Below are 129214 nucleotides of genomic sequence, written 5' to 3' on the forward strand. Positions count from 1 at the left end.
TTGAAATGACCCACAGAGAGAGCTGGTTCCTCCAAACACCGAGCCTCGCTTTCTCCTTGCAGGGCAAGGACCTTGGCTGAGGTGCTGGTGTGCATCATCATGCCCACCCGCAATGAAATTCTCCAGCGTGGGTGGATGCTGGGGGTAACGAGCGCGGAGCAGGGTCTCACCAGCTTGCTTCGTCCCCTGCCGTTGTACACCTCTTGTGTTCACCCTCCGCCTCCCCCACACCATGGCTGTCAGTGGCCTCCAGACCACGCTTCCGACAGAGCCTGAGTACCTCTGGCCCTCTCACCTTTCTGAAATCCTTCACCCTTTTGCTCCGGCCCATAAAACAACAGAGGTAAGCCATTCACGCTTCGGCTATTGAGAAAAACAAGAGGGTCACTTCTGTCTGTTAAAAGTGACCTTTCCTCCCAGACTGGCCCTTCTGCAGCATGACACGGAGAATGATGGGCACTCTTTTCACGTCATGTTAAGCTAATGCCAATCCCTGTCCTGCTTCCCAACCGTGCAAGCAATAAAGCTTTGTGTAGTCCCTGTGTTTTCAAAGGCACAGTCCATTTTGGACACGGAAACTCTAAAAATAGCAAATTCTCATGTCACAGATATCCACCAGCTTACTACCTGCCCAGCACCCAGGCAGCACCTTGCAGGCAGGCCAGTATGCCCGTACCTACCTCAAACTGCTTCTCATGGCCCCTGCCTACTGGTGTTTTCCTCCTCTCGGATACGCGTGCACGTACACACCCACGCGGGGACTTCTTCGTTATACAACATCATGTTGTAAGCTATGAATTTGCAGTGGAGACCTAGTTTCTCTACCACAGATTGTGTACTGCTCCAGAGATGCTTAGTGTTAAGATTAAAGAGCTATATCATTTTAATTAAGTCTAAGATTAAGATATTTATTCTCATTCTAATGAAAATATATATTCCCTACTGCCATTCTGGAAATGGTAATACTAATACCTACTCAAAACCAGAAGCAAATCCATCTGATATTCTTAGCATATAGGTTGCATTAAGAAACCCCAGATTGACACGTGTTTACAAATTCCCATTTTGTTTTTCTCCTCCATGACATTAGCCTTGAGGAGGAGCAGCTGTTTATACCATGACCCACAGATACTGAAAGCTATTTAAATATAGTCTGGACAAAGTACCTGCCACAACTACAGCTAGGCTCTGGGCTTTCTTTTTTGCTATCTGCCTCTCACCTCTCCACTCCAGGTTTTTTCTTTCTTCCATCATTCCTTCTTCAGTACCTTTAGTTCCTATCTACCCTGTAATTACTCTTTTGCTAGCTTTTCTGGCTCCTGCCCATTTGCTCGCAAGTTTGACGGTGCATGTCCTATGCTGGAAGAAAACACCCGAGCCTTCCTTTGCCCTCACGTGCCCCCTCAGCTCACAACCTGCTTCCAGCACCCGAGCCCCCGGAGCGAGCTGGTGCATTGCTTCAGTACCTGGGGCTGCTCTCGTCCATCTTTGCTCTCCTGGCATTATGGAACACATCTCCAGAATATCATTTCCACCCCTCACCTCAGAAACCTTCAGTGACTTAAAGGCTCTTTCCCCATGTGGTATCTCAGAGGCTTTTTTCCCCAGTGGTATCTCAAAGCACAAATAAATCGCACTTACTTTTTCTACCCAACAGTTTCGGAATTAGATATATTTTACAAGTAACGTGAAGTAACGAGGAACAAAATACTTTTCTGATGTTTAGTTTAAAAAAAAAGTATGCCATTGCCTGCATTTTTCTTTTCGTAACAATTTTTGTCCTTCGCTACTGCTTCAAGTGGAAGAGGTGAAAGAGGGGGTTAAGAAGTTTAAAAAGTAGGAAAAAGGAATGTGTTTGGAAGAGCATTTTCTGCCCTCAACTCCTTCACTTCTTCTCATGCTACTATCACTTTCTTAGTGCCACAGGAATGTTCAGGGGCTTTGGTTTTGCTGTTTCATGCTGTGTTTCCACACAAGCCAAGCAGAACACCTTACTCTTGGTTTCAAAAGGCCTGGACTCTGCTAACAGTTCAAAACGCAGTTGGTTTTTAAGGTAGTGGCACCACCTGCAAGCCAATGAGGCTGCAGATGTTTGCAGGGTCTTGACAAAGTGTGCGCCTGCAGGGCAAGCAACAGAACCAGTGGGAAGACATTTGGAAGAAAATATTTCAATATGAAAAAAATGTCTCCATGTTTTTCAGCTAGGGAAAAGACTGATTTTTAAAGCTAAAATTAGAAGCTAGAAGAGGTAAAAATGTTACCACCTTTTTTTAAAATCAAAAGATGTATTCTGCTGCAAAACTGTGACCAAGCTGAAAAGTCTTTTTGATTCCAGTTCCTCCTGCTCTTTCTCTCCAAACACGCGCCCCTTCAGCCAACTCGACTCCACAGGGCTGTGGGAGGAAAAACTCCTGGGCTCTCGCTGTAGATGCCAACCCGTGCAACCTTTACTGGGGAGCAAGGGGAAGAGAGAGGCTCCTGCGAGCCCTGCTGACCATCAGGAAGCAATGTGGAGAGTCCCGTGCTGGCACCCACTCCCTGCACTTTCCTGGACACCCTCTTGAAATGCCTGTCAGGTAGTTTCTTCTAAGAAAATTTATCCACAAGAGCAAGAGAGTAATGCGTTTCCCCCAGTAGCAAACAGGGCGGCTCACACTTCATTAAAAAGGCAAACCAGAAGTCCCTGGCTAATCCCCAAGACATGGATGTGACTCTCTGAACCTCTCATTCTTTCTGCTTGCCTCCCATGGCCCAAAACAAGGCAGCTCGGAGGTCTGGATGCAAAGTCAGGAACAGTATCAGCCACGTTACGTATGTTCAGTCTGCAGTACGCATCCTTTATTTTCTCTTCCTGCTCATAAGACGCTGGGATGAGGCGAGGATGCTGCGATCTGACAACTGCACAAAGAGCACAACTGCTAGGTGAAATCCCATCTGTGTTTCTCCCCTTGTTAAAACATAAAACCAAAAAAAATCCAGACTAGGTGATGAGAAAAACTGGGCAACTCTATAGCTGTCAGACAAAGCCCTGCCAAGAAGGACAATTGCATTTTTCCATTCCTCTGGCTTCAGGTATCATGTGCTAACCGCAGCTGCAGAAATTTAAATCTGGCCTTTAAATTTAGGTGACAGGCCACCTTTATGGCTCATCTGGACACCTGCAAGGCTATCCCAAGTGGAAAGGAGGGGGTTCAGAGCAATCGCTTAGTAGATGAGCCTTCAGGTGTCACCTCAAAGAGTTTCAGGACTCTTTCATACCCTTCACAGAAATTACAAACTGTCACTGCTACCTCTACTCTCTGTCCACTCTGTTTAGACTTATTTTATTCCATATAACTATATTAAAATTATATTCAGGATTACTCACAAAATAGTAAGTACGTTCATTTGTGCATACAGTATTTGCCTTTCTGATTAACACCCCCCCCAAAAGGAGCTCAGAGAGCAGAAATTAAAATACCATTCTCCAACTTGCCCCCACAGATGCCTCAGGGCAAAACCAAATGGATGACTTACTCCTGCAGTTTTGCATTTGGCTTCATAATTGAAGGATCAGGAGAAATTTTAGCTTTTTGAACAAATAATTAGCTTCACTAAAAATAGCCTCTCTTCCTTTCTTGAACTGTGTAATTGCTCAACTAAATTAACAGAACCAACCAACCAAATTTAGTGATGTTGGAGGGCAGAGTGTCAGACTTCTAGCTGATAAAAGAAGAATCAACCTCCTGAATTCTGTTGTTTGACAGCTCTGATGTTGAAACTTTTCTCCAAAATAAAACCAGTGTTTTATATTCGCCTCCCTTGGGGACACTTCTGGAGATTTAAAGCAGAACCCTGTATTATTTCTTCTCCTCTAACTCTGTTATAAGTTTTACACATGTTTTCCTATGTAGAGACTTCTAAAGTAGCCCAAGCATTTTGAAAATCTATTCCAAGTCCCACACATATATCATAATGGAAAAAGATGCTGGGTTTTTTTTTCTGGAAAAAGAAACAAAATAAGATGAGAAGCTCAGCACACACGCAACGTGCACCTTCCTTGTCTAAACTTTCCGGTGCTACTAAAGTCTCCAGACCCTGAACCTGCCAAGTGTGAAAACCAGTGGCCATGCAGCTAAAAGCAGGTACCCTCTGCTTAACCCCCCTGCCCCATCACCACCAGCATCGCGCCTCCAGCAGCCTGTGACCTCCCTCCTGGGCTGACTGGGACTGGTTTCCCTGCTGAACCCCAGGCGTGCGCTTGCAAAAGCAGAGGTGGATGAAGCAGGACAGCCTCAAGCCTGCACTCTGCACCACCTGGAGGGGAGCTGCTTTTGGCCCGAAAACTAAATAGCTATACTAGCAGGCCCATGGAGCCCCGTGCTCTCCTGCAATGCAAAGATGCTATAGGAGCAGCAAGCCTTACAGTTCATGTCTACCATGGCATGGCTCAAAATGATGCTGTCATTAAGAAAAGAGGTTTTCCCCCAGTTTATCCCAACTTCCCTCAACATACATGTAGGCACAAAGTCCCAAGGTGGGAGTTCAGCGATGGAAGAAGTCACAGTGCCAGAAAGCAGCCCCAAACCCTCCCTTCCACCACAGAAACCCATTGCTAAATCCTATTCGTACCATATTCAGATCTCTCAGTGACAAGAGTGATCTATAGCTGTCTAGCAGTATTTATACCACAGCAACCACTGCAGTATCTGGGGAGCATGGTATAAATACAGACCAAGCGATAGCCAGGGAAGCCCAAAGAGTGGGCGAGGAGGGCGAGTGGCCAAAGCAGCTGAGAGACATGCTGATTCAGTGCATCTCCTTCAGCTGTCCTCAGCAGCGGGTTGCCACAGAGTGGAGGTCAGGAAGCTTAAAAGAACCAATTTATCTTTTCTTTCTGTCCCTTTAACGGCCTGTTTCTCACGCTTTGCTTGAGCCCTCAAGGTTCTTAACCTGAGTATCCGACCACAGCACATTGCATTATTACATAAAGTATAGTAAACACATAACTATTTCTTCTAAAGTGATGATTTGGTTCATGCCCACCAGCCTGCAGCAGTCAGCAGATGAGATTGCAGTTGTCATCCCTGTCTTACAGATGGGGAAATCCGTGCAAAGGGAAACTGTCTTGCCCCAGCAGGCCCGTGACTGTGCCTGTGACTGTAGAGGAGACGTTCATGTTCTCACCCCAAAATCCAGTCACAGGGCTTTTAAGATGGCAGCTTGAAACATATTCCAGTTTAAATGTGAGGGAAATGGAAATGGTTGTTTAAGAAAAACTCCTGAATGTGCATCTCTCAGTCACATGTTTAGTTTCTTCCCAACACACATTAAAGGCAAGTATTTTCAACTGACTGAACAGGACCTTTCAGCAGTGAAATCGGTGAGAATTTGAAATATGAGCTTTGCACGTTGACTTCTTTCTTCTTCATAAATATATTACAATTCTCTATTCCTAAATGGAACCTTTGAAATAAAATATAAGCAAGGAAGAATCCCTCATACAAACGGGATTTGCAACAGGGTTTTGCAAGCACATAGCTGGTTTAGGGGACCTTCTTCCCATCTGGTCTAGCAATACTTCTGTACCCCTCCTTGCTAGAGAAGGCAGGGTATTTTATCACTTTGTTCTATTTTTTCCACTCAGGATACTGCATTTTTTCTGAAGAAATGTGATGGATGCAGCAGCCTACCTACTTGCTGCAATTCCCACAAGAACATTTTCTTTTCTGACTCCACCGCTCTGCAGGGAGCTGGTCTTCTCAGCAGCACCCACCGCGCAGATCAAACACTTGGCAACTACTTTCTGTCACATGTTCAGAGCCCCTTGTATGGCTGGAAAGGCTGGAGTGAACTGTTCTTGAGGGTAAGATTGGATTTGGGACGCTAAGATCAGATTTGAGAGCCCCTTTTCGCCTGCAGCAGTGGCAATGGAGCAGCACATGGGACTGCACTTACAGTGCAAAACTTATCTATGGTTTATAGAATTATCACCATTTGACTAATTTGGGCTATTTCTACCCTTACAAAAGAAACATTCAACTCAGGTATTGCTAGAAAGCACTAAATTACTACTCATGTCTTTGCACAGCCACTCATTCAAAAGGGCAGATACTACTTCTGTGAACGGCATTTTTCAAGCTGTGCCTCCTGGCTTGATTCACTTAACAGCCTGGCTAAGGACCCTCTCTCCCTGCTGATTTGGCACTCCAAGCTGTTTTGTAGAAGATCACCAAGGCAGGCAAAATCAAGCCCAGCGTTATGTGAGGCCCTTGCTCCTCAGTGTACAAACAGCGGGAGAGCTTTTGGGAAGAGCTCTCTGACAGATACCTTCGTAGCCCACTTCTCTGAGTAAGGTGCCGCAGCACCAGCTTGCTTTGCCTTGGTTTGATTGCAGTGCATGCTCAGTAATATTCTGCAAGTACAGGATATCTTTTCAAAATATCTCAGTCCTAGTCATCTTCTCCCCATTTTTGCAGCAGGCTTCAAGGGCAATTTTCACAGCAACTTTGCTGTGGATGCTACTTCTTTGCAAGGAAAAAAAATGTAATAAGAAAAATCTATTTATCAGCCTGGCAATACAAGGGCTCCCTGAAGCCATGGGTTTTGATCACAAAAGATCTGATGCAGCCTTTATTTGCCTTGCAGTTTTCCTTGTGTAGACAAGGATCTGCCCTGTATCTGTCTGAAGGACCTAACGGTACCCCCTGTAACAGGAATGTGCCAGCTCCTGCTGGATTAGATTTCCTCTTTCCTCCCCTGCTGCTGTTACTCACCAGCGGCATATGTTTTTGTGCTTGGACATCCCTGAGACAGCTCTGCTTCAGTGTATTGTATTTCTATACATTTCTAATGTTAAAGAAAAATGGAATTTAAGAGCAGGACAGAGAAATAAGGTGTTTTCTGGCATCAGGCTGTTTAATTTGCAAGGAGGAGAGTTTACACTCCCTGTACTTCAGATCCTAAAAGAAGCTTTTAGTACTTAACTACGTGCTGGTAGCACAGAGCAGCCAGTCGAGCCAGCTCCCCACAGCGTGAAGCAGCACAAAAATGTGAGCAGAACCTATCGCTTATAACCCCCAAAAGCTGTTTTCACCTTGAATCCCAAAGAAGCAAAAGCTTGTTTTTCAAAGTGCTAACAGGGGCTGTTGCTGCCTAGGTTATTTCTTGTAACCATGATAGCAGACAAAGAATCAAAGTGACATTTTCCTTCTTGGCATCAACTAACCTGCCCCCACCTCCACCCCCGCATCTGACTCCACAGGTTTTTTTCTGGAGATGCTGAGTGTGATCCCTATTTGTGCGCTGGTGAGACATCTCCAAGTTATGCTGGATGTGCAGCTCTCCTTTGACAAATGTGATTATGAACATGCATCGGTTATTAAAATGGATTTTTATCACTTGCAAAATATGCCACAGATTAAATGCTGTCCAGCTTCTCAGGGCTATACTTTTTGTTACAACCAGATTGAAATTGCTATAAATTCTTTGTCTGTAGCTCTGCCAGAAACACGCTGACATGACTTGCAACCAATACAGAAGTCAAAATAATTCTTACTACCTGAAGCAGATAAACATTTTGCTCTATTCTGAGATCTCTACATCAATGCTGCGTTTTTTATTCAGAGTAGTTTTGTTTAATGGACTTTTCATTTACAGAGCTTCAATTTATTTCTGTCAGCCTGAGGACTGCTATTAAACCTGCACTAAAACAACTATGAATTTCAGCAACATTTCCTAAACAACTGAGCTTGATTTTAGCACTTTAAAAATAGTTTCAACCTCATTAATACTTTTCATTACCATACAATTTCCTTCCCAGAAGCCAGTGATTTGCAAACTTTCATTAGGAATGCAGAAAGGGATTCACTTGTAAAAGCACCTGGGTTCTGCTCCCAGCTGTGGTACAGGTTGCTTGGCCTTACTAAACCGCACAGCTCATCTGGACTTCTGACTACATATCTCCAATATTTGATGTGATTTTGTGCGCAGTTTTGAACCATGCCACAAGCATGAAACCTCACAGATCTCTGTCTGACACCGGCACACCCTGTGAAACCCTCGAATGGCACATTTCTGCGTCTATCAAGTAAAAGAGCACCATTTATGTGGTGAAGTGCTACAAGCCCCTGCAGCTCTGGAGTGAGCCTCTTCACTTCTGCATATGTTTGTTGCTTATATTAAAGTGTGACTTGTGTCTGGCTCTTGGGACTCTGAGGATGATTCCCATGGGCAGGATCCTATGGTCCCTACAGAAATATGGCAGGGAAGTCTTCTGCTTAGTATATGAAGCTCTTATGCTTTTTGTAGTAACTTATATATGTGCAATATATAATTTCTACACCAGATAGTAAAATGCTTTCTGTGGGTATAGCGCATTTACTTTCACCAGCACTGGCTGAAGTGACTATCTACATTTTTTTAAGGCTGCAAAGATCTGGGTTATTTAAACTACATTTGTTGTCTATAATATAAAATTTCCTGGAGATAAGTGGGGGTTTTTTTGCCTTTATGCATGATTACACTTCTCAATAGATTACAGACCATAGGTTTTTGTTTTAATTCCACCTCTGGCAAACAGACTCCTGGACTGCCAAATGCTTTCAAAGCAAGGAGGAAGTTCATTAAATTTTAACGTTCATAAAAATAATGACGTTGAGACCTAGCACCTCATGAACCTCTTGTCTCAAACTTAGGATTTCCTGGGAGCCCACACATAACCCATGCCCCCTCCAACCCATGTCATGCACTAAATGTAAAAAATGGAGAAATGCCAAGAAATAAAGGTGGCCAACAAGAGGTACCAAATTCTGATTCCAGGTATTACATCTTAGAGTCTGTCAGGACTGGGAAATAAAGCAGACTCATTTACATGTGCAAAATGAATTTCTGAGTTCAAAGAGGAGATTCTTAACTTCCTGAAACCAGATCAGACCGTAATAACAATACAACCCTCATGCTTCTAAGAGTCTCCTCCATTTTCTTTACAGCATCAGGTCTGCGTCTCAAATCTCAATTTCCTTAGTCCTTCCTCTTCAACCAGAAAAATCCTCACTGGTTTATTCTCCGGTCATACACAAATTCTCTCTTTGTTCAATTACAGCTTATATTTCAGCCACCTATATTGCGGGATACAACTGCCTTTTAATTAGTTTTGCCTATCTGCAATGAAATTAGATCAGTGGCTATACTTGGAGCACATCCACAGTGTTGACAAGGCCTGAGCTATACCAGCTTTGCAACAGCTAAACATGAGTGAACCCTGCTATGCTGTAAGGTAACGTAACCAAAGATGACGACCACTACTCTGCAAATACACCACGCAATATTCCTTCCCTGCAAAGCTAATTGTCTTCAGTTTAGCCAAGGAGGAAAACATTTTTTTGCTGCAAAGTGAAACCACTACATGAAAGCTGTATTTCGTTCAAAACAGAGCCGGTCCGCTATGCCAAAGTCATGCTGGCAAGGACACATCAAAACCAAACTCCCCAGCCCCTTGCTACCTTACTTGTTTATGTCAATCAGTTTGGAGATCTTTAACATTTGAGTTATGTTTATCTGAACTGGTTTTCAAGGTCTAATTATAACATGTGAAGTGGGGTGAGATAGCTGCTATGAAAGTCGCAATATAAATAAGAGGACTTGACGGGCTGAATGATATGTTGGCACAGACCAGACATGTATGTCACGTGGAAGCCCAGTGCAGCTGTTGTAGTCCATGGTACAATAAATAGCTATGGGGAAGCGGCGCGGTCATGCGGCGTTTTTTAATACCACCTACTGTGCTACTTGGCCGAATGCACTCGCCTTGCAAAAAAAAATGGGCAATATCTGCAGCTTAAATGCAGAAAAGCGACAGTCCTAGCAGAACAAGGCTGGTGCCCTTCAAAGGCTCTGCAGGAGAACATGGCATGGTTGCCTGCCTCCCCTGCCCCGTCCTCCTTTCACACAGTCCTCCAAAGATGACCCAAGCATGACTTTCCACTCAGCAAAACCAACAGAGCACGTGCTCTCGCCTCGTTGAGCTGGGATAGCGTGCTGTGCACAGTAATGTACGCAACCTCTCCTCCTGTTGCAGGAGAGATCCACTGCAACCGCCCGGCAATGGGCATGCAAGGATCACTCCTGGCAGCACTCGCAGAGGGATGTCTCAGGTAAGACTAGGCTTCTGGAGAGGATCTCTATTTATAACCTGGACCCCGATAGGTGGCTGGTCTTGGGTGTTAATGTGACAAAGTATTGGTTTTTAAAGTCGCTGAAATGCCTCAACAGGGAATGGAAGATGAAACCGCTGCTGGCTTGCAAATGGTCATTCATGCCATGTGCTGGTAAGAGAAGAAGCCATCAATACCGGGTATTCGCAGCGCATTGAACATCAATTAAACCGATAAGGGTCCATGAAATATTAATTATAAAGCACCTGCACCCTTTCTAAGGTTAGGTTCTTATCTGTTTTAGAAAAAATTTTCCTGCCACAGGGCATATGTATCTTTAAATTAGCAACTGGCAATGAACTGAGCTTTAGACAAGGCTCTGGAAAATGCCTGGCATCCATAATTCCAGCAAGATGCCTTCTGGGTTTCTATTACACAGATGTGAGCAGCGTATTAGCCCGCGTTTCCCCAGAACAGAAAAGGCACTACAATTGCAATCATTGTCGTCAGAAAGTAATTTACGTCCCCTTTTTGACCCAGATTCTCAGTATCCTGCTTATGCAGCAGCGGTGCCATAAAATGCAAAATGATGCAACATTCAAATGTTTTCGGAGCTACTGACGTAACATAATTTTATTTGGGTAAAATAATTTTTTTCCCTAGCTCCTTTCTACTCAGCTCTCAGTGTTACTCATGAAGTTTGTCCCTGTATCCATAAATAGTTGCATAAAGTACACAGGGCTATCAATTTTGATAGTGCATGGATACGTTTCATATGTTATTTGAACCTAGACTTTGAAGCTGCAAAATGTCAAAGTGGCAAATTTCAAAATGAAAAAGAAAAGAAAAAAGAAAAGGAAAAAGAAAAGAAAAGAAAACTTACATAAATGAGCTGTAATAAGGTCACGAGTTTCACAAAACAGCAAGTAAAACTATTCTCATATTTTTTTCCTAACCTCCTTTCTAGTTTAAACAGTTTTATTTTGTATTTTAAGACACTTTTACCTAAGCCTAAAAGCATATGCTTTATCTCCATCCATTTTGTTGCATATTGTTGGACACCGGTATCCGTGTTCAGTTATGCTCTGGATGCACTAGCAGTCTCTAAGCATGTCAGATAGGTACTGTAATCCCAAGTGTGATCTGAGCCCGAGCCTGTGGTCAGGCGGGAGCTGTAACTCATTACAGATGTGGAGCTGGGACCCTGGGTGCTGCTGCAGGACAGAGCTATTGTTTGGCTTCACAAGCAAGTGGGGGAAGAGAAGGAATCCCTGGTGGGACTCCAGGTGTGAGGAGGTTCAGGTCTCCAACCCTGATGCTGCTCCCTACCCCAGATCACTACAGCACAGACCCAGATTTGAGGGAGTCTGGAGAGCCTCCTCCTCTCTACATCTTTAATTACCGGGTGGTCACAGTGCACAGACTTGCCAGCCAGGCATGATGCCTCTCGGACAGAGAGTTGACCACCAGCAGGTCACTTGGCTCAAGACACCGCATGGCCCACAGGAAGAGCTGCCTGGCTCCATCCGTGCCCCTCACCCTGACCTTTGGCAACAAGACCTGCTCTCCTTCACCTCCCCATGTGTACTGCCACTAGCAGCCACTGAAACTCACGTTTTCTCATTTAAAGATAATTCCTAGATGTTTGGCTTTATTTCTTGAGATTATCTCGGGGTTTGGCTGGACAGAAAACATTTGCAACACACCCCATATATTTAGAGAGAATGACATTGCTCTAAGGTGGCAAGTTTTAAAGAGACTTTGGTTGTGTCTGAGGAGACCTGAAAAGCATGTTGAAGGCTTCAAGCACACGTGTGCATTAAACAGTGGATTGGGAAAGATCCTCTTGCAGAACTTAAAACTGGGAACGTGTAATCTTCACGTCATCATCCACATTATTAAATCTGTGAAAACCGAACCACATGCAATAACACAGCCGTTCTAACTAGAGGCATTTAATCTCCCACTGTCATCTCAAAATGTATGTGCTCCAGCTCTTGGTTATCTACAGAGCAAGCAAGGACTAGAAAAAATTACAAGCGTCAAAACTTCCTGTACTGATTTCCATGTCCCTGTTTAAGTTCACAAATTGGGAAAAAATCCTCCCTTACTTACCCCTAAAGGGGTAGCTGAATTTCCTGGAGCTGAACAAACAAGAGGAGAAAGTGTTATGTGGTTAGAAATGCTGACTACATTTGGTCTCAAAAGTCACAGCTTTAAGAGTATGGGGAATGCTAGTTTTTTTTACCAAGGGCAGAGTTAAGAGACTTAAAAAGCTAAATTATTAAATACATATCTCTGGGATCCCACACGTAATCATATTCACACGTGACATGGCTATGCCCATCCAGCTTGGCAGGAAACTCTACAAAGGCTTGGGAGGACATAGCTGTTGCATCTCTTGCCGTACATAGGTGATCTTGTGGTCCTAATCCAAGTCTGTGGAATGAGCCTTCACAGCAACACAACTACTGTGATCTTCAGAGGCAGAGGCACTGGCCAGCCCAAACTGTAGGAGAAAATGGGGGAGGAACAGCCTTTCCTTTTGGCTTTTCCCTAAGAACCTGGGTAGTTTCACATCCCTTTTCTCACCTCTGTTCTGTGTTTCCTATCTGAATAGATCGCAGACAACCTAGGGTTAGCTGGCATGTTTTCAAGATGCGTTGACCATGGAAACTGGGAACACATTAAATAAACATGCCTTGGGCACCTCAAAATCCACAAAGAAAACTTACCCCTATGCTGATATCCAGTATGTCAAGTGTTTTTCCAACAAAAAAAATTGTTTTCAATAAACACTCCAAGACAATCTGTAATACATTCAGAAGGGAAGAATCAGGTTAATTGCAGAAGATTATATTAGCATGTATACCATGTGTGAACACAGTGGAAGGATTTATATAATTGCTTTAGTGGGTTTCACAGTATCCCATGGGATCATACCCGAGTGTAATAGGGATTAGATGTCTTGGACCCTGCAAAATTTTCAGATGCAATTACCTTAAAAGGAATAAATTAATTGGCAGGTCCATGTTGTATAGGAAACCTGCGCTCTGCAGGTGACCGCTCTGCTCTAGGATAGACTGACCTCTCCTGCTGATCGCAGAGTGAAGCTGTAGGAGCTGCCGAGGGCTCTCCATCACAGCACACCTGCTCCTGCTCAGTGCAGTGACAAACCCCATCCAGGAGCTCCAAACCCGCAATGAGCTACAGCTCCGTCACAACCTGGCCCTCATCCCAATAGTGTCAACGATGGCTTTGTGATATTTCCATTCCTTTCGGTTCCATTTGGATGAAACCACACCCTTTAGAGTTTGTTTGGGTGGTTCACAGCTATCTATAATCTATTCAGATTATTAGAAGGTGAGGTGAAACGGTAAAAGGAAAAAAATTAAAGTTTCAATTCTTTCCTGCCAAGTTCTGTCAAGTAACCGGAGTTATTTAATTACACTTTTGCAGCAATCATGTCTCTTTACCAGCTTTATTAGTCACACAGCTATCTAAGCCAAATTGTCCTTTATTGCATTAATATATCTCAAAACTCAAGTACAAAATTACACCTATCTGAAAAAAATTAAAACTTTCAAATAGTTTTAAGCAATTGCTCTGTAAAAACTTGAAAACCTGGGAAAGCCATTGTGATCCTGGAACCTGACCTCTTGCAGGACACGTGATATAACCTCGCCTAGCGATCCCACAATTTCTGCCCAAACACAGGCACATCACCTCCAAATGCACTGTCCTAAAAGAAGGCACGTGCTAGTCTGAGAGACCTGGCAGCTGCAACGTAAAGCATTTATTGAAGTTTAAAGTCTGCTGGTAATTAGGGCATTCTGTAATAACATAGCATGACACAGAAGACAAGGGATAATTACATATATATCGATCATTATTGGCCTTGCCCTCCCCATTTTGATGGCCATAGTTTTCCTTCTGTTTATTCATGACCTGAAGTTAAAACAATAAGCTTTGGTGTTTGGTTGGTTTTGGGCATTTTTTTCAGGTTTTTTTCATGAGATGGGGCAGTTATTCAAGAAAGACTTCAAGACTTTTTTTTTTTTTTTTTAATTAAATCACACTTTGGTATATGATGACTGACAGATGTGAGGAGATGAGAAGAAAACCAAACTATCCACTGATTTTCAAAAAGGCACCTTATTCTGCTGTTTCTTTCGGGGGTGCTTTGTGCTCAGCAGCGCTCCAGGCAGAGCAGCAGGCACTAGAGCACTGCTGCTATCTACAGGTCTGCTCCGCGCAGTGCTCAAACTGGACACGAAACCAAGTCCTGCGATGGGGATGCTCGTGCTTGGGAAAGGGACTAAAACCCTCACACTGAAGTATGTCGGCTTTTGGGAAATGCAAGCTGGCAATCTGTAGCCTGTCTGTCCTGTGGCTCACGTATGTTAAAAACCCCAAATCAAGTGGACTTCATTAAAGGGAAGGCTGATCTGTGCTGCATGAAAGTAAAATTTCTGCTTTTTTTTTTTTCCTGCCAACAAAGAGGAAATGTTGCACTCTCAGGTGCAGTGTAAGAGGAAGCATCTGCTCCCAGATGGGAACCCTCTGCTACCGCAACACAGGGGTGCACAAAACATGGTGGGGTACACAAGGGCTGGAAACCACCTTTGAGCCCACAATGCTGAACTTTTAAGATGATTTGTCATGTAATTAGAATTCACTAAAATTTAGTTGTGGCTTTTCATTGTTTGGAATTTACTTAATTTTTCTTTCTCTGCTTTTTCGTCTGTAACCCAGAAATTTTGATAACCGCTTTTCTGCCTCTTTCATGGGTTCAGCACTGCTGAAAACAAACAAAGCAGCTTTCAGAACAGGACAACAATAATAAATAAATCTATCCAGCAAATACAAGCAAACCGTGGAGACGTCAAAAGCACCTATTTAACCAAAGGTTGTGGATTTCAGGCTCAGGTTACCAAAGACAGTATCAGATCACAAGATTTCGCTGAGCAATAGAGGAAAGGGCAAACTCAGAAAGAGTAAAAAATTTTTTTTTCCCTAATTAAAAACCCTATTTTTTTCCTCATAAGGAAAAAAACCCCAGCTTATTTGCGAAATCTGTATCTACAACTGAATGTTTGGCTGCCAAGATAAACAGCCCAAGTACAGGAGCAGAGCACCTTGCTGCCAGGGAAAGCACAATTAGAAGCTCAAACAGCAGGACAGTCTGATGTGACATATGGAAACTCTGTGAAGCTTTTCCCATTCAGGAGGCTAAAAAAGCTCTTCCAAAACTGATTCCCCAAGAGCAGCAGGAGCAGCAGGCTTTTAATGAGCCTGTTCCAACTGACTCTCAGCTCCACACTGAGCGTGCTGTTCGTATGACTGCTTGTGAGGAAATAAGTAGCTGTTCTGGCCTCTTTAAATATCAGTTTTCTGGAAACAACTTATTTTCAGTACTGGATACCTGGTGAAAACTTCAGTGTGTGTGACTGGAAGAGAGCATTCTGCCACTTATTTCTTTTTTTACACCAGAGCCCTGTCTTTTTGTCAAAGAAGTTTAGCAAAGAATTTGCCGGACCTGTAATAACTACTGCCCGTGAAGTATTGGGGAATACAAATAACCTCTAGTATGCAGCAAATCGTTGTTGAAACGTTTGGAAGGATGGGCACCGGACAACGCTCAGAAATTTCTCATCCACAGAGCTCAGTCCTCCGACACATCTTCATTCCCTGTTTGGTAGTACCTTTTCAGCAAGCTTTTACGTTGCGTTCCTCTGACTCTTTCCGAGAGACAGTACGGCCTCTTCCAAGTCAGCCCGGAGCGGGATGACGGTCGCCCCAGAAACCGCTCGGTCAGGGTGCCAGGTGCCGGGGCGAGGCAGGCCCCGGGTGGGCCGGCAGCGTCCCGCTCCCGGGGCGAGCCCTCCCCAGCGGCACTGCCGCGCCCGCAGAGCTGCGCTCCGAGGGGCAAGCTACGAACCCACGGCACTCTCCGGGCTGGGTGGGTGCGGTGTCGGACACTACAGAACAAATACAGATTTCGCCCTGATCCAGAAACCTCCAGAGGGTTTCCTCACCGAGTACTTGGGCGGACACGGAAAAGGTGAGGGGCATCCGTTGCAAGAGAAAAACGAACGTACGTGAAACGCTTCAGAATATGAACTTCTGGGATGTGCAGATTAAAGCAACTGGAAATACGAATTATCCTGGGAATAAAATAAAGTATTTCCAGCATGGGAGAGACATGGCGCACGCCGGGCACCAACGGCTACCCAGGGGGCTCCGGCCGGCCCTGCTGAGGGGCCAAGCCCCGGTGACGGGGCCAGCGGGCCCCCGAAAAGCCCCGGGGCGGTGTCGCTTCCCCGCCGTCGGGGCCGGGGCGGGACTCCCCGCGACGGGGCACTCCGCGGCGGCGAGGCGGAACGAACGGCGGCCGCCGCGGGAGGTGCCGCCCCGGGAGGTGCCGCCGCCGCCTTTCCTCAGCGGCCCGCGGAGGCGGCCGCGGGCAGCCGTCGTCCCCCGGCGGGACGATGACCCAGCGCCGGGAGCCGCGTCCCGCCGCACCGCTGGACGACGAGCTGGAGGCGCTCGGGTAAGCGGCGCTCGGGGCGGCGCCGGCTGAGGGGCGCGGGGGTCCCCGCGCGAAATGGCGGCCCTCGGGTGGTGCCGGGCCACCCGACGGGAGCTGGCAGGGTGGGAGCTGCTGGTTCTTGCTGCTGCACGTGGTAATGAAGCGAGCAATAAGGTAAAGCGGAGTTTGTTTTAACGAGCCCGCCGAAGGGCTCCGTGCGTGGCGTGCAGCCCCTCGGAGAAGTCCAGCGCCTCGTCTCTCTGGCGGGTTTGAGAGGCCGGCAGGCTCCCGTGTACAGGGGTGCTGGCGTGCCGCAGGTGAGTGGGAGAAATAAATAATAGTTAGAAAAACTAGAGCGCAGGCAAGCCTTTCAAATATAGCAGGGAGTTAGAGGCAGGCAGGTGGCAACAGCTTCCCTCAGAGAAGCTCTGCGGCGTTGAAACCTCCTCCGTCGGGAAGAGTCCCGGTTGCGCCCTGTCACTTACCGGCACCTCAGGGGAGCACCAAGCCCAGAGCTTGTCCTCAGAGCTGCCTGTCCTCCCTGGCTGCAGAGCTGCACCGTCCCTTTGGCCATCTCCTCGTAGCTTGGCCTGGGCCCTGGCCCAGAGGGCTGCAATCCCAGCCGCCATGCTGGCCGCTCCTTGCCGGGCCCTGGGAGGCAGCAGGCTTCCCCAGGGCTCCTCGGGCTTCGGGAGCGAGAGCAGTGGACAGTTTGCAGCCATTAGGAGGACGTCGCCCTCACTCAAAAGCAAAACAAACCCAAGGAGCAAAAAGGAAAGCCAAAGGTTGCAACAGACTTCGCTCCCTGTTCAGTGTGACTCACCCATTTTGTCTGTCAGTTAGTTTTGCGTTTTGCGGGAGGAAGGCTTGGGTTACTTTTTCCACAGGCAGCATTGCTGTGGGTGAGAAGAAACGCGGGCTGGAGGAGCAGCACAGGTGGGCACAGAGAGGCCAGGGTGGGAAAGGTCAGTGGCAGCAAAGCGAGGGGGGGACAAAGCAGAAGAAAGGCCAGTGAAGATACTGAAAAAGCAAAAAGGCTCTGATGTCACTTCTGCATTCAAAAATAATAGATGAAAAAAGTAGGTTTTTTGCTTCCTGGGTACTTAGGGATAAGCACCAAATCATGAGGGGTTTTTTGCGATTAATTCACTTAGTGAAGAAATTGGAGGGTAGCAAAGAGACTTGGAATTCGTATCTCCACACTGCTGATATTTTCCCATGTTAATTAAGTGCCTGTTACTGAAGCATCTAACAAATGTGAAGTGAAGTCACTTTGTAATGGTACCCACAGTGGCCATTATATACTTTTCCTTTGCATCTGTAAGATTATGCTCATCCTAAAAACGTATCTATGGGGGGGGGGGCAGGGTGAGAAGAAAGAAGAAAAAAAAAAGAAAAAGAGTTGCAGCTGCTGTGGGAAGCATGATTCCCAATTGCCAGACTTTTAATCATTTAGACTATATGGCCTGAGTTGATTTATGCCAGTAACCTGTGCTTATAAACAGCCTCGCTGATTGGCAAGGAGTTAGTCCTCACAGATGATCTTGAAGGACTGCAGCTTGATGTGGTACCAGTGAGAAGGAAAGACTACAAATGAGAAGGCTTCAAATACTCATTTTTAAAGCTGTAGCTTCTTTATTTTATTTCCACTTCAATGGAAAACCTAAACTTTTCACCCTACCACAAAATACTAAAGCATCTCCTTCAGGGCAGTGAGTTGAGTTAAATGCGGTAAAGGTGAATAAGCAATGCCAAGCAAAGATTCCCTTCAAATCATTAAACAAAGCCCTTTTTCCAGCTAGTACTAAAGCCACCTTTTTTTGCTTTTTTTTCTGAAGCAGAAAAAGAAGTCCTTACACACCAAACGTTCTGGTAGCATAGTCTAAAAGATACCTTAAAGTCAATACTTTTTCACCTGTGAGAAGAGTGTGTGTCACTCTCCAGACCATAACATTAAATTCTCAGCCACTGCAGTGGTTTTTTACGCTAAACTTAGTCCCTGGTGCTATCACAGTGCCGAGTTCCCCTTAGACCCAACATATTATCTAGCACAACTGAGACCTGATTCTGGTGAGGAGTATATGTCATTGCCATAGTAAAGACCAGCAGAGACAAGGGTCATTCAGATGAGGAGCAGCTCATTTGATACTCACATACCTTTGGAGGAGGGGAATTTGAAGCAGGTTATTTTAGAGCTTCTGCTTTACTGTGAAAAAATCAAAGTTGTTAAAAGTTTGAAGAAGTGTGTAATGGGAAAAATTTTTTCTTTACTTTTAAGAGAAAGGAGATTGGGTACCAGGATATCCTCATAGTTTACTGGCTCAACTGGTCATCAGAGTGGAAAGTTGACAGCAATGTAGATGGGTGTACAGCATAAAACCTGTCTAACTCTCTGCTAGTTTTGGAGGACCTGGTATTTGCTGGGCTGTTCTAGATTAATGCTCCTGTATTTACACTGAGAATATCAGAGCTGGTGAGAGCAAAGCAGGAGTGAGGGAGAAGAGGAAAAAAAAATAACATATACAAACCCCACCTTTATTTTACCCCTGCTCTAGAGGTATCCCCTATGTCACAAAAAAAAAAAAAGATCAAGAAATAAGATTTAAGAATCCCAATTATCATCAGGGACAGTCACAGTCTCTGAAAGATCTAGACATCTCTACAGCTGTTTATCAGATTGGATTGTTTTTCTCCAGAGGCTCAGTATTTGTAAAGATGAACTTTCTGACCTTTTACCTCACAACAAAAGAAAGCAAAAGTGATGGGTTTGGCCTTTTTTTTTTTTTTTTTTTGAACTACTTCATTCAGTCTAAGGTGGCTTATATTTATTTGGAGAGTTTGGGTGGTCAAACAAGAGTTCAAAGTGAAAATTCAGATCACCGTCAGCTTCATTCTCAATGTTTTATAGGTGGAACTAATGCCTAATGAAAAGGTAAATCAAAATTATAACATGTTGTTAAAAACAGGTTACCTCATTCATTAACTTCGTCCCTAAATCTACCAAAATATTTGAAAGGGAGCACTGAAGTTTGTCAAAAGAGGCATAACCATGTTGGCTTAAAGGGGAAGGAAATTGACATCGTGATTCTTCTTTGAAGGTCTCTTTGGCTATTTCTGGAGTCAACCCTTTTTCCAATTGGATTTATTGCTGTTATTGCTAAAAGCACAGCCTGCACACTGCAGTGTGAAACTCCTGTAGCTGATCATGTATAATGTGAGTTTGGGGAATTCCCCATTGCAGTTCACGTTATTTGCGCAAGAGATGAGAATGTGGAATATCTTGTCATCCGAGTAATTACAGGCTGGTCTGGTAACACAGCTTCTGTCCCAACATAGCATAGCTTTGGTGACATTGTCTTTTGGAGGTGAAAGGAATGGGACAAGAGGAAACAAGTTTTTGTAACCTTTTTCCTTTTGCAGTCCAAGCGCTCTTTGTCATTCCTTGCAGCACAGCTTTTATGTTCCTCCAGCTCCAGGTTTGACAATACCACGACCGATGGTATTTGGTAAGACTGAACGATACGCTGCATGCTTAGTTTTAGTAAGAGAAGAGAAATTAGATCACAGGCCTAGATCAGATGATAAAATTGGAGAATTGAGGAACTCTCATGACTGGGACAGGGCAAACGGTCATAAGAATCTTTTTACTTCATCTATATTTCTAATGTAAACAAGGGTAAAATTACAACAGCTAGAAAGCGGGCAAAAGAAATCGGTAAAAATCAGAACAAAGCCAGTTGAGAGAAGGGGGTGAGAAAATGGAAGTGAAAAGCAGAAGCTGAACTAGTGAAAGCCTGCAGTTAGAAGACATGAACTTTAAGGCTGGATACACTGATGTTACTTCGCCATATTTCTATTTTTAAATTATTTTTTCTATGAAATGACAGCCTTGTATTCCAAAAAAGTACTTTATATAGGTGTGTGATTAAGTGCTTCAGTGTGACACATTGAAAGGATGTCTAATGAATACCAATTTTGGTTGTAGGCCACCTATAACTTCTATCTTAGCATTCTCATCCTTTTGTAGGTTCTCTAGAGCTCTGTCAACTCATGTGCCAAAAAACCCCCACAACAAACCTTGACAGATCTGATCTGAAATTCAGCATGCAGAGAATAAAGAACTAGTGGGGCTATTTTGTAGAGTCATTTTTTGAGTACAGGCACGTGAAGAGCATTGCGTCCAGCCAAAGGAGATAAGTCAGTGCTTTCCCGCTCACTCCATCAAGCAGTACAGTGTACTACTCCTTTAAGAATGGGAATACATCTTTGAGGCTAGTCTATAGTTTCAAAGTGTAAGAAAATTCAATTCATTGTGGTAGAATATATTTTTTTAATATGAAAAAAAAGTGCGAAACCTGCCAACATCTACCACCACAAAAAAACCCAACCTCAGGGTAAATAACTGCTCTGAGTAATATTGAAGTCCTACTGAGAGCACATCTGGACCATCTCTCCCTAATGTGGATCTCTGTTCCCTTTCAGAGGTGGACGAGAGATGAATTAGATTTGCTGCGTTTCTGCTGGGCTGCTGCAGCTCCGGCAGCTGAGGTCCTTTCCATGGGGACAGTCATGCACCAGGGAGCACAAGCAGTATTGCACCTTCTGCAGTAGGGGAGGGAGCTTCTGGGAAGGGAGCAGAGAGATCCCCCAGCTGAATACTGAGAATCTCCTTGCTGCTTCAGAGAAGGAACTTTGAATTGCCTCTTTACAAAAGCAAGCCAGGCATGCACACAGTTTCTAACTCTGTCCAGGCTATAACTATCTAAGAACATAATCTTATAAAGACACAAAAAATAAGCGTGACCTCTGCCTACTGCATTTATCTGATAGCTGGCTGTACCTCAGAGTTATCACTCCAGACACTAAAAACAAATGGCAGAACTTCTAGCTGTGCTCTCTTCTGGCGATAGCTATCTTTCATTTTTATGAGGAAGAAAAGCGAGTGTTTCTACTGGGTGTTACACAGTTTGCATGTAGAAATGGTTGAGAAGAGAATTATCCAAGTCACTCAACGTTGATCCCTGGGTTAACCATGGATGTTTGTGTTCTTTGTGTATTCCGGTATTGTTAAAAAGTTCATCCACCTGATGCCAGCTACAGGTTTATTCACCAGCCTCTATTTACACAGGTAGAAATGTTTTGCAAAATATCCATATGGTTTCTTTGTCAACAGCATTATCAGAAATGACAGATGCCATACCTAAGGGCTGTCTGATCTTCAGGAGACATAGAAATGAAGTTTCATTAACATTTTTCTTTGAAACGTCTTGGCTTGTTAAAGAAGAGAACAAATGAACATTTTGAGGATGATGTTCTTACCTGAAGAGGGAGTTTCCCACCCCAAACATTGCTGTAACATATTCCTAATCATCACCACTGTGTAGGGAGGTCTAGTCGCTGCATTAACCACATGGAGATCTTAATGAAAGAAGATATTTTAACATGAGTGTGTCCTGTTCTGGAGTTGTGATGATTAGCATAGCTGCAGTGGTACGGCTGGCCAGCGTAGATGTGGCTTGTACTGTGGTAGTCACCAGCTTACCCCATGGGGGAACCCCACTGGTGACTGGGTGGGCAGATCCTTAGGGCAAGGCTGTGTGCTCTGATGAGTTTTGGTTCTCTGGGGCACTGTGTGTCTCATTTCTTTCTCCTCCTTCTCTTAACAGCAATGTCAGTAAAGGCGTTCCTATGCTGTCACGGATGCAATCTCATCTAAAGAGTAGGCTGATTTCTGAAAATGCTTTATTTTCCAAAAAGAAACAAAACAAAGGTAATCTCACTAGGGCTGCATGCCCATCTTACGACGTGTTTTCATGGGCCCAGCAGACTCTTCCACTCCAAAGAACAGAACGAATAGCATGGTCCTTCAGCAACACAAGCTGACAACGCAAACATGCTTACAAGTATGGGATAAAGAGATTTAATGTAGTTTAGGACAAAGTTAAAGTAACAAGAATGGATAAATGACAGCAATTATAAACTCTGAAACTGAGATCGCTGGTCAAATCAGCGATAAGGAACCCAAAAAAGGGGAGCATGCAGGATTTTTTATGGGAGAAATGAAATAATTAGAAAAGAAAAACCTCCCAGAAGTATGCATGCATGCATTGTGAGACAGGAGGGTGTGCAAGGCCAAGGGCACCCAGCCGAAGTGGCTCTGAAGCAGGAAAAGACTTTCCTCTATCTACTTGTGTTTCTTCAGAGCAATCTGAATCAGGAACCCCAGGCAATTTCTACACTACTGGTGATTTTCAGTCTGACAAGGGTCGAAGTACAGGGCATATTTCTGGATTTTTTTTGTAGTGAATACAAGGCTCCGTAAGTTGGGTCAAATAAAGATGACTTGGAAGGACCTTCAGAAACAGCCCAATATGCAAGATAAGCACCATGGTTCAAAATGAAAGAGTTAAGACAATTCAGCATTTTGAAGGACTTGCTAGGGGCTTCAAACAGATGGGTGTTTGTAGAGCCTTTTGATTTCCTTAATTTCTTATTTTAAGAAGGCAGGAAAGTAGATATACTGTATTATGTTTTCTATCAACAGTTTCCTCTCCCAGGTATCAATTGGAAGACAACCAAAACTTAAGCTAAAGGTAACTGCCCTTTAGTGTCTTGCTGAATGAGCCATGTCTCCCACCTTGATTTACCCACAGATTTCATAGAACTGCCTAAAAGATTTTTTCTAAACAAGATAAATAGAAGGATTGCCCCCTGACAAATGCTTAAATTCAAGTGAAGTGTATCCAGTAGCGTCTAACCACAGGGCTGTTTGGGTTTCTTTTTAGTCCTGTTTACCTGTATTTGTGTCATCAGGCAGGCTTGACTGGGAGAGCAGACTATTTGCACGGGAGCATATTTATTTACCTTCCTGGTGATCTGTGTGCAACTGCTAAATTTTCTACAGTATTTTTAAATTTTACCTGTGTTCATGCAATTGGAACAAATTTTGAGTGACCATTTTCACAGTGGAATATTGAAGTAACCAACCTGACAGTTGTTACTGATTGAACCATCTGTGGCAGTCAAGAGGAGAAAAGACATAACTATGTATAACACAGTCATTTTGGCTCTAAGATCTGTATTATTGTCTCACATCCACTTCTACTTTTTAAGCTGAGCAAGAGGAACACGGTAACATTTGAGGGATTTTTGTCTGAGTCAGCATATTTAGACAAGAAGAATGGTGCAGCCTTGTCAGCAAAGATTTAAAATTGCACTTTAAACCAACATTATTTTCCCAATTAAGTGGGTGGGGTTTTGTTGTTGGGTTTTTTGGGGGGTTTTTTTTGGCATAGTGGTAAAATTTCATTAGTCACTGGCCTTCTATTTGTAAAGAGAGAGTAGATTTAAAACATTTTTTAAACTTACGTGGCTTCTATTTTAAATTCTTAGTACAAGGCTTTTTGGAAATAAGGTAACAGTGCACTTATGAGCAACCACAAACTGAATATGCCTTCTTATGAAAATGGATACTTACAGATTTTCTCAGTGTATGTTTCTTTTGCACAGAAGTGAGAGAAATAGTGCTACGAAATTCCACCCAAAACACAGTGTTGTCTTCTCAGCTGTAGGTCCAGCCAAGTATGCATGCTGATACGATCCTCATCACATAAGGACAGATCTGACCTTTGACTGTTACTTACTTGGGCAGTTAATCCCAAAGCAGATTTTGGCTAACAGGTGTTTCAGAGGATGGCACTTTGATCTTTAAATATTCATTATTTTATTCTACTGTGTAGATAGTCCACAGAGCACGTTCTAGAGCCAAAGCAGCAATACCCTGCCTGTATTGAGTTTCAAATGGATCTTGTCTTCCACAGGGTTAACAGTCTGGAGTCTCTTATAAAGTAATTTATCAGCCAGCTGGCCTTTCAAATAGGCAGCCGTCTAAATTCAGAGTTAAAACTTTGTGTGAGATGCCAAGTTTAGTGGCAACTTGAAGTGAACAGATAAGGAGAACGAGTATACAGTTACACCTCGTTTCAGTTTGAAGACTGCCATGATATAAATGCTGGAACATGCTGTGATCACACTTCTGCTTTCAGTCAAACTGTGTTTCTCTGGCTGAAACAGTAATAGACTTTGACCCCAATATTACAGGCACACACAGTTTAAAGGAAGGAGAAGTAGACTTGGCACCACTCCGCATAAAGAAAACGGGAGAAACTTGCTCCCTGTAGAGCTGGGTGCAGTATCCCTACCTCCTTCTGCACCAGAGGTTCTGCTGTGTGTATATAACTATCCTTAATATCTGCACACAGCATCTCTTACAGGATTGGCACTCTAGCCTTTTTTAGCTGTGGCTCTTTTTTGTGTTCAGTCTCAGGATCATTTCTAATGAGATCCTTTTCTGTTGAAAGATCAGGTGTTTCTATTGTGAATCATTCTGGATGGAAACGAAGCCGTAAACATTTCATGATCTTCCTTGCAGGATTTGTTTATGTGGATTCCTTGTGGAATTCTTCATGTAAAAAAATTAATGAATGAAGTTAGTTTTAACTGAAGTTAAATGAAGCAGGCATTTAGATGTTTTCCTGCATTGCTCAGACCACATATGGCCGAGCAGCAACAATGGTGAGATTTCCTAAATTTTCACTTCAAATTCTGTCAGTTAATTTCGGTCCCTTCCTCTGTTCCTTCTTCCAAAAAGGTTATGCTTCAAATGAAAATTTTAAGCTTAGGCAGATGTGTTTAATTGCAGATCTTAGCAGTGCAGGTGAACTGAGTTATGGGAAATACAGAGTCTGGGAGGAGTTTGGGGCCTGTTTGCCCCAAAAGAGGAAGTGTACCAAAGCATCAGGAAGTACAGATTCTGAAAATAGACAAAGGATCCCGCATACCCCCCAAAATTGCTTTCCCCTTACCAGCATAGATCCGGGTAATTTGTTGCTCATGCAAGTAGAATTTGCAGGGTTTTTTAGATTCAGCAAACTGTCAGCTGTTTGTACACAACTTTGTAGTTAACAACAAATAGTTTTCTGAGCATGTCGAAAGGAGGCTGCTGAAAGGGGCACACTTCTGTGTAACCCGTGCGTGCCTGTGAGAAGGATGGTAACTCAAAATTGTAGCAGTGTTGGTTGCCTTCCTCTTTCTCTAACTGGGCTCCATAATGCAGCAGGTGTCAGTTAATTGCTGCGTGAATGATGCTTTAACCCCTTGTGTCTTCCCAGGTGGTATCATGATAATCTTACCCGGCATGCAGCAGAAGCACTGCTGCTTTCCAATGGGCAGGATGGAAGCTATCTCTTGAGGAAGAGTAATGAAAGGGAAGATTTGTACTCCCTGTCTGTAAGGTAGAGTATGGACAGAAGTGAATTTATCTAATGCTGCACAGCTAGCAGTTTTAAAATCTTCACTTACTCCCATGTTTGTTTACATGTCTCACGCATTGAGATGACCTGCAGATTTTTTCCTAGGGCTCAAACTGTTTTAATACATATTGCTAATGGTGTAATCCTGCTGAATGATATTTTGTTAGAAGAAAAAAAAATATTTGGATTGGATTTGAAAATTGCTGTAATTTTTCCAAACTATGAATTAATCTTATTGGTAAAAAACATCATTCCATGGTTTGGCTGTAGACTTTCAGTCTGCATGATAAAAATCTGTATGGCAGTTACAAGAGTTTAAAAAACAGCTGGTGGGAGTAGAAAAGTTTTCTGATGAGGGTAGTAGTAAATATACCAGTTAATAGGCACTAACTTCACCAGTTTCTGGATCACTGTATAGGAACCATCATCTTTGAGGGACAATCTAGTGTTTAACTGTATGGTTTTACTCCTCCATTCTGGGCTAAGACTCAGTCTTAGCCAGTAATGCGTAACTGATTTGAACAGTATTTCACAAGTGACAGATGTCAGGCCCTTGAAGTCATCAGAATGACAGCAATTTTACATCAGTTCAGGGGACAGCCCATACAGAGCACCGGTAGCCTGGCCTGGGTACTTCACTACTGAATCACTTTTAAAGGCTCTTCACTCTCCCAAGAAGCAGAGAAGCTACAATATTTCAGAGAGGCAACATGAAAGTCATATGCATTAGACAGACAAGGTAGTCCCTGCATGTCAGCTGAGTGGAGGTAACCAACCCTAAATATGTTCTTAGCCTTTAGCAACTGTATGATATATTAAGCCTCTACAGTGAAATTTTAAGCTAGTGCATTCAAGCTCATTTCTGCCTCAAACTAAGCCTCTGAACAATTAGTCACCACAGCTCAGCTGAATTCCAGTAACTTTTTAAGTTAAAGTCACTTTGATCAGTATAATGATGCTAGTTATTCACAACCCTAATAGATAGGAACACAGCATATGCCCTTGAAATTGTGACTTTCTGCATATTCAGTACCAGGAGCTGTTACAATTTGGAAGTGTAGTCACTTGGAAACTGAGGAGAGTGCAATTTGTACATACCCTATTCCCCAGAGGTATAAAAGGCAAATACAAATTGCTTCACTTATCTCTGACAGAAGACCCAGGAGCAAGTGTGCCTATACATACACTGCTGAAATCATTACCACTATAGACAGCCATTTATACAAGGAGCTTGGGTGGGTGCCCGACAGATCTGAAGGTGATGTTGCAAAATGAGTATTTGGAGTAGCAATGACTAATTGAGTGCGAGTCCTGGGAAAAAGAATAGTAGCATTTATAAGTAATAGCTTTCCTTAAAAAAAAAAAAAAAAAGTAATTTTAAATGAATCATTGTCTTGCTGATTAATATTTTTTTACTTTAAAATGTAACTAAACATTATTTGAGGTAATCTACCTCAGACAATTTTTAAAAAACATATCTTGATGCTAGTTTTAAAGGGCACTCATGAAACAACTTACTGTAATAAAATAAAATTCAATTAGCTGTTCTTTTAATAAGAAACACAAGCTAAAGTGTTAGTTAATGAAAATAAATTTGCTGCCTTAACAAATTCTAGCCTTAGAAGACCTAGAGAAGTTTACTTCAGGTCAATTCCCATCTCTTGTTCAGCTCTCCATGTAGGAACAAGAGTTACATACTGCATTTCCATATGAACTGAATATCCCAATCTGGAGTTTGATCTTTTATTCTGTTACATTAGTTTTTTGGTGGTACAGCTCCCCTGAAATACTGATTTTGATTTTAAAATGTTTTAATATTTTTCTAATGTTTGTTTAACTCTTAAGTTTTCCTTTCCTTTTTTTTTTTTTTTACTAATATTAAAACTTAATTTTAGAATAAGTAATTCAATTTTGTTCTCATACATTTTTATAGAAAGGATAATTTTAGCAATTCTAGCTATCTTTTTATTTCTCTCCTAAAATGTCTTCTATAGCTTTTACTTTACTTTCTGCTTCTGCCTCACAAGGAACTTCAGTCATTATTATAGTTTGTTTTAAAAGGAAACAAGGCGCAGACATTCCTTGACGTTTTTATTGACGGCTCTAAGAAGAGAGATCACACATTGCCTGAAATCCCTTCCCCCAGTAAATTAGCCAACTTTAAAAAGGAACTAGGAAATAGAGTAGAAGTTGCTCTAATTGCAACATTGTATTTCTTGTGAAATTAATGAAAAGATGAAAACCCTGTCATTGCAGTGGAGTCACAGCAGCTATTTGCTGTTGTAGGGCATCTGCACTTGGCTTGCACGCATTGTGTCTCAGCTGACTGTAGCGCAAAACATGCAGGATGTCAATAGAGGCACGTTGTACAGTATCACGAGTACTGTTCAAAGATAAATATTTGTTTAAATACCTGTTTGAAATTAAAATCTCCTGTGGAAGTGGCAATAAACAATGGAAAAGACACTATAAATCCCTTTCTTCACCATATTTTCAGTATATTTGCTACACACATTTTTCCTGAGACAAAGTTTTCTCTGGACTATTTTGGGTGCTAGTAACATAAACAGAAGTAACTTTTTCACAGGAGAGATACTTGCACTAAATGCTTCACTGACTTCTGAAGTCAGAATAATTGCCTGTCCAGGAAGTGAGGCCTTGCACACTTGTCTAAATATCAACAGCTTTCATAAACAAGTGCTGTAACTTCCCTGACAAAGGACCCTGGTTCATATTTGACAGTGCCCACCATAGAGGAGCCGTTCGCCCGAGTACAGAGACAAAGCAGACAAATTTTAAAGCCTTAGGTATCTAAAGTTAGGTTATTAAATCCCTGTTTAGGTGCAAAAAAGGAGGCAGCCTATTTTTGAAGGAGAAATCGAAGACATCTTCAATGTGATTGGGATGTTACCTGAAAAGTAAGACATATACTGAGTAATACAGGTACACTACCAAGACTAAAGCCTAGTAAGTGAAGGGATATCATCCTGCTTAGACAGAAGGCTGGAAACCTCGTTTATAAGCCTTATAATGATTGCCGCAAGAATTAATTTAACTTGGCCTTTCTAGGCTTTCCTCATCTCATATCTGTAAAGCAGCAATTAGATTTTTCTTAATAAATCTGAGTCTCAGAAGTGTTGAGTATCAGTGAGGGACAGTAATGGCAGTACTACTGCTAGGACAGCGATTGTCAGGCTGTGATCTGGGCCAGATTTCCCGTAGTAGAAGCTGCTATTTAAGGGTCGTACATGCCAAATGCCTTTGGCATTTATGCCTTGACAAATTTTCCCTTTTCATTTTAGGGGAAAAGATTCAGTGAAACACTTCCACGTTGAACATACAGGAACTTCATTCAAGTTTGGATTTAATGAATTTTCTAGCTTGAAGGAATTAGTCATGCATTTTGCAAATCAGCCTTTAATTGGAAGTGAAACAGGTAAGAAGAGCCATATGTTTGTATGAACACATTTGTAGTCATGCTTCACACAGATCTGAGTAAAAGGAGCTTCCGATGTGTTATCAGGTAGATCTGCTGCTGCAGTGTTCCTCTTCAGAAATTCACATTTGTATTAGCCTCAAGTATCTAAGATGTTCCTTTTCAAAAACTCTTTCAAGTACTCTGAAGACAAACTACATGTGAGCTTACTGGGTTTTCGCTAACCAGGGCCATGAGATCCTTTTGATTTCTCAGAGAGAGAAGGAAGCGTTTCGAGATATGCATGTCCTGGGAGGAGCAGAACCTTCTCAAAAAGGGCAAAACCAAAGCAGGGTGTTTAGCGAGGAAATATTTGTTCATCTATGAAGTTGAAATCCTCCAATAAGAATAAATGGAAAAGGGACTTGAAATTGTTTAGCTCCTCTATTCTTCATCCAAGGAAGAAGTCTACAGTGATACATGTACCTCTTTCCTGTAGGAAATGTGCCCTGTATTACCTCTCCCTTTCTGTCTACAGTGGATCAGCCTGCTGATGCCATCTGCCAGCACAGTGATTTGTCTTGTTTATAAGAAAAAGAAAGAGAAAAAGCACAGGCTTCTTTAGCAGCCAACATGCTACCTGAATTAACAGTCAAAAGAATAAAGTTGATTCATACGAGCGAGTTGAATACCACCAGGCCAGAATCCCTGGAGAAACAGATGCAAACTGTCATGATAGTGCCAGTTTTAGGTTTAGCTTCAAATGCAAGAGTTGAAGGTGTATCAGTACAAGTTAGTGCCAAAAACTTCAGTATCCTGTACAGAAAGTGTATGCAAATAACTCAGAGTAGTACTAATTATATATGCAAGTGACCAGTTAAACAATAGTTAACACATGCAATAACTGTAATATGTCACACACTAAATACGCACCAATGCTCTTGTAACACAAGCATTAAATTCAAGGGTTGCTTTGCCATTTCCCCCCCCCCCCCAAGAAAAATGCAGCAGTACACTCAACATGGTACTTTTATCTTTCAAAGCATTCTCTTTTTAAGTTGTGGGTTTTTAAGTGTTGTCGTGGTTTAACCCCAGCCAGCAACTAAGCACCACGCAGCTGCTTACTCACTTCCCCCGCTCCGCCAGTGGCATGGGGGAGAGAATCGGAAGGAAAAAAGGTAAAACTCATGGGTTGAGATAAGAACAGTTTAATAGAACAGAAAGGAAGAACTATAAATGGTAATAATAACAATAATAAAATGACAATAATAATAAAAGGATTGGAATATACAAAACAAGTGATGCACAATGCAGTTGCTCACCACTCGCTGACCGATGCCCAGTTAGTTCCCAAGCAGCGATTCCGCCCCCCCCAGGCCAACTCCCCCCAGTTTATATACTGGGCATGACATCACATGGTATGGAATACCCCTTTGGCCAGTTTGGGTCAGCTGCCCTGGCTGTGTCCCCTCCCAACTTCTTGTGCCCCTCCAGCCTTCTTGCTGGCTGGGCACGAGAAGCTGAAAAATCCTTGACTTAGTCTAAACACTACTTAGCAACAACTGAAAACATCAGTGTGTTATCAACACTCTTCTCATACTGAATCCAAGACATAACACTATACGAGCTACTAGAAAGAAAATTAACTTTATCCCACCTGAAACCAGGACAGTGTTTCAAACACAGAGATCTTACATGTATCTTTTGTGCAGTAAGCTATTTTTCCTGTGAAATCAGATATGCACCCACAGGCCTGACGCTGTAAAGATTTCAGTTAATGTATAAAATGTATTTCCCCATTCCTTCACTGCATGTGTTACAGACATTAGTAATCAAGGCATTGGTGTTATGTGATCTCTGTGGACAGGATCAACACTGCTGAATGATGGGCTCACTTGTCACCTTAAAGCTCCCTAATTGAATTCTGCTGGCTCTGTGAAACCTCTTTAAGTTGGATGTGCTACAGAATAAGAAAAGCCATTTGAACATCAGATCAAGAAACCTTCCACCTTACCTTATCGTGGATAGCAGTAGAGAGGAAGAGACAGTTAGCACTCAGGCAATATTCCTTCAGATACAGGTGTCAAAGGTCTTCTGGGTGGTAACTGAATTATACCAAAAAGGGGGTAGGGGCTCATCAGAACCCACTCTAAGCCAAGTGTCAGCATGGCAGAATGACTGGCCCAACACAGGGTCACACAGCAGGTTGGCAGAAGGGTCAGCAACAAAGTCTGATTTCTTAGGCCATATTTCCTTTCAGTGAAAAGCAGCAAGTGACCTTTGGCTCAGGCATTAGTAGAAAGCAGTTGGACCAGTTTTTCTTATTAGTTGTTATACTTGCAAGCAATTTTCTATAGAAACACTGTGAGATCAGGAATGAGAGAGTGAAGGAAGATAGCATGATAGCATTTTTCATCTCCTCCTTGCTTATGGACAGGATTTTATAAGATGGAGACCCATGAGAGAGAACATGTAATGGTTTCCACTATCTTCCACTTAAGTTTTGTCTCAATGGAGCTAGTTTTGTGTGTGAAGAGGCACACCAGACTCTCTTTGATCAGTACTTAAACACACAGGCCTGTACCCCTGCAGACTGGTCTATGGAGTGCAGTGGTTCTTTTGTACTGGGAGACAGCTGCAGGTTTGTGCTTCAAGCCCAGAAAACCTTGTCTTACTACAGCTTCATTTGCCACTCCAAATTGCTACATGGACTCGCATCTATTTTTCTGCAGCGTAATGTGTACACTTCCTTCAGAACTACAGATAACTAAAGCGAAATGGGGGCTACTGTGTTCTGTGAGATGGCTAATTGAACAGGCAAGCTGAATCTATTCAGTAACAAGGTTAAAGTAATATACTATCATATTTCTATATTTCTGTCTATTCAAAGTGACAAGGTCAACATGTTATTCTTACCTGTTTGCTTTTTTAATCAGTTTTTACCTAAATTATTTTGAAAACACATTAAGTCATTACCCAGACAAAAAAGCCAGTTGCTTGAAGCTAACATTGCCAATGTGACTAATTTTCATTCTTCCTTAGAAATAGATATCACGCACAAACATGCAAGAAGAATCTTGCTACAGTGCAGCTTTTACTAGATCTTTTGTACAGTTACCAGATGATTCTGTACAAGTATCGTTTGTGGAGAAAAAAAACATGGAGAACTTACTAGAAAACAAACATTGTATAAAATGTTAAACTAGTCCTCCCAGTCTGCAACAGGGCTCTTTATACATGGTGTACAGATGATGGTAGTCTGATTCTATGCAACAGCTTAAAAGTAGTTTCTGTAGACTGGTGATGGACGAGTTCTCAATTTCATTTTAAATGATAAAACATTTTTTTCTGCAAGGCCAGAGAGAATTAAACTGATTTTGACTTTTCACCTATTGCATGTTGAATATATCACATTTGCATATACCCTCTGTGCCTGCAAACAGATTTCAGTTGGTTACTTCAAATACGATTTTTCCACTTCCCTTTGTAGCCCTTCCCATTACAAAATATACTTTCAACTTTATTTCAGTTTTAAATTACTCAATCACCTGTAGGTTTCAAGTCCAAGTTCTTACCAATTCTAGAATCCCTCCTGTTTTAGAGCTGACAATATCAGCATAAAATGCAAATGGAGCAGCATTTGGTATGCTGTGACATTATTTTTAAAGAATGAGATTAGATGGTGTAGCAGTTGCTATTTTAAGGAGGTTCTTCACTGTTGTGAATGGTGTAATAGCTTCACTATTGAGAATGGACCTTTTTGCAGAGAACATGTAATAAACATGACCTTATTTGCAGAACAAAGAATGGCTATAATCAAAATGTTACTAACTGGAAAGAGCTATGATAAAACAGTTAAAGGCGATGGTAATGTGGGGTTACCGTTAGGAAGTCTGTATCTGAAGTGCTGACAGATGAAGTGATTTACGCAGCAAGCAATGGCTTGTTGGCAAAACCAGGACGACTATTAAGACCTCGTATCTAGTTTAGCATCCTGCCTACCCACCCGCCCAGCCTCCTGTGCAGGAAGGGAATTTAACGTGTCAAGTGATTCCCTGCAAGCACTAGTAAGTTTAAAGGTTTTAAAACGGTGCCATATATTTAGTTTTCACAGTTGCATGTAAACAGGCGTGATAATGTCTGTAGTCACATCTTCATGAATGCAGTGAAAGTGTAGGTCACGTGTAGGTCAGCATTTCAGCTCTAACTATGAAATCTGTGTTTCAATTTGTTCTGTATTACCTAGTTACTCCCTGACTGGAAAGAAGGTTCAAGCAGGACAGGAGACACCTGCCTTAGAGGGTTGTCTGGCAGTCCTTTCTGTTGCCGTCTTGATTTTTTGCCACTTACCATGCACTGCAGAAGGGGTTTAATTCCCTACTGCTTAGGAGAAGTGAAGAGGGTTTTAACTCTTGTTTTCAGAGATGTAAGAATAAATTGACTCCCACTGTACAGGGAGGAAGGAATGGATTTAGGCAAGGTCCAGATGCCCAAGGTATTGAGGACTCTGAGCAACATGACAGAGCCAGGAAAGTGAGACTGGGCAAGTGAATCCAGCAGCAAGTGCTCCTCTGTAGTTTGCATGGGTGGATTTTTGTAGAAAATACCCTTCACAAAGTCTAAACTATTCAGATGATGCATATTAGAAGTATTTGTCTAGTTTTATCAGTATGGCAGAGTCATTTATAGCATCTGATTGTTTTCTCATGTGAGTGTGGCCTGAGTCCTGCCCCCTTCCAAGGAAAACCCCTTACAGGAAGTGTCGCAGAGATCTTGGGGAGGTTATTAGCTCTTAAACCTTTTTAATTTTAGGAAAAGGTAAAGTTAACCATTCCAGAAACAGGCTGCTACTGCCGTTTATTTTCTAAGACTGTCTTGCCAGATGACTTACTCCTGCTCTTTTTCTCTCCAGGAACCTTAATTGTATTGAAGCATCCCTACCCACGGGAAGTGGAGGAACCTTCCATTTATGAGTCCGTCCGAGTTCACACAGCGATGCAGACAGGAAGGACAGAAAGCGACCTTGTTCCAAATGCTCCCTCAGTAAGTTGTGTTCTGGTGGGAGGGATGCTTCTCCTGGCCTGAGTATAGTATGGTTGCTGGAGTGAGCTATGGAATAATGCCAGTAATTCATCCCTTTATGGGTTCATAAATACAGGAAGTCTTTGTCGACCAAGGCAAAAAAACCACAGACTTGCTAAGTACAGTCCTATGACAAATAAAGCTTTTTACAATTGTTGTCATTGAGACCTTCAGTGCTGTCACTGGGAAAGCACTGTCTGCAGCTGACCTAGGTGAGTCTGACCATCCAAACAAGGAATATATGAAACGTTTTCATTCTCCTGTTATCTTCCTTTTAGAATGCCATCTTAACAGTAACATTATCAGGAATTAAAAAAAAAACCAAACCAACAAAAAAACATACCACACAACAAACACAACACTTCTCACATCTTTCTGACAACACTCATCAGGCAGTACGCAACAATACTTATGTCAGGTTGCACTGTGAGCCCTTGTTTTGCCGAACATCCTTTCCAGCCAGTGGGAAGTCTCTCTCGGTCTCTCCCCCCGCCTTACAGGTGAGGGGAGGAATACACTAAATGGCAAAACCAAGTAACAGCTACAGGATTTACCGCATTTTCTCTCAGTCAGTGAATATTAGGATTAGATGACAGGAAACAGATAGTAGTCCTGACAGACATAAACTCATTACCACTTATTATTTTTGTAGTTGTCTTTGTTTGTTAGAATTACTTTGCCCAATTAGCAATATACAGCCTCCTTCCTAACTGGGGGGAAGGAAAGAGCATCTCTGACTAAGTCGGTTAAAAAATGACCTTTTGAAAAAAATATTCAAAAGTGTGCAAGACAGACAGGGACACATTTGGAAAAGGAAACGCCAAACTGAAGCGCATTACAACCAAGTTAGTAAGAGTATCTATATCCCGATAGGTACATTACTCAAAAGGGGTTTTTGGCATTTTCACACTTGGATTTTATTATTTTAGAATCACCTTGTCTTAAAGCAGGAAGACAGCTTGCTGTATTCTGACACAGACTTAAACCTGAAATAGAGCGATATGACAGAAGAGCCTCCACCCTTTCAGCCCTATGGAAATTTTGAGCACAGTAAAAAGCTGTGTCATATTAAAAGCTACTCCTTACTGGTGTGAGAAACAAGAGAACATCTTCATATCCTTTTGGGGCACCTGCCATGACATCTGTGACTCACTTGGACAGTAATTAGAGACTTTAAATCCCAAGTAACTCATATCTGAGACAGGTGGTTTCTCCAGAACAGTATTGCTCAGAACAGACAGGAAAGTATTTTAATTAGATACTACACTTTTTGAGAAAAAGAGGAAGAGTTACATTAATAGGGTTAATGAAGTTGATAAAAGAACCACTTCTGATGTGTCTCACAACCAAGCCTTTATGGCTGAGTTCCACTTAAACCTCCAAAGAAACTTGACTTCCACATACAACCAATAAAAAGGCAATATTTTTTCAAGAGCAAGTAGTAATTAACTTGGCAAGAATTTGTTTTTCAGAGGTCTGCAGTCTCGCAGCTAGGTCCCTACACAGAGTTTCAGTATCTGAGAAGTCATAAGGTCCCAGTGTCACTCATGGCAGCAGAGAAACAGTTCAAAAACCAATTTTTCAATAAGCACATTGAATGTAGCAGGTTTTTCCTCTCAAGCACATGGCTGTTTGAGAGAAGAGAATGCCCAAGTAAAACAGCACTTTTCCCCCTGTTTGCATTTCAAGAGGAATTTCTGTGGGTAATTCCACTGTCAGCTAAACCCCAGGTGCTTCTGGTTCCAACACATACTGAGGCAACCATCTAACTTTACTAAATAAACTGTAACTGCAACTATTTTGCTGCGTTTGGTTGAAAAGATGCAGGCCAGGAGGTTGCTGAGGGAGGTGCGGTCAAAGAGATTGCCTTTAGAGCCAGCACAGGTCCATGTTTACCCTAGTGGTGGATCTGGCCGTGTGAGGGGAGCATAGGAGCGAGGACAGGGCAAGTGGCCACGGGAAGTTTCCCCAGGAACAGGCTGCTCTTCCATCTTCTGGATGTAGGCAAAGAGGGTGATGTGGGAAACAGAAGCAGAGCTCAGTCTCTAACACTGATCCCTTTCCTTGTTACTTCACAGCTTGGTACAAAAGAAGGATATTTGATAAAACAAGGCAAAATAGTCAAGGTAAGGAAAACTCCTACTCCTTGCTTCCACTCTGCAGTCTTCCACAGAAGCTAGAGACAATGTGGAGCTGAAATAGCTCCACCTGCATTCCCCTGCAGAGAGAAACAATTTGTGTTGTGAGCAGCAACGAAGCACAACTGCAAACCAGAGCAAGTCAACAGCTTTAAAGTTTTTTTTTTTTCCTAAGAAGCATTACACTAAATTCTCACAAGACAATTACCATCCATTCTTGATCTTTCAGAATTGGAAGACAAGGTGGTTTACACTGCATAGGAATGAACTAAAGTATTTCAAAGACCAGACAGTAAGTAGCAAACACCAGTTCTGCTTTTTAAACCTCAACTGAGGCAGCTGCGGCCTCCTCATATCTCCGGCTTCTCGCATCTGTATCACAGCTTCCCAAGCTAGAGCTTCCCACACTGTCAGAGGGGTCAGACCTTTCAAATAAAGTCAGAGTTTTGCTGATGACTTCAACAAGAGAAAGTTAGTAAGTTTTACAGCTGGAAAACATTTACTGTACTCTGTCAGTCTTACCCACTAGGCAGAGTTGTTCACAGTGCATTTTTTGGTTGCTTTGTTCAGTGGATTTTAAATCACCAGCACAACATAGCTTTTATCAGTAGCTTTGACACACAACCTAACAGAGAGTGGTGCTGTTAAAATGTTTCTGCAAATATTAGTAGTATATTTTGCATTCCTTGATTGCATCCATTTATTTCAAGTGGTCACACAGTGTACATAGAAAACCATTAATTTAAAAATGTATTCCTTCCTAGCACTCTGACATAGATTAACCTGCTGCATCTGGGAAAAACAGTGTGTCCTTACAGTTGCTGTTCCATTTCTATCTTAAACTAAGTAAATTAAGAAATACCTCTAGTTTCTCCACCCTTACAATACTTCCACTTTGGGTTCCTTCATAAACACAGCCAAACTGTTTACCTCTGCCAAGCCCTATTTCAAGCATCTACCAGATTTGAACACAACAGAAGACACACTGCCCTTTCTCGCCAAACATCACCATTTATGAACAGTTATGTTTTTACAGGGCCTTCCATCAGTTTTCATTTCAGTGCAAGCCAACTTGAATTAAATTTCCAGTATAACATTTCAAAGGGCAGCACTCCAAACATTTGAGTAGCATTTGTGACTTACCAGGCGAGAAAGTGTCTTTGTCAGGAATATGGCCTCCTCCCGGGCAGCAGCTCCCATGTCTCCTGGCACTCCCGTTGTTGCTGTGGGTTGCAGATACCTACAGGTGAGCAACTTGCTACTGGCCCCCAGGGATGGCATTTGCTAGCATACCTCAGCACAAGTGGCTGTCTGCTAGTGTAGCATATAACTAACAGCCACTGAGCCAGAGGAAAATGTAAGGAAGGGTTAGAAAGCAAGATACCTCCATACTCCTGATGAAGGACAATGGGAACAGCTAAGGGCATTTGGGCAGGGAGCAAGCCATTCTACTTCAGCAGCCTCTTCTGAGGTGCTCAACAGTGTGAGGCTGAAACAAATCAAAGAACTCCCACACCTAGAGGGAATGAAACTCTTAAGGGAGACGGGTTGCAGTTATACACAGTCTATGTCCCTGCACCTGGCCACTCCTGGGCCTGTCCCAAGAAACTTAGATGTGCACACACTGCTGGTGCAGCCAGACTCATCACTTCTGCCACAAGCACTACTTTAGCTTTGCTTCTGCATGTCTCCCTACCCAGCTTCATCCTTTTAAAGCACTTAGGAATTAATTAAATCTCCAACAGCTGGCTAGGCCTGATAAGACCTGTAACTATCCCCTTGTGTTGGTAAACCTTAGCTGGAAGTGGTACTGGATTTTCTGCTGTATTTGTTATATTATAATGCATCAACCAAGCCCTGAGCAGTCTGCATCTAGCTCAAACTTTCCTGCAGTAGAGATCTCCTCTGTTGTTTGTCTAGATCTGAACTGTCCTGGTTTTTTTTATATTTAGCTCAATTCATGTCATGTTAGCACTGATGTTATCTCCGCTAGTTTGGGTTTATGGTGTTACAGCTGTTGTACCTATGTCTGGAAAGACCGGGTGTGCCTGTAAAGGTCTAAATGCACTGAAAATGAACCAAGCTAGCCTTATTTTCTGTTTTCATGTGTTTCCATTTTAAAACCATTTTATTTTCAAGGCCACAGAACCAATTCGGGCACTTGACTTAACTGAATGCTCAGCTGTGCAATTTGACTATTCCCAGGAGAGAGTCAACTGTTTCTGGTAAGTTGCTGTGCTTTCTCTATCTTGCTGGGAAGGTCAAAACAGCCAGGGAATTTTGAAATGTAACCACTGGGTACTTCTGAAAGCTCCCTTGCCAGTAGCAACCCTGCTGTTCCTCTAACTCACAAGTCTGTTTCTGTCAGCCAGCCTCTGTCAGTCCTGCATGGCTTTGCCAGGTTACTGCTGGCAAAAGGTTTTTTTCTTGACGAGGAGGAAAGGTGTAGGCTTATGTGTAGTGGGCATTTCTTCTCCTAATTCTGTAAGCATATATAATCATCACCTAGACCAATGGACCTTAGGTATAGTCCAGTTCCCAGTTGAGACATTGCTACGGGTCACACAGTAACTACTTCTGTGCCCAAATGTGGGTCTTCTGTCCCTGTGGGCCTGGGGCAGTGTCTCCCCAAGCTGTAAATGGTTGTTCTTGGCTAACCTCCCTCCTGGTGACTGAACGGGAGTATGGCCTCCCCGCCCTGCTCTGCTTTGTCTAAATAACTGTTGGTGCAGGCCAGCTGGGTTCAGTTTTAGGAAGAACTACCAGTTGTTCTAGCAATTTAAGAAATAGGTTTAATTTTTTACTTACAGTTTAGTGTTCCCACTAAGGACGTACTACCTGTGTGCGAAAACTGGAATAGAAGCTGATGAGTGGATTAAAATACTGCGATGGAAACTGGTAAGATGATATGCAGTGTTATGTGGCAGTACGCCTCAGGCAGCAGTACCCGTGGTACCGCCATCATAAACCCCCCGCTATTGTAGTGCCCAAGTGCTACAGTTCTCAGTATCTGCCAGAAGGGAGTACTTGTTCTGGCTTCCAGCCCAACTAGACCAGAAAATGTAGTTTTTGCATAATGTATACACCTGCAAACCCACTTCAGCATTTTCAGGATGCACTTTTAACAGACATACGCATTAGGAAGAAGAAATTCCTTCCATCTTTAAGGATGTCATTGTGTAGATGGTAAACCATATGGAGCATCAGCACAGACCACATGTGTTGGGTCAAGAAGGAAGCAATGAGAAGACAATGTAAAGGCTTGAAAGCATTACTTCCTTAAATACCAGTATTTGGGTTGGTCATACTCACCCACATCCACATGCATGCAGACAAACAGTAATGGATTGTCTTTCTGTTCTAGTCACAAATACGGAAGCAAGTGGACCAGCGTAATGCCGCCCTCAGTTCCTAGCTGCACCTCCGGTACTTCTGCTCCATTGGCAGGAATTGCCCCTTCGCCAAGGGGAAGGTATCGCTCACAAGAGGACGGTTTCACGTGTCTCCATTACTCACAGCGGGCACGCGTGTGCCCGTATACCTGCACGCAGACGCTTGCATCCAGCTCTGCACACAAAGGATTCGTACAGCTGAGTGCTCTCGGGCTGTTGAGTCACGTGTGGAGACGGTTGCAAAATCAGAGTGTTGGTTTGATGTGCACAGTGTATGCCTGTAATGCACTTAATTCAAACACCTGTTAACTAATCCCAGGAGCAGTCACTGTTTAAAACTTTTGTGGTTATTCAGAGCACTCTCCGTAATTTATTGCAAGCTCCATCACAGCTAGCCATAGCAGCATATTCTGTAACCTTGAGCCTGTTATTGAAAACCAGTCCTTTCTGGAAACATTAAATATTTCTTTTGTATTATCTATCTGTTTAGGCTCTAAACCAAAAGAAAAATGACAGAGGTTAATTATATTTTTGTAAATAGTATCCGTATTGCAATCCAGAGAATATTTCAAGGCCCTTTTCAAGGTGATGGATGAGTAACACTTAGTTCTGGTCAAATATGTTTTTGTTTGGTTTAGATTTATACCGCAGGGATGGCTACAAGTGAATGTTTGTTTCCAACAGCAGCTATAGGCATTGCTGAGCAGCATCGTGCAAGCACGCTTGTTTACAAACTATGATTATGAGAAACGGGCAGCCGGTTCCCAGCGCGCCTATGATGGAGCTGCCGCGGGACCCTAAGGATGGGTGACAGGGCTCTGCAGAAAGCTTTGCTTTGTGGCAGCCACCAGCATTGTTAGTAGCATTACGAGTTGGGCCCCTTACGGTCCCCCTTGAAATCCCCTTGGGCTGGATTTTGTATTCTTTCCTCATGCAGAGAACTCAAAACGAGGTTTTGGCCAGAACTATGTTTAGAATTAAGCACACAAAAAAGCACCATGTACACTAAAAATACGAATTTAAAAGAACACATCTTCTACGTAACCGAATATAAATTTCCATCTGTATTTTGGAAGACTCACGCAGATGTAAGAGCCTTGTGGCTCGCTGCAGAGTTGAGAAGTGGAAGCCCAGTACTTTGGTGCTGTAGTCAAAATAGATGTTACGTTTTTGGGAGCAAAGTTTGACATGCTGGAGGGTTCCAAGACCATCTTGGCCTGACGTCACTGCAGGCCCAGCTGCAAGACGCCCTGAGCAATCCTGTTTTTCCTGGAGGGGTGGGGAAAGGGGGGGGGGGGGGGGGCATCTCCCCACGTAACTGTCAAGTTTCTGCTGAAACAGTGTAGGCAATCCTCTCCCACTATGCAAATGCTGTGGCACAGGGCTTAGTATTGCTCACACAGCAGGTCAGTGTTCAATAGAAACCTTTACTGTGAGAAGACTGAAGAAGAGGAGCAGGGGAAAACACACTGGAAGAAGAAAGAAAAACTAGATTTGGACATAGGGATAGCATTTTATTTCAACTTAGAAATTCAAAATATTTGTAAATATTTTTTATAGACTGTTTTCTGAATAAAATGTCATTATAAAACTACCAAAGGTCTTCTGTATTCATGTACTGTATTGTTACAAAGCTTTGCCTTCCTTTTTCCCTTAAGGAATTGGTTTAACAAACTAGCATCTCCCATTTAGTTAAAAAGCTTTGACGAGTTTGCGTGTGAGAGGCTGCATAAGGGGAAGAGAGAGATGATATTCTCTAACAGCATTGCTGTTCTGTGACAACGGCTTGGAAACAAAGCTTGAAGGGTAACCACAGAAGCAGCCTTCCCCTTTTCACGTGAACAGGCTGCATTACAGAACGTTAGAAGTACGTTCGGCACACAGTGTCACGAACGGAAGCCAGTAAAAGAAACGTTGCTTGGCTGGCGTAGGAAGCAGTCACAGACAGAAGAGCCGAACAGAAGCTAACAGCAGCAGTAGGCCCTAGGTGGAACACAAATGCTTTTTGCCAGAAATACACACAGAGATGCCCTGGGCCTCAGTTTCCAGCTGTTTCTGTCACGACCAGCACCAGAAGGCTCACGCCAGGAGCTCAGTTTAAATGGAAAAGGGTTTACTGACAACTTGGAATCTCTGGGAAAGCTTTTGAGCCAAAAATTCCCAGTTCTTGTTTCCAGCACCATTTCCCCCCATCCCGTCTGGTGCTAAAGGTGGGCGAGGTATAAGCGAGGGGGCAGCAGCACCCCCTTTCCCAGCCTGAGGCAGAGACCTGCCAAGAGCTCTCCCTTAGAGCAGCAGTGCTTGGTTTGAGTGCTGGAAGGCTACACTGCAGTCATCACAAGGGGGATGTCGGAGGGAACAAGGCGGGGCAAAGAGCACGGATCGATTCCCAGCGATAGGAAGCCAGCGGGCACTAATGTCTGCATCTCTGCATTGGCACAGGACTCGGCACCCTTATCACCCAACTGAGAGACACGCGGGTTAGCTTTCGGCCTGTAAACTCCAGGATTTTGTACGTTTACACACAATTAAGAGACCTGTTCTCTCCGCAGAAAAGCTGATGTGCTGTAGAGTCTTACGGAGCAACAGAGGAGTGGACCAGGCTCTGTCATTTAAAAATACTGTATTTTATTTATATTTATTTACTTAGGAAAACCTAAGGGTAAATGAGCTGAGAGTGTCACCAGTGATGAACCCACACAAAGACTATGAGACATGAGATCTTCACAACCATATTACACAAAAACCCCATGAAGACGTGAGACATTGTTCAGGTGCTTTTATCTGGGCATCAGGAAAACCCCTAAAGCAACAGCTTTCATAGAAATAGCTTTCTTCTTAGTGGAAGCAGGATGCAGCTAGCATCCAGATTAGTAGCATTCCCTTGCCAAGTATCACCCATATAAGAAAGCCGGGATATTTATTGATTGTACCGACACATCACTGCTAGTAAGCTTGCTCTCACAATACTCTTCCAACCGCATCTTTGATAACACTAGACTACCGATCTGCTTTCCAACACGCAGCGGTGGCTGGCCTGAGAATACACCCCACCGCGTGCCCGGTTCCCTGTAAAGCAAGAGATCTGTGGGTTGCTCATTTGAGCCAACAGCATCATGCTGATCTGGCTCAGCTGGCTGAGCTAAACTCCATGGGAGCTATTTTGGTGGTCTCTCCAGTACTGCACAATACAAGAAGCATGGCCTAAAGTAACATCCACCTACAACACACTAGTAGATCGTTTCAGATTCAGTACTATGTACAATTTACTCTTACTTAGTATACTAAGGAGCTGCGGTATTTCTTCTGAGACGTGTTATTTGACTGAGGATTATTGAATCTTTCTGTCCACTGGGCTGCAGAAGGATGCTGCACTCCGGCTACACCATCAGGTTAAGAAACTTCAACAACCTGCCTCAGTTCTTCGAACAGGGGCGTAAGCTCCTTCTCTAAACTTACAATCAGCCCTGGAAAGAGAGAAGAGACAGAACATCCCATCAAACGACATAACTGAGAAGCCTCTCTCCAAACCCCTCAGCTCCCTCCCCTCCCAAGTCACAGGCAGCCTTTTCCAAAACACAAAAAAGTTTCACGTGAGCTGCTCACTCTCCAGGGGAAGAGCAGGCAGCACCCCCAGGCAGGTGCCTGCAGCCCCCGGCACCAACAGGGGCACACCCCATGCAGCGCAGCTCTCCCCTGTCCTGCTGGTTGCCTCGCTGCTTCCCACAGCTACCGAGGCCCAAGCAGCTGTGCAAGAATTAAATGCCTTTTGCTCATCCTTTCATTAGGCAACGCCCGCATGAGCAAGGCCAGGTGCCCTGCTGAAGGACTTCCCCACCCCACAGAACTGAGAAGGCAAAGCCGCACATGTTACTGCGGAACGTAAATTGGAACTGACAGAAAGAGACTGAACAACTGGTTTGTACGGTACAATCATTGCTGGCACAGTGAACACTGTCAGGCAGCAAGGGTAAGGTTAATCGCAGGAGAAATATGCTTCTAACAGAGGAACAACTTCAGCAAGTCACCTAAAATCTACGAATTTTAACTCGTACCTTTCCCTTCTCCCCTTCAAAATACGCTGACAAAATTCATAGCAGGAGCAAAGTTAGTACACCTTGAAGTAAATTTGGGTAATTTATTTTCAATTATTTAAACACCTGGGCCTTAAAATACTGCAATACTTAAAACACACATGAAGACATACCAGTATTGGCATTGCTGCTAGCAATGAAACTTACTACCAAAGGTAAGCGATTGAACTGCACCACCTGCAAGGAGAGAGAACAGTGTTCAGCCAGCAGCTAACAGACATTGCATGTCAGAGCTGCGCCACATAAATTCTTCCTGAAACAAGCAGCCACCTCAGTTTAAAGGAAAAGCAGGAGCGAGAGCCACAGAGCTGACTTTTCAGTGTACCTATTTCATAAGAGCCACAGTTAAAAACACCAACAGAACTTACACGACAGTACAGTGAGCTGCAGGTGGAAAGCCTGGCTTTTCCCTCCCTCCCGTGTTCTGCAGTGTTATCCGCCTCATATCTGACTCAGCTGCCAACACTGCAGAGTACACTGTGGAGACCACACACTCCACAGGTAACAAGAGGGCAGGCAGGTTTATTGTTTTAACATACTGTTCTGTGTACAGCAGTTCCTCTTCTTCCATTAACAGGGAACTGGAACCTTGAGCACAACAATAAGCTAGTAGCATCAAGAGAATCAAAGCGATGTACTCAATGTGTGTAAACTAACTCATTCACCCATTTATTTTCCAAACAAAGGTAGATACTGTAGGCTAAACAGTTGGCCAGTTTACTGCAGTCATAATAAAAAGCTCTCAAGACCACTAGAACTTGAGAAGGAGCAGAAACTTAGTAGATGATGGATTTCAGGACACAAACAACCAGTTTGTAAAAAAACATGAGTGGTATTTCAAATTTTTCTTACCTCAAAGTCATACCGGCAGCAAGATTAGCTATGAAGTAGGCTGCACGTGCCTATTTAACTTTAGGTGTCACTAGTTATAAACAAATATTGTTTGTAAAAGAGAACATAAACCCTTCAGAACAGATTCTGAAGGCCATATGAGCAGCACCTGCTGCAAATCCCCAATTACTACCTGTTCAGAAGAATTCACCATTTTCAACCAGTAAATCTCAGTTTTGAGAAACATAAGAGAAGCTTAAAAAATAATGCAAAAGTTTAGCTTAGCCATTTGAACAGTGTAAGAAATAAACAACAAATACTTCAATAGCAGCCAAGTGCAAATCTAGCAGAGTTTAAACCACCTCTCCCTTGCTCAGGAACAGCTCTGGTCACTGAGAACAGGCCACATCGAGGCTACTCACCTGGTACGTATTGTAATAGCAGATGATACTTTTGTTTTTAGAAAGTCCTAGTTTACTGCCCTGATCTGTGGCAAGGGCAAAGGTGGACAGAAAGCCAGGTCGCAGTGCATGTTCTGGAGCATTATCATTGGCAACTGGAAGAAAACAAGAAAATTCTTATTTTTACATGGCATCTATGACTGCATCACAACTCTCTATGCAGCTTAGCACTCTGCCAAAAGCCCATCTGGTGTTGGGGAACACGTAACACATCTTATGGGCTTCCGCAACGAATACAGGACAATCTTCATGAGGACTACATCATTTAATATTCTGTACATGATCAATGCTCGTTATACCAGAGTCCTCCCTAGCATGCCTAAGAAACAGTCTTTTCCTTTACGATGCACAGCCTGTGCTGATGTCACTTTGGTTCTGCATCCCTTGCTGTTTGCACCGATGCCAGCCTTCTAACTGATTACTGGCACAGTCACTTGAATGAAAACAGGTGAAGATGTGCAAGTTCTGCTAGGTGTTTAAATACTTTCGGACATTAAAAAAAAAAACAAACAACCTGCAGTACTTGAATCAGTACTCCCCAGTACTCTTAAACTAGTTCACCCACAACATAAAACATCTTAAAGACTGCAGAGATATGATAAAAATTACGGTATCAAAAAGCAAACAAAATTAAACAGCGCGTGTAAAAGTTGGATGCAATTGCTTCTGAGCACAGATCGGCCAAGTCAACAAAATACCAATAAGCAATCTAGTACTTTGTATCAGCCTGCGAGCGACTCGAAGATACAAGCACCTTACACCCCTCCAACCCTGTTCACTGAGGAAAATTTCTGTGGCTTACAATTACTGAAGATGTTGTCTATACATGAACAAAAGGATAAATTTAAAGAGGTATTTAACCAACTCTTAAAGTAAAAGCCTAATTTAATTCTTCAATTTTGGATATTCATGTATCGGGCACAACCAGCAAAGATTCTGCTGTACTTTTACACCCCCTGCTGTTCAATCAGGATTTTGGTTGCAGGGCACAGCGAGAAGCTGAAGTTACCTTTGATAACAGGCACACCATCTCTGTCTGAGACTACAATAGCATGAAGTCCTTCAACGCTGCAAAAAAATGGCAGAAAGGACACCATTTTAAAAACAGAGTAATTAGTAGCAAAGATTTTTTTTTTTTTCCTGAACAAACATGCAAGGAAGGGGAAAATATGTAAAAAACTGATGCCTTCACTAATTTAATGTTTCACTGAAAGGGACTTGTTCTGTTTAGTATAGGAGCAGTAAACTTGTTCTGTTTAGTTCAGTAGCAGTAAAAAGAACAATACAAAATGAAGCTACTGAAAACTGCACAGAACTTTTAGCTTCAGAAAGAGGACTGATACCAATAATCGAATTGCGTTAGTCAAGCGAGAGCCTTTGCATGTTGTCCTCGCTCGGTGAGTGCCAGTTTCGCTGCATTTGCACGTTATCTCAGCCCCTGGCTGTTCAGCGTTGCCAGCAACCAGCAATTACCGAAAAGGGAATTATCAAGGATTAGGCAACCGAGTCACGAGGAATGCTTTTTCCACGCCTCATCACGGCACGACGAGCAGCACACTTCACTCCTTCTCAAGCGAGCGAGGGAAAGGCTAAGCCGTCTTCGCCTCACTCTACTTCCAGCTCAATTTAAAGAACGAAACGAGCGCGCCGGGTCAGCCGACCCCCCGTCACAGCGAACGGGGCCGGCAGTTCGCAGCTCCCCCCCGTCAGGCAGGGTTCCCATCATCGCCTCTGCAATCTGAAGCGCGCACAGCTTCCCCCCCCCCCCCCCCCGCCAGTTACCTCGGCAGCTTCTTGTACAGAAACCTCTTCAGGTCCTGGGGGCAGAGACGGACGGCGCGTTACTTATTTCCACAGAAACCGGGCGGGGGGACCGCCCTGCGCCCCGCTCCCCGGCGGCTCTCCCCTCCCGCCGGGCCCGGCCCACCCCGCCGCCCCGCACGTACCCGGCCCGACGATCGGTAGCCCCCCCCCCGCCCCCGCCGCTCCCCTCAGGCCTCCGGCCGAGCCGCCGCCCGCGCCCCAACCGCCGCCCAAGCCGCCCCGCGGAGCCGCACTTACGTCGGCCATGGCTGGGGGCCTGCCGGCGCTGCTGCTGCCGCTGCCGCCGCCGCCGCCGCCACCTCCGCGGGCCTGCGAGACGAGAGGGCGCCCGGTCACCCGCGGCGCGGCGGGAGCGGCCCCCGCCTCGAAGGAGGGGAGCGGCGGGCGGGCCCGCTCCCTCCCTGAGGCCCGGCCGCCTCCCCCCGCCCCGCTGCCGTGGTAGAGGCCACCCCCACCCGCCCCGGGAAGGGAGAGCGGTTGGGCCGAGACCACCGTCGCGCTGTATGGGGGGGGGGGACGGGGACACACAGTGTGTGTGCCGCCCGCCCTGCCCTACCTGTCCGCGCGGCCGGCGCGCCCCGCGCTGCCACTACACTGGGCGCCTACCCGCACGGCTCCGCCGCCGCTTCCCCTTTAAGCCTCTGTCACGTGACGGGCGCCACTCTCCCGAACCCGGAAGCGCTTCCCCGCCACCGCCCCGGGCAGCGCCAGCTCCGTGCGAACCGGGCCGGCAGGCAGTTAAGCGGAGAAGGGGAGGCCCCCCCCCACCCCAAACCAACAAAAAACCCCAAACCCACCCTGCGCAGCCTGTAACTGTGCTTTTTCTCTAAAACAGAGCCGCTACGTGCCGAGCACTGTTGGTACCTGAAGATTTTGCTTAGGTGCCGTTACTGGAGCTTAAATGAAAATCAAAAAAAGATGCTCAGCTGAAAATTGCTCACATCTCTGAACGTATAGGTCTGGTGAAGTTTTAAAAAAGCCTGAAGCAACCGGAGATAAGCTGCTTCTTTGCAAGTAGCGGAGGAAAAGCTCGTCCAAACGGGCAAATTTGTTTGAATACCAAGAATCCGTACCTCCTTCTCAACCCAAGCCACGCACACGCAGCCCTGTGATAAGGACTTGGTTGTACTCGGGAGGCACCTAAAGAGATCCCCATAAAATTCTCACGTGTGAGCTTCTGGCAGTAGTTTGAAAATGCTACCGGGGACAACCCTCGTCCACTCATTTATTAAAACATTCCCTACCACGCACTAAAAATGTTTAAAAATGCAACTGGCTTTTTACGATTTGTAGGCATGATGCTCAATGATCAATCTTACTTGTTTTCCTGTCACATTGTGTATGACTGAGCGCCAGGCAAAAGCATCTGTGAGATGGCTCCTGTATCGCTAATATTAATGGGAGTTTTGTCTCCTGTTCCAGTGACAGCCTTTCCATACACAGAGCAAACCAGCGCTAATGGGAAAAGTGTATCCCGCGTGAAGGATAATGTCGTAACTAAACGTTGTATTTTAGTATTACCTCCAAAAATCCGGAGAAATCTGACACCCAGACCTAGTTCCTGCCAGACCAAGAAGTCCCACAATTATCCTGGAGAAGTATGGGAAGGATAGTTTATAATGGAGTGTTTCTTTCCTATATTTATTACATTTGTACTGGTTGCTCCCAAAAGTATCTTGATCATATGCTAAATATGGCACAAAATTTTACATTTGTTACATGGTACCTTTCTTCCAGGCTCTACCCGCTGGTTTACAAAGGAGCATGGGGAAAGCAAGGCACGGAGATCAGTGGCGCTTGCGAGGTGATAATGAATGATGAGTGGATGGGGGACACGGCACCAGGGCTTCTGACTGCCAGTTGCTATGACTTGTTATGACCAAGCTTCCTCTGGCAGAACTGACTGCACTCTAATAACCCGATTTAGACAACTGGGAAGCTAGTACTTTTTAAAGTTACAGCTTCAGGAATTTGATTATTAACTGATTGTTTTTTTTTTTAAAGCACAATGTTTGCTTTTACTATTACATTTTCCTTCTGCTCTCTTTGACAGATCTACAAGAAGAAAGAGTAACAGCTGTTTAGGGGTTGAATGAAATTTATGGAACAACCAACCTTAAAAAACATATTCTTGCCCTCCCATTTTAATCCAGCATTCATTACAAAATTATATTAAAAATTTATATAATTTAAAGTTGTCTCTGCTGCGTATTTAAATGCATCTGTTACACTTTAGTGACTATAATGTTCTACTTTTTCTTGGAAACTTATAAAAGAATCAAGACTGTTTAAAAAAAGTAAAAAATTCAAATTTAATCTTGTTTTACCTAAACAGTTAGAGAACTTGTAGGGAAATGTTCATCAGATGTGAACACCAAACTCGCTTGTGACTCAGGATGCTCCATAAATAGAACACATACTGATGTCATATTTCAGCAGATGCAAATCATCTCCCTTTTCCATTATGCCATGTCAAAGAGTCGTTCCAAGATTTTTCACTTTTTGCAGGACTTTCCTGCTTGCCCTTTTAAAGGAGAAATCAAGAACCCATGCTTGTGCAATCTTTAATTCTAGATTAAATACAGGTAAAGACTAAATAAAAAGAGTAAGGAGTTAATTCTAGGTGGCTAGAAACATTGAGGGATTTTTAGTCAGGCTGTTCAAAACCAGTTTTGTTTTTCCTTTTTCTTTCCAATACCTTATTTTAATGAGAACTTCACCTTGGTCATCTGAAAAGATTCAAGTACTCCACCCTCTTCAGTTAGCATCTTGCTCATAAGAATATTTGTTCTGAACTTTCCCGCAGATTCCTTCAACAAAACCAGGGAAGATAATGACACTGCTGAAAAAAAAACCACCTTCAGACTTGAGAAAAAAGTAACAATCATAAGGAGAGAAACACCCACTTGGAATATTAAAGGAATGTTTGCAGGCCATATTTAGTGCAGGTTAATCTTTATGCTATAGGAAGTAACAGCATCCTTCTGCATATTTCAAAGTGTGCAACTATTTAATATGTTAAATGCTAAGTAGCATTTTTTCTGCCACTTTAAATACATTAATTGTTTCCTTCTTTGAAAATGGCAATTGCAATAGATAATCCAATGAAATGTAGCAGCCTAGGTCTCACTTTTAAACTACTGGGACATCTGTGTTGCCACAGGACACAGCCACTGCATTATTCCAGTTTGCTGAGGTACTGATAGCAATCTAACCAACCTAACACAGCTCAACATCCGTCCATTTACCTGCTTCTCAGCTGCAGCAGAAGTAACTGCAGGGCAGACATAACCCATCCGATTATTAAAAGCACCTTTGCTAAGACCATCTCTTCACTCTGACTTCACTGTTCTGATATTTGACAAATGTGTTATATATCTTTTTTCCTCTTAACTAAAAGATCACCTGCAAGCTCGGTCGGACTCATTTGTGAGTGGGAAGGCCCGAGTACTTGTTAAAGCCTTTGGAACAATTTTCTTCTATTAAGAAGACACAGGAGTACCAATATGTACTTTGATAGTTTGTTTTCATTAGTATAATTACAATACATTCTGGACAGTTACAAAATCCGGGGAATCACGTTTTCTCCATAAATTTCTATTGCAAACTTTGAACATTTCGGTGCCTTTCCATTACTTGTGCACACTTTTCCTACAATCTTAGCAAGGACATCCAGTACAGCAACCCTTCTTTTGTTTCAGCAGCTTTTAGTTCTGCTTTGTGCCTCAGGCTTTGATGTCCACCTTGAATGCTAGTTTAGCTGCTTAGTTAAAAGCCTGCAGCTAGTCTCTCTCATGTTACACCAATTCAGTAGAGGACATTTCCAGCGGGACAGTTTAGAAAAGATATATATGCAAAAATGATTTCTGGGTCACTTACACTAAATGGTATTGCTCTATCTCTAAAGTCAAATCCTGCTCTAGATCAGAAGGAATTCCAATGAAGTCAGTCAAGTATTTAAACTTCCAGTTTAGGAGAATTTGGCTCTGCATAAACTGATAGCATTGTTCAAAGATAGCAGTTTTCTCAAACAAAAAATACTGCCCTTACTATGAGCCACCTGGCATTCTCAAATACAAGAAACATTCTCCTGCATAGCACTGTTAAAATGTAAAAACATCAGCTACTGAACCTAAAAACATTTTCAACCCACTTTCGATAAACTTTAAGTACATTGTACTTGGCAGCTTCAAAACACCTCTTTGCATCAGCAGGTGTGGCTACATCTAGTTTCCACATACAGGCCACTGAGCTACATATATGATCTTGCATGTAGGAGCTGAACGGTATGTTTGCTCATTTCTAGGAAGTCAGTCCAGCAACATTCTGGTCCAGAAAAATGCATAACCTACCTCTTCCGCCCCAGGACAAGTGATATGGCTCTGACCATAGGAGCATACTGCAAACTAGCAAAGCATTTAAATACTTGGCAAAAGTGTTGAAAGGCACATAGCTTGTCCTTAGCAGTATTTCCCTGTTCCACTTGTGGTGCCGATTGAATCAGTGTTAGGACCTAACTTGAAATAAAAAAATAGTAAGAAAGTGGAAGCCTGCCAGGAAAAAAAAAATAGGTTGCCCCCTTTTTTTTTTTTACCTTTAAGATTTTACTATTGCATGTTTTCCTCTACCTTTCCAGTGAAAACTAAGGAAGCTATGGATGCATGTTAACCATACGTATGGACTGACTACTACTGGAATACCAAATGGTAGACCTGCTGTAAACTGTTGCAAGTACTAAAAGCAATGGTTATAATGGTCTGTACAGCATTTGCAAATATTTACTTTGAAAAGAGATTAGTGTAGTTCTTAGTTTTCTCAGCATTGCTTAGAAACGCTAAAAAACTACAAGAGCTAACTGCTACTCTACACCAGATCAATATACCCCAACAGATATTTAGGAATATATGCCATTATATTTAAAAATACCAAGTTCCTCTAAGCTGGTAAACCTAGAAGATTTTACATAGAGTTAGAGATAAAATATTAAAAATTCTTGTTTCAACTCCACACACTTGACATCTGAATAGGAGTGATGTAATCATACTATTTATTCCATCAGTGAGACAAAATGTTGCATGGAACTAAATTTCTGAGATTTTAAATAGAAAGTCATTTAACTCGTATATACACAAATTGTTCTTTCCACAGATATTTACATGGCAATTATGTTAGAGGAGAACCACTATGACTAAGTCTCTACAAGTATAGCATCCTTTCTGAGCTATTCTCTCTGCTGAAAGAATTCACAGAAGCTTTGAAGTAAAATCTAGACAATTAAAGTTACCTATATTTCACAGTAGGTAAAGAAGCCATTAAATGATATTTCAGCATAAGGTTTCTGGAAACAGCTACACAGTAGAGTTTTACATCCACCCCTCTTTTCCAGCATTCATGGTGAAACTAAATCTCTTCTTAATTTACAAGAGAGATAACTGCATACATAAAGATGTACGTGTATAATTATAGTTCATCCTCCTCGATAGAGGCTGGTCAGCCGTTCTAGTTCTTTGCAGTTGTCCATGGACATGGAGTCTGCTTTCTTTCGGAGACGGTCATCTCGATATACTTTTGCTGCATAAAGTAAGTCTGTTTCTTTAAGGAAAAAAGAGAAAAGATTTTTCAGGTTAAAAACTGAATACTTTGCACGTGATGCATTCCTTCTCAGAGGTGTACAAAACACCTCAGGTTTAATCCTCGCCCTTTTTTCCTTCTGCCTATTCTAACTATCCACAGACACCACCTAAACAGCACTGCTGCAGCTTCCTTTTGCTGGATCTTCACAAGTGTTTCATCTTTTTGAGCAGGGAAAGTGGTAACAGCCTTCCATATTCATATTTCATACAGCAGTACCTGATTAAAAAAAAAAAAAAAACACACAACCAAAAAAATCCCCTACTACTTCTGTCAGACCTCATTAAACAGTACAAATATAGGCCACACTCGGTGATCTTGCATATTATTGACAGATCTAGCATCTTGTCTCTGCCCAAAAATCCGTTCTGAATGTTAAGACCATTACTTCAACTGATGCTGCTTCAGACTGCCAGTGTTCAGAGGTATTAATAAAAGAGCTCTCTGTATTATGCTGGTGCTCAATAGCTTGACATTGCTGAGCATTTTAATTCTATAAAATCTTTTTCATCCCTTCAACTCAAAATGGATTAGCAAGGCATTCTTAAATGTCAATCAATGCTGGAAAGATTTTAACTGTCAAGGAGATCCAACACACAACAGGTATTTTAAACCCGTAAAACCACAAAATCAGCTATTTCTGTAGATAGAGAAAATCTATTAGGGGCCGCTTACTAAAAATCCATTTGGGTAGTTTTCACAACCTGATGAATTGCAAATAGCAAACAACATGACAGTCACCACCTTCAGGTTATTTTTCTTCCTTACACTAAGGTCAGATGTTTCTGCAGTCATCACATTTTTCCCAGTAATATGTACATACAGAAGCATGGGCCTCTCTGCATTGTCCAGGAGTCTGTTCATGCTTAAAAAAGTATGCACGTCAAGAATAAATGCTGAAAAATGGGAAAGGTATTCTTTCTCCTCTTTCCCTCCCCAGGTGGAAATTGCATATCAACTAAACCTTTTCAAAGATATTTGGACAGTAAATATATTACAGGAGACACAAATATAACATGCCAGCATATGTAAGTGTAATGACTAGGTCAATAAAAGCAAACTATGCTTCCAGATCTACACTCTGCTGAAAAAAATGCACAAATAATACATCCTCTTTTTACTGTGCTGGATGATGTCTTGTCTTTAATTTTTTGTTAACAGCCACCTCTCATTTTTGTAAACTATTTTATTATAAGATTACCAATCATTCATCTAGCCACCACTTGTAGATGAAAAATTAGGTATTCATTTCATGAAGAGTGAACACAAACATTTCAAGATGATCAAAGGCCAATCTAGTTGAAAAAATACAAGAGTTTTTGATATTTGCTTATGAATTATACCCCAAAGTTCTCTGATGACTTCCTGTGTTCAAAAAACATGGAAAAATTATTCTGATCAAATCTAGTAGTCTGGGCAATAATCTGAAAGTTTTCCTCCAAAGCACTGGTGTTTCTCTTGCATACACGTGACCCACCAGCACAGTTTTCTGCCCACAGGTCTTTCCTGTGGGCCATTTGTAAAACTCTAGAGATTTACTTGTGCATAAGCAATGTGTACTCACAAGTAAGGAGCATAAAGCCTCCAGGAAGCACTGGGCCTGCTATGCATGGGCAATGCACTTTGTATTTGTATACATACAGGCCAACTGTAATGAATGCGTGCAGTCCTGTTCAGGCATTTGACTAGCTGTGATGCTGGGCTGTCTTCTACAACTGGGAGAAACTAAGGGGCCATCTCAGCTGAAAGGCTTGGCATCACTGGACTGCAGAGAGTAAAGTTGTGCAGGAATACACCATTTCACTCAGAAGAGAGCATTCTGTTTGCTTCTGGTCAGTTTACTGACAGTTCATAAATGAATTATTTATCCAGTAAGCTATTACTGAAGTTTACCAGCTGAAAAGTTGAAACCATCTGTTTTCAACACTGATGTCATTTTAGCAGCACCGTTCTCACAGAGCACGAAAGGCTCACAAAATGGTCACAGATAATAGAATAACAGGTTAAAATTGACAATGATTTGGAGATGGCTGATGCTATTCAGTATTCTTATGCTTTAACGCTGAATTCCAGTCTTCTGAAAGAAAATAGCTCCTTGTATAATATTAAATTAGATTGGAAAAATAGATGGTAAACTAAAAAACTGCCTGTTTTTAAGGTCTGATATAGCCAGGGTACCAAGTCCAGGAAGAAAAATTATTCAGCATTGGCAAAAGATTAAGCACTAATTTACAGTTCATGATGTTTCAGAGGACATGATGCATGTCCTTGGTCGCCTGGAAAAGCAGTGTTTGTACGTACTGTGGTCCGAGGCAGATTATTTTTTTCCTTCCTCGGAAACACCTATGTAAGCTTTTGTTTTATTTATTTATTTATATAAAAGCACCTAGGGAAATGGGATACTGCCATGAGAAAATAATGTGGAAGAGATTAGAATTCTTAGCTTTCATCCTTAATTTAGAGCAATTTCTTTCTCATTATCAATTCACTGTAGTCTTTAATTTTCTGAGAAATGGTCACAGATAATAGAGTAGCAGGTTAAAATTGCTGATGATTTGCAGATCGTTGTTAGATCACTGAGTAAAACACAGAATTTAAGTGACACTGGGCACACTTTTAGAAGTGAGAAACAGTAGGGAACCTTACACTTGCTTTCTCATTCAGATACCTTAATAATACAAGCACTTCATTCTTGCCTGAGGCAATCTTTTTTTATAGTAATGCATGCTTTCATGAAATTACACATATTACCAAACTTACTTTGTTGCCTCTCCTTCCAACAGTTATTACGAATGTTGGACACATAATCCTCTTCCACGCTCTTTTCCACTTTCTGTAATGACACTCCCTTGTATTCATTTCTAAAGTCCTTGTTGACATAATAAACGACACCCAAGTTTTCTGTCTGCATTTTTATGGTTTGCCCTGTACTTCTGCAAAAAAGGAGGGGCAGGGGGAGAGAGACTAGATATTTATTTAATTTTTTTTTACACCACCAATACACTTTTAAAACCATTGCTATTACAGAAGAACAGCACATTACCGAATTTGCCATTCAAGACAAGTAATGAAAAGAATGGCTGTATAATCTGCCAGAGAACAAAATTACTATGTTTACCTGAACACTAAACTTCTGTCACTTAAACTCTTGATCTTGAAAAAAACCCACTTCAGTAAGAAACTTGTTTCATACCTCTTTAGACAAATATAAGCTTTGGTAATAGGAAATTACTTTCAAACTCAACAGAAAGAAAAACAGGTCACTATTCTGTAGCAACCCAGTGCAGGCATCTCCATTCTAAAGTGTTTTCTGCCAGCCCTGACAAACCCATTTTCCTGCTGGCATTCTGGAGATTAAAAATCAAAGATTGTGCACAAACATTTTGGCAAAGAAGTGTTTATAAGCATCACAACAGCTTAGTTGCAGAAGGGAAAAACATCACACTCTGGAAATAAAGAACTCTGAAAAATAAGAGAGTAGAAAAGAAACCTTTCTGTTGTGGGGCTGAGAGCTCTGCAAGGAACTAAGGACCTTTAAAATGATTGTGGTGAGTGGGCTCAGTCTGCCAGCTAGTTGCATGCTTGATTGACATTATTGATTTGTCTCAAGGAAAAAAGGTTTATATATCGTACTGTATGAAACAGGTAAGTTTCACTAGTAGAATTCTTTGCAAGAAAATGAAGATAAGCTATTTTGCCATCACCTAGAATGAAGCAAAGACTAGACAATTTCCCCAGCCCTCATCTAGTTCAAAACTTAAATGAGGATGATAAAATTGCTTTCAAGTACTTCACTTGCTACAAGCACAGCTGACCCCTAAAAGAATAATGAGCCTTGGAGGTGCAATCACCTTCGCAACACGCTACATTGCATGGACCCACTGCCTTGTATTAGAAGACCTCCTAAACACCAGGTATTGCTGACCTCTTTTCTCCATTACATTCTCACAGCGTGTTCTTAGTACCTAACTTTCAAGTTTTGTTCTGCTTCATCTATACCTGCCCTCCCTTTCCTCACTATGGGAAATCAAGTACCAACTAATGGAAGGCTCTCTAAAATGCTTCTAAGTGGAAGAGGGTGATTACAATATCCTCCCCTCTTTTCCAAGCTAATGTAATTGAACATTACTTACGATCTTGAGTATAAGGCATAAGGAGGGTTAGATACCATCAGCTGGCTCAGCAGGGAGACAAGGATCAACACAATAATAGGCATCAGCTGAATGAACATAGAGAAACCTCCCTAAGGAACAAAACAGATTCAGGTATTTCATAAAACAGCATCAAGTAAACAGGTAAATTTGACATGATTTAATCCTAAGTGTGACTTTCTGCTTTAACCACCAAAAGCTGCTAGGAAAACTCTAACCACAAACCTGCAAACACTGTGGTGTTATCTTAACTTTCCAATGCATACACAACATTCACAGAGTGCTCAAGCTGCAAGAGTTCATGTGTTAACATGTAGCCACAAGCAATTACCAAATGAATAGTTGGATTCAGTTACATTGTATGCTGTGATTTGGTCTCATCTATACAGTGATATGTAACTATACAGGACTATATATATTTCATATAGATGAATATTGAGCCTTAAGTTCAATTCTTAGCTCAGCCCAAATAAATTTTTAAATGTAGACAAGCATTAGTGACCAGAATTAGTGGCATATTTAGGCTAATACTACCAGTCACTAGTAAGATAGTGACATACAACAATAGATTTACAAAACCAGGCTGTTATCTTCTCAAATGTGCATCTATATTTACCAATCAGTAAGACTACCACCTGCCAAAGTTTTAAAATACATAAGTGGCAGGTACAAATCCTCCTCTACAGTACAGAGCTCCCGTGCAATCACATCACTAAAAGCAACTACCAGCAAACTTCACAATCCATAGTTTAAAGTCAATGGTGCTTAAACATACATCACCCCTCTCTTCCTCCCTCTCATGTCCACTCTGACGGTGCTGATTAGGATGACTGTAGCCAGCACGACCATTAGAAAATGAATGTACACCACCTAAGAAAAGAAATATCCACATTTAAATCGTGTAAAAAAAACCTATTTAGAGGTCAATGCAGAAGCAACAACATAAAGCATTTAACATTACTGCACAATGACACGTAAAATAACTCAACTTTAAGATACCTTACAATTTCAAAGTTGTTTAAAATAAGTATTTTAAGCTCTAAGACAACTGATTTGTTATTTCATGTACCGCAGAATCATCATAGTAACCCCAAAGAACTGAACTCACATTTTTGGGGTTTAGCAACACTTAGGGGGAAAAATAAACTGTGATGAAGATTAAAGAGTTGGGGTCGGAGGCAGGTTGGAGTAATTTTACTGTTTTATAATGTCACAAACTCTAATGCCACTCTGGGCTGCACCACTGTATCCTGATGATTATATTGATGTATACAAATACCTGTTGGAAAGGCCCCTCCAAAAAACATGTTGAATAGATCCTCTGGAGTCATATCTGCCTCACAACCTCTATGGAAGTTGAATCTACCGTTGCTAGGGTGACTGCATGTTTGCTCTTCACTGCCTGTAAGGTCATACTGCTTTCGTTTTTCTGGATTACTCAGCACAGCATATGCATTTCCAATTTCTGAAGCAAGGAATAAAAGACAACTCCCATAAATGAAAGATAAGAGCTATTCCAGCATGAAAATTGCAATTTCAAAGTCAAGAATAGGCAGCGAATTATGTCCTTTACTGCATGTTACAAATCAACCATAGTAAAACAATGTTCAGAAACATCTCTACTTTTCTTAGCATAGCTTCCACAAAGTTTCCCACCAACACTATTCAAAGGCCTTTTATCCTGTTGAACTCGGTAGAAGGAAGTAGAGCTTTGTTTCTTTTTCTAGGGGAACACCTACACCTGTGGAAATGTTCTCTCCCACTGCAATTACAAAAAAAGCCTCAAGCATTACAATGAAAGCTTTGAAGCTGGGTAATTGCAAAGTTCAGTTTGCTCTAGCAGCATAGCTTAAAAACATCATAGACTCAATAGGTTTTCTTTGGTTTCATGTGATAAGTGGTGACTTCTTCGAATGCATCACTTTATTGTCTACAAGAGCATGAATGTATTTTTCTATATGCTTCTTAAGATATTTTATGGATTACATTAATAACACAAAGTTTTGCATAACGTAACATGAAGAGTACAACATGTGTGCATGACAGGAACACCTCTGTTCCTAAGGTAGTCAATACGACCTCAATGTTTGGAGTGCCTGGCCTGGATGCTTGTCCCTGTTCATGCCACATTATCACAAATGAACAACTTCAATTTTGACAGTAGGAAGGGAAAAACTGAGTTAGGTGAGTATGGAAAGAATCAGTGTGAAAAACCACAAGCTCTGCTGACTTACAAGCTTTAACCCTAGTTGCTGTGCACAGACATACAGCTTTTGCAGACTGGAGGAAAATTTCTGTTGGCACTTGATGAACAATCTTTACTTAGCCATATCTTCATTAAACCCTTTCTACTTTCCCTTATTCTCTCTCCTCCAGGCCTCTCCAACAAAAGGCTGCTTTTGCAGCCAACCAACATGAGGCACAGGGATTATGTTTTTCAGTGTCAAAAAGTCATCAGTCATCAAAAGTTCATGAAAGGTGCAACACTATAACCTCAACACAGGCAAATAAGGCTATGGCTTTGCATAATTAAAGTTTTCAACATTATCCAATCTAAAAAAAAAAAATAATGAGTCTTAGCTATGTGCCTTTTAAAATGCCCTTAGAAACAATCATTAGTAATTCCTTTAAGTGGAGGAGAAAACCCGAAGAAATGAAGCCTGGTAACTTGCACTGAGAGCATGATACACACTACTGATACCAAATATAGCTACAAGGTTCCTCTGTTACTCAGCATGAGGATAGAACTGGCAGTAAAAAGTTAGATTTTCCCAACAATAAAGAATTTAGCGAGACATAAATCAGGTAACTACACAAAGCGAAGACACCATACTGTCACAGTATGGTCAGCAATCTTTTTTGACTATTTGTTTGCTTTTGATTATTTGATACTAATTCACAACAGATTTCATTAAAATATAATTTTCTTCAAATAAAGGACATAAAAAATGAAAAAAACTGCTCAAAAGTTTCAAGGTAAGATCTTTGATGAAGTTGGCAAGAGAAATTCCAGGAGACTAAAAGTGATTATATTTGCACAGACTTTGTAATCTAAAATATAACCTCAGGGAGAGTGCTCAATACAACAGAAGAGTAGTACTACGTAGCTCGAGATCTAAGAAAAGTACCTTGCCTAACACCAAACTCAATTCTGTTTTCTAATGTGACCTTTCCTTAAAATAAAGCATTACTATGAAATAATAGCTATTATTCTGAAACTCCTTTTCTCAGCTAGATGTTAGAAACTCATCAGACACCTTTAAAAGCAAACTAAATCATAAATTTACTCAGCCATACAAAAAGATCACAATCATTTCAATGCAAGAAAAATGCTAATTTCATTAAATAATTTTTAGTCAACAAGATTCCCCTACAAAATTTTCTGTTCATTTACTCATCTAGTTAAGAACCAGAAAGTGAAATTAAGCTGAAGACATCAAACCTGTACAAAGTGCTAATGTTAAATAAAAGATTAAATAATAAGAAACTGATTTCTAACATTTTAAAGATTATTTAAAATACTATTAACAAGGAAGAATTATTTTATTCATAGGGCTGGAGACAATTTTATAAGAATAATATCTTTTTTAGATAAAGCCATCACATAGATGTATTAAAATAATCATGAGCAATCAACTTTCCTGCTATGTTCTAGCTACTTTTCATCTGAAATTGTTAATATATTATTATAATTACCCCTTTAAGTCTGTATTGGAAGTCTTGCTCAGGACTTTTTTTTTTTTTTCTTTTTTTCCCTCCCCTAATTTAAGAGTTTTACCCAATTGATTTTTTCAAATGTCTGCATGTAAACCTCGCACAGGAAAAAAATAAAAAAGATGTACCACAATCAGATTGTTTATTTATGCATGATCATTTCTTACAGGTTCACATTTTTCTTCATCTGTGTCTGAGATGAAGGTGTAGTTTTCTTTAAAAAGCTTTTCCTTAACAATTTCCCTTGTGCAGCGCTAAGCTTGGCAGCCTTAAATCAGGTCAAGTCAGATTGTAAATTTTACCTAAGAAATAGTTAAAGCCAACTATTAATAAGGCCATGGTTGAACCCAAGTGTTTTTGTGTGCAAAAAGTAGTAAAACTACACACATACAAGGAATTCTAAGGAAAAGGTAACTTAGCGTGGCACATGATTCAGTAAAAACTGCATTTTTGTATCTAGTATTACTCTGGTTTTTTCAAGCTCAAGTACAGTAAAGATTCAAAATAGTAAGATTCAATTGACTACATTAAGTCAGCAAAAGTAAAAAAGTGCAATTGGGTTTCACAGATCAAGTATTCGCTTCCTGTACCTGAAAATTACAGTGAATCCTCTGAAACTGAACCCTACTGCAAAAGTCCATGTTATTTATCTATACTTATAGGTATATGTTAAGATAATAAAGGTCAAATATTTCTTTGGATAAAAATGTCAGTTTAATATTAGCTACAAAACACCACATTGACAATTTTGTAAAAAGACAAGTGATCAATGCAGATGAATTTCTTTTAATCTGACAAAGTTTAATCACCAAAGAAATTTTAAATTTTATTTAAATAACAAAAATTAGTATTTTATAAATAATAAAATAATATTTTATTTAAATAATAATAAAATAAATTTAAATTTTTACTTTTAAAAGCCTCTGTTGCTCCAGGTGCATGGTTTTTGTCTGGGTGGAACTTCAAAGCAAGTTTTCTATAAGCCTTCTTTAGGTCTTCTTCACCTGCATCCTTTGACACCCCAAGGACTTCGTAATAATTTTTACATTTCTTTATACTGCAAAAGAATACGAAGTAAAATGTTGTAAACAAAAAGATGTAAAAGTAGTATGTTAGAACACAGCTGCACGAGGTAATACATTGCACTGATGCAATACATTACATCTCTCACTTTCAATATAAAATATTTTAAAAAATCCACTCTAGAAACAAAGAATGGCATTTTTTGTAATAAACTCACTATTGAGCACAATAAATTATTGTACTCAAAATTACTTACTACAGACATTTATTTTACTTCTTCTACTGTAGAACTACTACAGTTGTAAGAAAAGGTTTCAGTTTGCAATTACTGTAGCATTTCCTCACTCTCAATTATATGAATATTGCTGTTAATAATGCATAAAATGAAGATTCCAAATTTACTTCACAGAGCTAGTGGGCAGGAAGGCCTGTTTTGACTGTCAACAGCAAATGCACTTTGGTATGCATGATATGAAACAAAACAAATAATACCTCCCTTTCTCCAAACAAAAGTCAAGTCATAACACCATTCGAGCATTCACTTTTCAGGGAAATAAGGCATATTAGAATAACTCTGCTGCTGGGAATGCACCTGGATCTTAATAAACTTTCTGTAAGTGTTTATATAAATGCAAAGAAACAACAACAGCTCCAGCAATTACAGATTCAGCTCATCTCATATGTTCAAGGAAGCATTTTTTAAAACTCTGAAAACTTGGAAATATTCTTCCTGTAGGCTGTCTCACCCAGACAGGAAAAGCAAAATCTGGTAATGATGTAATTATTTGGTATGCTTTACAATAACCAGAAGAAAGAGTGAGCAGTTACAGGGGACAGAGAGAACATTAATTCTATGTGGGCAGGAAGAACTGACCAAACCTATAAATACACCTTAAAACAAAAAACCCAAGTTACTTGGGTAAGAATTCAGAAACTTAGAAAAATAAGGCCAAGTCACAAACTTGCACTGCAGATATGAGCCACACTGACATTTGGTGCATACCACAAGAAAAGGGCTGGTCTGAGCAAGAAATAGAAATTACATCCATAAATATTTTAAAAGCTCTGTGCGAGTCTCTTCACATAGCCGTAACTGTGCCCACATTCCCTTAAATGCACAGACTTCTACGTAAATATGGGTTTAGTGTTGCAAAGACCATACACAGGGCGGCCAAGTGGAAAAAAAAGGGGGTAAGCAAGCCTTTCGCATTTTCATGAAAGAAGAATGGGTACCCTGTAATTAAGGGAATGCTAGCATCAGAAGTACAACCACACCGTTGTGTGTGGTCCTTCATAGTTCACAGATTGATCAAATCAAGTTTCATTTGAGGGATCCCTTTTCCGGTGTTCAGAGAACACGAGCTTTTGTGGAAGTCTCGGTGTAATGCTCACAAGAGCACTGAATTGAATGTATGCAGGCAGCTGCCAACACAAACATCCTGTGAAATAAATATAGCTCATTATAGTGAAGTAACATTTAATAAGCTCCAGTTAGGAAGCTGATAAAGCTAACTAAAAAGAACACAGTGAAAATCCATCATCAAGAAAGAATGGGAAGAAAATACATTAAATTATACTCTAAGTACTGCAAACTTTTGTTTGTTAATTTGTACAACAAGAAAAAGTTTTGGTAGCGTACAGATCCCTTCAACCTTAGTCTCAAGACCTGGATTACTTATGAACTATATCAAGAACAGATAGCTTTATTTAAAAGTGTAACAGTATCAGATCAAGCTTTTATTTCAAGAAATTGCTATCTCAGCATCCAATCTAAGTTCTTCTCTTCAATAATTCAGTATCTGAATTATCTGTTTGTGGACCAGACTCTTCAGAACTTTGGTTGATATAAAATTAGGTAGTGAGTCATCAATGTTTAGCAAAGTTGTTATTTTATTAGCATTAAAACTGTAGCGTTAAACATTTGTTCAAGTGATTTTAAGCGCTGTGCATCCTCAACAACTTTTCCCCCCAACAGCATATGGTCATTTCTAATGGAAGTAACAAACATGAAAAAAAAACCCGTGAGAGTTTACTTGTTTGCAGACCTGATATGCATTTATTTCACAACTCTAGGATGCAGAGAGGAGAAAAATGGAAAAAAAAAAAAAACCACAAAAAATGCCAACCTGTTCTTCTAACCCCCAAAAACTCACCACAGAGTTTCCTCCCATTCACAACCAGTCAAAGTCCAACAGTGGGAAAGCCTCATGGGAAAGGCAGGAATGGTGGGTGTCAATCAGAAGACATTCAGGTCAGCACATGACCCACCAGCTTCTGACACCACAATCTGCTTAGAGTCAGTGCATCAAACCAGAGCTATTTCCTCACGAGAAAGTGCAGGGAGAAACCTGCCTTGTGGGTCATACATAGCACTTGCCCTCCAAAGGGATGAAGGCAATCACCCTCCGTGCAACAGCTATCCTGAACCTAGTCCACAAATCAGCTATTGTTATTTATCAAGAAACTAGTGTTCAGCCAAGGTATAACATTTTTGTTTTCTCTTAGCAAGTCTTTGCTAGTGATTGCTTTGTTAAACAAAAAATTCTACAAATACACAAGCATCTCTATTCCAACATTCCTGATTTTCTATGAAGCTATGATTTAATATTTCAAGCACATCTCCTATCAAATCACCCTCATACCCTGACCTGCTACCCCAGGCTAAACGGCCAGTCTCAAACAAAGAACCCTTTGTGGATTTGTGACAGCCACCCCTGACTTCTATTCTCCCTTGTGTGTTCTTGTTAGGATGGGCACGCTCACAGCAACACCACCTGCAACAGACCTGTAACCAATCCTCCAGATCATTTACATTGACCTCCTTTCTACTGCACAGGATCAATGCTGAGATACATAACCCCCTGCATGCTGTTTAGCTCGTTGCTGTCTTCAGATCTCAACCAAGTCAGTGCTGGCTCTTACAAACCTCAGCAGCAAACATAAGCTGCAAGTACTCTGCCTGATAGCCTGAGGAGCACTGCTGCATGTGACTTCATGGTGAATCATGTGGAATACGCATATACATATGGCAATTTTGCAGAGTTTAGGAGGACTTTGGATTAAGCAGATAAAGCTTTAAAGCTAAAATACATTAAATGATTGTACAAATGCACAGCGGCCAAAAAACTGTACCTAAGCCTGGAATTCTCAGCAGTGACCTTGTGCTATGTAGCCCTTGATACACCCTGCCATTAGAGAACAGTTTCATACCATTGCTTTGCCACTTCAAGGCAAAAAGCATCTGGACTGTAAGTAGCTAGCATGTAGTTAATGCAAAGTTTCCTACAGGGAGGGAGTTAGTGACTTCTGCCGGGAGGTCCCTTACGGAGCACAATTCAGGGCAATCATTACAGGGTAACAGCTCGTTTGTTTCCCCCCTCAGCAAAGTCCATGCAAGTTTTGCATCAAAACTTGTACTGCAGCAGCTTTGCACTGGGGACAACAGGACAAGCAAAGATGATTAGAAGGTGCTTTCCAATTAAACAAAATCATCAGTGTTTCTGGTGCGCTCCTGAGAGGCAAAACTTTAATGCACCACAAACTCAATCTGGTAAGTCAGTTTATAGCAGGACAAAGTGTATGGTATCACCACGACAACCCACCAGATCCTCAGGTCATATATATGCTGTGCAGTCAACAGGCTTCTCAAACACTGTTGGAGCACACAGCCCACCCCACCAGGGCCTGACATGCCACATCCCTCCTCCACCTTAAAGAAATGGCGATCACGGGCTTTGCACAGAGAGTCTCCAAGACTTAAGTCCTCTTCCCCCAAACTGCCAATGTCCTGATGAGAAATTTCACTCCAGCTGCTGGTAGCTGTGGGAAGCCATGGCCAACCTGATCCTTGCCCCCCAGCGGAAGCAGGCCTTTTTGGACATATTCCTCACCCCTTGTCCCTAGTAGACTGATGTCTGACAATCCTCACTCTGCCAGAATTCCTCACCTGGAGCATTGAACTGTCCTGCAGAGATTTGTCACGGGAGGGCAGATGGACAGAAGGAACCATCCCCTTCCCAATCGTCTCCTATTGCAGGCCACACAACATCAGCCAGCAGAGGCTGGGAAAAAGTTAAGAGTAAAACCAGCGGAGGTTTTGGAAAAGACCAATCACTGACATTACTTACAGCTTTTAACCACACCTGAAACGCATCCTGCAGCACTCTCAGCATGAACAAGTAACTTTCTGAAAGCTGCATTTCAAATTGTTGTTTGGTTGGCTTTGCTGCACTTAAGGCAGTGTAGTCCCTAGTGCCAATTTTCTTGCATACGTAAACTCTACACAGATGTTTCTTTTTAAAATTGCAATTTACATATCACTTGCTTAGGGACTGTCCCTTTTGTATTGAATTGGGTTTTTTTGTTGTTTATTTCTGGCTTATTTGAAGTTTGGTGCTTCCACTGTTAATTTGTTTGGAGTTTAGTTTTTTGTGAATTGCTTTTCTTGTGTTTTTCATTCCTGGCTGGATCACCTCTGTATCTGAATTACTATCAAATTATTTCTGTCCTTGCTGAATTGTTAGTCCCCTGCCAGCACCTTGGCACTGTCCTTCTGGTTAACAGATTTGCTGGCTGTTTTAGGAGGGCACGTTGCTGGATGTTCCTGAAATAATATCTGACTTTTAGAGAATAGAATTCTCAAACAGCATGAGGGAAAGTGATGGCCTACATTCATCCACAATCTGTTGACTGAGGTACCTTGTCATGACTTGCAAAGCTCCACTATCCTAGCTTGCAGTTGACAAACCACCTGCAGTAGAACTGGTCAGCCAGCTTCACACTGCAGCAACAGCCACTTCTGCCTGACACCGGGCTCCTCTCCATGCTCTGACAGCTGAAGGCAGATGAAGCCCTTCAGGTCCTGAAATGTCTGCTGTCACCCACAGAAATTCTGGGGCTACCACCACTGGTTCTCCTGTGACTACAAAATGACCTGATCCTACTTCTGTGCTTCTTGTTTCACTTTTCAAATCTACAATTCAGATTAGGTCAGCATCAACAGCTTTTATCAGGTTAACAAAACCTATCAGAGACGCTTGCATTTCTGTATCGAATACCTGCAGTGATCCATAATCATGAAGTTTTGAGTATGACTAGGTATTTCAAAGGGCCTTCCAAAGCCTCCGTCTACATGCACAGGGATAGCCCAAATGACAAATACTTCAACCTCAAACTCCAAAAGCTTGTGATGGGTACCACAATTATTTCTCCCAATGGTAATCTGAACTGAGCAGCACAGTGAGCAGCAATGTGAATGTTAGCAACGAAGAACTGAGCAAGAGGAAGCTATACTGACTTCTGATCCCAGAGTTGAGCAGAAAACCATAGTAAAACACAGACCAATTTCTACATAGGTCAAGTTTCCAATGACGCCAGAGGGCCTGATGCAAATGGCATCTTGCAGCTGAATTGAGAACGTGCCAGTCACAGTTTGGATGACGTAAGTGTGGTCTGCAAAAGGTGCTCTAGATTGGGAAGGGAAGGTCACAGTGTTGTCGAAGAACTCAAGCTGGTACCAGCATACCCCTAGTTTCTGAAATGAATGCATCAGAAGTTGCAGATCTCTGTTTTACTGATAGATTCAACAACACATTAGGGCACTTGTTTTAGTACTTTGCTCTTGGATGTACCTGGTCAGTTTGTTTCTCTTGTGTGTATTACAAGAAATATTCAAGGCTGTGTTTACATCAGCATACTTTTCTCCAGATTTTGTTTAAGCTTTTATTTTAGCTATAAAAAGCATAGATTAAAGGCAGGAGCTTTCTGACAAAGTCCACCATAACTTCTGTGCCACTTTTCCATGACAGGCTCTATGACTGTGATTTCCACCTTGACTTACTCAACCATTCAACTGGATATTTCAACAATTCACAGTAGTTCTAGCAGCCTAATTAAAGGCATGACCTGATTTCTTCGCTTTGGTTTTTTTTTTTTTTTTTTTTTTTCCCATTTTAGCACATGTTGATGGCTCTTATTATTCCACTTTCAGTTAATTATCTTCTTGACCCCATGTTAAAAAAGTAACAATATATCTCTTTTTGCTGAATTCACAGAAGTCTCAGCAGAAGGCCTGGAAAAAGTCAATCACATAACTTACATTCCTTCTAGTTTGATCCATGAAATGCGTAGAGGCAATTTTTTGGTTTACTCCATGAATTCAAATCAAGTTGCTGATTATTCTTGACCACTACTGGATGACACTTAATCCTACCTTGCAAGGTTCCTGCAGAAGTCAAGCCTCTATTGGTTTGTTTTGGTTCCATCTCAAAGATCCAAATACAAAATTTCATTCTTGTGCTCTCTTCCAAGGGGCAGGCACTGGCAGGGCAGGAGAAGCAGTATTCCACCACAGTTTTCACAAGACAGCAATCCAACTTTAGCATACTACTAACCACGGCAGTTATCTCTCAGATGTCAAAAGGTAATATGGAATATATGCTATAGCTTATTTACTAAAAAAGGAGACATCAGACATGATATGAATTTTAAGATCATTTAAAGGGAGCCTGTATAAACTGTACTACCTATCTATATCTCTGTAACTATTTTTTTAAAATTATGTAGTAGACAACAGATAATACACACTTCACAGCATAAAAAGCAATGGGAAATATTTAATACACAGCAGGCAAATGATCTTTTCTTCTTTTTTTTTTAATTTCATGCTAGTCCACAAAACCTTTCCAAAGGGTCTGCACACTCGGTATGAGTAGGCAGATACGATGAATAGAATTTGTTTGAAAATAATTAAGAACTCTTTGGTAACTGTAATCCTGATCAGCACTTCTTCAGTTGTTTTAAGTGAACTAGAAGGAAAAAAAAGTTTAAATTTTCTTTCTTACACAAACATTTCATTTCTTTATCTCAGCAAAAAATGCCAATAACCTACATCAAACAGTGAAGGAATTGCTTTAAAGCAAAGACCACAGAATCCAAAAGCAAATTCTCCCTTTTTTGTCGTGCACATGATTCTGATGCATTTATCTTAAGTTGACATTGCTCAGACAGCTTTCAAACACCTAGAGACTTCTAGGGCACTTGCTCTAAAAAGACTTAAGTCTACTGTGGGTCCTAACATATTTCTGATAGTCTCCTGTCAATCTCTCTGGTATGCAGGTCACCTAAAGTGTTAAGGCATCCTGATCCAGCCCTCAGTGACAAGATAAGAATCATTAGAAGATGCATGTACTATAGATGGTATTTTCAAAGCATTTCAATTCAAAAGTAACAAAGTGCTTTTGGATATCTCAAGCTTCAAACTGTCACAATGAAATAGTAAGCACTGTTCCCACAAAGAACAGAGCATCACCCAGCACTTATACAGTGGAAAGGTATTGCATCTTATGCTTCTCCCTGTTGAGCAACTTGTTTGCAAGCTCATGTAATGCTCTACAGAAGTGTTGTGGTAGCTTGCTAGTGATCAGTGTCCCCTGTGTATATGGAAAAGATAAAAACAGCACAGAGGTGCTTGTTTGTACTCATACCTACTCACATTACTAGAGTAACCCTGATGAAAATTAATGCAGTTAAATTAGTTATATTGCTCCAAGCATGTCTTCACTATGTTTCTTAAATCTATTGTCACAAGCAAATTCAAGATAGCCAGACAACTCCAGGAACATGAATCAGCGATCAAAGTCAGAGAGCTCAGAGTCAGTCCCCTGTCCAACTGCTCACCAGAGCTTATAAAAAAGCATTGGAAATGGCATGTGTAGTTAAATCAGGAATGCTTTCTCTCAGTCTATATTAAATTTCTAATAGGGAACCAAAAACTCCTAAAGGGAAGAATACTTGAGGATAATGATCACCTTTCAAATTATAAGCATACAAAACAACTTAGTTTGACAGTCAAATTCATTGCAGGATTCAGAATTTATTAAAAATTGAAGATTTTGCTACCTTGCTATCTAGAAATTTCTTTCCTTACAGGAAAAAAAAATTAAAAATCAGGCATGAAAGACTATTTAAAACCACCTCTTTTCACACAGCATTTCTTTAACCAATTCAAAGGTCTGAAAACCATTCCCATGCGGTATGGCAGAAGCATATGGTGGTGACAAGCTCTACTCTCTGAAGAATACCCTCCCCAGAGGGGCACATTTCATTTAATTGGAAAAGCCTGGGGCCTGACTGAAGCAATAACATATACACATCATGTTTCCAACTAGAAAGCTCATTCTCACTGTGGTTTAAACATGAACTTTCCCTCAGCTATCATCACTGAATGTGTTACATTTTCCTAAGAAGTTTTAGCCCACTGTTTGTATTTAATCCTTGGCAAGGCACACACATTTTTTAATTCTTAACCACAGATTTTCTAACTGGTGTGTTGATGTCACTGACCACAGGACAAACTTTTCAAGACTTCCAACAAGAACTGGAGACTTGCTTTGTTGATCACTGCTTATCTAAAGCAAAATTTAGTCTCTCTCCAAAGGTTTATAAACTGCTATACTAAAGGATGGTAGCATCACTCAAGCTAAGGTTGAGATTTTTTTTAACAGCTGATTTTTAACTGGTACGTAAAATACAAACAAACATGTGTTGTTCTGCAAGCTATTATGATTGCTTATTTGCAAAGATCGGGGTAGGTTTTAAAAACCCAAATTTAATATTCACCAAACAGGTACTAAGAAGCAATGTTGCATCAAGAGCATCCTCAATGTGCAACTTCTGTGAATACCCCTAACACTGGTTCTGATCTCAACAAACTGCATTTTTATCTAGTATCTAGTGAATCCCTTCAAGGAAGCAATACTCAATACCATGAAAGCATACCGGAGGAAAAGTTGGCTCTACAACATCATTTTACTCAAGACAAAGTAGGCAACATACTTTCTGGTAAAACAAAGAAAAAAAAGAACTTGCTGGGAGCCTGATGTCAAAGCAGACTGCAGCTCAGAATGGCGTGTCACGGGTGAGTGAATACTGGCAGTAATACAGCCTTCCTTGTAGCAGCTTTCTGAGAACATGTTACGTGTCTTAATTCGATCTAAGCCTCATTTTACACAGGACTTCCTTCTGGCTATTTTGTCTCACACACATGTGCACACACCCCCACACATTTTGCATTCATTTTAACAGCTAGTAATCCAAGGTAGCCAAAAATGTACACGCTTATTCAGGTTTTAGTTTAGATGTATCATGAAAAGCAATAACATTAAGCAGAGATGATGGTAAATGAAAAGCTCTAGTAAATAGCAACAACCAGAGGATAAGCATGTGTGCTGCTTTTGGCTGGGATAGAGTTAATTTTCTTCATCATAGCTAGTATGGGGCTATGTTTTGGATTTGTGCTGGAAATGGTGTTGATAACACAGGGCTGTTTTTGTTACTGCTGAGCAGGCCTTACACAGAGTCAAGACCTTTTCTGCTTCTCACCCCACCCCACCAGCGAGGAGGCTGGGGGGGGCACAAGAAGTTGGAAGGGGACACAGCTGGGACAGCTGACCCCAACTGACCAAAGGGATATTCCAGACCATATGATGTCATGCTTCAGCATATAAAGCTGGGGGAAGAAGAAGGAAGGGGGGGACGTTTGGAGTGATGGCGTTTGTCTTCCCAAGTAACCATTACGCGTGATAGAGCCCTGCTTTCCTGGAGATGGCTGAACACCCGCCTGCCGATGGGAAGTGGTGAATGAATTCCTTGTTTTGCTTTGCTTGCATGTGTGGCTTTTGCTTTACCCACTAAACTGTCTTTATCTCAGCCCACAATTTTTCTCATTTTTACTCTTCTGATTCTCTCCTCCATCCCACCTGGACGGGAGCAAGCGAGCGGCTGTGTGGGGCTTAGCTGCCAGCGGGGGTTAAACCATGACACCATGAACAGAGATGCTGCTGTCTACCTGCCTGAATGCAGAGCTGCTGTATCAAAAAAGAAAAGCTACTTTTTCCTCACTGTTAGCACAGCTGAACAGATTATTGAACTTCAGGAAGAGATCCCAAGATAATATCAACAGCAACATACATTTCACACACACACACACACAAAAAAAAGTCACACACAAATTTCTGTTTTGCACCACAGTTCAACTGATCTACACAAACTAGGAGAGAAGGACCCCTTGATCTCCCTTCTTCCAGCTCCCTTTAAAGTATTTGGGCTAGGCTTATCTAGTGGGTTTTGAGGTGTTCAATTTTACAGTGGCTGTATCCATGTTTCTTTAGCAGAAATCAGGGCACATATCAAAAAAAATTTTTCTCACTCCTACAGCCAACAAGTGTGTAATGATAACATGACTTAAGAGTTACTCGCCTCAAAAGGACATTTTTATTCATCTTTGTTTCTTTTCACACATCCTCCTTCCCTGATGTCGCCCCATCTTAATACTATCATGCTGCATGAAGTCCAGACAGAGTTTATAATGCAACTTAGACTATGTGCTTCAGTGCTTCTCAGATACCTGTACTTCCAGAACGAAATAGTTTTAACACTTGTCTAAGACCAGCCTGTACCACAGGATTAGCTTGAAAATAAACTTCAGGAGTGAGCATGTATCTCAAGTATAAAAATATTTAAGAACAGAAACACTGCCCTGCAAGTTGTACTACAGAATTTTCATCACTTCTTCCATTTACCATGAGATCTACTTAATAACTATTTTGAGTATTATCTTTTTATAAAGTAACCTTGATGGTTTAAAAAGAAGAGTATCATCTTTCTCACAGAAAGTGACAGTGTCTCATGCTGTGTTTAAACACAGCAAAACTCTCCACCTTTTAGTCACAGTTCAGTATAAGTAACCCCTCTCAGCTAACCCTGAATTTTCTGTTGCAAGAAGCAACAGATGCTAGAGCTGAAAGCATAAGTACATAACACACAGAATGAAAAGCAGTGATGTATTTAAGCAAGGCCATACCTGAATACTCCTTCCATTTGGTCTTTGGTGTAGCCTTTTCCACTTTCACCTGCAGCAGATGCATTGCTCTCCTTCGTGCTATTGGGCTTACTTTGATCATTGCTACTGGCTGGTTTTCGGCAGTAAGCGCCTCCCCCAGCAGTACTTCCATTCTTCATAATAGCTTCCAACAAAACTATAAAACAACAGTATATCATAGTATCATTATAGGCATTAGCAATTAAGTCGGGGCTCTCAAGTATCTTAAATGGGAGCACCACATTAAAAAAAGACTAGCTGCTATATCCTCCTTCCTTATTGATCATCACTTTGTACCACAAACGTTTCTGAAACAAGTCTAGCAACTGCTTTTTGTGGCAAAACTATGGAAAAGTGTTTCAAAATTAGTGACTGGACTCCTCTCTACCTCTGCCAAGGTAATTTAATACTGGAGATAATTTGTCCTGTTCCTTCACTTCTAGATGGTTTTTAGAGGCACTGAACCCATGCTTTGGGGTGAAAAGCATCAGAATACCTGAATAAGCAACTGTAAATCGAAAAGAGGAACTAACCTAACACTCTAAAGAACTTGCAAATTATTCCATACAGACACCAAGCCCATCTCCAGCACATTTCAGATGCTACAGTACATGCCTATTTGTAACCTGAGCCATTATTGGCCACAAACTGATGCTCTATACCCCTCCAGGCAATACCAGCTGAAATTCAAACTACTGTTAAAATGCCACAAATAAGTCAGGACCAGGCAACTATACCCAACTCTTGAGACCTCAACCTTGAAAACCAGCATGCTTTTGCTAGATCTTGAAATCTTCTTTCCTGCCATGTTCCAATAGATCTCAAATTTAGCAGTTTTAATAAATCATCAGTCATTAAGTCTTCTTTTTTCTTTCTGGACATAAGCCTGTATTTTGGGGATATGCGTCTTACCAAAAAATCAGAAACAGTACCATTCTAACTTAAGGGACTGCACACAAAGCATAATGTAGAACAAAGATTATAAATAGTCTATCTTTCCTGAAAAGAGATCCCTTCAGAGCAAGATGGCAAACTACACAGGCCAAATTTGTTTCACAAACAACTGAGAGTTACTATTTGCACAAAAAATGCCCTAATAAAAATTCCCAAAGAAAAATGTCCCACTTACTGTAAAAGCATGTTATGGCTTTACTGTTAAAAAACATTTTCATCTAGAAGCTAGTCAGAAGAATCCTAAGGATTTTCTCCTAAATCTAATTTAAAAATTTCTCCCCTGACTAGTATGGTCCTTCTTAGAGCAGCAGCAAACTGGGATCCTACACATCATAGCTTGTATCTCACAGAAGCACAGGAAAGAAAAGAAAGCATAGATTTGTTTAAAAGGAGAAGAACCACTTCCCTAAGATGTGCTTCTTAAAACTCTCTAGTATTTGCTTTTACTTACTAATTCACTTACTACCCACTGGCCACAGCAGTCTGAAGTACTGCAGATGAATAGCTATACTTGGCCTGAACAAGAAAGTCAGCTGACTTCAGTGCCAGTCCTGTACTCGTACCTCCCTCAGCAAGACTCATCAATTGATCAGATCAGGCTTTTTACTGCAGAAATAAAGAAACGACTAACATTCAGATGCCAAATTGCATACTGAGGGGTGTTTTCACTATGAATGAAATGATGTTCTTGAAAACAGGTGAGCTATAGTTGCATTATGGATTATAACTGAAGCACATATCCAAATATTTGCAATAGTTTATTCTAATATCATCTGTTATGGCATTTAAAGTTCTGAGGTAAATGAAGTAATAACAACTCCAATGAAGTGACTGTGTCTACAGGTGTCCCGGTTTCAGCTGGGATAGAGTTAACTGTCTTCCTAGTAGCTGGTACAGTGCTATGTTTTGAGTTCAGTATGCGAAGAATGTTGATAACACTGATGTTTTCAGTTGTTGCTAAGTAGTGTTTAGTCTAAAGTCAAGGATTTTTCAGCTTCTCATACCCAGCCAGCGAGAAAGCTGGAGGGGCACAAGAAGCTGGCACAGGACACAGCCAGGGCAGCTGACTCAAACTGGCCAACAGGGTATTCCATACCATGGGACGCCCCATCTAGTATAGGAACTGGGAAGTGGGGCGGGGGATCGCCGCTCGGGGACTAGCTGGGTGTTGGTCGGCAGGTGGTGAGCAATTGCACTGCGCATCATTTGTACATTCCAATCCTTTCATTATTGCTGTTGTCATTTTATTAGTGTTATCATTATCATTATTATTTTCTTCTTTTCTATTAAACCGTTCTTAACTCAACCCACGGGTTTTGCTTCTTTTCCCGATTTTCTCCCCCATCCCACTGCGGGGCTGGGGGGGGGAGTTGGTGAGCGGCTGCGTGGTGTTTAGTTGCTGGCTGGGGTTAAACCACGACAACAGGCTAAGAACTAATCAAGAAGAGAGATTTGAACAGACAGTGCCCTCAGAATGAAGCATTTTCAGTCCAGATGTGCTCCAGACAAGCGATAACAGAAAACCAAATTATTCTTTTTCTATCCCATGATGTTTGATATTTAATAACGGTATCACATGGGATCCTACAGAACATGTGACCCTGACTTGCCCTCTAGAAATAATGCTTACTCAACAGTTTTGCAAATCCTGCCTTTATAGTGGTATTGCTCTAGAAATTCCCTATCCCTGCACTAATGCTTGTGCAAAATCAGTAGTAGCACTAAGGGTACAAATGCAGGTATAGACAACGGTTTGCATTTTTAATGCCCAGTGTCTCTTCACAGCAAGTTTAGCTGGTAAGTCTTTTCATGAATTGGTTTGGCTGCACTATGCTTTCAACATTACTACTTCCTAATCACCTTCTCAGACCTCCCATCCCCATAATGGAGCTACATGGCTGAGAAGACAATGCAGGATGCTTGCAAAAAAAAAAAAAAAAAAAAAAAATCAAATTCGTAAATGTTAAATTCTTAAAATAGCAGGACACAGCATATACAAGCAAGCTATTCTTCTATGTTGAAAAAGAAAACCATACAAAGGGTCTGGGGCCATTGTCTTCTTCAAATAGAAGATACAGTTCAGATATTCAGAAACAACTTTGACTCTTCCATGAACTGCTGGTGATAAAACAGGCTGTTAGAACTGTAGTACTAAGAGTGTATTAAAGAAAACTTTCACTGTGTATCTAGGTATTTTAAAATAGGACATACAAGGAACCAAAGACTTATTTTGTTAGCAGGTAAGGCAACAAATCTTATCTCCAAACATGTCTGAAGGCTCTCTTGTGTGTACTGTTACCTGCTGCTGAATGAAAGATCCTTGCACTGCATTTGATTCCATTATGCATTGAACATGACCCCCCACTTTCACTAATGGAAGAACTGTTTAATTCAGAATTTGTACTAATGCAACAGCCTAAAAAACTAAGCTGACGTACTCCTCGAAAGTTTGTTTTTAAAGACAGCATCAGAAACAGTGCAAGAAAATCCTAAGCACTGAAAAATAAAGTTGTCCTTAACATCATTTTCTGCCATCAACTCCAAACAGAATGGCACCTAAGTTTGAAAAGGAGATCTTGTCCTTTGTTATCTTTAAATCCACTCTTACAAATCTTTTCCAGACAAGCAATTAGTTTCCATTCAGTTGCAAAATGAATCATTAACAAAAGTCATCATCAAACAATATTTTGAACAGCTGAATTGTAAAACAATTTTCTAGCAGAGTGACGTCAACATGAACACTGCTACTATGAAGTCATTATCTAATTATCATTAAATAAGCACTGACCTTACACTTAACACTAGTAAAGCCTTAAAATAGCACTGCCGCAGTCAGCGTATTTCAGGCAGAAGCTTTGTTTAGCAAAACTAAACTTCACTGATGACTGAACTAGTGCTGAATGCACTTTAAATGCAAGTGTTGCCAAAACCAAACCACACATAGGATTGTTTTAGAGACAATAGTTAAAACCTGCTCTCTGTCCATTTATAATCCGCTATAACATCAGGAGGAGGAAGCTCCCATCAGTAAAACATTCAGCGCTACCGTTCTCATTGCTGTTACCACTCATTGAACATTATTTGTGAAATGGTGGGCAATTGTTCTCAAAACGATACTAAAGATACAACCTATGAAGAATCTGTGACTTCAGTGAGAAATTAGTATGAACTACCTTCTAATACATACCCCGAAGAGAAAACAAGTGAGCACAGTAACACCTGCGGCTGCACCATATTGTCCTATCACCATATAAACCCAACACATTATGACCGTAAAATAAGAATTTGTGTTAGAACTGAGAGAGCTCACAAAACCTTAACTGTTTCCTTCTCTTCACTATGTGCTGACACACTTTTAATTACGTAATGAATTACTTTTTTTTTTTCTCAAGTGGACCCCCCTGCTTTATTTATCTAAAAGATGACAAGGAGATAACAAAGCAGTCATTTTGTTTGTTCTTAGCCAGTGTAAAATGCCAGTTCTAATTCATTGCACAACTTCCAGTTCCTGTCCTGAAAAAAGGACATTCTGTGTGTCCTTGCAGCTTACTGCACTTTTAACAAGGCTATTTAAGTGCCTCAAAAACTTAAAAAAAATAAATAAAAAAAAATTTGAATGAGTTGATGTTGTTTTGGGAGGAAATGGGATGAGTTGAAAAGAATTACCAACCTCCACAGCTAGAAAACTGAAGCACAGGGATATTACAAGTTTAGAGAGTCCCCTAATTTCTAAGTACCTAGTTCAAATCAGGCCTAGGGCCTGATTTTTTTCAGTGGTATTAGGGCATCTGCAATTCTCATTAGCTTCAGATGGAGCTTTAACTGCCCACCAGTTCCACAAATCAGGCCCTTGTTTCAAGCTGAATACCTGAAAAATGAAGCACAAACAATTAGCCGTCACTAATGGAAACAGAGTGAAGTGACTTATTTAACATCACAGAGAAATTCTGTGAAGCATTTAGTTTCAGTACACAGTTCCCCAGATTACAGTCCACTACCACAAGACCATCTTTTCACCAGATCTGTACCTCATTTGTGACACACTTTGCTAATTTCCACAGTGAATAAAACAAGTGTCCTACAGACAATAGCCTAATTAGCCATCTATTTCTTGCACTGAATACTTTACAATGGTGGTTTTGTAGTAGCAGTCCTACTTAAAAAAAAAAAAAACCAAACCCAAACACTCAAACCATAAATCAGATGGAGATTTTCTTTTTTTCCTGAAAGCTACTGTAACTCTTGGAGGTATTAGATGGTAATAAGCTACGTGAAGCAGACAAGGCTGTTTACTCTCTTTGGTAGAAGAAGCTGAATTGAAACCCTCAGCCTTCCTGCCTCCTGACCAACACAGCTTCCAAAAAGCTGAAAGTATTTTCATGCATGTTATCTTTTCAAGCCACAGAAATTTAGGGGAATATGGAAAACTTCTGCTTGTTTTTATTTCAGAGAGGTACGTCACGTAGCAAGAATATAAACAGTGCCACGTTCTTGATCCAAAGCAATGGTTACCTTCTTCCAGGTGATTTATCAGCAACTTCCATCCTGCCTTGCAGGAGAGAAAAAAAAAAAACAAACCACCACACACAAAAAACCTATTTACTATAAAAAAGAAAAGCACTGATGAGACCTTCGTTTTTTGTTTGCATATAAAAAGCAGTCAGGAGATAAGAGAGGCCAGAAAACATTCACTGGATCTGCTCACCTGACTTAAAGGCTTCACTACAGAATAAAAGACAGCGCAGAACACTTCCAGTCAGGATTTCACTCCAAAGTCATGTTCCAAAAATGGCAAATGCTGAGGCCTTTAGGTCAGTACAGAGCCCTGAAGACTTTCGTATTCCTTCCACGGCACAGACAATGTAAGTGAGAATCAGAGAAACGCAACAAGTCACTGCTGCGTTCGAAGGTATTTCAAGCTGACTTCTGACACTGTGTGACAGAGGCTCCAAGACAGGTAACAGCTCTGCATACACTGAAACCTTACTATTGCTCCTTTTAAAAAATAATTTCTAAACACCTTTTGCTAGAAAGACGCCAATTATTTTTCAGGTTTTAGCACAGAAGTGTCTGAAGAGCCAATTAAGTCACGGGGGGAGCCACCGATCCCATTTCCTCTAAGAAAGTGAAACCCGTGTGCAATTCCTACGTAGCTACTGTACAACCAAAAGGGAAACGAAACCAAGAAACCCGAAATCAAACGTAAATTAGAGCATGAAGGCGCTGCCCAGTCTGGAGCAGCAGCTCTTACTGCAAGCTGTTAGTGAGGGGTAATTCACGGTGACAGAAGAGAAGCCAACCCAGCCTGTCTTGGCCTGGGGCCTGAGGTGTCCTGCTGTTAATCGGGTCTAAGCCTAGTCTGTACGGCTACAATTCTGTCGATGGCCGAGGGGAGAGGGGAAATGCAGGCGAGGAGTCGGGCTGGCCCAGAGCGAACCCCTTTGGCGAGGGGGGAGGCAACCCCGCTCCTCCCCACCGCCTGACGCCAGAGGCATACACCGACGGTGGAAATGCACCTGCCCTAAGCGCTCCTCCCGGGCACTTCCATCACCGCTTCGGCCTTTTCTTCCCCGCCGAGCCCCGCACGCCGCCGGCGACCCCAGCCCGGGCTGGTTTAGGAGCAGCGTCGCCCCGGCACGGCGCAGAGAACGCACCGCCGGCTCCCCCTCGCCTCAGCGCCTCAGCCTGCGGCGGCCGGCCGCGCGGGCTAAGAGCCCCCCGGGGTGAGGAGACCCCCCCGCCCGCCGGCCGGCCCCACGGTCCCCCTCGTCCCGACGGAGCAGGGCAGCGGAGAAGCGGCAGAGGGGAGGAGGGACGGCCGCGGCAGCAGGGCCGACGGGGCGCCGGGCGCGGGGAGGGGGCCGGGCTTCACCTCGGGCCGTCTCGGTCGGGTAGAGCTTCTGGGCCTTGCCGAGGAAGCGGAGGGCGCGGTCGCGGTTGCCGGCCTCCAGCGCCTCCCGCGCGATCCCGATGCACTTCTCGGCCTCGTCCCGGTTCCCCTCCATGGGCTTCTCCTTCCGCCGCCTCCGCCCGCCGCAGCGCAGAGAGAAGGGGCCTGAAGCCAGAGCGGAGCCGGGCGAGGCAGAGAAGAGAGGAGAGGAGCGGAACGGGCAGGAGGGCGGCGGGCGGGGGCTGCCCTCACTCCGCAAGGCTCATCCCGCCGCGCCGCGCCGGCGGTACCCGCAGCCCCAGCGCGGCGCTCGGCCCCGGCAGCCAGCCCGGCCCGCCGCCTGCTTCCGGGGCGCCCCCGCGCATGCGCCGCCGCCGCCGGGGCCAACGAGCGCCTCGCCCCCTCCCCCCCTCCAGCCCCGGGGTTCCGGCAGCTGCCCCGGCGAGGGGCCGCGCCGCAGCCGGCGCCGCACTCGTCCCCGTCCCGATCGGGAGCGCCGCCGCTCGCCCGCAGGCCCCTGGGGCCCTGCCGCCGCCTGGCAGCAGCCCGAGGGAGCCGGCTGCGATGGAAAAGTACCGGGCGGGCGGCTGCGTGCTACCGCTGCACTGCGGCCCGGGGAGCGCCGCGGCCCTTGCGGAGAGCGTACAGAAGCGAGAGGAGCCCGCGCGTTGTCATTCGCTACGGTGCATTAACTATGCGCTAAGGCACTTGTCGGCACCTTGTAACTGCTCACCGGCATTAGCGATCAGACCCTGCCCAGGACCGCCTTCCTGGGGAGAAAGCACCCGCGCCAGCTCCAGAGGATGAGCACAGTTAAAACCCGTCTAACCAACCTCTACAATCTAGGTCAACACCTTCCAGCTACAGCACTGCAGCAGAGATTTTACCCGAAAGGTGTTACAGAAACGGAATAGCCTGTTCACTGCAGAAGGATCTTTATTTGAAGTCTTTCCCTGCTGGAGGAGCAGTTCTGGGAGGCATGGAGCTCACTGCCCCCAGCCCCAGGAACCAGTCTTGAACTCGGGAAGCTAGAGCACAGCTGAGGGAGAGGTGGAGCAGAACCCCTTTTCCTCTGCTGCTGCTGAGGGTGCTACTGCACAGTAGAAGTTAAAGCCGTAACTTTAACCCTTCATCCTTAAACTCTTAATTGTGTAGTTTGGACACTCATCACCACCCTCAGACTAACAGAAAGCAAGTGCTTTCCAGTTCAGATCCCTGCAACCAAGCAGAGGTAAAGCCCACCCGTGGAGAAGCGACACCAAGACAGAGCTATTTGACTGCGGCCTTGGAAGCAGGTTTTAGACTTTTCCCCAAAGCTCACACACCAAGCACCAGCAGAGGCTGCTGCAGTACAGCCCCTGCCTTATGGACATCCCTCCCTGGTCTCTTAGGAGATGACAGAGTGAGAGGGGTCAGGCTCTACCATAAAGAAAAATCAACTGAAGTTGTGGATTTCCAGCATCCACCCAGCTTACCTTCTTCCTCCTCCATGACAGACCCCTTTACCATGTGAAGGCTGACATCAAGTACAACAGGCCCCAAGCAGCAGCAGCTGCCACCTTACACCTGCCCTGCCAAAGGCAACTGCCACCCCACACCACTGGCTCCCTTTGCAAGAATGTAACTTTGCGGGATAAAACCCCCAGGCCGTTTCACCCAATGGTATTTACCAAGTGCAGTGTGCTAGGACCTTGCTTCCAGACACCCCAAGCACAGCTGACAGGATTGTCAGAGTTGCATGTTCTTGGAACGATTCGTTGAGAGCTGCATAGTTGAGACCAAATATTTTTCAGTTAGTGGACAAGAGACAATCAGTCTTGATATAACATTTATTGAATATTTCCACTCTAGTGGATGAAAAGTCTGTACAAAACCAAACATTTCCTTTACTTAAACCAATCTAAAAACAGTCAGCTCAATCAAAACCCACTACAAATACAATAGCTTCTTTGAAGCCATGGTAACACTTAAATACGGTTAAGACTTCAATGCAGAAATTTGGTTTGTTAGAAAGCTCAAGGGAGCTTTAGCTTCTCAAAGTTACAAAAAGGCAAAATCGTGTTTCACAGATACAGTCCACTGGAATCACCAACACTGGACAATTAAGTACTTAGAGTCCTGAGATAACAAGGAATCCTGGTATCCTTTAGACAGTTTTCTGTTGTCCTTTCTTTCCAATGAGAGACTTGTGGATATGCGGTATTACACCTAAGAAAGAGCAACAATTAAGACCATGTTATTTCTCTTCAACAGTTCTCCTAAACTTTGCACTTCAAATAAAACAGCAGCATTAAGCAACCTCTAGTCTGTTCAAGTTCCTGCCACCCAGCTCATCACAGAGAGTCAGCAAGCAATTTACATACCACCACCAGCAATTGTTGCCTTAATGAGAGAATCCAATTCTTCATCTCCTCTAATTGCAAGCTGCAAGTGACGGGGAGTGATACGTTTCACCTTCAAGTCTTTGGATGCATTTCCAGCCAGCTCAAGAACCTGAGGACAAGACAATTTTTAAACCGAGTTACACAAACCAAGTGAAACCAACTGCATGGCCTTGGCTATTTTATTCTCTATGCCAAATACGCTATTAGTGACACCAAGATGGCAAACAGTGCCTCTTTTGAAAGGGTTCCTTCCTTTGGAGCTCTACATTTGGTTTTCCCCAAGAACAGAATAAGTGTTTTAGAGCAGATAGGACACACTGTAATAGCACATTTCATAAAATACTTCACACTTCCATCTGTCCTATAAGTCACAGCGCTTTGATCTGCACAAAATGCAGAGCAAAACGTCCCATGTGTATTTCATGGTCTCCTGATGAGGCACACATTTAAAACTGGCTCAAAGCAAGCGAAGAGTTCACAGCCCAGTCCAAATGGGCAAAATACAGCAGGCTCCGGTCATTGCACCCTTTTGGAGTTGACCAACTTGCTTGCACCCCATTGCAGGAGCATTACCTCAGCTGTCAAGTACTCCAGGATTGCAGCGCTATACACAGCAGCTGTGGCTCCTACACGCCCATGGCTGGTAGTCCTAGACTTCAGGTGCCTGTGGATGCGGCCAACAGGGAACTAGAAAACAGCAGAAGTATGACTAGGCTGTGATGACAGACAGAAAAAGAAAGCCACTACTCTAAACCACATGCCGGGCAACAGAATCCCAGTGGCAGAAGCACGGACTATATTTCAACACTTCAGAATCCAGCTAAGGACACTGTATGCCAAGTTCACATCAGCAACTTCACAATTCTAACCGCAAGCAGTAGCAACAGCCACAAGGAAATTCTCTTCCCTCCCACACAGACATGCAAAAGTCTAAAAATAGTCACACCAGACATTAACAAGACTCCAGTATCAAACAGATCCTTACACCATTCTGGACGACAGACCGTGCCGGTTTCACAAGGCACAACCAACCAAGAGATGGAGGGCCAATCTGCCTTTCATTCACCCATGCCCCAGTCTCTGCTCACCTGCAATCCAGCCCGCTGAGAACGGGACACTGCTTTGGTCTTGGTCTTTCCAGAGTCCTTCCCAGCTTTACCACCAGCCTACCAAAGAGATGCGTGAGAGCTGCCGCGCCCGCCGTCCCCCCTCAAGAGACACCGTACCTGCCAGGGACGGCGGCCAAGGGCCCGCGCCGGCAGCGCCGCGCATGCGCTCCCCCCCTCCTCCTCCGCCCCTCCCTCCCTCCCGCAGGGCGGCACGCGCGACCGCAAGGCGCGTGCGCGCTGCCCGCTACACCTAGCGGCACAGGCCGCTCCGGGGGCGCATGCGCGGCCGCCACGCCCTCTCCCCGGCCGCACTAGTGCGCGTGCGAACACCAACCCCCCCCCCCCCCCCCCCCCCCCGCCTACCGGCAGGTAACGCGCCTACCGGCGCGCGCCGACCGCGCTCCCCTCCCCTGCGCGAGCTCCCACCTCACGCCAACGGCCGCATCAGCTCGATCCCCTGCCAGTCCCCGGCAGCGCGGCCGGCCGGCCGCCCCCACCCCAGCGGCCCCCGCGGCTCCTCACCATGGCGAACCGGAGCGCAGCGCCGCGCAGGGGCAGACAGAAGAGGAGAGCGTCCCGCACACACAGAGCCCGGGCGACAACACCGACCCGTCCCGACCCGCCGCGATTCAAACTGCGTCCGCTCCCGCCTTCCCCCGGCGCTTTATAACGGCCGAACGTGCCTGCATCCGGGAACCCCAGCCTCGCCCCTAGCCAATGGCTGCGGGCGGGGGCGGGCCGCTCTGCCCCAGCGACAACCAATGGCGGGGCGGGGAGGTGCCGGCCTCGCGATGCGGAGTGAGGGAGAGGTCCCGCCCCCCTTTAAAAGGACAGGCGCTCGGCGCGGGGGGCGGGGCACTGACGGCCCGGGAGAGCGGCGAGGGAGGGGGCGGAGTCCCGGGCGGCGGCGGCCCCCAGGGCGGGAGGCTCCGCCCGCCCCGGCTGTGGCGGCCGCGGCCTGCCGCCGAGCCGACGCCGCGGCTCCGCCTGGCGTCCCCGTCGAGCTGCCCGGCCCGGATTCCCCCCCCTCACCCCCCTTCCGCCCTCCGCCGTTGTTTCACGGGAACGGAGGCGCAGTCCCCGCTCGTCCCGGCCCGGGGACGCGCTCCCGCGGCGCCGGTGGTGCCTGGGGTGGCGCGGAGCGTCTCCCGCGGAGGAGCGGGCCGCCCGCCAGGCGGGTCCGGCTGGCCGCCCGGCGGCGATCAGGGCGGGCTTTCTGGCGTGCCGGCTGCTGCCGGGCGGGGGAGTCGCTTCACGAGTCTCACCCTCTGAGAGCTAAAGTCTGACTGAAATAATAAAATAAAATAAAATAAAATAAAATAAAATAAAATAAAATAAAAAAATATAAGCGTACCTAGAGCGTGCTGGGAGCCGGAGCAGCCGCCCGAGGGGCAGCTGCCCGCTCGTCGCCGCAGGCCGCGGTGCCGGCCCTCCCTCAGCCCCACGCCCCTGCGCGCCCGCGGCCGCCCTGCCCCGGAGCCGCCCGGCCCCCACTCGCCTCCCCTAACCCGAGGCGTGAGGGCCGGGTCCTACCGGCCTCCCCCCCGCCCGGGGCCTTCCGGAGGGGGAGAGACCCGGCTGCCGCTTCGGGGAAAGGCGGCGACGGCCGCCGCTGCTGCCCAGGCAGGGGATGGGGTGTCGGGGCGCGGTGGGGTCGCCGGCGGCAGAGGTGGGTGCCTGAAGTCACCGAGCGCCCCGACTCGTTTATTAGGGCTTATTTATTGCCAGGTCCCATGCCTGTACCGAGCCTAGCTCTGCCTCGCCTTTTACTCGAGTTGCTTTGGGTCTGCCGGTTGAAGGCTTCCCCAATAAAGTTAATTGACTTGGCGTACAAGGCACCTCAGAAGCAGCCTGAAGGAGATTACGTCCCGGGCTTGGGATGAGGAGCTCCTACACTGCATTAGCGAAGACACGAGGTCGCCCAGTGCCTTGAAGGAGGACGAAGTCGCGTCTGCTCTTCATGATGCTGGGGGCAGGGAGGTGCCAGCACGGCCAACAACTCCACGCACGTGCACTGGTTTTTATTTTTACCTCCATCTTATGCAAGAGATGCGTGATTACCAAGGGCAACCCTGCCTCAGACCCATTTGTCTCACTGGATATTTCACAAACCATGGTTAAAAACTGTTCATCGTTAATTTGGTTCCAAATATAACATTTAATTAATGCAGTGCGGATCTTTGCAGCTTGGGCACTTCAAATCCCTGCCTGTATTTCCCTGAAATGAAGCCTTAGCCCTGTTGGTTTTTAGTTTCTTTTTTTTTTTTTCAGGTGCCATTTTCAGTACAGCATTATTACTTCTACTTCAGGAAAAAAGCAGCCTAGCCATTTAACCTCAGAGCTCAGCTGGGGGTGTTCTCAGTTAAACCACCTCCTTCAACTCCAAAAAAGTAACAATTCATTGTGCTTTTCCAGAACACCATAAATCTCTGTTATCTGAGAGATACCCCATTCATCTGTGAGTATGCAATGCGCCCAGGGAGAAACCCTGGCCCTTCAACGGCTGAATAGCTCTTTAGAAGGAAGACTGTATCTGTCATGTGCTTTACCAATCTAATCACAAAACCGCCACATTAGATGTTCATGTATTTCCTTTACCTTGATATTGAAGGGGTCCCAAGCACGATGAGTACTCTTACAGACAGATGTTTAATGGGAGATATTGCTGAGGGCATAAATCTGTTATGAGGATTCTCTCCTCGCCATAACTTTTTCACTTTTTTCAGGTCTACAACAAGCAAAATACTCAGAACTCTAAGGAGGGTATGTGCGGATCCCTAGAGCTCCACTTCAAGGTCTTTCCAGCTGTTCAATGAAATAGTAAAGATGTAAAACTTTGTGGCTCTTCTGCTCCTTCGGCTGACCCCAAATACTTGGTCCCCTGGTTACAAAGGACCCTTTGCTCGAGCCTCCAGACAGCCTCAGGCCACATCGTCAATGCCTTCAACACCCGAGTTTCAGTTCAGGCATTTTGTGTTAGCTGCCGCTTCAGGGTGGGGAGACCTACTTCCAGGCACAAGCACAGAGAGGCAGGATGGAATTGAGAGCAGACACTCCTACATGCAGGAATCTGGCAGTTTGTTTTTATGTAACTGTCTGATGCCTCTCTCTATTTGAAGCATTAGTTGTTTATGTTCTCCTTCAGCAAGCAAGAAGAGGGCTTGGGGTTTTTTTTTTAAAGTTTAAAAACAAACCTCAAGATTTTACAGAAGCCTGCAGAAGTTAAGATTTCGTTCACCTTGCTATTTTAAAAATGATTTCTGTCCAAAGTGCCTACAGCAAGGATCCATTTGCCCTTTTCCTTATGAGGAAGAAGAGCCAAGTTGCAGGCCATAGGACCCTCTGGGAACAGCATTTGAGATCTAGAAGGAAAAAAATTGATTTTTTTCTCCCTGTTTTCTGTCCACAGAAGTTCTAGGAAGCAGAACAAAAAGGTCTCCTACCAGATGGAGATAATCCTTGCCACAGACCTTCCCCGCTTCCCACGTGAGCTTCCCCGACAGCTCGCTTTGGCTGCACGCTTTCAGCTGCCCAGGGCTCCCTACAGCTGGGATTACACAGGTAAGGCAGCCTAACACTGAAGGTTAAGCTAATGCAAGAACATGTATTTACCAAACACATCAGGTTAGGGACATGTCAGGTAGAGTACATGAAACTAGCCTCACATCACCCTACGCTAGCTAACTAGCCTCTCTAACGAGCACAACCTGAAGTCCCCCCCGCCCTGATATTTAATGAGAGAAATTAAAACTAACTTAGGTATACCAGGAGCAACCCCAAAGCAACTTCAGACGCAGCTGTGAGCACACATAACTCAACCTCAATCCCACATACACAAAGGGAGCACTTAACTATCTCTATCTTCTTAATGAAACCAGTACCCCAAGCCTAACCCCCCAAGTGTCTTACCCAGTTTTTCTAGTGTAACCACCTCATAGGGGAGAAAGAAGGTATCCTTCAAGGGGGGCAGAGCAGACTAACAGGCTTTCATTTGTCCAATTAACATTAATAGGTCCCTTTAAAAAGGTGAAAAATCCCTCTAAAAGGAAAGGTTATGGGGAACCTCGTGAGGAAAGATGTAGTCATGTAGTGGGTCTAGAAAGGGAACTGCTGATAGTCGGGCTTGTGTAATGGTATTCATACCCTGTGGTCTCAGTGGCGAGGCATGCTGGTGTATCTTTTTATTATCTTTGAAGGCCACAGCGGTGAAGGGCTTTGCATCATTTACCCAGCCTTTGTGCCACTGCTTTATTAGTATTGAGTTTTTCTGATGCTTCTCATTACAAGATGTTGTATCTGTACAAAACCATTGTCTGTGTTAGGTATCTTGTGACTTGACCTCCTTTCGTTGTAGTACATTACACGCAATCCAACAGACAGGCTGCTGATATGGTGTTCCTGGACCGCAGGCGCTTCACACCCACCCTGTGAAGCTAGACAGCTTTGCCAGTGGTACGCCTGCCAGCTCTGACCGAGCGCTGTGCCCTGCCTTAGCAGGCTTTGTGCACGTCCTTGCTGAGGGGCAGTCAGCCTTGCAGTGTGAGCAACCAGGTAAGGATTACCTCCCCTTTGGAGACGGAGGGTTGTAGCTGAGGGACATTCAATCACCTGGCTATGTTCTCAGACCATGTTTTTCAAAACATCTTAGGAGAATTGTAGTGTAGTACTGCTTTCCTTTCTATGCTTTCTACTACTTCATATGATTTCCTTGGACACTAACAATCATTTCCACTTGCCTCCAAAATATGGACACATTCTCTAAAGCAGGGACCACTTCTCACCCCTCACCAATTACTAGGCTATGAACACGGTATTATTTGGACTTTCTCTTGACTTTGTTTCATGCAGCATTTTAGTTTCTGCAGAAGTGGTGGGGATCATCCTCATTAGTAGACTAATGGATGAAGCACTTGCAGAAAGCTCTTTGTATCACGTCCCTCAGGTAACTTGGCAGTTTCTGGATCCTGAACGAGTTTATGTGGAAGATACACACCTAGATGCTCAGCCCTGCCGTGGTGTTCCTGGGATGCAAATTTGAGTATCTGGGAAACTTCAAAGCCACACAGGAGAAGGCATTTGAAGAATTCATTTTTTTAGGTGACAGATAAGCAGAGACAGCTTAGTTTTTAGTATACAGTTTTTAGTCAGAGGTTTTACTGTGCCTAACTGTGACTTAACTCCCTGTTAGGTGAGTAATTCAGTTCGTTGTTTTTTTTTTTTTTTTTTTTAAGTCTGTAACCACCGCTTACATTCATTTAGGCTCTATTTTTGTGGTGAGATCAATTACAGTACAGCTTGTATTTACCCCTGGGGTCCTCCCCCCTTGCAGAAGGCTTCCCTGCTGCCCTTTTGCAGGACCTCTATCAAATAACAGGGTTCTGCTCAGTTGGGTCTCTCTGCTGGCTGCTGTGTTTGGGTTCAGGAAAATCACATCCTCTCTGGTTGCACTGTGGTGTTGTGCATAGTGATGAATGGATGCAACTGTTCGGTTTAACAGATACGTTTATTAATCTGGTATCTGGAAACAGCTTCGCACGTCTCCATAATAGATCTACGGATAACACTTGCATACTGATTTCAGACAGACTTGAACTGCCCTTATATCTACGCTGGTGTTCATTGTATGATCTTGTATCAGCTATTAATAGTGTCATAATGACTAGTCTGAATAGATTTTTATCTTGTTCTTGTTTAGCCAGCTGCGAAAGGAAGCTATAGCTAGTTAGGCAAAATGAAACGCGAGTCTGTCAGAGACAGTGCCAGCCAGAACTCCTTTCCCTCATCCTTCCCATCGTCTTACACAGAAACTTATCCTCCCCCACTCTCTTCTTGTTGCTGCGTGCCTCTATCCTCCCTGTTAGCCACATTTGAGCTCCATCCAGTGTAGTTACTGCAGTAACATTTATTTGTGTTGTGCTATAAAGCCATATGCAAGTACCTACTCCAACTGTGTTCAAGTTGGGGAACTCTCAGGGTGGATCTAATTTGCCCTGTGATGCCTATGCCCAGAGGATGTTGTAATTAAATAGGCTTGTACCAGTTGTAGCAATTTGGTTATACCGATTTCTTTTCCTAAGAAAGCAACCTGGAAAAATCTTTTTGGGCTAATCGCTTCTTGTTGTTTAATCTACCATCGCTCTTAGACTAAGCCTAGACTGTAAAGAGTCTGCATCTGAGGTGGTATTGTGTTTGCTTTGAACAGGCGGTGTGCTATGAGCTTGTCTTATTTTGGTTCATTCTTTCAGTAATATATATTATATAATTCTTTCAATAATGGTGTGTTTCTTCAATCAGTTTGCTTACTAAAAGATTTAAGTTAATTTGGAACAGAGAGTAGTAAATGTTAAAAACCAAATGAGAAGGGATGAATGCAATGTTTCACATCTGTCTTTCAGTGCAATCCTTTGAAAAGAAAAGAAAATCCTTTCTTTTCTCTGTGGGACACCAGCTCTCCCAAACAGCAACTTTGTCCTATTAACTCTTTACACTCACAGTCACCCATTCTTCTTCCAGCACTTGACATCAACCTTTCAACTGAAGGGGAGTATCTGAGCGCTTCTAGCCCTGACCTTGCCAATGCTCAAGGAAGGAAAGAGAAACTGTCTGATTAGAGAAGTCCTTTATGTGAAAAAGAAAAAGGAAGAAAATTGTGTTTTCCTGAACATGGCTGGTTCCAGGTTTTCAATCAAAATGCTCCTTTGCAGGAGCTGGAAATGGTTCTTCACAACTTGTTCTGTGAAGATGAAAGGGAAAATAGAAATGCCACCTGCCCCTTGAAAGAGCAGAGAGAAAATTTACTGGGGGGCTTGTCCTTTCCTTGCCAAAGTTGTTGCAGGTAGAAGGGATCCAATTCTTCTTTGTTGGCAGGAGGCAGCTACTACAGCCATCCTTTGTTTCTAGACTGGCAACCTGGTTTACTTCTTCCTTGTGGTGTAAGTTGATTTTTGTAGAGAAGTAACTCAGGCTCACAACTGGAATGAGACCCTGTACCACACCTGGCATAGCCCTCACTGAATAATGCATAATTAATAACAACAGGGTCTCATTTTTAGTCATCTGCAACAAAGAACTGCAAGCCCCAGGGTCTGTTTTATATTGAGAAAAGTACCGATTTCACAGAGCTAGGCGAGATGTCAGTATGAATATAACTATTACCAATACGCCTTTACAAACAACAATAAGAATAACTCAGGAGCTTACTTCTGCCAAAATTTGGGATTGCAGCTATAGGATGGCTCATTCCCAAGAAGAATGACTCCTTGAGAGGTTGGGTTTTTTTTAATCTTTAAATTCTAATAATAGTAGCTAAAAAAGGAGAAGGGTAAGTAGGCGTTAGACTCCTCACCTTCTTTCATCTCTTCCTGGCTCTTTGCTGCAGTAAAGGTCCTTCTGCTCTGGACTCGTTTAGAAGTTTCTGAGTTATTTTAGTTTCCTTAATGCAGAGTTTTGCACTTGGAAGCGATTGATCCTGCAGTATGACTATTAATGTCCAATTAAATTTGATATACTGTGAAAATGGTTCACACTTTGACCAGGGGCATAAAGATGGATCTCTTCAACCATAACGGGGCTGTGACTGAGCAAATGAAATTGGCCCAATGGTGGCAGCATAACATAAGAAATAAAATACAAGAGTATGAAGGGTTTCCTCTTCAGTAAGGTTATTAGCCTGAGTCATCACCGCCAAGAGGTATCCTTGTTCTTTGGGGGTGGGGTTGCCTTTAAAACCAAAGCATGCCACTTATCTTGCTGTAAAATTGGAAAGAAAACTATTTTATTTTTACTGTCAGGCAACCAGGCAAGGTCAGCACTTCGCATGAGATGGACCTTGTCTGACGGCCATCCGGTTAAGATCCTGTGCTAGGACTTCAGAGCAGGCAAGGCAACATGCATTAGGGATCTTGTGTTAAAAAGAGATGTTTTCTTAGATATGAAGGGAAAACAGAATTTAGTGTCCAAAAGTCACTAGGTGGAGTTACTGCAGATGAATAGAAGCATAATTATACAGCTATGAAATGACTGCCTTTAACAAGTAAGCTCTTTTCTAGCTTAAAAAAAATAATCCGATCCTGTTGAATTTTGTGGGGGTTCTGTATGTTCTGATAATTTCCCAGTTATATATCATTGCACTTTTTCTAATTTTCTCACCTGGGACTCAGCCTGCATGTTCTTGCTTTTGTCCAAAATCCAACACATCACACCCCATGTGCCTGTGGAGACCATGCAATTGAAATAACAAGATAAAGAACTTTTGCAGTGGTGGGTAACGTTATCATTGCTTGTGAAGCGCTTTCCTTCTCATGCAAAAAGCAGAAAGAAAAAAACTTCAAGTTTGTCAAATACAACGATTTACTGGTGGGGGCTTGCAACACCTGGGGGCAGGCTGAAGGAAGACAAATATTCAGCACAGAGAGAGTTAAACATCAATGGTTTGAAAGGATTTTGGCAGGAGCATCTTCTTTTCTATGGCTCTGCAAGGGGATGTGTATCCGTCCCTCTTTTATCTTAGTGAAGCAGCTGGGCTACTGCTGCCATAAATCAGGAGCAAAACTAAGGGACAGTGATGGGGAAGACTTATGGCAGGGCGGCAGCGCGTGGTGAGACAGGGAGCAGACCAGGTTGAAATGAGGCGCTCAGACCTCCTGCAGGAGGGAGAGATGGGGGACGCAAATCCTGCGGCGTGGCGGCAACGGGAGGGTAGGGGCAGTGCTGGTACCTCCCAGGCAAATCCTTCTCCAGGGTCTGGGACCCCCCACCCCCCCGGCTCAGCGTGGAGCAGGTGGGAGGTAAGTGTGGGGATGGGCTCAGGGTGGGAGTGCTGGCACCGGGGTGTTACGTGACGGCCTGGACCCCGCAGCTGGCTGGGCACACCGGGAAGCAATGCCAGCCCCTGAAAACCGCCGGTGCCAGGGTGGGTCGAAGCACGGGGAGCTGCTTGCACACCACAGCCCCTCAAATGGGAGTCTTGCAACGCCTTTCTCAGTGCCATGGCCTGGAGCAGACCCAATTGCAATGCCACCGAAGCATCTGCAGAGTCCCTGCGGCTTTCTGCTTACCAGCATAGGGAACGCAACGCAGGACTCGCCGATAGTTGTTGCAGTGCGGAGTTTGGGGAGCGGGGGCTTTTGCTAGCGCACAGTAACGTGTGGCAACTTCCAGTGCAGTCATTATGGGTGGGATTTTTAGGCATTCCTCTTGATCACCTTTTTGACCTTGACCACCTGGCTTTGGCATATGGGTGACGGTGCAGGTGACACACCGAAGCTGCCATAGGAACCGGGTCACTTAAATACGCATGCACAGCCTGGTCTGGCTCCCTCACTGCCCTGTTCACTGGTGTAGCCCCACCGATACCACTGGGCTTCCTCTTGCTTTAGAGCAGCCCCAATGATGCAACATCTGAAACATGCAAAGTAGTTTCCCAATGAGTCACCACAGAAGAAAAGGGTGGGATGAACAACCAAGAGCTCCCCCCAAGACTGTGAGGGTGGTTTCAGGCCAGTGGTCCGCTTCCCCGCCCTGCGTGAGGCAATGCAACAAGCTCCCCACGTTCCTGCGTTTGAGGTGGATGAATGCTCGTTGCCCAGCTGGGGTATCTGAGGAGCTGTCGGTTTCAGGGACCGCTGGTACACTGCGCCTTAGGTCCCCGGTGCCAGCCATGAGGGCGAAGGGCTGCGGACAACCAGCCTGGATGAAGCCCAGGGGACTCGCGCCTCTCTCTTGCATCCCTCCTGCGGGGACATCTCACTTCAGGGTGCCCCCTCTCCATCAGCAGCTGCTTCTTGAGAAGCATCATTATGTTTCCCCTCTCTCTTGGTCTTGGAGACATTTAAAACAGCACAACATTTACCTGAACACAGATGTGGCCACAGCCACAGCAGAGGGCAAAGGAGTATTCTTGCTAACTAATGATGAAAATGTGTGCTAACGTCTCTGCTTGCTGCGGGACTAGCTGTGTGCTTTTAGATGCCTGTTTGGATGTTGGTGGGCAGCCAAGCGAGGACTGTTTGTGGTGCCATCTCCCAAAGCTGGGATCAGTGCACTCCAGCACTTTGTGCATCTGCCTTTTGCCATGCATAGGTCTGTCTTCCTCACCCTTTAGGAAAGCTCAGGAAAAGAAAATAGACACCACCACCACCCCCCTCTCCCAAAACCCCAAAATCAGATTAGGGATGCTCAGTGGGCCATTTCCAAAGGAACTGCCTGTGAAATGTTTTACTTGCTACATCTGCCAGTGCCTACACAACTGCAAAAAGCTGAAAGCCTCCCCACAAAAACCAGCCTGGGACAAAAAGTGGAGCCAGGAGCCAGGTACAGTGTCACCGCAGCGGTGAGGGTGGGAGCTGCCAGCAGCGGATGGCTGATGGTCACAGACATCGCCACGGAGAGGTGGTGTCCCACAGGGAGTATTCGTGTCAGGATGTACCCCCGTGGCAGTGGTGCACAGTCACAGCCCGTCTGTAGAGATTTCCCCCGTGACCTGCAGCAGCTTTACCGCCACATCCTTTCCCCATTCATTTAGAAATAGTTGGTTGGTTGTTTGCTGTTATGTGTAGCAGATCTATTGCAGGTCTGGTACAAACAGCTCCTCCCAAACACCACGTCTCCCACTCCTTTCCCGAGACTTCAGGCAGCCTCACGTGGAACATAAAGGAGATGCCACAGCCATGAGCATCTTGCAGCCCCCAAACCTGTACCCACAAAAACACCGCTGCTGCCTCTTACAGCATTGTGCAGCCTGTCTCCTGCAATCACCTGAAACATCCCCCGAGATATTCCAGCCACTGCAACAGTGACAAAATAGCACAGTGACAGCATTATACAGTGCACGGTCACTGTGTGAAACCAGCCTCTTACTCAGCAGCCTTTGCTCTTCTTCAGAAATGCTGCCCTTCCCTTCACCAGAGATATGCACTCAGCTTCGCCTGAGCTGGACCCTTAACATCAGCCATGTCTCCAGCAAGGAGCGCTTCTTACCATATTTCTAGCCATCGTAATTTTTTTCAGGACTATCATTTCCTCCTCTTAAATAAGAGCAAAAGCATTCAGCAGTAACTGGATCAATCTATGACTACATTTCCTCTTGGATTTGCCATTGGCTTACAGGGATTTACGTACCCATCAGTGCTTTCAGGCCCTGCAGGTCCCCATTGCATCACAGGAGAGCTGTGTTTGTCAAAATGTCTGGCAATCATCCTTGCCTGAGCAACAGCATTGCATGGGCTAAATGGGAGGGTCTCAAACAGAACAGCAAAATTTCCTACATCCCTAAGCTCATCAGCCAGAAAATCAAATGTTGGGGCATTTGCATGTTATTATTGCTTACCTATTTTATCTAGTTAGCCTAATTAGCTAACTAGGCTCATTTAATCCTCAGCATTCACTAATCCCAATTAGAGTTGGGCCTGAACCAGGACCTGCGTTCCAATTAGGAGATAACAAACTCTTGGCAACCTGCTGCCTCCAGCGGTTGCTGCATCTGGTTGTGGTGTGTGGGAGCGCAGGAGCCCCCACGAAACAGCAAGGAAGTGCCAGACCCACACCACCCCTGCCTTCAAGCTCTACAGACAGCTGAGAAGCAGATCAGGACCTAAATGTGCTGTTTGCTTTGCAATGGTCTGCATATACATCGTGTGCTATACCCCCCAAAAAGATGAGGGGGAGTTGGTTTTTGCACCCATCCGTACCAGTTGCATCAAACCATCTGCAGTGGCCAGAGGAGCCCCCAGCTGTTAAAGCTCCTGTGTCTCGTCATCCTTTCCAGCTGCTTCTTGTCCCCTTGGCTCATTCTGAGCATGGCATGGTGACAAACCCACATACACACTGTAGCCCCTATTCACAAGTACACATAGCAATAAATTACTCCCAGATGAAAAAGGGCCCTTGTTCTGTGGCAGCCGCTGTTACCCGGAGGGACCTCAGGATTTGTTTCTGACTTGGCCATCGAAATGGGGCTGCTCGTCTCTGCTCTGCTCCTGCATCCACAAGAGAGGGAGAGTGGCATGCAGGGGGCCTGCAGGTGCTTCGGCACGTCCCCGTGAACATCAGACCCAAGAGTCCAGCATTGCTTGCACCAAAGCTGCAGAGCTGAAGGATGAGGTATTAGTGGTCTCCTCTGGATCATGCACCATCGGCGTGGTTTCTCTCAGCACAGGGTCACACTGAGAAAGATGATCAGCACTTGCCTCCGGTGTTGTTTTCGAAGGCTGGTGTCTTCCATCCGGGACTGTCCCTGGCCTCTGTCTCCCCGTGTAGTAGGGAAGGGTTTTACCTTCTGCAGTGCTGGTGCCATTGGCGAGACACACTGCTTTTCCCTGCGGGGAGGCAAAAGGCTCCTGGTAAATTGTGTGGGCAGGAGGCTCCGTGTGGGGCTCCTGTAGCCTTTTCCTAACTCCGCTCTTCTTTCCCCTGCCAGGGATCTCTGACCCCGCCAAGATGTGGTTGCTCAAGTTGCCAGCTCCTTTCACTGGAAGCTAATAGCTAGCTCACTGAACAAAGAAAATCCAATTTGGCGTCAAAAAGCAAACAGCCCAATTCTGGTCTCTCATCTTTTTTTCCCTGCTGGTGCAGTACAGCAGGCTTTTTGCTGATTTATACTTTGGATGCAAGAAGAGTTTCAGACCCAAGGTTATTTTCTTGTCAGGGGTGGACACTGGTGATGTGTCCTCACTGTAACATGGGATGAAAGGGTTTATGAACCAGGGATGTTCACAAAGGGAGTGTTCACATCTGTATGGCGATGCTGCGGTCAGTGGTGGGCAGCGGTGGGCTGAGGACCCGGCTGCCCAGGGAATGAGGCTCCTTCTGGCAAGCCTCTTTGATGAATTGCTCATAAAAGCCTGATGCTGCCTTCTGATTTTTTTTTTCTTTTCTTCAAGTGGACCACTAGAAAATGAAATGATTGTAGTTTCCTTTGCTGTAGCAGAGCTTAAAGCGGATATTAACTTGGGAGCTGATCTGCTGCTCGCTGAAGTCAGTGGCACCTTTTCTGCCAGCTTCAGTGGGTGCTGGAACCGGCTCTTTATCAAAGGTGACTTTGATTTTCTGTGGTTGTGTGAGCCTTTCCTCCCATTTCTCTGTGGGGAATAGCTTTTGGAGGCTTCAGAGCTCAGATGAAATTTGCTGTAGCTGGTTCTCAGCTTCTTTTTCTCCTTGCATCATGACTGCTCCTCTCTTTACAGTTGGCAGCTGTAATCACTGCTGGCCTTCTCCTGCTCTACATCCTGCTGTGCTACGAGGACTTCCATTTCCACGTGGCTCATGTGTACGCTCACCTGGGGTACCCCAACGCCCAGCACATCCTGGGACAGAGGTATTTGCAAGGTAACATTTCTCCAAGCCGTGGCTAACTTGCTGCCAGAGTGCATATAGGTATAAGCCAGAAGCACAAACGTGGCTCTGCGCTATGCAGTACACCACCACACTGCTGCATTTTGGACACATATAGTTAGTTTATATGCTAACTATGACTTTGCTACTTTGTCTCACGCTCAGGAGCTGGAGTGGAAAAAAATGAGGACATGGCCATGCACTGGTTCAGGTGAGGTGCAAAAAACCAAAACCTAACTCCTGCCATGGGAAATTGCCCTCTCCTGGGGAAAGGCTGCTGTGGTGTGGGAGGAGGAAAAAGAGCCAGCAGTGCTTTTGTGGGGAGAGCCATGCTGAGCTGTCCTGCGCCGGTGGGAGGGAGGTGCACGGGGCAGCAGCAAGGAGACCAGGAGCTCCCAACTTCTTGCTGTGGGTCAGATGTTTTGCTCCGCTTTCCCCACCTGCTATTGCTATTTCTTAAATCAGTGGGAGGCAAGTAAGTGTCTCGACAGTGAGAGTGCAGAGGGGTGCTGGTGCTGCTGTACAGCCTTTTGGAGAGGTTCGAGCTGCAGGTGGGCAGTGGGAAAAATGCACTGCCGCAGGAGTGGAGAGGGCCAGAAGCTGCTGAGGCAACAGAAAATCAAGTTATGGCAGTGTATTAATCTCCTGCTCTTGGCACACGCTCCCAAGAGGTTTCTGCCACTTAAGTGAGGCAGCTGTGCATTTGCTGCGGTACCTGCAGTGGTTACACCCGCGGTGGGAGCCTGGGCTGCGTCCCCTAAAACCCTCCCGCTCCTGCTGAGAAACAGGAAGGATGAGGGATGGGGAAAGTTACTGCGCTGCCCAAAAAGTGAGGGGGAAGGGGGGGCAGGTTGGATGTTTCCTCTGTGACTGCTCATGGCGTAGAATAGCATCAGGCTGCAGGATTTTTAGGGCTGAAATAACTGTGCTTGTGAGCGCAGGGGTTGTGAACCAAGAAGGCATCTTTAAGGACATCCCTACTTAGACAAACACTGAAGTGTTGGCACCTTTCTGAATAAGGATGTTTCCCCGTTCAGGGCCTGAAAATTTTAAAGGGGTCACATTTCAGGACACTGATTTATACATATCTTTTTCCTTCTTTGCTCTTACCTTGCTTTAAAACATTCAAACTCAGGTTTTCTTCTTCCGTACTTTCTCTTACCACTGTCTTTCCTTCCCTCTTCCCCGCTGTAGGCAGGCTGCGGGGCAGGGCCATCCCCACTCCTCCTTCAACCTGGCGGTTGGCGCACTCAGAAACATGACTGTGGCACTTGAAGAAGGGTAACCTGAGCTATTCCTCTTCCTTTCCATTACAGCTGCATTCCCAGCTCCTCCCGGGGAGGGCGGGAACCTGGTGCTGTAGATACTCCACACATGAAGCTACTCCAGCGTTTCTAATGCCCTCTCCTTGTATTGTCAGTAATGCAGCCCTACCTGTGGCAAGAAAACTGAAAAACTCAGTTAGCCCAATGAGATTTTAAAAATGAGGTGACACAGTACCTAAAATGCCTGTGGTCTGATTACATATGTGTTTCCATCTGTGATTTCCCAGTAAAGGCAAGGGACAAGACCTATACTGGTATAGACAGAGCTGTTGAAGCGACATGTGAATTTTCTGCTACAAAGACCTGTCTTTCTTTCTGGGGGAGCCCCCTTTTCTCTCTCCTTCCCGTCCAGCGAGGTCAATGAGAAGTTTCCTGTTGACTGCCCAGAGGTTGGGTTGAAACCGTCCAGGACACGTTTCTCTCCCTGACGTGCCTGCGCACACTGCATACCAGCATTCCCAGCAAGGCCCACAGCCAAAGAAAACTTGCCTTGTTCTTTGTACATTTGATGTGGTGACTCATCCTGGGGCTAAGTGAAGCTAAAACGACTGATGAGCTCCCATCACAATGAAACCTAGTCCTTTTTTTTGTTATTGTTTTGAGTTTTGAGTTTTTTACATTTACTCTGAGTCTGAAAATTAAAATTGAGGTTAGAGAAAGCAGTCTTAAGGTAACTGAAACTAAAAAAGCAATGTTTGGGCAAATCCTGTGAGTTAAAGCTAGCGCGTTTCATTTCAATCTCCACTGCATGTCGCATGATTAGGCAGACTCATGTATTGATTGGTGAAAGGGGCATGTATTTCAAGAGGTCCAAATCCATCTTCAATTCAATTAAGACAAGAAGATCACCAAACCCAGAACATACATGCTCAGACCACAGAGAAAAGCAGAAAGAAAATCAGATCATTTTCTGAATAGTGGAGAGTTAACCTTACAGATGCTTTCAGATCCAGTAGCTGTGGTCCTCTTATAAAAGCCTGGGTAAATAAAATTTAGCTAGGAATGAATCAAACCTCCTCCTGGATTTTCTTGATGAAGGTTTCATGTCCTTTAGGGAAGTGGAGAAACTCCTCAGTGTGGCAGCAGCCCATGGGCTCCGAGAAGCTCAGCAACTTTTGGAAAACATTCTCAAGAGCAGAAACCTTCACTGAATGACTGCTGCAACACCGACGCTTGTCCAACCTTGCCTTCTTCTGCACTTAGCAACCCCGCTTTTTCCTTGCCGAGTGTCTAGTCTTTAGGCATTTGAATCATTCATCAGGCATTACATTTGCTTTGCACTGGATCTCCATGCTCAGATCTATGGCAGTGATGTGTTGCTGCTCCTTCTCCTTTTGCTGCCTGGCTCGCCACTTCTGAACAGCACTGGAAAGGTGGGGTGGAGGAGACAAATAGCCTTCAGGACTGCACTGACAATGGGCACATGAATGTTACTGAAAAAGCACCACCAGTGTTGTACCAACTGATCTGCTAATACTAAGTTAGATCCAAATATTGATCTGGGCTTGATGTGGTGTTGCTTGTGCATTTGTGCTGTGTGTATTTCATGCTCTGCTTATGCATTACAATAAATGATCATGACCGAGGCTTTATCACTGTAAATCAGCATGACATGCATGCATGATGTCATTTATAATAGAAATGACAGTGATTTAATAGAAAATATAAATAATGCCCTCACTTAATAGCTATCATTCTTTATCAGTGTTACCCCTGTCATGCCAGTTTTGGGGAAAAGCAATTCAATTTAATGGAAACTACCTTAATTTTCAGGGTGGTCTCGGTTTAAAACCACAGTGGGAGCAATTGCATTTCACGGGAAGTGCACTCACTAAACGAAGATCCACAGTGTTTTGCTAGCAATAAATTTTTTTCCCAGGGTTGCCTTTGTTGGTGTGCAATCTTTCTTTTTTTCCTACCGTGATTATCTATCTCACTTATTGCATTACATGATGTCTTGTGCTCCCCCCAGGTGCCTGAGGCCACACTAGTGAGCCCGAGACCCCGGGGCTGCCACCAAGGGAGCAAATGGGACAGCAAACCCGTGGCAGAGGCCAGGCTTTGGTTGCCAAGAATTGCTTTTGGGCCATAACTCATAGGCAAAGGCGTGAAGGATTTTGCCCAGGCTCCTGTTTCCCCGTCCCCTCTCGAGCGTGAGCCCCAGTATCTTTCTAGGGTGATGCTGGCAACACCCGGGGTGCATCCCGCAGGCACAACGTGCCGGCACCCAGCGCAGCGGGGGCTGGCAGGGGCCGGTGGCCACACATTAAGCATGGAATGGCCAGGCTTTGCCTCTGCTTTGCCTGGCTGTCCCCAGGCTGGGCTCCTCGCGGCCAGCTCTGCGTCTTGCTCCCAAGAGGAGAGGACAGAGCGGAGGAGACCTGGGTCCTGGCCATCCTTCTGCCTCCCCCAGCTCGTCCCCGGCAGCACCTCCTGCAGACCAATGCTCTCTGCAGTGCAGCCGCCTGCTCCCCCCACTCGCTTTTCTCCTTTCTCTTTCCCTTCTGCACTCCCTCCCACGCATCCCTTTTTATTAAATCTGGTACCACAAAACTTGCAGCAGAGCAGAGCAGAGCACCAGGCGAGTTTCTCTCTTCCCTCCCCCTCAAACAGAAAAGCAAGACAGCTTTTGCCAACTCAAAAAGGAGCTTATTTCCATGGCCTCTGCTGTGGCTGCGGACTGGGGCCCCGAGCCAGGACCCTTCAAAGGCAGGGGAATATTTCCCTTGAAGTGAGGCTAGTGCTGCATCATGTCTCATACATGCTTTTTTTTCTCATACAGTAAACATGCATGAGCTGTAGCTCCTGATTTGGAAACTAGACCTATGCTATATGTCTCATATATAGAGAGATGCACCAGTTAAGTGCCCCGGGCATCCTTTTCAGGCCTGTGGTACCCTCCTTTTTGTGCCTGTGGGTGGGAAAACCTTGTATTTGTCCCTGCAAAACAGCATCCACCAGGTGAACGGCATGAGGAGCTGTGTCAAAAGTTCTGCTGAAACCCACACCTGTGGTGTCTGCTGCTTTTCCTTTACCACCAAAGTCATCCTCCTTGTATTCTCCATCCTCCCTAACTACAGCAGCCGACATCAGAGGGGCATTCAGGCATGGTCAAGGAGAGCCGTGCCCTGTTGTATGCCTCCACCAACCGGTGATGGCCGAATTCACACGCCTTTCCTATTGCCACTGGGTCCAGGATGATGCTGTTAGCTGCCCAGGTTTGGCGTATGGCACTACCTCAGTGAGCACCAGGCATACTAACCTAGGTATTTGAATAACGAATATGTCGAGGGCCCTGTTGGCAGGGTCATTGTATTTCACAAGACTTAAGAAATCACCTTTTCTGTCCTCCAGTCAAAGCGAGTGAGCAGGTTTTTGTGTGCTGATCAGTTTTTCCCACCTGAACTGTGTCATTGCTCAGCACCAAAATGGGCATTAACACCGACTGTGAGACACTGCAGCTACTGGTCAACAAGTCAGCCTTGAGGTTCACTCTGCCTTCACTTCGGTAGCAAGGTGTAATACCAGTGTGGCACTCATTTGCTGGTTCTTTTGTTCACTTTTTCAAAAAAGCTTGTTTGGAATATGACATTTTTCCTTTACCTCAGCTCTGGTTTCCTTACTGGTGCACATGGTCTCGTACAATGGGCAAGTGACTTATCATCCAGCGCTTTCCAAGTGGCCTCTTTTTTAATAAGGAGTAGTAAGAGCTGGACAATAAATCACGAGCAACCTTGCATACATTTCAGCAGAAAAAAAAACCTGTTGATTTAATAAAGCCGGTTATGAAATAGCAGCAGGAGGAGGCTATTGCAACTCAATGCAGTGCTGAGACTTCACCAAGAAAAGATGTTCACTGGTTTCATGCAATTTGCAGAATTAGCGCTTGCGTTTTTACCCTCGCACCACCTCCCCTGAGACACGAACGTCTCCCACCCTAATTGCTGTCTGTACGATTTCACCCTGGATTTTCTTTCACTCCAATCCTACAAAACATGGTTTTGCGGTTGATGGCCGAGGGTGCACACATTTGCATTCCTCCTACCTTTTTCTCCACCAACCTGCCTCGCTGGGGCTGCGCTGGCTCCCGGTGGGTGCAGACACCCTGTCCCCCCCGAGGGAACAGCCCCTGGTCGCAGGGCACTTGTCCCGCATGGCACTGGCTGGACCTCCCCAGCAGCTGCCAGCCCTCTCCTCCTTGGCACTGCCTGTACACAGGCAATTAGAAGGATTTTCTTTCCCAAAACACAGCTCTAATTATAATCTAATTCAGCTTATTTGAAGTACATTTTGGTAGCATTTCCATTATGCAAATATCAATTTATTATCCTCACATTATGTTTTGACTACAGTTGTGTTGCTAATTAGAGGCAATTTAACTGCTTTAAAAAAACCCCCATCCTTTCCCCTCCATGCACCCTTACTTCCTTGCAAACCACACAGAACAGACACTTAGCACGGAGTCAGTGATGAAAACCTGCAGTTATCAGCTCCGTTTCCATCACTCTAATTGACTTTCATTATGTTAGAAGCCACTTAGAAAGCACGGATTTTTCCAATTTACTTGGGTTTGGGGATGGAGGTGTGAAAGAGAGGAGGGCGACTTACTCTAATTGCATTTCTAACATTTTTCTGCCCAAACGTTTGAGTGGGTTTGGTGTGGCTGCCTGCTCCCAGTAACCAGCCATCCTGTTGCCTTTGGCTGTGGGGGAAATATTATAATGATAATAATGCTGGTCTGGGAAAGATGACATATTTCTGCAATAACAGGGAGGAAATCTGACCCCAGGGATGTGGGATAAACCCCCCCTAAACCAGGCTGTAGTGGAGGTATTTGTGTGTCCTGCTTGGCCCCATCAGCAGAGGCACCAGGAAACTGGGGCAAAACCCCAAGAAAGCAGCAATTCCCATCTGCCCAGGCTGAGCGCAACGGGAAGGGACTGTAGGTTTTGGTCATGGAGACTGCCCAGCTGGGTGTGGGCCTTTGAAGGTGGGCAGTGGAGGGTTTTTTGAGGGGGGGAGAAGTGAGACAGCCATGGGGAGGTGTGTGGGAATAGAGACTAGGTAGTGGAAGTTTATGGAGGGCTAAGCGCCTGCCAAGCTGTCACCGATGTCCTTAAAAATCCCCACAGGGTTATTCCTCCCAGCGCCTTTCACAACAACTGTGACTTCTAACCACTTTTCTTCTGCAGACTTTTCTGTTGGGCATATTAGACGTGTCTGCTACCACGGCTCAGGTCAGGAAGGGATCCTACACGCTATGCGGGTGGCACAAAGGTTTCTGTCTCCCAAAGCATCTCCAGGGGCGTCCCTGTTTGATGCGGCTGGCATGTTTTCTGACTGTAGAAATGTTGTTTTACCAAACGTTTCAAGAAGCTCTCAGAGCTTCCCAGAAAGATGACTTGGCAGGGGGAAGGGAGTGTTACTGCCTGTAATAAAAGCCCATCGGAATGATCAAACCCATAGATGGCTGAAGAAGCTGCGCAGCTCTGGCTTTGAAGAGTGTGCTGCAGCAGCAGCTGAACATTAGGGGTCCCCAGTGGACTTTCAAAAGCTTTGGCGGGGGGGGGGGGGGGAAGACTGAAGCCTTCCTGAATTTCTCTACAATATAAATCCCAATACCCCAGCCACCTACCAGGCAAGCTCTGTTGATACCAGGGGCGAAACAGCAGCATTAATGCTCTGACGTAAAGCGAAGACAGCAGCCACCGAGCTGTGCCTACAGAAACCCGGGGCTCTCGGGGAGGGCCTTTTCTTCCTGCCCAAAGTCAAGCTTCAGAGCTTTCTGCTCTGTTTCGTTCTTAATTGCAAGCGCTACTGCAGTGCAAAGGGTTCTTTTTGTTTTGCTCCTTTTTTTTCCCCCCTTTTAATTTATTTTCCTCAGGAGACATTATCTTTCATCCGTGGAGCGAATTCTGCGTTCCTGTAATAGAGACTTAATGGCCACGGGCAGGCGTGGGGGAAGCTCTGCCGCGGCACTGCCACGCTGCCCCAAACCTCCTCTGGCCGGCGAGGAGCCGGGCTTTTCCCGTGGGAGAGGAGCCGGCGGCGCCATCAGGCAGCTCGTTTGCACTTCTCGCCTCCATCAGATGTCTTAAGTGCATGGGACACCCCGGCTTACGGAGAGGCACCAAGGTCTGTCTGGCCTCGCACCCTGCCCCAGATGTACAGGGAAGAAAACCAGTGTGACACAAAAACCAGGCTGCATGGAGATCCCCATCATAAAATAAAATCTAAATATTTTCAGGTTGTGTCAGTTTCCCTGATGCTATCAAGGTGCCTTTGAGGGAAGTTTTCTTCTGCCCCCTGTAACAGCAGGTTACCAGCTATTCCTCAGGATGGTCGATGCCTTCCCATATACCCTTATGCGCAGTGCAGAGCCTGCCAGCTCCGAGCGCCAAACTGTCTTTATATTGAATTAGGCTGCAGTTCTACCTCACCAGAAGAAAGATGTGGATCCACACCTGGGGGACAGAAGAAAGATGTGGATCCACACCTGGGGGACAGAATTTGTCACTAGACAGTAAAATAAATGATGGATATTAACGCCAAATGCAACCATCCTTGGGGTATTCCCAAAGGCAGTAAAGCATCTGTGATTCCCTGGCTCTGTGAACTTTATCACTATCGGATATGTCAATACATACTCCTGAGCATTCAAAGCCAAAACCTGTCTGGGAAATGGCTTAAGTGCAGGCAGTATAAGTGTCTTCCAGTGCTACATATCTTAACCGGGACTTACTGAAAACCTGAAAATACAACATCATCCTTGAAGTTTTGAACCTGGAACCACCTTTTCACACCCATTTCTGAGCGGCTGCTTCCCTCAGCCACAAGCCGGGGATCAAGGTGCCCTCGCTAGCTGTGAGCTTTACCTTGTCCCAGTAAACAAGGATTCACTACTTTTTTTTCCATGCTTGAGGGATGGGGAAGGAAAGGCATGGCGCCTTCCCACCCAAGCCTTCCTTAGCTCTGCGGGTAATTGCCATCTGTTTTCCAGTTTGCTCATGATTAGGCAGTGGGATCGGATAAAAACCTGCTGCATGCCGCACAATCTGGCTGGAAAACACCTCTGACAGGTCACTAATATTAATCAGCTGTGACCTACTCCCTCCTTTGCAGGAGGGGGTGAACAGTGGACCCCCCAATTCACCCCTGTCTCCTCCACCAAGTGCCCCCGGTGCACGTCCTGTGGCCAGGGCTGGGAGGGGGGGGCGATGGCCTTGGGAATAAATAGGCTGCAGCACAGGAAAAAGTTCCAAAGCAGGATTTTCAGGAGGTTTTTAGGAAATCCCCATCGCTTTCAGGAAAGCCTGAGTCCAGACCCTCTCCAGGAGATTTCTGGGGCTTGCTTTGGGCACATGCTGCAGCAGAGTGTCAAGGAAGATGGATAGCTGTGGCCAGGAAATCTTAGGGATAGCCACAGCTTAGAAGAAACACAGTGATGAACAGTACAGCAGTTTGTACAGTCAGCAGCCCCCCTTAAAAACAGACGATGCTAGCACCTATTTTGCCATCGGCTGCCATCCAAATATCCATACATCCCTGCCCAGAGGCGGTGATCCAGCCTTGAGGCTGCCAAGCAGGTGAGATGGGCAGGAGGGAAAGGGAGGAGGTGGAAGGAGCCCTGGCAGGAGCTGTGTGGTGGAGGCAGACCTGCAGCCCCAGCCTCAGCACAGGACTGCAGTCCTTCACCCGGCTATCTTTGCGGAAGAGCTGGGGGTGACTCAATCACAAAAACCTAAGGGAAATCTTTGGCAGGCCACAAAGGAGGGACCTAAGCGAGATATTAGATGTGGGAGCAAGGCAAAAATCAAGTGCTGAGGAAGGGGACGCGTTGCAGCCGTAGCGGTGACTTCCCAAGAGTGACATGCTATCAAGGTTTTGTGTAAGACAATCTCTATATTTATAAGCTACAAAGCTCTGAGTGTTCTAATAACACAATCCGTATAAAGGTGCTACCCTAATTTTTTACTGTCTTCATCAGTGTTAATTTTCCATACTTCAGTCAATCAGAAATTATTAGGTAAAACAGGATCACATCCCTGTAGTGGCTTCTAATTCCTGTGAAAATTTCCCCAATTACCCAAAACCATAATCTGGAAAATAATCCATGCACATACAAGTCATTACCCAAATGCATGTGATCCTGGTCCTGGTCCTCCACCGAAATGTAGTCAAAGCTCCACCGATTTCACTGGCCAAGGAAGAATCAAGAAGATGCAACATGCACCTTATTAAGAGGTGACGTGCAACACAGGAAATGTGTCATAGATTGATCTAAACATGTCTCTATCCCACTTTTCAGGGAACTATGTCAGTATTTCATGGAATATAAATGTAAATCCTTACAGAAAGCCATGATCCTTCTTACCGTTTTTCTGCCTTAAGCCTAACAAAGAAAAGAGACAGGAGCAGCTATGAAAATAAGAGACCCTATGAGATCCATGCAGCAGCAAGGCACGACTGTAAAGAAAGGCCATGCCGCATCCTGCAGCCAGAGCCTCCATTTTATGGTGCGAGACCCACGAAGCTGGAACAGAGGCGGAACCACAAGCATGAAAAGTAAGAGCAATATAAAACACGATGGCCGCGAGAAGCGAGCTGCTTCCTGCGTCGTATCAATCATTGCTTTGGCAAGATGGCTCCAAGCAAGAAAGCGCGTTATCAGTAACGGAACAGCAGATAAATGATGTTTGTAATACCTCATCGTGCCGAGGGTTAACAGCATAGTAAAACATCAATGTGGCGTTATTACCTCCAAGACATAACCGCGTGTTATATTGCGTGGCACCTGCTGAGGATTAAGCATCTCAATAAAGTCACCCCCCGACACAAAGTCACTACAGCAGTCATTACTGACCGCGCCACCTAAAAGTGGCACGAAATACGGCATGCTGAAGCAGCAGCGCTGCGGCTGTGGTTGGCCTGGAGGGGAAGACTTTCCCCACCAGCAGCACTAGCCTCCTCGCTGCAAGGAGCTTTTCTTTTCCTTGAGTTGCCCCAACAGCTCAAGACCAGAGTCCACAGCACTTTATAAACCCGCAAGACAGAATAAGAATCCATCCTCAGGGGATGGTGTTATAATCCTATTAAGCGAGACAGTGCCATGTATGGGGTGAAGGGCCAGCGGTGCTAGTCTTAAATAGCGAGGCAGCGGCTTGCAGGGAAGGACCCGATGGTATTTGGGGTGCTTGAAGCCAGTCGTCTTGTTGCAGATAAGCTGTAGGCATTGGCTGGGCAGAAGTCCCTCCAAACTCACCAAAAAACCGAGCCAGCTGTGCAGAGGTCAACAGCAAACAAAGAGATGGTACTTTATTCATCTTTCTGGATGTGGTACCTGCCACATAATACATCAGGTGTTTTGGCTGAGAGTAATGCAGCAACATGGAGCCTAGGGCTGAGGAGATCCTGTTTTAAAGTTAATCATCTCCTCCACTGAGCCTGGATAACTCTGCCAAGGGCAGATGATGCTTTAGTTCAGGGGCCTTAGAAATAACAGGTCCATTTCTTCCAGGCTTCGGCAATTTTTCTTTCCCTGCCTAGGGTTTGCTGAACAAAACAAGCCACGTACAAAGCACACAGCTCGTCCCAGGGAACACTGCGGCTGAGCCGTACTTGGCAGAGCGCCAGCTGCGATGAAGAGATATTTAATTTATTTTAAGACAGAAGCCAAATGTGAGATCCAGAATAGCTCTGAGTGCTGTCTGTGTACTCGCAGGTCACTGCTGGCCCACCATCCTTGCAGGTACACTCCAGGCTCCAGCACTGGCTGGATCTGCCATGGACCTTATTGCAAATCTGGTTTTCCTTCCCCAAAATCGCAGTCTGTCATCCAGACGTCAGCAAGAGGCAGCGGTTACACACATCAGCAATCGCATCAGCTACGGCAACGGGGTAAACTGCTGAATTCACTGCCTGCATGTGCATCACACGCATGCAGGCAGATGCAGGCACCTGTTGCTTGAAGTTTCACCTGGACATGGTTGTTTTCCCCGGTGAGGAGTGACTTGTGTGAAAAACCTCGGGTTCCCATTACTGCCCCATGTGAGCTGATGGAAACCGAGCACCAGGGACCTGCAAAATCCAAACTGTGCGGGAAACCATCCCTGCTCTCTCCGCTGCCGCCGATGACTCTGAGTTTGCTGTATGCCTTCAAGGAGGACAGCTTCAAGGTTTTCCAGTTGACCATTTTCCCTGGTAGTCTCATCCATGGAGGCAATCCCAGTCCTGTCCTGTCAGTCATATTTGCACTGCCAACCATAGAGATGACTTTCCAAAAAAGTTGCTTTTAAGTTATGTAGACTCAACGTTGCATCTTAGCAGTGTAAAGATATGAACAACAATATTTCTCATACTTCTGAGGTTTATATCAATCCTTTTGGAAGAACACTGTGAGGTGGAGGAGCTGCTGAGTTGAGACCCAGAGAAAGCCCTGGGCATAGGGAGAAGGAAACAAGACTTTCAGCAAGGAAAAAAGCAAACTGTAGCTCTTTTTCCACATCCTTACTATGCTTGCCTTTGATATGGGATTAATAAAAGGCATTGAAACATAGCCACATTATAGCCCAAAATAAGTCCAGGAAAGGAATTAAGTTGTCCCTTAGGAAAAGGCAAATGCCTGGGTGCTGTTTGAGAACCAGAGGCAAAATTATCCTCCATAGCTGGGGTACAGCAGCAGGCGGCCACAGTGGGAAGAAGGGGACCTTCCCTTCTTCCTGCTGCAGCCGCCCAGGGAAGGATAGGTAGATTTTGGGAGAAGAGCCTCTCAGAGGTGGCAAATGTTTTCTCAACATTCAGAAAAAAATAGGTGAATTGGGATGGCAGCCTCCACCTTTCATTACCACACAGCCAATACTTCTACTCCCTGTAAAGCAACCGTTTAATTAAGGAGTCAGCTCAACAAAATTAGAATAAACACTGCCAGAGCTTAATGCTGACCAGATCCCTTTTACTGCCAATTTTCCTCTGAAATAAATAGCCGGCCATCACATTCTCCACCATGGCTGGCTCTCGCCTGGCTCTCCTCCGTTTGCAGCTCGCATCGGCATGGCTGACTGCCTTAAAAATAGCAAAATTAGCCAATTTTCTCCCTCTCCCGTATGACCCATCCAGCACAATGCTGGTTGATCCTCATTTGTTTCCCAAAATGCCTGTGTGCTGGTGTTGAAGTTATCACCAACAGGATTTTTATGAAATACTTTAAGCAACACGCCAGTGGCTTTGCTCAAGCTCTGATAAATACCTGCTTAAGATGAACTGAATCCAGCAGGTTTTGCCCCAAAGTCCCAATTCAGCAACACACTTAAGTCCATGCTTAAATTATTTTATATTTAATTATTTTATAAAACGGGATGAACAACTGAGTCGGGGCCTTGGGTCTCTGGCACGTTCAGCAGTTTGCAGGCCGTTTGCCCAAAGCTTGTTCACAAAACAGCAGTAACAACAGTAATATAACTCACTTTTTCAGAGGTGGGGGGAAAAACCCAGGCGCACACATTTTCCTTCTTACATGAGGTGGGAACCTGACCGGGAAGTAGTGTCCTGAAGCCATTTGCAAGATACGCTTTAGGATTTATTTTTTTCTATATATATTGGCTGAAGACCTGTGGAATGGAAAGCCTCTTGCAGATGCTCCAGCATCTGGTATTCTCGTCACCCAGAGGATGAGTGCTCAGCTTAGGGAAAGTGCAGAGGGGTGGAGGACAGGCTCCATAGCCACCGAGGACCAGCTCAGCATTGTCAGTGCTGCCAGAGTCAGCCGAGCTGGTCCTTTCCTGACCACCTTTACACCCGGCTGTATGATGGGAGCAAGTTTTGTGAACAAAACCCATGTTCACAACCTGTCAGGCATGCAGTCCGGTGCTCTGTAAGTCTCATTTAATAGCTAATAAAATTCAAACCGAAGAGCAGATTCCTGTTGGTTAAGTAAACATGGAGCCGCTGCGATGCATTTCCATGCAAACTCTGCTGGTGCATTGACAAGTTGTCACTCAGACATGAGTACAAAGATCCCGCAGATCCCTGGGTTTCTAGCCCATGTATAATGATAGCACCTGCCTTTGCTATTCTCATATTCACTTATAGAAATGGCTTGCCTGGAAGTTGGCAAGTACTCAGCTAACCAGGAATATCAGCCCATCACTACCTTATAAACAGGTAGCTCAGATGGCGCAAAATTTCTTTTCAGATATTTCTTCCGCGTTCATCTTGGCTCCTGAGCACGGAAATTTTTTATCTTTTTCTCTATAGTGCTCTAGCACTCAGGTCACCTGGCCAAATAGCAGGAGCACACCGCAGCAGATGAGTGGAGCAAAATCCATCCACCACGGCACTTGGCGTAACGCCTGCTGGAAACTCCTCTCAAAGCTTTCTCGATCTAACTTGCTGAGTCAAAACAACCACGTCAAACACCCCCCACCTCCCCACCATGGCGCTAATGCTAAACAGGACCAGTCCTCACAAGCAGTGGGTCTGAGCAGTGATTTGCTCCAGGAAGGTCTGGGTACCTTGGGAGCTGCCCCGATTCAACCAGATGAAATAACGTAGTCCCAGTGAGCTTTAAACATCTTAAAACCAGCACAGGCACGTAAACATCAGAGATCACCGGTACATTCACCAGCATCCTGTTGCCTCCTCCTAGATAACAAAAAGGGCAGTTTTCAACATAACAGGAGCCCAGCATGCAGCCAGGGTGGCAGCAGCATTCATGAACGAGATGCACTTCCTATATCATATTACAGGAACTATTATTACATTTCCTAACTCCCAGCTGCGTACGCCCTCCTGCATCCCTGTGCCTGCCCTCCCTGCTCCAGGAGGCCAGGCGGGCTGTACAGCAGCCACCGGTGCCTTGGCCCTTGCGATGGGAGACTCACCCAATTTTCCGGTTTGATCTGACCACCGTTTGCAGCCCCATGGCAAAACATGTCCAGCTTTTTCTTCCTGGTCCAGGAAAACACTCCTGAAGTGTTTCTCTACCCTTTCCCACTGCATTCGTTCAGCAAAGAGGCAGAGGGTACTTGTGTTGGTGAGAGCAGGGGGAAGCAGATTCAGGCAGAGGGGAAGACAGCAGGAGACCGTAAATTTTCTAAGCCTCAGCAGAAGCATCACTAAGGTGATTACAGTGACGCTTCCCATCACTAAATGCAACAGCACATCTGCAAAGTGGGAAGAGTCTTTTGACTATCTACTTTTGAATAAAAGGTGCTGCTGCAAGAGGCCTGTGCTTGTGACTGCTCCCTAAAACAACCAGCCTGAATATGTAATTAAAATTGCAGTGTTGCAGGGTACTGGCTTTCCCCGATAAGAGAATTTTATCAGCTAAAGAAATGCAATGAGGCCACCGAAGATCCATCCAGGATCTCTGGTGCAAACCCTTCCTTTGAAAAAAGATGAGCAAGTTACAGGTGCGTTAACGCCCACAGCCACAAAGACAGTGCCTGGCTGCCCACAGCCCAGGCTCTCTGGCAGCAGAAATCTGGGCTGTGGCTGTAAAGCTGATATAGCAACTGCTGAAACCGCATACAGGCTTTGGGTGCAGGCAGAAGAGAGGGTACCGAAACATGTCCCTCCGGCTGCTGCTGCTGCCAACCCTAACCCCACCAGCTCCTGCCGATGAATCGCATCCTTACACGACCTTGATGGGTTTTGCCATGCAACATCTCAGCGTTGCAGAAGTTGCTTGCAAACTTAGGCATCCCTCTCCGCTGAAAGGCAGCCCTCTGCTTCACGTTCCTGTCCTGCTGCCTGGGGAAGTGTGAGCTGAGGTACAGCCGTGGCTCGGCCCTGCTGATACTGCTGTCCTGCTTTGGGGTTGGTTTTTTTTGTTTGTTTTGGACATATGCAGGCAAGGAAACATTTAACCTAGAGTAGATACCAAGGGAAAAGTTTCTTCATGACTTTAAGTCTAAAGTAGTGATGAGGAGGAAGGGGAAGAGAGGTGCACACTGTGGTTTTATTACACACACACCCCATTGAAGTCACATTACTTAGACGGTACCTAAAACTCCCTGAAGTAACATCAAGCTATCTGTTGTCACACATTAGGTTGCTGACCCACAGGTGGGGCTAAGACCTGCTTTAGGAATGCAAGAGTACGATGGCACTGAAACGCCTCTCGAGTGGTATTTACGGATGAGGGAAAGAGAAAAGCCTTCAGTGCACACTGCTGCTCAAAGCTCAGTGGAAACTCGGGGAGGCAACCTGATGTCGGGGGGACAGAGAGCTTGCCTTGCTTGCTTCATGGGGAAAAATCTCCCCCATGGCGTGGCTGCCTCTTTCCCACTCATCCCTCTTGCTCTGCCCCATACAAGTCAGGATGTTAAGCAGCGCATACAAATCCCTCCTTACACTCTTCTGTCTTCCTCAAAAGTAGTTCTTGAGGAGTTTCTTTTCATCCTTATCCCACTTTCAAGCCTAGATAATCAGTGCCCGGTTTGCACTTGAAAAGTTTGAAGAATTCCCCCCTACCTGTAGGACGGAGGAGCGCAGCAGCCAGTATCTCAGGTGTCTGATTCACTTATTGGAGACGCAGCTGCCTTCCCGGTGTCCCAGCGAGCCACGAGGCTGTGGCACAGAAAACCCTTGCTATCGGCAATGTAATTACTATTTTTTGTGCACATTAGACTGAGCTCCAGAAAATCTTCTTTCACATTCATGATCCTCTGGAGTAGGGTGGCGGGGGGAAAGAAAAAAATAAAAAATGGAGCCTCCCAGCCTGGGGTCCCCACAAACTGGCGTGGCAGCTCAAATGGCGGGAGCAGCGGGGAGGTGCAACAGGGATGCCCCCAATCTGCGCGAGCATCCCCTCGCCTGTGCCACCTCCACCCTGAGGCTCGTGTAGAAAATGCGTAAAGGGAGATGGGCACCTGCAGTGAGACCTGCTGGCCCTGTGACTGCCTGTGGGGCTGCATGCTTGGAGATCTTGAGTGCATCCTGGGGGTGTCTGGATCCAAACTCGCCTTGGAAAGCCAGGGTGAAGGAATTGCAACTTAATAAATTTGGCTTTTCTTTTTGAAAAGCTACTGGGATTTTTTTTTTTTTTTTTTTTTCCCATGCACAAGCAGAATACTGTCTGTGTTGGAGCCAGAAGGGAGGACGCAGCATTGCAGCTGGTGCTGCAGTGCAGTGCAGTCACTTCCAGCAGGTATGGTACCCGACATCTTCTTTACCTCCCAGGATCTCTGTCTCATTTTGTTCATGGGGTGGCTTTACAGGGATGGAAGACTAAACCTGCCCAGGGGAACTGTAAATGGCTGTTCTGATTGTTCAGGTACTCACCCTTCAGCGCAAATAATCTGTTCACATGCAACATCTGTTGAAGGCATCATCAACCAACACATCCACACCTCCTTTCTCACCCATGAGTATGTCTGGTTGAAGGACCTTTGCTAGGAGGCAGGGACCTTGCTGATGTTGCACTTCATTATTTGGCTCTCCTGATCACCTCCTTCGGCCTGGTTTTCTTTTCCCCCAACCCCATTAACCAGCCCGCTGGCACACCTAGGAGAAGTCTCCAAAAAATCATGGCATGGCAGGATGTCGCTTTGAGAAGTGAAGGCAGCGTGAAGCCCCGGCCCCTTGAGCTGCTCCACTAGCAGGTTGCAGTGTAGGCACTCCTGCACCAGGGAGCTCTTTAAAAACATTAACTTAGCTTCAGACTGATGGGTAGAGGATGAGCGCAGTGGATGTTGGAGCTCCAGGAGGGTTTTTCTCTGCTTGATGTTTTGTTTGCTGGAAGAGAGATGACGGATTGGTCCTCCCTTGGCAATGTGCTGTTTCTGTCTTGCGAGCAAATCCCTTTTGTTTTCTTCTTTCTGATGCCCCATCGGCAAGGACCATCACGTCCTACTCTTTCCAGAGGATGAGGAAATGAATTCAGGCTGAGGAAGTAGATAGAGGGTTGCCTCATCCTGGTAGCCAGCTCAGACAGCGGGATTTGTTTCTCACTTCACAACGTGAGGGTGCGTCGTGCTGGTTTCTGTTCTCCAGTACTAGGCATGCTAATGTACTTCAAACTGAAGTAGGCTGCTCCAAGCTTAGCATCACTCTGATTGCTGTAGCGTCTGCAATCTCGAGTAATTATAATTTCCAAGGGCTCCTCAGAGCTTGGTGTGAGGACCGCTGAAGCCATGGTGCTAGACAGCAGTCTCCCTCCCCGCCAAACCCCCTCTGATGGGCTCTTGTGTTTCTGACCCTGAGAGCAGGGCGGAGGAGGTCAGTTCCCAGTACCTGGGCAGGGTAAAGAGCTTCATCATCCTTTGCTCTGTTTCGAGGCTGCAGCACTAAGGCACTGAGTTGCCCTGCTCGTTGCAGCACTTCTCAACTCCACTGTTCACAGAGCAGCTCGTTAAGGGAGGAGTTGTCCCCGCTGGCTTGGACTATGATGCATGTCCTTGGTGGTAAGCAGGATTTCACACTGCAGACACCCTATGTTGAAAACCAAAAATGTAGTCTTTAGTCTCAACACAGACAAGCTTGTTTCTTGTATCTAAGGGTAGGGCTATGCCAGCAAGCAACTGCCATTGTGAAACTAGAAAGATGAGGGTGGCGGAGGAGGCTAACAACACATGGCAGTGCAGGAGATCCAACCTCTGCGAGTGATACCACGCTTGAAGACGCTGCTTGACATTAAAACCATCACGAGTGCAAAACCCACTTGCACTCAGGGGGGAATAGGACATTTTCCCATAGCTTGAACTGCAGCTCAGCTGTGACTCTTTCCCAGCAGCTCAAAAAAAGGGGGATTTGCCAGATACTTCAAAAACCGAAGAGAGGAAAAAAAAGCAGGCACCAGCATGCGTTTTGGGGACTGAACCATTAGCTTGAACTGCCAAAGAAGAACAGAGAAACCCCTGGGGATGCTCTGGGAAAAGCCCGCAGGGAAAGGCCAAATTACTGCTGCACCCTGGTGAAGCTGAGGGATGGATGCCCAGGGCGAAGCTGCGGGCATGCCTCAAGGCCAGAGGGTTTAGTTCCTCTGCTCAGGAGCTGCCTTGCACTTAGTCCTGTCCCCGAGTTGTGCTGGGGCAAGCTGCAGAGTCAGGAAACCCACCCCGAGGGCACCCCTCTGATGCTACCCCCCCAACACCGGGTCCCTCCGCGCCTGGGGAGCACCACAGCAGGGGACCGCAGAGCCCTCCCGCTGCCAGCATCCCCCCTTGCCCCCAGCACAGCACGCTGGAGCTAACTCACCTCTGAAGTGCGCTTTATTGAGCTGCGCTTCAGCTGATTAAACTAATTATTTCTCCAGGCTTAATGAAGTCATTTGCCACTCGACTTTATTATAGCCATTATTAAGTATTTACCTTCTCTAGGTGGCAAGAGGTTCACCTGGAAAGCCCACAGCGTTAGCCTGTGTGAAGGGAAGGCTGTAGCTGGGTGCTGAGAGCATCCCTGTGCCAGCCCCGAAACGCAGGCAGGGGCTGTGCCGCTGCGGACAGTGCTGCCGCCATGCTGGGTGCAGTGCTCAGGCTCCACAGGCATATTTGGGCTCTTCTGGGTAACCAGGGGCTGGGGTTTTTACAGGGTCCTTTCCCAAAAGCCTTCAGCCAGCTCAATGAATTACAATTCCTCCGCCACTGAGAGCCATTCGGGTGGATAGGTGGCTGGAACGGTTCCGAAAGAATAAAAATTATTAGTCCGTGGCTCATTAACCTAACATTACTGCTCATCTGGAGCACAGGAGTCTGCTCCTCCAGGCCAGGAAGAGCAAACTCCTCATTTTAGGCACCAAAAAGTCTTTCCACGGTGTCCTGCTGGAATAACTGCGGCCACTGAGCAGTAAATCCACTTCCAGGAGAAAATGCTCATGAGTCCATGGGGATTCACAACTATATTATGGAGAAATGAGCCAAAAAAAAAATTAATGTTGAAAGTTACAGGTTTTTAGGAAAATAAACATTTGTTCTGCCTCCCTCTTGGAAAGAGTGGAAAAAAGAAACGTTTAGGCAAACAATTCTATGAATATTTACATAAAACATAGGCAGATATTTGTTCCATAATGCGTTAGCTGAAGAATGAATAGGTTGCAGCCCCCAAAAAAGTGAAATACCAGGGGAGAGTGCCAAAAATCCCACCAAAAGTCTCCTGGCCTGGTACAGACCCAGATCAGGGAGGAGGGGATGGGGCCACCCTGCTGTTATCCCTTTGGAAATGGTTCCAATTAGCAGCAAGGGTTTCTCTCCTCCCTGAAGCCACCTGTGGACAACCCCCATCAGAGCAGCTCCCCTAATTGCAAGCCTGGGTTTGTTCCCCTTGAATTGAAAACCAGTTTTGCCACCGGCTCGACTGGGGCCACATGGAGCATTACGCTCCTGTTACTTATGTTATAGCTTTTAAGGGAAGCCACAGTGATTTACCTGCGAATGCCTGCCATGTCCCAGCGGTCTGCCAAGGTTTCCAGGCATGAACATGGTCCTGGGAACAGAAGTGATGGGCACAAGTGCCCAAGGAAGAAAAGCGGCGAGGTTTTGTTGTTGTTTGGTTTTGTTTTTTAAAAAATAAAACTTCTGCTTAAGCAGAAGGAAAATCTGAATTTGTGGCCAACCCACCTGCTGACAGCAGCAAACCTGGACCCCTCTCTGTGCATCATTGGGCTCGGGATATGCAGCTAGTTGTGATGAAGCATGAGCTTTCAGGAGGCCTTGTTTATCTTATGCTTTCCCCTCTGTAAGAATAAAAAGCATTCCTGGTGTTTCGCTGGAATCTGTTGAAGTATTTAAGAGGTTGAAGTCATCGACCACAATTTTTGACAGTATATTCAAAGCAGGTTATAGTCTCTCTCTATGAAGTGTTGCATTGCTGAATTATAACAAATACTTATGCCTTTGGGGGCAATAAAAATAACTCCAGTATGCGACAGAAAATGAATTATAATTCAGAATAATTCTTGGTAGAAAGCATACATTTTTTAATTACAATCATAACCACTTTTTGATTCTGAGATAAGAAGTGGTTACCATAGTGACCCAATCCTTAAAGATTATTTTTGCCCAATGCTGTATAAAACACTATATGATACCTGCCTTCACAGAAAGCAATTTACGAAGATGAGTTTTCCAAGTGTTAGGCCTTGGGTATGAAAAAGCAACGTAGGCTATATGGAAAAATAATACCCTTTTGGTAACCGCCTGAAAAGCCTTATACACATATTTCCCTGCAAGTACACTCATAGATGTTGTCTCAGATTTGGTGCAAGCTACAAATCTTGCTGTCGTGGTTTAACCCCAGCCAGCAACTAAGCACCACGCAGCCGCTCACTCACTCCCCCCCACCCAGTGGAATGGGGGAGAAAATTGGGAAAAGAAGTAAAACTCACCCTTCCTGTGGGTCATCGTGAGATAAGAATGGTTTAATAGAACAGAAAAGAAGAAACTAATAATGATAACGATAACACTAATAAAATGACAACAGTAATAATAAAAGGATTGGAATGTACAACTGATGCACAGTGCAATTGCTTACCACTCGCCGATCAACACCCAGTTAGTCCCCAACCAGCGATCCCCCTCCCCCACTCCCTCCCCGGTTTATATACTGGGCATGATGTCCCATGGTATGGAATACCCCTTTGGCCGGTTTGGGTCAGCTGTCCTGGCTGTGTCCTGTGCCAACTTCTTGTGCCCCTCCAGCTTTCTCGCTGGCTGGGCATGAGAAGCTGAAAAATCCTTGACTTTAGACTAAACTCTACTTAGCAACAACTGAAAACATCAGCGTTATCAACATTCTTCTCATACTGAACTCAAAACATAGCACCGTACCAGCTACTAGGAAGACAATTAACTCTATCCCAGCTGAAACCAGGACACTTGTTCAGTTTTCAAGCCCATGCAGACTTTGCAGAAGAATTTTAAACCCCTGTTGGAGAATCAGAAAAAGTGGAGAGGAGAAAATCAGAGACGTGTTTGTCCTGCAGAACAAACCACCCACTATTGCCTACCATAAGGGGGGTTAAAAAAACCCATTTTCACTTACTTTTTGAACAGTCTTAAAATATATTTCTCTAATAAACCATCTACCAGCACTTCCCTGTGAAGATTTCGGGAAACATATTCTGAAGTCACAAGCATTGCTATAGTCAAGCAAAGGCATGTTTTTAATGCATGAAGTGAAATGCAATCCTCAGTGAGACTAGTACAAATTATTATTAGTCAATAATATCATCTTCTGGGGGCTTCTTTTGGTAATCCTTGCCTATCTCCCTGCATCTCTCCTGTGGATTTAGAGGGACTGGTCTGCAGGGTTGCGTTGGGGATGCTCCCGGTCCCAAGCCGTGTGGGGAGCCGGGTGCCACTCTCCCTCCCATCGATAACTCCCTGCACGTCCCCGGCAGCAGCAAGGGTGATGCAGCCTTCTTTCGCTTGGGTGCCCCTGGTAGCAAAACCAACTTGTAGGTGGGGAGGCCCCCTGTGGACAACCCCAGCCGTCGTCTGTGGCTAGTCACTGGATCTCTGCCGCCTCGTGGAGTCCAGTCATTTGCCTACACGCAGCTCGAAATCATTTTGGTTATTTAAGCTAGTGAGTCAAAGGGAGAGTCAGCACCGACCCAACTGGGGTGGCAAGAGGGTTTTCTCATGGCATTGTAGAGTTTCTTGTCATCAGTGATAGCCCTACAGCAAGCTACTTGGGTATACGACATCCTATATTATGTTCACTCTGCTTAAATTACTTTATGACCCTTGCTCTGATCCCCAGGGTACCCCTGATTTGGGAGAGTACAGAGGTGACAACCCCTGGCTAGCGAACCCTGGGTTTCTCACCTTCTGAGCTGTCTTCTCCTGCTGAAAAATCCTGCTGAACCTTAGCCATCATGTGAAAATCCTGATGCTGTAGCTCCAGGTGATTAATATACCAAGCCAACTCAATCTGGGCTTAGTTTAGGCAGTTGGCTTTAATTAACCTTTTATTTTTGGAAGTTAATAGGTGCAAACTTTTTCCTACCTGAAATGGTAAGGGAGGGGGTGTTTCAGAGGTGTTACACCTTGCTTCAAAGCTGGCCCACGTGGGAGGAGATAAAACAGGTATGTGGCCTTTTCAGCTTCCCTGTGATGTGCGTAGAAGGGGCAGGAGGTTTCTCTCCCTCCCAGCACCGAGTGATGAATATTTTCAATAGCGGCTTTAATTAAAAAGTGTTGAGCGTCTCTCATTCCCCTGCTGAGATCACCTAGCAGCAATGAGGAAGATTAAGCCTGATCACCTTGAAATGCCCCACTTACTAAAATCTGCCCCCCCCCTTTTCCTCAGTGCTCCCTTCTCCCTCACCCCTGATAACACGCTCCTGCTAAAAGCCAGCCAGTCCTGCCCCAAAATACAAGTGGAGCTGAGTCTGCTTGGCCAACCTCAGCTGTCCTTGGAGCATGCATAGACAGGGTCCCTGCTTTAACATGTGGGACATTTCAAACTCTAGTAAATCCACTTGTGCTTCATCTCAGCTTAAAAGCTTTTGCTTTCCAAAAATGTTGGCTCCAAAGGACAGAGGTTTAGGTAAGAAAAAAGCCTAAAGGAGATTTAACGCTTGATATAAAAATGCTAAGGTACTAGAGCAATTCCAAATATATATTTAATATATTAATAATTACCTCATACCAGTCTCCAGGCACTGAGCATGAGAAGTGAAGGATGCGAATACGACAACCAAAATGAGCCTTTGCTTCAACTCCCAGGCACAGGACTGGGGAAAATGGGAGAGTCATCTCCACCCATCCTTAAACACTCAATACTTTGCCAATAAAAGCAACGGTAGTAATAACAAAGACATTTGTAAGAAACTATCCTCCTCAGGTAGAGCATGAGCTAAAAATATCCTTACACTCTCTGCAGCGCTGGATGAATTTCCACCATCTTCCCCAGAACCAAGAGTGCCCATGGGATCAGGGCATGAGGAGCATCCCTGGATCCGGCAGGGCTGGGACGGGGTCACTGCCACTCTCAGGAGCCCCTGCCGATCCCTCCAAACACAGGTCTGGTGGCAGACTGGTGAGAAGGTAAACCAAATTTTAATTTCACTTTAATTTCACTTTTTTCACTGTGTCACCTCTTGATCCATGCCCTTTTTCATACCGGAGCAGAGCCTTGGAAGGAAGGAAAGGTGCCATTCCCTTTGCCAAGGAGCAGAGCAAACCTCGTCCCAATCCTGTTGTGAAACACGGGCAGAGGAATAGCCAAGCAGCTGAAAACTTCAAGACTTCAGAGACTCGAAATAAGGATCTAAACTGTTAGTTTTTCACCAGTTATGGGGGAAAAAAAAAAAAACCAAAAACAAAAAAAAAACCACCTTTGATTTCATTTTAATTGCTATTCAGTAGGGTTAAAGTTAAACCAGTCTCATAAGAGTTTTCAGCAACAGACTAATATTCAGGAGGAGGGTTAAGGAAGGGTTTCATTTTTGGGTTTTGGGGGGTTTGGTCGTTTGGGTTTTTTTTAGCTACCAAACTAAAATCTGCACGTTTAGAAAGCACGAGCCCTTCCACAAGCCAAAGACTTACCTCAAGACTAGCACTGCCAGCTCCCGTGACACTCTTCCCCTTCTAAAAAGCCTGTAAGCTTAAGGGCAATCACAAGAATATAGTGGCATAAACTGTTGTGTTCAACAGGGGGAACTTTAATTAGTGGAGCAAAGACCTTAAGCAACCCATTGGGGAGTGCACCATCACCATGATCATTACCATCGCTATCATCTTCATCACCATGACCATCTACCTTTCCCACTGAAAAAGCAAATTGTCTCCGGAGGGAACGAGGAGCCAGCAGCAGCTCCCAGTCCCAGGGTGCTGACGTGGGCTGGCAGCAAGCGTCCCCGTCAGTCACAGGGAGGTACACGGCACTTCACCGGCGAGAGCCGACGGCATCTACCCGTCCATATTTTTGGAAGAAAGCATTGTGCTGAAAGCACGGGTCTTTTCTCTAATTGCCTGCAGGGCTAAGTGAGACCTACACGTTTCCCAAGCTCTGGTTTCACTGCTTGCGAACATCTCCATCTGCCAGCTGGCCACGGCGCTTCACAGCTCCGGGGCTGTCGCTGCTGAAATATCGTTCCCCGCGTGGGAGCCCTGCACAGGGGCTTCACGTCTTGCATTTCTCCTTGAAAAATTCTTCTAGTTCATCAGTGGGGTTTTTGGTTTCTGGGGATGGAATCCTCAGCGAAAAATAAACCGGCATGGACTTGAGACACTGTTACCTACCCACTGCTGCTGGATGCAGCGCACCCAGGGTTGACCTAAAGGGCATTTGCAATCAGAATGCCAAATTTCTTTCTGCCTGGGGAGAAACAAAAATGAAAGATGGTTGCATTGTTACACTGACATTTCTGGTCCATTTGGATTAAAAGATAAAGGTTTGTTGCAAGTTGTCCTATACAAAAAGCACTGCTTTCTCCTGTGAAGCAACTTTTTAATAGGTATTTTTAGGATAGGAATTATTTCGTCCTCTACTGCAGTTTATGGATTTCACAGGTTGTATATTTGGTAAGTTATACATTTACTTCTTCCAATAAATCTCACGGAAGTTCAATCCAAACCACTGCTTCGATTTTGTTTGCTTGTTTTACACCTGCTCCAGCAGCAGCCTGTCACGCAAATGGGCCTTTCCCCAACCTGTTAAACCAAACGTAAAGCCGATGTGAACAGAAGTCACCTGGACAGGCAGGGGCCAGCAGCCAAGCGGGGACACATTCCCAGTCCCACCCCAATGACCCCCTCAGGGCATCACCTCAAGGCAGCCCACATGTTCAGAGTGGGGGGAAGCTGCTGCCTCTTCAGAGATGTTTTACCCGGCAAACTCCTGCTGTGGCCCTGGCACAACGCTCCCAAAAGCACGTACAGGTTTGTGTGGCTCTTGGCATCTAAATGCTCTCTGTTCACATTGGTTGCTCAAGCAGGCAATATAGCTGGGAAAAAAATAAAAAAGAAATTGTAAATATTCCCTTCTCGGTAACCATCCTGTTTTCAGAAGATGGCAAAAAAAAATTTCCTTTTCAAGCAAGAGCCTAGCAAACACTCCAGCTGAAAAAAAAAATAAAAAAAATCACACCCATGAGACAGCTGTGGTGTGAAATGCAGGTTGAGAGCTACTCCCCAGAGCATCTCCCAGGGGAAATGTCATAAGGAAAAAAACCCCACCAACAAACAGTGGGATGGAAACAAGACACCAAACTACCTTAGGGAAGGAGAACAAAAGCAGAAAGCATTATGATTTTGGTTGGTGTGTTATTGCAAATAGCTCGTTTCACATCTGTGTTATGAGGTAACTGTGGTAAAATGGATGGATGTAATGTTTTAGTCAAGCCCAGTTGTCTTTGGGAAGATTATCTGCACGGCAGTAGGTTTATAAATGGCTGTTAGGGAACAGAAATGGTTTCTTTGCGTACAAAATGCTCAGCATGCCTGGTTGCAATTCTCAGTTAAGGTTGTTCAGCTCTTATAATCACATGTCTGCTCCCTCCATCTCTGCCCCAGGGCTGAACTTCGTTAACGCTTTGGGCTGTTTCCCTTCTCCCACTTCAAGACGTCAAATCCCTCCGGAAAAAACTGAGACCTCTTGACAAGTCTTTTTGTCCTCATGTTCATATCCAGAACTAACTCAAAGCAAATTCAAAGCACTCCCTCCCCTCCACCACATGTGCTGAATAAATGACCTGAAAAGGTAGCATCTCCATCCTGCTTCAGTAGTATTTTTCAGGCAGGTATGAGCTTTTTTTTGAGGAAGGTGGTGGTGCAGAGAGAGGGCTCTGCTTGCAGGGCTGGAGGCCCTTGACCTCCAAGAGCCGACGTGCAGCTCAGGAACCAGCTGAAGTCCTGGGTAAAGACACAGGATGGATATCTCTTTCAGTGGGAATGATACTTTTTTCTTTCCTTCTTTTTTTCCTTTCTTTATAAGCAGGCCTGGAGAGATCACTTAAGACAGCACATTCAGGCTACTGGTGTTATTTTTGATTGTAGACCCAAAGCAATGGACCTGCTTGCAAATAAATAGCCCACCGAGAAATGCACTAACACTTGAGTTTTGTTGTACATCACGTTAGAAGAAACTCTTCATTCCTTTGCAGCTGTGCTGCCTAAACTTGAGGCTTTGATGCAAGTGAATTTGGATGAGGAAAAAACACACAGAAATTTCATTTTGCATATAAAATTACAGCCAGCATCTTCCTCCCCAGGAGCACGACCGGCAGCAGGGTAGCCGTGCTGGCGTAGCAGCTCCCAGGCTCACCGCCTGGCTTTGCAGCGCACCGCCGGCACAGCACCCCAGCACGGGCAAAGCCTTTCGCGTTTCGGAGCCAGCTCAGGTATGGCAGCGTGACGCCGGGCTGCTCGGCACAGAAACCAGGCCTGGGAAATCATCTGCTGTCGCTTGAGCATTCATCAGCGGGCTGGGCTGGGCTGCTCACTGGTCCTCACTGCTTTGTGCTGCCTGCTGGAAACCGCGCTTGCTCTTTGCAGCCCAGCATCACACCAGCGCTGGGGTGGCAAACCAGGGAGGGTTGTGCTGCTTTGCTGCTTTTGCAAAGGCTGATGAAACTCCTTGCTGATGTTTCTCACAATGAGAGAGCGTGTGCTGGGCATCCCCATCGTTCATATGGCAGAGTCTTTTCTAGTGCCCTGCCGGAGCAGCTGACAGGCTGGGAAAACCCGAATCCACCTGCTGCAACACCTGCCGCCTACGGCCAAACCCAACGGCACTGTTTTTACAGCCCCGCACAACCCGACAGAGTATCGGTACAGTGATGGCTGTCAACCTCCTGGTGGTCTCTGCCGGCAAAGATGAAATACTGCCCGGCATCATGGGCTGCGCATACCAAAGGCAAAGATTATTATTCGGCTTTTTTAAGATCTCACAAAGTAGTAAAACAAGAAGGATGTGAGCTCGTTGAAGCAGTTCAGCTGCCATCCATGCCTTGAAGGCATTTCGGGAAGGCTGTACAGCAGGTAGCAGGAAGCCATGCTGGTTAAAGTCGGAGCACCAGCTGTCGTTCCCTGCAGTGCGGTGAAACAAAGGCAAGAAATTGTTGGTTTGTTGAGAGTCTAGAAATCTGCTTGGGGAGTTTGGTACAGAAAAGAGACCCCAATGTAACCAGAGGTGATGTTCTTACAAAGAACATTACCTTCCTATCCAGGTATTAAAATGCATTATTAAAAGGCATTAGCTTGCCAAACCAGCTTTCGCTTCCTAATGTGCCGCTGGGCTCCCACGTGAGCCCAGTCCTCCCCGCCTGGGTGCGGATATGTCCGGACACTGAGCTGCTTTGGTGCACCGCTCCCTCTGCAAGAGAAATTCATGTTCATTTTCCACAGCACAAAATTAAGCTGACTCAGGTTTCCTAATGATCCGAGCTCCCCTGCTGTGCTGGCTTTGGGGCCAGTACTGGCGCCTGTGCCTTGCCACCAGCACGCCATGGGAAGCATTGCTGGCAGCCAGTTTGGTCCGTGATAAAACCAGTGCAGTGCTGTGTCTTCCCTCCCCACCATCTGCTGGAAAACGGAGGGTGGCTGGTTTTGTGACTTGCTCATATAAAAGCAGAGGTTGCCGAATGCAAATCCTGTGCGGTGTGATATTCGGCAAATCCTGTGCGGTGTGATTCGGAGGCTGGACAGAGGAACTGCTAACACGGCAGGACCGAGACAACGATAAGATAACTTTCCTTTGAGGAGAAAAGGAGGCGGAAAGGGGCAGGTAGGCACACTATCCTTTTAACCCACACTATCACCACCCATCCTAGTTTGTCTGACACGGCTTAACATTAAAAGACAATAGGTTAGAATAAACAACAGGAACATATCCCAGTCTTTGGTGGCTTGCTTAAGGTTCTCCTGTTTCTAACACCCCCCGCCCATTTGCAGAAGCAAAGGCAATGGCCCACCAAGATTTGCATCAGAACCTGCACAGCATCAAAAATACCAGCAGCTTGACCCACGTATGTAGAGCAGACTCCTGCCCTGTGGAACCCATACTCTCCCCATGGCACCTCTTTGGCTCCGGGCTGGTTTTAGTAGGGAAGGCAGTTCCAGGTTTTCCAGCTAAGCCAAACCAGGATTGTGTCATGTCCCAGTAACCTTTTTATTTGTATGAAGTGACTGAGGTTAGTTTTCTTAGTTAGATATCTGGTATTTTGTGCCACTTCAGAGAATTGCTTAACACAACATACATAATTAAGAAAATTAACCTGACTGAGAGCCCACACCTGCCGTGCTGTAGGCTCATACATCGGGGGTTTTGGGCCATTGCTATCAGATGCCGGTGAGGACCTGTTTTTCCCATGCAAGTGCACAGAGGTGGTCAGAGACAGCTTTCTATTAGCTCTCTTGAAGGAGAGGGAGGATTTGCACCAGAATGTTTCACTGTTTCTTTGGCACTTTGTTATGGTGTGCTGGAAATTGCAAGTCAGCTTAACTGAAAATAGACCAATTTTAATTAATATGGGAGATGAACGCAAATGGCACAGGAGCTTTGTGGTGTTAGTCTCGTTTCATACTGGCTGTTGCCCCAGCAAAAGGGGCAGTGATGCTCGGAGGTGGTAAGAGGCAGTTTGGGAGGATGATGCAACAAGTTTGTCTGCCAAACATTTCTGGTAAGGCAGCTGCTGGCAAATAGCATCAGGTGAGCTGCAAACACCACGCAGGGGTGAACAGTTTGGAGGGGAAAATATAAAAATAAAAGGAGAGCAGTTAACATTACCCCAATATTATCTTCTAAAAAGATGACCAGCAGTTGTAACTTCCCTTGATATCTGTTTCACTTGCAGGACTTTAGGCCTGAAATGTGTTTTCCTGGGCATTAAACCTGCAGAGCAAAGCAGGAGCAGGGCCTACGTGAGCCTTGGTGAGCTGCTGTCCCCATCCCCACCACAGACGCACGCCATGCCTTGGCAGCGTGATGCTCTTTCACTCTCTTTTTTTTCCCACTTGGTAACGTGGGGATAATGTTACTCATTTTCAATTAGAAAAGACAGAGTCTAAGTATTAGCGTGCTCCATTTGAAAGGGATCTCTGAAAGCCGAGAAATTATTTTATCCATGATAGTTAGGGTTTCTTCTTCCCTGAACACCACCTTGAATACCTGGAACACTTGCTCCAGTAATTATGTCCATTAACTTTTCCTTATTTTGCTCCATCAGGTATGCTGTTTATACTCTGCACTAATTCCTGCTGTTTCCAACACACATGGGCAAAATAACTAATTTTATATGTCAGACCCAGCTATGGAAAATAAAAAACATATGCGTCTAATGACTGAGGCTCAGCTTATGTTAGTGCATTGCCTTTGCAATGCAGCTGAATCCTAATGATCGTGTTCCTAAAACTGGCACAGTAAACCAGCTGGTTAGGTGCCCTCATTTAATGAAAAAAGAAAAAAAAAAAAAAGTCTGGAATATTTTTAATCAAATATTTCTGGATCTAGAAGTCACCTTCATTCTGCAATCCACGGCAAGCCTCTGAAAGCTGCAGTTTCTCAGACAATTTTCTTGCAAGTGCAAGAAAAAATCCTTCTCTCCTCTTTCCAAATCACACCTCTGTCTTGCAATGGTATCTGTCCTTCTGTCCCTCAGAGAGGGCTATGATATTATCAGATCACCTGGTGTAGTTCAAGAAAATATACAGGGCCACGTGCTTTAATTTTATCTACCAGAGGATGCTTGGGTACATAAATACACATCCGTTTGCCCCAAGGACATAGCAACCCCATTGACTTTTTTTGATGTCAGGATTTGTCCTCCTTATACTTTGGGTTTAATTTATGACCTGTGTGGGGATGGGAAACTGAGCCTGTGGACAAAGCGTCACCACACCTGACCCAGTCCTGCTGTGTTGAGATAGCCAGTGGTGAGCAAAGCCACCCAGAGAAAGGCAGGGCTGTGTTTTCCAGCCTACAAATGGCAAGGGAATGACTTCAGTGCAAGTTCCTGCATCCTCCAAACAGTGTATGGCGCATACCCCGCCAACGGCACAATCCCCGAACAGCTCACACCGTCGGTGAACTGTAGGCACAGGAAAATTGTTTCTGTGAAACTTTGAAAGCTCAGACCAGAGATACGGCATATTTGCACTATTCATTCATCAAAAGCCATCCCTTACCTTTGCTGCCAAGACCCCAAGCAGGAGACTGAACCCCTCCGGGCCTGCCCGGCTCCTGTGTCTGCTGCTCCTTCCACGTCACTCCACCCTGGGGAGAGAAATCCACCACCTTCACCGTGTAGTGCTCCTGCACACGCTACTGCTTCAGGCCAGCAAAGTTGCAAAGAACTGCTAAAACGCTTTTTAAAAGAAGTTTAAAAAATGATGAGGTTTGAGAAACCGTTTGAAGGGGGCAAGGGTGATTCCAGATCGCATCTTCTACAGGTTTCGAGGCTGGGCACAGCAAGCAGAGAGTCAGGCTCCAAACTTCAACATTGAGTTTAAAATGGAGCTTTTAACTGTATTTTTCTTAGGTACAGAGCTCAATGGCGGCTGTGTTGGAGAGGGCCAGGTGGTGCCCGTCACAAATAGCTCTTCTCAGTACGCAGATGCTTTCATGGCTGTGCGAGGGCAGCGGGTGCAGCCCAGAGAGCCGCAGGTGCCTTCCGCCCTGTAACACCACGGATTTTCAGAAGATGGCAAAAGCAGACCGCCCGAGGGAGCAGCCAAAGGCAGCACCTCTCAAAAAGAGAAGAAACACTGGTAGAAGTTAGAAACAATTTTTCCCCTCGGCTGCGGTAGCTCCTCAGCGAGACGTGCCATGGCTGCGCACCGGGGACTGAGATGTCCTCAGATACTGCCCAGACCCCCCGCCAGCTCAGCCTTCCTGCTCCTAAGCTAGCAGCCAAGCCTGGGCAACGGAGAGGGGACCTGAGCACATCGAGGTTTTTGGAGGATGGATGTCCTTTGCAAACGGCAGCACTTATTGTCATGGGGGGAGGGTGCAAAGCAGCCCCAGCAATTAGAAACCTACCTGAAAGGAGGGAGGGAAGGCCATGCACGGGGCCAAATTTCCCTCGTGATCACACAGTGGTGGCACCTGAAGGAAATGATGGGGGACACATGTGCCTCAGGGCCAGCTCCCCTGTGGTGCGAGCATCCCAGCATCTCTCCTAGCCCCTTGGCCAAGCATGGTATGGCACAAGAGCTTGCCATGGCTTGTAAAGCACCTGGCTTAATCAGCACCAAAGTGTGGCCTGGTTCACATCCAGGTCCCATTTTATCTCCATCTCCTGGAGGTCCAGGCCAGGGCCCTCACGCAGAGCGTTGAATAGAGATTAAATGACTGTGGTGCAATAGGATTGTCATTGCTGTCCGTGTCTGCAATGAATGCCCGCAGGTTTTGGCATGAGAGGGAGGGACCTGGGAAGGGTTTGGGAAGCAAGGCCGGCAAGTCTGGGGCACAGGAGCTGCCCTGGGCAGCCACGCGGGGTTTGTACCCGGGAGATGCTTTCCCTCCCGATCCCACCTCTTTGCCCCCCTGCCGTGAGCAGGAGCTCTGCTAAGCAGGGCAGGGAGCATTTAGAGTTTTCTGTAGCTCGGTGTTGGGATTTGACCTGCAAGTCCAAGCAGGCCTGGTGCTCAGCACTCTCTGTGCAGAGCGGCTGCAGGTACCTGCTACCGGCTCCTCTCCGCCCTTTGCATCAGGTGTGTGCTTCACGGCCGTAAGCCCTTAAACCCCAGGTGAAAACTCTCCCTCCAATTACTTTTTTGATAGTAGCAGCTCTTTGCTGAGCTCCATGGTACCAAGTCTTCCTTGGAAAGGTATGCATGGGGTTCATGAAAATAGGACTCGAAGCATCCGAGTGTGATCAGGCTGGCTGGCATGGGGCACCTGCGGTCGCGTCCTGACCCGCAGCAAACAGCACTTACTGTAATTTGGGGGCTGAAGGTTGGAGATGGTTTTGTCTCTCTCATGGGTTTTTCTTGGGGTGGACGCAAGCGGCAGAGTTCAGCTCTGGCTCTGAACTCCCCCCAACTACGTGGGTTTCGTTTGGCATGCTCTTCCTCACCCTTCCTCCCTCACTTCACCAGCTAAATTCAGACAAGGCGCTCGTATGCATAAAAGCTGTCAAAAGAATAACTTACAAGTACAGGAGCAAGAAAAGGCTTGAAGTGTAAAGCTGGCAGCCCCCAAAGAGCTGCAGGGACTATCCAATCCATCTGGTGCTCCTGGGTGCACAGCAAACAGGCTTTTGACTAGTTCATAACCGTGGCACATGCGAAAGGCTCAATTATTGCTTCTTAGAAAAAACCAAATTATCTCCTGGAGTCGGAGACTGACAGCCACATAGTCTCTGCAGTGTTATGCACGGCTGAATTTTTGCCGGCTTATTCTCTGCTGTTCTGTACTGCCTGTAATTGCATTGCATTTTAATTGTTTAGCATCGTCAGAACTTCAGCCCCGGGGGCAGCGGAGGTGGTGAGAGCTCAACACATCAAATTACTACCCAAAGAGCAAGCAGAGAAAAAGCGGAGTGGGGAGGGAAAGAGGGAGGGAGGGAGACAAATGAGCCATGTTCATTAGAAGAACAGCAACCCTGCCCAGGGAAGTGTCCTACTGATGTAATAAGAAAGCTGAAAGTTGTTAGTAATAATAAAGAGCACAATAACACAGTTGCTTTTCTATCAGAAAGCACCACATCTGGAAAAAATTAACGCATCGT

At 44.7% G+C, this 129214-nt stretch overlaps 5 protein-coding genes across 12 annotated transcripts; 2 read left to right on the top strand and 3 right to left on the bottom strand.

Moving 5' to 3' along the window:
• Positions 1 to 16556: 16556 nt before the first annotated feature.
• Positions 16557 to 41057, top strand: DAPP1 (dual adaptor of phosphotyrosine and 3-phosphoinositides 1). 4 transcript variants are annotated; one of them, XM_030026930.2, is made up of 9 exons: positions 16557 to 16686; positions 25836 to 25958; positions 29279 to 29412; positions 34304 to 34434; positions 36552 to 36599; positions 36841 to 36903; positions 38751 to 38836; positions 39422 to 39509; positions 39976 to 41057. In XM_030026930.2, the coding sequence occupies exons 1-9, from the start codon at positions 16625 to 16627 to the stop codon at positions 40024 to 40026; spliced, it is 786 nt and encodes a 261-aa protein (XP_029882790.1). In that variant the 5' UTR covers positions 16557 to 16624; the 3' UTR covers positions 40027 to 41057. The 4 variants fall into 4 exon arrangements, with proteins under 4 accessions (XP_029882790.1, XP_029882792.1, XP_040981247.1 ...); XM_030026932.2 differs by lacking the exon at positions 36841 to 36903; XM_041125317.1 differs by lacking the exon at positions 25836 to 25958 and having other exon boundaries at positions 16558 to 16686.
• A 1552-nt stretch (positions 41058 to 42609) lies between these two features.
• LAMTOR3 (late endosomal/lysosomal adaptor, MAPK and MTOR activator 3) lies at positions 42610 to 47857 on the bottom strand. The gene is made up of 7 exons (XM_030026946.2): positions 47770 to 47857; positions 47451 to 47522; positions 47172 to 47206; positions 46399 to 46457; positions 45351 to 45484; positions 44211 to 44274; positions 42610 to 43470 (listed from the first exon to the last, which is right to left on the bottom strand). The coding sequence occupies exons 2-7, from the start codon at positions 47457 to 47459 to the stop codon at positions 43397 to 43399; spliced, it is 375 nt and encodes a 124-aa protein (XP_029882806.1). The 5' UTR covers positions 47460 to 47522; positions 47770 to 47857; the 3' UTR covers positions 42610 to 43396.
• Positions 47858 to 50722: 2865 nt separating this feature from the next.
• On the bottom strand, positions 50723 to 79820 carry DNAJB14 (DnaJ heat shock protein family (Hsp40) member B14). 5 transcript variants are annotated; one of them, XM_030026929.2, is made up of 9 exons: positions 79438 to 79580; positions 77303 to 77433; positions 72594 to 72768; positions 61621 to 61766; positions 58275 to 58460; positions 57771 to 57865; positions 56978 to 57087; positions 55605 to 55777; positions 50723 to 52805 (listed from the first exon to the last, which is right to left on the bottom strand). In XM_030026929.2, the coding sequence occupies exons 3-9, from the start codon at positions 72749 to 72751 to the stop codon at positions 52681 to 52683; spliced, it is 993 nt and encodes a 330-aa protein (XP_029882789.1). In that variant the 5' UTR covers positions 72752 to 72768; positions 77303 to 77433; positions 79438 to 79580; the 3' UTR covers positions 50723 to 52680. The 5 variants fall into 5 exon arrangements, with proteins under 5 accessions (XP_029882789.1, XP_040981242.1, XP_029882774.1 ...); XM_041125308.1 differs by lacking the exon at positions 79438 to 79580 and adding an exon at positions 78271 to 78408; XM_030026914.2 differs by lacking the exon at positions 77303 to 77433 and having other exon boundaries at positions 79438 to 79813.
• A 1450-nt stretch (positions 79821 to 81270) lies between these two features.
• LOC115346702 (histone H2A.Z) lies at positions 81271 to 83688 on the bottom strand. Its single transcript, XM_030026933.2, has 5 exons — positions 83471 to 83688; positions 82928 to 83005; positions 82413 to 82526; positions 81819 to 81948; positions 81271 to 81663 (listed from the first exon to the last, which is right to left on the bottom strand). The coding sequence occupies exons 1-5, from the start codon at positions 83471 to 83473 to the stop codon at positions 81602 to 81604; spliced, it is 387 nt and encodes a 128-aa protein (XP_029882793.1). The 5' UTR covers positions 83474 to 83688; the 3' UTR covers positions 81271 to 81601.
• A 7917-nt stretch (positions 83689 to 91605) lies between these two features.
• On the top strand, positions 91606 to 99425 carry LOC115343928. Its single transcript, XM_030020518.1, has 6 exons — positions 91606 to 91734; positions 95871 to 95978; positions 96130 to 96271; positions 96443 to 96488; positions 97472 to 97558; positions 98657 to 99425. Exons 1-6 carry the CDS (start codon positions 91606 to 91608, stop codon positions 98751 to 98753), a joined length of 609 nt encoding a protein of 202 aa, XP_029876378.1. The 3' UTR covers positions 98754 to 99425.
• The last annotated feature ends 29789 nt before the right edge of the window (positions 99426 to 129214 follow it).

The sequence above is a fragment of the Aquila chrysaetos genome, chromosome 1 (genome assembly GCF_900496995.4).
Source record: "Aquila chrysaetos chrysaetos chromosome 1, bAquChr1.4, whole genome shotgun sequence".
NCBI classification, from domain to species: Eukaryota; Metazoa; Chordata; class Aves; order Accipitriformes; family Accipitridae; genus Aquila; species Aquila chrysaetos.

Bases quoted from the DNA above. Each gene is read 5' to 3' on its own strand.
- DAPP1 (XM_030026930.2), top strand. From the start codon at position 16,625: ATGACCCAGCGCCGGGAGCCGCGTCCCGCCGCACCGCTGGACGACGAG. The intron at 36,904-38,750 runs GTAAGTAGCAAA...TTTATTTTCAAG, and splicing joins AGTATTTCAAAGACCAGACA to GCCACAGAACCAATTCGGGC. The intron at 39,510-39,975 runs GTAAGATGATAT...TTTCTGTTCTAG, and splicing joins AAATACTGCGATGGAAACTG to TCACAAATACGGAAGCAAGT.
- LAMTOR3 (XM_030026946.2), bottom strand. The intron at 46,458-47,171 runs GTAACTGGCGGG...ATTTTTTTGCAG, and splicing joins CTGTACAAGAAGCTGCCGAG to CGTTGAAGGACTTCATGCTA. The intron at 45,485-46,398 runs GTAACTTCAGCT...GTTTTCTTCCAG, and splicing joins TGGTGTGCCTGTTATCAAAG to TTGCCAATGATAATGCTCCA.
- DNAJB14 (XM_030026914.2), bottom strand. From the start codon at position 79,570: ATGGAGGGGAACCGGGACGAGGCCGAGAAGTGCATCGGGATCGCGCGG. The intron at 61,767-72,593 runs GTATGGCCTTGC...ATTCTTTTGCAG, and splicing joins CAAATGGAAGGAGTATTCAG to TATAAAGAAATGTAAAAATT. The intron at 58,461-61,620 runs GTAAAAATTTAA...TCCTTGCTTCAG, and splicing joins AGCAACAGAGGCTTTTAAAA to AAATTGGAAATGCATATGCT.
- LOC115346702 (XM_030026933.2), bottom strand. The intron at 82,527-82,927 runs GTGAGCAGAGAC...GCTGTTTTCTAG, and splicing joins CTCAGCGGGCTGGATTGCAG to TTCCCTGTTGGCCGCATCCA. The intron at 81,949-82,412 runs GTAATGCTCCTG...TCTTGTCCTCAG, and splicing joins TGGAGTACTTGACAGCTGAG to GTTCTTGAGCTGGCTGGAAA.
- LOC115343928 (XM_030020518.1), top strand. From the start codon at position 91,606: ATGGGGGACGCAAATCCTGCGGCGTGGCGGCAACGGGAGGGTAGGGGC. The intron at 91,735-95,870 runs GTAAGTGTGGGG...CCTTTGCTGTAG, and splicing joins CAGCGTGGAGCAGGTGGGAG to CAGAGCTTAAAGCGGATATT. The intron at 97,559-98,656 runs GTAACCTGAGCT...CATGTCCTTTAG, and splicing joins ACTGTGGCACTTGAAGAAGG to GGAAGTGGAGAAACTCCTCA.